Source organism: Platichthys flesus, chromosome 4, assembly GCF_949316205.1.
Source record: "Platichthys flesus chromosome 4, fPlaFle2.1, whole genome shotgun sequence".
Lineage (NCBI taxonomy): Eukaryota > Metazoa > Chordata > Actinopteri > Pleuronectiformes > Pleuronectidae > Platichthys > Platichthys flesus.
In genome coordinates this window covers 1875129-2017973 of record NC_084948.1, presented here as the reverse complement: position 1 = coordinate 2017973, position 142845 = coordinate 1875129, and the positions used below count along the sequence as shown (strand labels likewise).

The window sequence follows — 142845 nt, the reverse complement described above, 5'->3', positions numbered from 1 at the left end:
GACACTCGCCTCAAAATTGCAGTCTTGGTCAGAATGTAATCTGGCAGGGCAGCCATAATTCACGAACCAGTTCTTGATTAAAGCATTCGCCGTTGTACGTGCTGTATGGTCCTTGGTTGGCACTGCAATAGTGAACCTTGTAAACATATCTGTAAGTACAAGGACATTTTCATAGCCTCCAGCAGATGGTTCTAACAGAGTATAATCCATGGCGAGCACCTCCAGAGGGACCACAACATTTGTGCAGGGTTAGGGTTAGGGTTAGGGTTAGGACTTTGGGAATACATCTATCATTAGGGCACAGCGATTGCAATGCTGTACCCAGCACTTCACATCTTTAGTCATAGCGGGCCAATAATAGCTCCGCTGCAAGGCCTCTATCGTGCCCCGCTCCCGGAAGTGTCCACCATGGTCATGTTGTGCCTCATACACATGCCGTTGCAAGGACACTGGCACGACCAGTTGGCGTATCTCTTCACCATCTCGAGGATCTCGTACACACCGGAACAGGGTGCCATGCTGCACTTTCAGTCGCTCCCACTGACCGATAAGTTTCTGTTGCGGCCAATTCATTTTGCGCACCACTTGTTTTACAGGCCTTTCATGCGCTTTCAGAGCAATCAGCACCGGGCTTATGTCAGGGTCATGTACCTGTAATTCCCGTAGCTGTGTCCGCAATCTGGCTTCGCACCCTGGACTGAGTTGCTGAATGTGCCACTGACTCTGACTGCCTAACTTTGCAAGTGGGCCACAAGCAGGCACGCACTTCCTCTTCCTTTATCACTAGGAAATCCTTGTCTATGTCCTCAACTTCAGACTCTGCAGCCACTGGAATGCGAGACAACACGTCAGCGTTTTGGTTCATCTTGCCCGGCTTATATTGCACCTCAAAATTGAACTCCGCCAACTGGGCCACCCATCTTTGTTCTACTGCTCCGAGGTTTGCAGTCTCCAAATACCTCAGGGGGTTATGGTCTGTAATGACAGAGAACTTAGCATACAACAACAAGTCACAGAATTTTTCAGTGACTGCCCACTTTAGGGCAAGGAGCTCAAGTTTAAAGGCACTATAATTTCTGTAATTTCTGTCGGACCCCCGCAAACCCCTGCTGACGAAGGCTATCACCCGCTCCATCCCTTCACCCCTTCTTGTTTTTGACCCAGGACCGCCCCAAGACCTAAACCACTCCCATCTGTAGTTACAATAAAGGCTAAGCTAAAGTCAGGATATGCAAGTATGGGAGGGGCTTGAGTGGGGCTTGAGTTTCAACCCATGTTCACACAAGCGCCCAAATACAAGGTCTAACTTCTCCAAGTGACTTTCAAAGTTCCTTGAAAACACCAGGACATCATCTAAGTAGACCAACAGCAACTCAAAAGCCAAATCCCCCAGGACTGCCCCCATTAGGCGCTGAAATGTCGCTGGGGCATTGCAGAGCCCGAAGGGCATGCGTGTCCATCGGTACAACCTGAAAGGCGTCGTTACAGCGGTTTTCTCCTGGTCCTACTCCGCTACAGCCACTTGGAAATACCCTGCAGTCAAATCCAAGGAGGAGAAGACTTGTGCATGGCCTAGGGCGTCCAGCGACTCATCAACCCTGGGGAGTGGGTAGGCGTTTCGGTGCGTTACATTGTTTAGCTTCCTGTTATCACAACAGAAACGCACTGAGCCATCTTTTTCCATTACCACAACTGCAGGTGAAGCCCACGGACTGCAGCTCTCCTTCAGCAAACCCTGTGCGACCAGGTGTGTGACTGTGGTAGTATGTCCATAGTCTTAGATTTTGTGAAAATGCAGCATGATGCTTCTCCAACAGCTGGTTAAGCTTATGTACTTGGTCTGAGGTAAGCCCCTGGAGATTGGCCTGTACTGGAACAGATAACGACCCTGGTTCTTCCTGCTTAGACACAGCTCCCTTCTCGCCTGCCACTGCTCTGACCTTGAGTTCACCCCCACCTCTTCAAAGGCCACCATCTCTTTCGGCAGCACTTTCTCCGGTTTAGACAACTCTGCAACTCTTGCACTTGGTGGCAAAATGACTGGCTTATGATTTGGGTTCATCAGGCGCACTGGGACCTTACCACCCAGTGCGCCTGCGCTAGAAAATTGGCTACAAGCAGTCCAGAGGGGGTGTTGGCCCTAGGGGAGGCCTCCACTAAAACCTGGCATTTCATTTTCGGAGGGATGCGGCAACGCCCTTCAATGACTATTTCACTACAAGGAGGAATGACAACCGCCCGTCTACCAGCTACTTTAACGAAGCCTATCTTCCCATCATGGCCCCCAATTTCCTCCTCTTTCCCCATCTTTGCAAAAATGCGCCGCAGGCTTGCACTCTCAACCCGCTGCCCGTGCCTGTACTCTGGACCCCCTCTAAGCCACTAAAGAGGTTGCGTAGTTCACCGAGCACATTCATTTCTAATATCTCATCTGCCCCATCTTTACCATCAGCCATATTATCTTGCAGCACAAACACGCATTTACCTTGAAGCTTCTGGCCAAAGCATTCAATGTCAGCATATAGACACCCTATTATGGGGATATCCAGTCCATTTGCAGCTGTTAATTTAACCCACTTTGCAGGCGACAGTGCTTTGCCCTTAAACAGCTTTTTGAAGTGCATCTCAGTCATTGTAGTCACTTCAGAGCCAGTATCCAAAAGGCAGCGGGTATTCACTCCATCGATGAGCACGTCTATAGTAAAGCAGTACCCGAAGACACTCGGTGGGTTCACCACCTGCTCCATATCCAGCTGACCAAGAGGCAGTGTAGCCGGTCTGACAGACGCCGTTCTAATGTTGGCCTGGGTCTGCCCGCTTGCTTGCTCTGGTCCTACCGCTGTGGTCTTAGCTTGCCATGGTCTTCCTTGGCTCTGCTCACATGCTCAGCTTCTATGCCCAGGCCTTCCACAGGTATAACAAACTAGTCTATCCTCTTGGTCTCGCAGAGGTGGCCTTCTAACTTCCCCCTGTGGCAAAACACGCAGCTCTGTTCTTTGCAACACTGTAAAAAGTTCATCCTGTCTTGCTGCGAGTTTCTGAATGGACTCATGCAGCGACTGTAGTGATAAGGCAGGGCGAACACTTTCTGCAGTTGCTGCGCTAACTGTGCCCTGATTGGGGTTCCTGGCTGGGGCAGCTGAGGGGCCATCTTCCTCTTCTGACCAGTCAATCGCAGCCTGCATTAGCACGCTGAATGTTGGAGTAGGCAATCCTTTTGCTTGCCGCTTCATCTCTCTACGCAGGGAGTCGTCATATAACCCAAAAACGAACTGTTCGGTAAGCACTGTATCTGAATTAGCAAGGCGGTCTGGGTCATGTCGCTTCAATCTGCTAAGCTTTTCCTGGAGGTCATAGGCAAATTCCCTAATTTTTTCCCCTGCCACCTGTTTGAGGCCATAGAATTCCCTAAGTCTTGTGCTTACAGGGGCTTTATCACCATAAACTTCCTAAAGGATTTTGAAAACAGACTTGATGTCTGTAGTGTTATCCTCTAACCTAAGCCTTACAGTAAGTTTAGCTTCCCCATTCAGATGTTGTTTCACCAGTTCAACTTGGTCTTCTTGTGGAATCTTGCAAACTTTAAAGTAGGACTTCATTGACGCTACCCACTCTTCTATGCATGGATCTTCATTACACTTGCTGCCACTAAAATCTGTGCACTTTCTGTCTCTTTGTATGTAGACAGTGGGTTGATTTTTCTGCTCAATGACCACTTTTGCCATATCCAGTGCCTCTCTTTGGTCGCTCCTGGCCTGTTCCATAAGTATTGTTTGTCTGCTCACATGGGCAGATTGTTCAGCAAACTTTGCCTGAAGCTCTTCAAATTGCTTACGCAACTCACTCATCTCTTCCGCCATTTTGACCTAACTTAACTGAGACAAATTTGTATGAAATAAAATGTTATCAGCTTTAAAAGGACACACAATAGTTTATCCTGTTCGTGACGCCAAATGTAACGAGTGCTAAATCCCCAACAGTATAATAATAACAATCACCATTCACATGTATCTTTCATATAACCAAACCTATATTTTCACTTAAACACACATCAATACAACAGCAAAATACAACTTACACAATATATATTCCAGCTGGTATCAGTGAACAGAGAGCAACAAATAACACTACAACACGTCAATCAAGTGCAATGTACCACCGTGGGCAAGCAGTCCAAATATCACAACAGAACTGAACCAACGCCGTCCTCCGGTTCCTCGCGACCCACAGCTCCTCAGCTTGTCCTTTTTTTAACTTTTTCCACAGGCTCTCACACTGTGCCGCCGCCTTCTCTCTGTCACCTGGCTCTCTCAGAAGTCCCGCCCCCCTCACGCTCTCCCTCTGTGTTGTCTCCTCCCATTGGTCCAAGTCTGGCAGTCATGGGCTTGTCACACATGCTAGTGAGTTAGCTTCAGAGGTGGTTGTAGATGGAGTTTGTTTGATTTTTCCATTTCTCCTTCTGTGCAAAGCTAATCATCTGCTCGCTGTAGCATTATCTTTACCAAACAGATTTGATCATGGTATTGATCTGATCATTGTTTTCAAAAATGTTTATATTTCAAAGCATCTGAATTGATAAATACATTTAATTATTTTTGCAGCATTTCAAATGGATCCTGTCAACACATGGGTTAGGAGTCAGGTCTTATAACAGCAAGATATTTACAAATGAGCCAACATCTCTTAAAGAAAGATACCACAAGCCATTCGCTCTGTCCAAATCTCTGTAAGTGAGTATGTGGATTAAAGTGCTGTGATATTAATGTGCTGCCAGAGCCTCCCAGCCAAGCTCCTCTCTTAACACAGTCATAAAGACATATATTTACCTTCCTTAGATGTAATTAAAGTGCTCATCCACTGGGACGCTCAGACAAGCCTGCTTCCTCTGATATGAAGCTAATTGAGACCACCTTCTTGTATTTAAAAGGTCACAGGGTGCTCCTTCCCCCTCCTGCTCCTGCCGCACAGCTCCAGAGGATCATTCTATGGGTATAACTGTAATACCGTGTTGACGGATCGATGAGAATATATTCAATGAACCATAACACCTCTGGGTCCGGTTTTATGACTTGGTTGTCCTTGGTTCGTCATTCAGGGACGACTTAAATGCTGGCACTTTTCCTTTGTCTGAGTTCATCTATTTTTCCGCAATTTAAAGCTAGCTCCTTTGTCATTTCCTCTCCCTCGCACCCCCCATCGGCAAAAGCGCTAGCACTTCCTTCATTTACTTTGCGCAGACTAATTACAATAACTACACCTGCAGGATACATTTTTTTGGCTTGACACATTGGGTATTAGAGAGCAGCAATTAACTGCTGTGATTTGCTTTTCACTTCACGGCAGTCATAAGAGAGCAGGAGAGTTTGCTTTCTCTGCCCAATGTGAATATTTTATTTTGTATTAAACTGAAGGCATTCAATTCTCTAATAGTTTTTAAGTAAATTCTCCTCAAAGCTGTGGTGTAGTGGTTGTGAAGATGGACATCAGACTGGAAGGCCACAGGTAAGAGGCCACGGACTGACAAAAAATACCTGGATATTGACCAGACCTGGATCTGTTCAAATCCAAATCCACCTTTATCCCCACATCTGTGTCTTGTGTCATGCTGTGTTCACACGGATGGGTCAAAGAGGTCAAATTTCTGTGTCTGTGCATTTGTTTGGGACCAATAAAGGAATCTTGAATCATTTCCATTAAGGTTCATTCTTCAGGGCAATGGACCACCCTCTGTTTGTCCTTTTTAAAATCAAGGGGGTATAAAGAAAAATATCAATACTGCTTTGCTGTGATGCTTTGAAGAAGGGTAGCATCCAGAGTAGGGGCCAAGGAAATCAATAGATAGTAAGTAACAATACAGATAAAAAAAAGTCACTAAAAAAAGTATAGAAGATGATGATTTCTACTGCAATCTTTTGTTGAAAGCATGTCCTATTGGTTTATCGAGAAGGACAATGTTGAGCCGCCAAAAGAAAAGAGGACTCTCTACAAGATGAAAACGATGAAGGTAATCTCTCTTCTAGAGTGAAGAGAGGAGATGTGAAGAGGTTTGCTCCACCTACTCAACCTCATGGCCCTGTGAGATGTAGCATTCCCAGTCAATGCTCGATGGTGAAGTGAAATCAGCCTCATTCTTCCTCCCATCCTCTACTCTGGAGGAGAATATTGTATGTTTATATGGGTGGGAATTCAATGTAAGCTGTACAGAAAATGTTTATAGCAAATAGCTTTTCAATAATTGATTTATTTCTCTGCAGCATGGTCTCCTGATCGAAGATGTGCTGACTCACTGGAATCTGAATACTAGATCTCAAAGTTAGTGCTGACATGACATTTTTCGGTGCATACTAGTGGCTTGGAACCGGAGCTTGAATGAATTGGGTCAGTCACTCATAGAGGTACGGCGTCGGTCAGTTCTACTGTCCATCCACAACACTTACATTTTCTAGTGCCCAAGGACATCAGCTGCTCACTTACAATCTCCATCTGTCCAGTCCCATCTGTGCAGACACGTGGAATTGCTGTCTTCTTGCTCACAGGTGAACTTGACCAGTGATCAAGGTGAGCAACCACCTGCACCAGCATGTGTGACAGTTGGGCTGAGTAGATTTTCAGCGAAAGTATTTCTCCTGAATGAGAATGGATTTAGAGAACCTCTGAAACTATATTGTTTCCTTCACCGAGGAGGTTATGTTTTCACCTCAGCCCCTTTGTTTGGTGGGTGGTTGATATGTTTGTTTGATTACACAAAAACTACAGAATGGATTTCAATGAATCTTGGTAAAGTATGGAGCATGGGCAAAGAAATAACCAATTTTGGCGCAGATCAGGATTAAAGAATGGATCCTGATTTGTTCTTTATGCACTTTCATTAACCTTGGTTTATTCTACCCATATGCTGCGTACTATCTTTGTAGCTTTGAGTGATATATTGATAAATTGGTAATTAGAATAGGCTAAGTAGGTGGTTTATGATCCCTCTGGCAAATTCCTCCACCTCACTGAATTCGCGAACAGAAAATCGCACGGTTATCAGGTAAACACACCTAGACGTCACTTGGGGCTATACGGTTTTATTACACATGTGCACAAACACTTTGCAGCAAACTATCCTAAACAAACAAACAAACAACTTTGTATAATGCCATACTATAAAAGATACCTACTCATACTTCAACAAGCTAACGTAAACTTTGCTATTAATTCAGGACGGCTGAATTTTCTTTACATGTTAAACAAATTACAAAAAACAAAGAGTCAGATTCAGTACTCGAACTTTTACTATCGTCCATCATGTAGGTCCGTTTTCATCCAATTCTCAAGGTGGCGCAGTCGTGAAAAAGTGAGAGGCGGTCCGGAAGCTGCTAATGCTTTTGACTGTATCACCATGCAGCATGTCCTCCCTCCCTAGTCCCCTGCTGATCTGCATTTACGTTACATTTTGACTATAAAAACCATCACTAATGTGAAGCTATTAGGAAACGTATGTACAGTACTTGAAGTTTATTTTTCCAAAGTTTAGGAGACACAAATTCAAACGCATGCACGTAGTTCAGAAACAACATGTAACGTAACCTGGCAGGAACCGCAAGACATCAGGGTTAAAGTGACAGGAATGATCAGATTATTTTGCATAATATATGTATAGTATACAACTATTGTAATTTCTACGTGGAATATAATTCAATTGGACATAATGATGGTCATTACTCTGTAGTAAAAATGTCTTGAGGAGACAAAGTGCTGTTGGGCTTCTTTTGTGGTCTAATGTCAGCAACGTGTCAACCTGAGGCGGTGGTCTAGTGTCAGAAACTTGGACTTTGGGCAGAGAAGGTCTCTGGTTCGTCTCTGGTTCGACTCCACGGAGAGACAACAAAAGACAAACCTGGTTTGTTCTGTCCAAAAAAAAATCCAAGAGTCTCCCTACCCTGTCTAGTGCCCCTGAGCAAGGCACCTTACTCCCCCAACATCTGCTCCCTGAGCGCCGTACATGGTCTGTGTGTCCTGCATACAGATGGGTTAAATGCAGAGGTTAAATTTACCTACCACTGCATGAGTGTGTTGTGCATGTCTGTGCATGTGTTTGGTATAAATAAATATATCTTATCTTATATTAATCTTGTCTTAAACCTGGGTACAGTTCATCCAGTATTCCTCCTAAAGTCATAGTTTCACTGAGTAAGCGTTATGACCTTTTTATATTTGAGCTGACTAATCCAGATGTGATGCTTGGTTGCTCGGTGTTTTTTCAATCCAGTGGGCACGGCTGAAACAAGACAAGGCTGTGCAGGAAGAAACCATCAGGCCTTTGACTTAGTGCAATGATAAATTATTGAAAACATCCCAAACACAGCATTGTCTTAGTCCTAAACTTTTTTTCTACATCCATTATCGTCCAATAACGATCAGCTTAGGGCTTCATTTGTAGAGGGAATCATGACATTTCTGTCAGTCTAAATGTCTTCTGTTGCCCAAAGTGCTTTGGATCCCGAGATCAACAAATATGCATTCATGTCCATGTGTATTAGTTTATAAATTCTAATAAAAAAATATCCCTTTTTGCTCCCTATTCTGTTTTTAGCTTTTAAGCTCTCAAGTGTGGATAGATCGCTGCTCCTTTGTGTCATTTCCACTCCACTCTGAGCTGTAATTGTGCCTGTTAGACAAAGAAAGTCTTAAGAAGTTCCACAAAGTTGCTCTCATGAGGTAAAAATGAGTGACTCATTTAGAGTAGGGGAGAGCGGGGTAATGTGAGACATCGGGTAATGTGAGACACCCCCTGTATCTAGGCAACGGTACACATTTGTGGTCATGTGACCATTATGTTTTCAAGCCCCTCCCATTCCCCCCTTGCCATGAAGGAGAAGTTGGTGCTGGTGCTGTGATAATTATGTTTTTTCACAAAAATGTGTTTTTTGCATGTAAAAGTAAATTTTCTTGCTTTGAACTTAATCAACTGTTGTGTCAAAACAAATTGATTCAGGTAGAAAAACTTATATCATACATGTTGATGAACTTCCAACATATACAACCATGTGATTGATGCTAGCTGAAGATTAGCCTGAATTGCTAAGAGATGTAGTTTTTTCTAAAATGGTAGCTGTGGGGTAAAGTGAGACAAATGCTGTGGGGTAAAGTGATAAATGAAGCACAAGTTAAGTTTAGTCTTAAATGTATTTTAGTGTAATATTACATTACATATGTTTTATTTTTAATGTCATAAACATTGTAGAAAACCCATCATGCCGAGAAACTACACCAGGAAGACAACCTGGGGCCAAACACCCCTCGCAGAGATGGAGAGTGCAGCCGCTGAGGTCATGGAAGGAAAGAAGTCCTTAAGAAAAACTGGAAGGGATAGAAATAATAATAAGACAACCCTCAAAAGATTCAAAAAGAAAAAAGAGAAAGGGAAAGTAAAATCAGTAGCCTGGGGTGCAGTAGCTGAGGCAAAGAGAATACAAACAGATGAGATGGAGGAGGAGCTTGCCAAACACTTGCAACAACTAGCTGAACAGTGCCATGGCTTTGCTCAAGTTAAGTGCCGTGAACTGGCATTTGAATATGCTGATAAAAAATGTCCCTGCCAATTGGACAGAGAAACAATGTGCAGGTAAGCTAGGGTGTGAAAGAGATCACATGAATCATAATAATCATAATGTGCTTAATTGACCAATCCCCATGATTCTGTTACTAGTCCGATATTAGTTTTGGAATGTGTGGTTGTCTATCTAGCTGTCAGGATTTTAACTATTACAACAAGTGTTGTTGTATGAATAACGAAAAAGAGGAGATGTGACCCGGCCCGGAGGAAGCCCGAGGCCCCCGTCTGGAGCTAGGCCCAGACGGAGGGCTCGATGGCGAGCGCCTGGTGGCCAGGTTTGCCACAGAGCCCGGTCGGGCATAGCCCGAACAAACTATGTGGCACCCCCCCTCTCTTCATCCCATGGGCCCACTACCTGTGGGAAGACCCGTTGGGGTTGGGTGCGCAGCCACATTGGTGGCAGCGAAGGTCAGGGGTCTCGACGGACCAGACCCGGGCGGCAGAAGCTGGCTCTGGGGACGTGGAACGTCACCTCGCTGTGGGGAAAGGAACCGGAGCTTGTGAGGGAGGTGGAGCGCTATCAGTTAGATCTGGTGGGGCTTACCTCCACGCACAGTCTCAGCTCTGGTACCGTACTCCTGGATAAGGGTTGGACTCTATTCTTCTCCGGAGTTGCCGAGGGCGTGAGGCGCCGGGCGGGTGTGGGGACACTCATAAATCCCCGGCTGAGCGCCGCGGTGTTGGAGTTTACCCCGGTAGACGAGAGGGTCGCCTCCCTGCGCCTAAGGGTTGTAGGGGGGAAAACTCTGACTGTTGTTTGTGCGTATGCAGCAAACAACAGCTCAGAGTACTCGGCCTTCTCCCCCCGCGACCCGACCCCGGATAAGCGGATGACGATGAGTGAGTGAGAGTGATGAAGTGCTTATAAAATCAACTTCACCCTTAAGACAGTTACAGTAGCAGACAGTTAAATTCATCAAAAAATATAAAATTGCCACATCAGAAAGTGGCACATGATCTAACATGCATTACATTCACAGCAGCAGATTGGAAATGCTCATTGGGCAGATTAAGAAACGTTTATAAATTCAGTTGTAAGTGAGTAGCCTACTGCCAACAGAGGCACACTCCCAATGGTGATAATCCTGATATGTGAGGGCAGCCTCATAAGATAATACATTTTCAAATTCCAAAGTTTACAGTGAACCCCTGTGTTATAGATTTTTTTAAATTACAGCATCAGTGCAAGAATTACTGGTGATGTGCAAAGCTCACAGAGCATCATGTTGGTGGGTCTTCAGATGATCAGGGGGAGGTTGTTTCAGCTGCAGCTTGCTCTCTGGAGGAATCATGATTGGACTCATGGATGTACTGTTTTGGACCGGGTGCAACCATCTTTGCGATGCATCATTGTCTTGATCAATATCATAACTTATGTCCAAGAGTCCCAGCTCCCACTGCCACAGGGAGCGGTCCACTTGCAGCATCTGCTGCACTTCCTTACGCCACCGGAAACACCTGTCAAGTCTGAAAGGGGAAGAACAGTTTTCTAGACTTACGTACCTATACAGTCAGAGAGACAGAGACTCCTTACATTGAAGTAATATGTACCATACTATATATATAATAGTCTTACAGTTAAGAACTTTATTTGTCATCACGAGAGCCTTAAGTGATCATTTAACTCTATACTCATGATTGTACTATAATAAAATTAATGCAGTGCTTCAAAGATGTATGTAGGTCCACACTCGAACAATAATCAGACAACCAGGTTTGCCTCTGACTCTTGAAAGCAGAATGTGTTTGTCAGGAAGTGAAGTTTTAAGCCCCGCAGAGGACCAGACTGGAGCCTCTTGGCAGCTCTGCAAAAGGGAGCTTTATTTTTAGCAGTTGAACAACAGGAAGGAGAAAGGAGGCCAATTCTACCTGGCAAGATATGTAGGAATGATGACATCGGCTCAGTGGAGTGTAAACCGAGCCGGATGAGGTGGGTACAGTTTGATAGGTTGAACACCGTTGGAGGGGAGAGGGGACAAAAAGTGAGGCAAAGGGAGAAAATAGACAGTGGAGCAGTGACTGGGGTTCCACAGCTTTGGAGGCAGGGTCAACACGTTTCTGTGATGATCAGCCACAGAGAGGACTCGTAGGATTGTCAGGATTAATAAAGAAAGGACCGATCAAGAAGTGCAGTTATAGTTCATGCAAACACTGGCCTAGTCAAAGCCATTTAAAGCTATTTATAGATATTTAAAAAGCAAACACAATTGTCACTGTAAACACTTGGTATATAAGCTATGACAAATATTACCAGGGACCAAGGAGTAAGCAGCAAACTGTTTCAGTGCTGGTAAATAATATGAGCATATTTTCAGTTTCTTATTATCCTTGATTTTATCATCAAAATATGACTTTTAATGACGTGCCAATTATACCATTATCCTAGAGTGATGCATGTGCACATACAGAATTTGTGTTGGCTTGAAAATCGTATATGATGGTGGAGTGGCATTAGAAAGAACAAGAGGAGAGTGCTCCTTGCCGCGTTCTCTCTCCCAAACGCACTGAGCGTCTGTTACAGTCAGATTGACCATCAGCCGCACCTCTGCAGGCAGGATTCAGACTAAACCTTGTAGATACCCATTCTGACAACCCAAATTATGTAACAAGAACAAAGTTCTATACTGCAGGGGTGTTGTTCCACGCACCCCCACCTCCGACTGATCAATTCCAAAAGTTAATCATCTGGAGCAACCCTTTCAAATAATACTCATACATTCATAATCGGTGCTCATCCCCTGTGGTAGAAATTTAAAAAATCTCTAATGCAGTAGTATACAGTTTGGTATAATCCAATCCTTCAACATCACAAATTAGGAAAGCCTTACACCTTCTCATCATGTAGGGCAAATTTTTTGTGTCCCAAATGGATGGTTTCAACAAACTGAAAACTCAGTTCTATTTGCATTATGGTGCTATGGAACTATGACAATAGAAGCAATAAAGAAACTTGCTGATCTTTAACATTTCATATACTCAAGCAACCTGAATGTTTCACCAGCAATTATCGCTAACGTTTTAGTAAATGTAAATTTGAATAAATAAATACCAACTTAAATATTTTTAGTTTTAGTATCAGCCTTTATATGTTCTCATTATGCAACATCAACATCTGTCTTTTGGTCTAAGATCTCTGTACACACATGAGTGTACTGTGCTGACAGGTCTCAGTGTAGGCCCATGACCCGTATGCTGAAATCTCAAACTTGGCACTGTATGCGTCTGTTGATACTGCATGTTAGAGATACTGCACTTCTCAGAGTCTGCCGCTTTTCACTGATTCGTTCAGGTAACAGAAACAAGTGAATTCACTGCTCATATCTCATGACATGCTGCAGATGCATGTGCCTGCTGGGTTTTGTCGAGGCAGGCTGTTGTAGCTTTGTTGTTATAGTTTTTGTTGTTTTGACCAACGGTGTATTGGTGCATGAGTAGACTTGAACTGCCAGCCACTGCGTAATATTCAGCTGCATGGAAAATAAAGTGAACGCTACCAGGAAACTGTTTACACAATGCTTTCCATCTGCCATCCAAGCTATTACATTACATTGGGGTTGGAACAGAGGGCATCCAGGCTTCAATTGGTTTGAGGTTGGTCAGAGTGGGAGTTGAAAAATTAGCTTTGACATTCAGCAGCTCTCAATGAGTAGTTAAAAACACAGTTCACTGTGCATGCCCTCTACCCTAAATGATCCCAGAAGACAAGTATCATCTCAGCATACATGTCAGCTTGTTGTGCTCCAGGTATACCACCTGTCCCCGGAAAAAAACCTCAGCCAGAACCACCACCACCCGCCCAGCTCCTTGAAGTACTGCCAGCACTTTAAATGCAGATAACATATCAGGACAAACTATCCAGCTGCCTGTTTATGAGGCATTTTTCTTAGATGGAGATTAGTGAATAATTTAAGGGCAAATCCAATATGCTAGTCAAAGGGGTGGCATGCGTGTGTGTTAACTTGGCCTACAAGGCAGTGCTGCAGGGGAAGGCCTTCTCTTCTTTTCATTACAGAGGGCACATTGGGAAATGGATCAGGCTCAGCATTCATTAGTGTGCACCCAGAGGCGTGCTTACGGCACACAGACCTCCAACTCCTCACCTGTCAGGATTCTCTCACACGAAAGTATTTATCGAGGGGAAAATGAATGTTCCACCCATAAACACCTTTTGATTTCAGCTTTCTCTCCATATGACAACCATTAGCAGGAAAACGGTATGAGGTGCAATTATAAGAAATGATGGATAGGTAATCACTTGGTGCCATCGCCTCTATACCCGTGTCTAAAATATGCATAGGGAGAAGAAGACATTGGCACAGGACCAGGTTCAGCCTCTAATTAAGGACAAACACCCCCAGTAATTCCCATGTCACGGAAACAGCTTGATGGTGTACTGACATGTTGGCTGAGACTATAACAAAAGACCCTGTAGCAGACTTTTCAGACTTTTTACAATTCTTTGTGCGCCTTTAAAAGTTTTAAGAATTCTTTTCATCTTTTATGGAGATCACTTGAATAATAGCTTGATGAATCAGAGCGCACAAGGAGCTAATTAACAAACATCTGATATCCCACAATTCATCAGCCCCCTTGTGTGATTTTCTTTTTTCTAAATGTTATCAATAAATAATGCTGGCATCATGCAAGAGAATGTGACTGAAATGTAAATGAGATTGGGTTTCTGACTCACATGTTCCGCTGTTGGTTAGTTCTGAGTTTAATTTGGGTCACGACTCGCAAGGTGTTATTTTTAAACATCAGCTCCTTTAGCCAGTGTCTGAGCCACAATAACTTCAAGCATGCGTGATTTGCATTTTTAAAAGGACAGCTTGGAGATCTGGTCTACTTTGTTGATTCTGTTCCTCCACTGCAGGGGTCGGGACCTGTTTCCTATCAAGAGGCCTTTTTCATTTTTATAACATCCATCACAAACCATACTGAATTATTGAACACACATAATATACTTTGGTGCTTGATTTTGTGTCTTGGCTTTTGTGTCTCATATGTGATATTGTCATTTTAAGATTAAGATATGATTATTCATACCAAACACATGCACAGACATGCACAACACACCCATGCAATGGCAGGCAAATTCAACCTCTGCATTTAACCCATCTGTGTGCAGGACACACAGAGCAGTGAGCGACCATGTACGGCGCTCAGGGAGCAGATGTTGGGGGAGTAAGGTGCCTTGCTCAGGGGCACTAGACAGGATTTTTGGACAGATCAATCCAGGTTCGTCTTTTGTTGTCTCTCCGTGGAGTTGAACCAGAGACGAACCAGAGACCTTCTCTGCCCATAGTCCAAGTTTCTGCCACTAGACATTTTAACTAGTGTTTGTGAGTTTAACCTTGTAATAGTGTATTTTATTATTGTTGCATATCCTTTCATATACGTGAAATGTACCAAACAAACAAACTTGATTTACTTTACAAAGTAATTGTATGCTCTTTTGAGAGATTTGTGTGAACAATGGCTGGCAATGCACCAGATGGTAGAACTGCTAGTAAAATAGGGTTGATCCAGGATTCTGATATCGGGACATGACATTTTGAAGCTTAAACACACTTCAATATTCAATAGTATAATGACCAGTATACTATTGGAACTAGTGTAAATACAGTCTTTATTTATATTCTATTTTCATTTTTTATTTACAATAAATTTGCTTTTACAAAATGCAAGAAAAGTCAAACCATTATCATGTCACCCATCATCATTATAGCCTTTTTCCAAATTGTGCCAAATTCCAAATGCCAAATTCTAAGTTAGAAACACAATGTCTGTATTTGTGTTCACGTCAGAGGGCAGATTTATGTATTTACTTCAAGTTCACATCTTTCCACAAACAAATAGAGAACTAATTAAATTTTTCTCTAAAATATCTGATAATTCCTCTACAAAGACAGAACCGAAGCCTTTTAAATCCCGAATGGTCATGTCGTAATCCAGTAAATTCAGGAACCTAATTGGATCTGCGAAAGGCCCAGAATAGTAGCAGAATATTAACTACCAAGTCTGTCAAATTCTGTAATGGAAAAGGGGTCAAGTGGAAAAGCCATCAATGACACACGCCTACTGTGGCCAGGGAAGTCATTTTTCACATATCATTTACCCCCATGCCAAAAACGTGGTCAGTCACCAGAGCCAAACGTTAATGGCAGAGTTAAAGCCTGGAACAAATATCAGAAGTAAGCCTTTCAACATCCAAATATAGACACTGAGAATTGTCTAATTACAGCCCGTCTGTGAGACCCAGTGCCATGCAAGCATCCAAGTCTGCCACTTTCATTTCAATATGCTGAGTTAGGATGTTCAGACACAATCTCAATCAAAATGAGAGAAACCATCTTTGAGAAAAAAATGTATTTGACGTGTACTTTAAATTCTGTATGGTAAGGAGTAGGAGGATGGATTTGATTTGGCTTCACTTTAGGGGAGCAGTCATGTCATCCATCTTTATTTAAAGTATACAAACTAGACAAATGGTGGAATCTAGCCATAATAGTTTGCCTTATTACTGAGATACACTTGCAAGTGATGAAAAAGTCCAATCTCAAGCAACATTACACCACTTACTTTATCTGGATGAGTTATACAAAAAATATTCCCAGATTAAGTTTGGGTGCCTTCACTAGACCACATCCTGCCAGAGACAATCTAATGCATGAAGTTTTGTGGTGAGTGAGCTTATGTCTAACAACCTGAATTTGTGTTATTTATTGATCAGGAGCAAGATAATAAAAAACTAAAACAAGGACACCGGCAGAAATTTCAAGTTTTTCCCTCTGGCCTTTGATGAAACACCAGATATAACAACTTATTCTTGTGGTTTTTGTGCGTGGAGTCAATGCTGACTTTGAATCATGGGAGAAATGTCTTTGCACAGCATGTATGGCTAGGAGTACTCAGACAACCAGACAACTGCTGACTAGCCGAACTGGTGGGCTTCAGCAAATCAGCGTAGCATAAACCCAGCAATGGTGGCAAACTTCTGGAGGAAAATATAACTGCTGTTTCTTACTGTCTCAGGAACTGTTCAACTGTGACACACAGCCGGTAAAACAATGCTTTAAACAGATACACATTGTCTCTTTTAGGTGTAACTGAACTCCATTATGACGACCCACTCCAACCAGTCACGACTGCATATCTTTATCCACTGCGCGCTGGTTAGGTTCGGATGCCAATTCAGTCTATGATGCTGCTTGGTTAACACCTGCTAAGGGTAATACACACACAATTATATAATTCAGGTCTGTTCTCCATCTTGCTATGAAGACTGCTATCAGACTTTTTATTTAATTGTGGAAGCACTAGTAGCGTGACCCACATGTTGTTAGCAACAGCCGCGCTGTTACACTGTACATCCAATTTACACATTCAGATGCTTTATTTTGAAACAGCATCAGTTTACATCTATGTTGTGAGCAGCAAATTAGAAATCATATTGAAGACATCTGGCTGTGTTTGTTTTCCGTTGCCTTGTGAATTTCATCTGCCATGCTTGAATGATGGCCCCCGCCTCAGAGTGGCACCGGAGCTCACACCATTTGTCTGGGCTCCTCCATTTTTTATATGTACAGGAGGTCTTGTCAGTTCTTTCTTCTTCTTTTTTCTGTCACATTTTGAGTAATTTGTTTGCTGAATCACACAGAAGCTACTCTCAGTTCAACGAGCAGCCCCCAGGTTCGACCAGGAAGGGGAAAAAATGTGCTTCTTCAAGCACAGCTCTCATGTCAATGCGATGTCCTGATATTCTCCCCGGTTGTTTGGCGTGCCATGGGAAAACACACATTGTGTATTCACCAATCACAAACAGCAAGTGACAGAGGATATTCCGCCACACTGGCCAGATATGTAAAATTACTGGGAATGAGTTTCATCCTGCGCTGTGCCAGAGTGATCTGCAAGTCTAATGGTTTTGGCCGGCATGGGCTTATCCAAAGTGAAGTATTTAATGACTTTAAAAGACCTATTTAGTACAACACCCTTGTGGAGGGAAGCATCCATCATTTGTTGGACTATTCCCCTCACAGCCTTGTCTACCTGACCATGACATTGCCTCTGTAGCTGTAACTTGAAATTGAGATAATGAGAGTCTTTGTGCTGCATGTTCACACAACTGAGTGAGCCAAACATCTGAGGATTTCTACCTAACTATGGTCTTCTGAGGCTACATCCACACTGCTACGTTTTTAATTGAAAACGTGTTAATTCAACTATGGATACACCTGGTGCCAAATCTACTCCATAGTTTAGAGCCTTTAAAGCACACAAGCTTGGAAAAGCTGCTGGCCCTTGATATGGACGTTTTCTGGAAACGTGTGAAAGGACAACTACTCAGGCAGCAGTTGATGTCTTATGCAGGAGGTTTTAATGAAGACTTGATGCATCACGGAGACCAGAAGGTGAAACAGAATACAATGTACATATAAAATGTCTCCCCAATATATCTTGCTCTACATGCGTCACCAATTCTAACGGCACATCCATGAATGGTTAGAATTGCTGTCTTTATTTTACATGTAGGTGTTCCCATCCTATTGGATATTTAAGTTTAAAGCATGCATAATTAAATCATATTGTGTCATTACGTCTTGCCACTGGTGTAATACGCAAGAGAGTTAAAGTCGGTGAAAGTTGACGTTTTTGCTTGTCTGTTTGGAGCATCTGAGTTAGATATGAAAGTTTATCTAAAACCTGACCTTGGGTAATGCTTGGAGAGAGAAGAGAGTATCTGTGAAATTTAGACAGGCACTAGTCTCCTGTACAAATATAACGTTCTTTATAATATACAAAGTATTTAGTGGCATATACAGTAATGTGTGAGGATGGTCAAGAATTTCTCGACAGCCACATTTTGATTAAAAATTCGGCACTGCGTTTTAGTCTGGAATTGGCAGAAACAGAGATGTTTGGAAGTGATAACATAGAAGCAACGGAATGCTGATTGGGGATTTTTCGGTCATGATGTAGCCTTCACTGATTTGTCAGACTTACTGTATTACATGACCCCCTTCTGGAAAACAACTAGTGTATTACACAACATGGAGAATCAATTACAAGCGTGGCTGACACTGTTGTCTTTGCTAACCGCTGATGTAAAGTTAAACTCTGCATATTACAATGATACGACTGCTTACTTGTGTATAAGACACAAGCTGTTATTCAGGAAATTCATGTTCATACCGGCATGCGCCTGCTGAGTGTACGTGAGTGGTTACATGATAGGTGTTTCCTCTAACATGGATGGGATTTTAAACTGATACGGAGCCAAAACACATGAAAAGAGATCTCTCAAACCAAAACATAGTAAAATGTAGCCTAGGTGGGTGCCTCCTCAGCCTGGCTCAAGGTGAATTCTCGTGTGTGTTTGCATGTTTAATGCCATTTCTGGAAACAATTCTTGTTTTCTGTGGACAAGCAAGCAATACACCACCATTACAACTTAGCTTTCCACTCCCTTTCCGTGTACTTCATATAAGCCTGTTGGAGCTCATTAAACACGGCTAAGGGACTGGGTGAAGTGAGCAGTATGTCCTGAGGAGTAAGCTTGTCTTCTAAAAGCATTACCATAACCTAGTGTATCTATCCTCTGGGTGTGCCAATCTGCCATTCCCCACTCTGTTTGCAGGGGCCCTGAGCTATGTGTGTACATCTGCTATTATTAGGTGCAGAACTGCTGGAAGGTATGGAAAAATGCCAGGGAGGGCAGCTATTTTTAGCAGCTGGTGCTCAGCCCTGATCCTTCTCTTTCCCTACCTCTGTTTTTTCTTCATATTTGAACATGCCATGCTCTCTCTTGCACCGCTGCTCCATGTGCTGACTGGGCATTGGTGCATTGCCCCCTCTTTCAACTCCCTGTCCACTTCCATGCCCATGTGTCTGATACATCCACAAAGCCCCTGCCGCCTCTTTTATCTCCAAAACTGCACCGGATGAGAAGATGCACAGAAGTTCGCTTTAGAGGAAAAAGAAAATAGTAAGAAATACATTGTAGGGCTCATATAGGGTCTCTTTTTAGAAAGCTTATCTCACATCTTTTAATTTGACTCAGCCAGTAGTCAATTAATGAACTTCATGGCTGGGGCTTTTGAATAATGTATTGCAGTAGCTATGCAGAAAATTCATTCATATAGTCAGTGATATACACTAGTCCTCACTGACATTGCGGTGCTAATGCAGGCAAGAGAACCCCCCCCCCCCCACCCAGCACCACCACCACCACCACCTCCCTCCACTTTGCAAGCACCACAAGCTGAGTGGCCACAGCCGCAGCTCTCCCTCCTCTCTCCCTTTCTCTCTCCATCTTCCTCTCTCACACGTGTGCTCGCTCACTCCCTATTCAAACATTTGTCTTCTCGATTTTGTTTGACTATCATTTCCGTCTGTCCTTCCTGAAACTGCAAAACACTCTTTCCATTCAGTCAGTTTTTTTTCTTTCTTTGACCCTCAACTATCGCTTTCTGTCCCGCCAGAGAGAAAAACCTCCTCCCCCCTCAAGCTGCATATCGACCACTTTATAAAATCATCAGATCTCAGATCTCTCAACTCGATCGCCTTGATCATATTGTTTCTGGCACACTTTTGAAAGGAGACGAAAGACATGAGAAGGATATGACTGCGTGATTATATCATCCTCCAAAAATATCTAATTTGTCAGCTGTCATTCCAGAGCCAGAGAATGGCAGAATATTGGAACTGCTCATCTATTCTACCTATTCATCTGTTGAAAGAAAAGACAAACATAATTTAACTGTTCTCCATCCTGAGGGTTATTTTTGGTTTGGAACGTGATGGCTATAATCATGAGAGCCATATGGCATTATCGTATCTGTATTTTGACGGCAGCGCAGAGGTCGCTCAGCCACCCATATTCGACGCAGACGTTAACAGTGTTGTCAAGGCTACCGCATGCATAATGTCAGCCTGACACATTCTTTTCTTCCTCCATATTTAAAGCCAAAACCACAGTCTATGCTCAGGGTTCATGTATTCACACTTTTATACATCTGATTATGAACTTAAAAATTATCTGTAGAAATAAATTGGTCAGCTGGAATGGCACTGAGAGCACTTCCCTCTGCCCAAGGCCCAACAGTCGTTAAATCCAATCAAGCTCCACCAAATTTCATACACTCGTAGCTATCGGTTCCCTAAATGTGCCTGATTTTTTTTTTTCAGGATCCAGGAATTATTCCCTTGGGAAAATGCCTGGATCCACTGCCTGACATGTACCAAAATTGTAGAGGATCGTTCCTGACCTTTACTGCATCCTTCCACCAAGTGTAATCTTGCATACAACCAAACGTACAAACCAACCAACGAACAAATGGACAGGGCTAAAAACCTAACCTCTTTGGATTTTCTATCATGCCTGAAGGCCTGTAGATTTTGTGGGGCCACAAATCAGAATGCATAATTTGTGTTTGCAATGAAACAGCGGCAAGCGCTCACGGTGTTGGAGCTTGATCAAGGTGGATTGCGAGTGAGCGCAGCCACCAGTGCGGACCTGGAACATATTTTCGCTTTTCTCTATTCACCCAACTTCCTTGTGTCGCTTATTAAATGAAAACATGCATTAGAACCATTAAACACAGCCTTGTTGTATCCACCCACAGTGCAGCGGCTGACCCAACATGCTGCAGACCAGTGCAGTCAAGCATAAATGGCAACTATGCCCATGAGGCATGTATGTGTACAAAAAATACCTTGTTTAACCTTATCTCATGAGTGTACATTCAGTACAACTGACTTTCACCATTTTATAGAAGAGAGGAGCATTATGCCTGACACTTCCTATACCAGTGTAATGTATTGTTTGTGAACATCGTGAAGCATATGTAAACACTGTACATGCACTGCTACCAAATCCAAACAAACACATACTTACATGCAAGCTGAATACACACCAGGATTTATCCTTCCATCATGTGTTATACCTCTGGAATAGATTTTTTTTTCATGTGCAGCAGCCATAGCGCTCGGTACAGTAATGAGCTAGGTGATATTTAGTGGGTGGCCCTCCTGACAAAAGCGAAGTGACAGCTGCATGCTAGGTTGTAATTTGTTTCTCATAAAGCCCCAGTTCTGTGTCCAAGCTTATTACATGTGAAAATGTGTCACACAAGCTGCATTTCACTGGTAAGCAAACAGCAGTTTCAAGCAGCACACGAAATCCCCAATCTCAAGGGTTGATGCAAGATACCATCATATCTCTGCTTAGCCATGTCGTGTTTAATGAGTCTGACACGGCTGCCATTTTCAGTGCAATGTGGTTTATTGTGTATGAAATATTGCATTGGTTGTTGGCTCACAAGGAATTCAAAAGAGGATTTTGTCATCCAGATTTATGTATCAGTCTGGACGATCCATTCAAAACTACTTTCTTAGAGAAATATTTAGACAAACACCACTTGAGAACATGGAGCCTCTGTCCCAGGACACTTAATTCAGAGTGGATGAAATTGCACCAGTCTTTCATGAAACTTGAAATCAGAGTTGTGAAATCGTTGAAATATAAAATCTGGGTCTGCTCCTCAGACACTCACATTAGAACGGGCTATAGCTCAAATTATACACGAATAACAGGAATAAACACAATTATAACCTAGTTTGGGTGCATGCCAGTCGGCGCACATCTTAATCTAAAAATAAGAGACTCAAGAGATTGGTGTTTGCTCATTTGGATAATGATGACTCTTTGGTAAGAAGAACTGTAATTGTGAGGTTTGGAAAGACTCCATTGGTTGTGCTGTAGATTGTTGTCGTTTGAGCCAATGCCTAGTTCTTATTTTGGACCACCCAGTCCATCAATTAATTATGCCCCAAAACAAACAGACTGTATCTTATTAATTAATTAAGATGTATTCTCCTATTATTAAGGGACAACAACTGGGGACATTTTTTAAATACTCACTAGTTTATAAGAGGGGACATGAGGAGGGATGACATTTCTCTTGTTAGCAAAATGAGCATGTGCCTTCAATAAGCGCGAGCTGCCAACCAAGCAGCGGAATGCTTTGGTTTAATACCAGCCACCTACATTATTGATTTATAATTAACAAGTTGCGATTCCCTGTGTGTGTATATTTCACAAACACTAGCCTGCCCTTCAAAACGTGCAGTGATGATAGATAAACATGCCTCTGTCTGTATCAGTTACATCCCCATAGGCATATCACTGCGTACAGAAATGCACTGAACACATTTCCCTGCAATTTTCCAGAGGGACCACATGTGAGAACGCCTGTGAAAGAAAACACACAACTTCAGCAGCAGAATTGAAACTTTAGCTCCATGCTCTACCCAGGCGCCAGCCCTCACCTGAATGTTCCCGCTATTTTCATAATCTTGTGAACTTGTCTGACCCGGACACTCTCCTGCTGCATTCTTCAATTGTGAGAGGCAAACTTCCAGACCTGGTGTAGACCCTGTGGAAGACCAGCAGGGTAAGTGGGGCAGATAGTCATCTTCAGTGTTTGACAAACATTAGGAAATAACAGATTTTTAAAGACATTTAGAAATGCATTGATAGCACAGATTAGACACATCCTCATTTGATGGACTACTATGGAAAACACCCATATCAGAAAATGTAAGATTGTGAAGTTTTTTTATTGGTTTAATGTATCAAGAAATTAATAATTATTTTGATTTATATTGCTTTTTTTTTTTTAAAGAGGAATCTCTAAGACAAATTGCAAACACACAAGAAAATAAAAATAAATATGTCATATTAGGAAAATGTGCCTATACCTTAGCTTCTAATGTAATTTTATTTTTATAACTTTGACCAATTGTGTTTTTAAAATATAATCTGCTGTGTGCTTTTGTTAACTAAGCTTTTTTTTTAGCTTATGTTTTGGAGGAAGCTCGCCTTTAGTTATTTATTTCATTTCTAATTGTTGAATCTTCTTTAAAATATCCTTTCACCTTTGTATTACTCCCCCCTCATTCCATGGATTATATTTTGGAACCTCATTGTTCATGATTAAAGATATGTTTTTCTACATCATACGTTTGATCCATGTTTAGATTTGTGATCATCCTGTACATCAGTGGTCTCCTGTGTCGGGGCCCTGTCTTTTGTCCAGTCTATGGCTGCTAGAGGTCACCAAACTGTGGGTCCTGTTGAAATTAACCTTCTTGATTTATTATGAGAACTTTCTTTAGAAAAGTACATTTATGTCAAATTCAACCGTGTCTGTTTTAGGCCTCTTTCACCGATTTAATAAATGAAACTAGAACACTGTTAGACTATTTTCGTTGCGAGAGGTTGAGGCAATCTCTATTTAGAGTTGGCTGCGAGGCATCCCAGTGGACCCAGGACTTGTAGCTGCGTTTGATTGTGTTTCTTCTGTCCCTGTCTCTGGAGCGTTCGCGTCTACTCGGGCGCAATAGTTTCCACAGAAAGTGCCACTTTACCTGACTCAAACATGATTGACGCTAGAGGCAGACTGAACCTCCATTATAATATTCATTACCTGTGCTATGTGGAACTAGACGCGCAGGGCTGAGCTTGCCAACTCACATGCAGACAAGCCCTCCTTGGAGACAGGAGGTTGCTGCTGCTGCTTTTTGCTGGCTTAGTGTTCGTCTCATATTGAGCTCCTCCCGTCATGACTCGTCCTATCCCAGCTGTGACTGGGTGTGCACATGTCGAGATCCCATCAAGACAAATGAGGCAGACCATGAATATACTTGTCTGTGAGGAAGGAGGCAGAAAATCGAGACAGACATTGGTGTAGCACCTCTGAGCATTAAACTGAAGTTATTTGATTTGGCCGATATGGCTGGCCTGGATAAAACCAGAATGTTGGCGCTAACTGTTGTGCTTTCATCTGAAAGAAGAAGGAGTGATCTACAGAGAGCTTTTTTTTCTAACTTTGGTGATAAATTAAACCTGTGCCTAGCCTGAAAGGTCACAACAGAGATGGAGGCTTGTGCTTTCAGCCAGAAAGGTGATGAATCAAAATGGTGATAACCAGAAATGAACTTTTTATCCGCATAGTCGGCTGCTTTGTTTTTCGATAATCTGCTGCTCTAACATCCCATCCATCAACCAAAACAGCTTTGATGTGAGTTGGTAGATGGTGTTAATCAGTCAAGCTGTTTGCTGACAGCGTCATGAAAATGAAATCTGAAAATCAAACTCATTTTCAACTGATGTCTCCGCCTTTTCTTTTCCCTTCTTTCCCAATTTTCTGTGATCATGACTCAAACAATCTGTTTTTATGTGTGCATGTGAACAATTTCCATATTCAATGTAAGAATGACATATAATCTGTGGAAACAGTTATAAGCTACCATGTTCAGGTCTGTGGACACCAATGTTCACTTTTGGGGGACAGCGCTTCAACGCTTTTCATTTTGCTGTCGTTGTTTCTACCTGTATTTGAAAGCATTAAGTTATTCAGAAGGCTGTTAACGTATTTTTGTTGTTTAAACTGTGTAGGGGCTCAATTTATGTACGAAACTGACACAGGATTTAGAATAGATGCAGGTGCTCTCAAAAGATATTCATGGTCCAAACCTTTTTATCAAATCACAACACACACAACGCTCAGTTACACATGTGTTTGCTTTTTCAACAGTGTGTTTTAGGGCACAAGTCTAGAAGTCAACAGTTTTGACACCTGACGAATGGACAGATCGATCGATTCATTCATTCAAGTGTGTTAATCCTGGTCGCCTGCAGATGCTCCTAAAATCTCCTCAGCGTGAAGAGCAGCTTCCTACTGAGAATGCTGAGTAACGCAAACATCACACAGAGCTCGGGCAGAGGGGGTCGAGTGTGTGTTTGGTTTGTGTGTGTGCTTGTGTGTATTGGATTATGGTTTTTGTCTGCTAGTATTTCTCTAAAAGCCAATTCTTTTAATTGTTTTTTATCAATGTGATGAGATGATGTCACTGCAGAGTGCAATGTGTTTCTCCTTTAACCTCTGAGAGCGAAAGATATTTATGGCGCATCACTGCTATTTCATCAGACCAACCCAGACAGGGTGAGGCATAGTGAAGCCTCCTGATCGTCTGTATCAAAAGAAATCCCTGCGCCGTCAGGTGAGTGTGTGTGTTTGTTTGGTGTATGTGCATCACGTGGTCTGCACTGCCCAATAAGGTGTCGTTGCTTTGTGCTGAACTTTTCGTTTCTTGTCCTTCTTCCTTTGTCGGCCCTGTCAAAAAAATGAATTTGCTTCACTGGTCACTGCATCAGTCACGCCTCAGCCCAGAGTTGCTCTAGAAAATTGCCTGGGCTTTAGAATAGTCCCTCGCTCAGGGCATGGGATTGTCCGTGACCAATATCGTTTTTTTTCTTCTTCTTCATTTTCAATTCTGGGTGTATTCAGGCAGCCCCCAAAGCACGCACAACGTAATCCTACATCATTTTTTTATGTCTGGTTGGAGAAAAAAAGAAAAATCCTACAGCTCATTTTTTATCCCTTGGCTCTTTGTGTCCTTTCTTTATTTAACTTACTTTTTCCCATTTCTCCCTCAGTGTTTTTTTTTACACAAGGCTGTCCTTGGCCATGTATGGCTGGAGATCCCTTATCTTCTTTGTATTGTAGATATAAGTAGCCACAAGCACAAAGTCATGTACATTCACAAGTGGAATGTAGTTTCAGGAGTGAGTTATTCATCCCCCAACAAAGGTAAACACTTAATGTTTCAATAATATAAATATGACACAAATGAACCTTTATATTTAATGACAGATATATAATTATTAAGGAATTAATAAAAAGCATATCATTTAAAATCTAGCTTTTGGTATTTCTCTTCTCATATGCAAATTAATTAGAATCATGACCAGGAGTGGCTGTTTATGTGGACTTACATACAGACAACCAAATTTCAGGACTATTTTTATAAAATACACCTGATTCCTCATTGTCATGATTCTGCCGCTGTGTTGTACTTCTCACGGTTACGGACCTTTAAAAAATCGTTTGTTAAATCTGGGGGAATTTTTTGTCGGGCTAATTGGCTGCAACCAACATTTTACCGATTTTACGAGTTGTCATTCTTACTTGAAATTGCCTTAACATGAATATTCACTGTCTGTACCACATTTTTCATATTATTCCAACACTACATGGATGCACAATTTGCATCAATATCTGCTGTGTAAACTAGAAGCCCCAAAGTAGAGGCTTACTCATCGTTAGACAATAGTTGCTGCTTTCCAATATTTCTGTACAGGATATATATAGTCAAGTTGAAATAGCCACTATATGAGCACTATAAAGCAGAGGTGATCTACAGGTTGTTGAAATAATCGTTATTGTCTCTTGCCCTGGCTTCTATCAATATGAAATATGCAGGAACATTGAGTGTCAATTAATATTATTATTTCTCTATTTTCAATTCTATAAATGAGTATAATGAATAATAATAAACAAGTTTGATTACCTTCAACAGAGCATAACCATCCTTGTTTCCTTCTTTCTTTTTGTTCAAGACTCGCCTCCATATCAGATGTCTGCACATCCACAGATGGAAATAAAATCCTTTGGCCCGAGCAAAGTGACATATCGTTTGGTACAAATAACCCTTTCAAAAATGCACTCACACATTTGACCTTGCAGGCTCTGCCAGCTGAGAGAGCATGAGGGGATGGAGAGAGGCAACCCTCAGTCATTTAACAGACAAATGGAACAGGTTTGTTCAAAAGCCCCTTGACATCACTTAAGAAATCTTCACCTCTGAACACACACACACTCACACACACACACACACACACACACACACACACACACACACACACACACACACACACACACACACACACACAAGCAGTTAACACAGTTGCCCTTCACTATTGGATTTAGAAGCTGGTTTGTATTTTTAGTGCTGCATTGTGCTGCAGTATTAATTGGGTGCAGATTTAGTTTCCACTACTCAAGTAAATGGTTCTCCAGTGTATGAAACTGAGGGCGATTCTTAAAAATACCCGTTGGTGTTATACTTCCCAAGTGTTTACCAACAACTCTGTTGTTTCCTTGAGTGATGAATAGAGACATGTTGAAGATGGATGCCCCCTCAGCTACACCCACACCTGACATACAGTATGATGCAAAGCGTCTGGTGATTTACGCCGCCTCCTTGCCGCCATATGGCTCACATCACTCACTCCCCAGTGACCAGGATGGAGACCACTTCATCAAGGGAAGGGCAGCAGTAGCAGGGGTAGTCATGGTTATCGAACAACAAGAATTTAAAAATCGGCCAAATCTAACAAAAGCCTCAGGGCTTCACCTGCATCCCTTATCTCCCCCTCCTCGTACTCCTCAATAACACCAGACTTGTTTGTTTGCTAAACAATAACAGGCGCTCACGCTCTCCATCCCGTGTCAATAAAAGTGGTCAATGAGAAAGAAGGCATTCAATTTACGCTTAAATCCAAGGCTAATCAGCTAATTTGCTCGGTTCAATGTTGTATCTAATCTCCAAACAAAAGGCTCCTCAAATGAGCACAAGGATTGTTCTCATTTTACATAAGTCAGGCAATTGTAGTCAGAGAATGGATTGTGTTGTACAATTGCCACTCTTTCTTTTGTATATGTGCGTATTTGTCAGAAACGACATGCTAACATGACATAATAGCTATAAAAGAACAGAAATGTGCTTTCGGGAGCAAAGCCAGTCACAGCAGATTGAATACATGATCAGTTTGTATTCTTGTTGTACCAAAATAGGCTTTTTTGTCAGGATGAGCTTCAGGGAAGGTTACATCTCAACGGTGAAGGTGTCATCTTTTATACCTTCTCACTAATGGAAAATCATGTCTTGATAGACCCAACAACCTCCTCTAATTAAACATTTATGACATTTTTCTTTTCTCCGCCAGTGTGGAAAATGCCAGTGTTGAGGAAAACTAATTCTAATGCAGCGTGCAGTGCGATGGAAATTATATTCAGATGTGATTGATCTATTTATCCCAGATTGGAGCAGGCTACAATTTAGCATTATTACCATTTCCCAAAGTCAGTCATACGGTTTAAAAAAAACAACCATCACTCTTTCGATTTATTTATTTATTTATTATTTTTCATTTTTCCAAATGACACTCTCATGTGTGCTATATTACTCTCACTTCGCTTGATGAATTAATTCATTCACTCGTTCATTCAATCATTCCCATTCAGCACATTCCTTTTCCTCTGCAGGCCCACACTTACGGATGTGGAATATAACTGTCTCTTTGCCTGTTGGGTTCCCGTTTGCGAGCTAGTCGTCTGCCTCGCCTTTAATTAGAGCATGATAACATGTTTTTAAGCTCCATCCTCCTCTGTTTCGTGTTCCCCCATGAAAGGCTTCATAAATAAATTGAGGAGGAACATCCACTTTTGAACTCACTGGGCTTAACAGTTCAAGGAGACGAGTGTGCTCAGGAGTGTGGAACTGGAAGTGGTGTGAAATGGAGAATGACGAGGACACATCCTATTTTTTCTAACTAGATCTTATCATACAAATATATCATGATCAAAGTGACATGTGGATTGTGGAATATAACGATTAAGAAATAATCATATAAAATTGGTTGTTGCTCTTATAGCCTTCATTTTTCTGCTGAATTATTAACTTGCATCTCAGTGAAAGACATATTATGCAAACAACATTGAAAAAGAAAACATTATAGGTTTTATAGGCGCTTTATATCCATGCTTGTGGTCTCTGCACTGTACGCTACTGCACTGGCCATCAGTATCTGCCCTATGTTTAAAGAGCGACTTAAATAATCAACATGATTGGCGTAGGAGGAAGCTGATGATTTAAATGGTCCTGAGGTGGGGTCGGTCGGTGGCACAGGGAGAGAGCTTTACTGGGGTATAAACAAACGTCCGATTTGGATCAATAATCCGAGTGGCCAATGCTGCCTTAAGACGCGCACCATAAATCTCAGAGGGCCACCCCTCTCCCTCATTAAATTATAAAGGATCTGTGAGCCGTGAAACACTAACAGTGAAGTATCACATAGGTCGCTAAAAATAGAGCGGCCTAAACAAAGGAGTTTTTTTCCCTTCTTCTCCACATCCATATTTTTACTCAAGAAACCTCTTAACTACCCACGTTCCCTGAGGTCAAGAAGGAGAGGTGGCCAAAGCCCGGCATCCCAGCCGCTCGCTTGTGTTTGCACGGGTGTCGTCCATGCTTCAACAAAACACTAACACATCCCTGTTATGTCATTATGTGGGGAATACAGCTGTTCCGGCGGATGGGAACACTCTCGCAGAAGTGCTCCGTCTCTGCCAGCAGGTCCGAGGTGCATCTTGTTGCTCCAATTTAAATTTCAAATCCACTTAAAGTACATAAGTCAAGAGTGCTCCCAGCTAAAATGCAAGCCTTGTTGAGTCTAGAAGATTTTTAAAAAATCATGGACCTTGCACTTAGGAGGATTACCTTTTCATGTGGGAAAAGGAAAACGAGAGGGTGGGGGAGGGGTCCCAACTCATCATCATCATCATCATTGTCACCTCAAAAAGAAGAACAATTCTTATCGGAGCATTTTCCTATTGTCTTTTTTGTTTTCGGGTGCAGTGAGAAATGGGCATTAGGAGATCGCTGTGCTCTGCTGGTGTGAAACGTATTAGTGAGAAAGCGCAGTTTCCACACAAGTGACTTTTCAAGGCCCCACGGTATAAATACCAACCATCTGTGAGGCCATCTGCATTGTGGTGCTATATCATGCACCGAGGCCAAGCCACCACCGAACGCAGACCGGTCGCCTCCTGTGGCATACAAAACTGCAACACGAGACAAAGTGAGCTAGCGTAAAATCACGGCTATCCACAATGCATGTGCCCTCGTTTCTCAAGTGGTGTTGTCATGCGTTTACACATAAGTGAAGTCATCTTTTAAAGGAGCAATCATGATAACCTCACTGTTGTATTGTGTGTGGTGCCACCCGATCGCATCTTTCTGAAGAAAACAATCGGCTTCGGGGAGAAACATTTGAACACAGATGTAATGTATGTCGATTATCAGGTGTGTCTTTTTTTATCTGGACTATTGTGATTTCAGGGGTGAACATGTGGGTTGTAAGCAGCCATCCATCATTACATTACATGTCGTTTAGCTGACACTTTTGTCCAAATCGACTTACATTTTAAGAAGACTCAGCATTTATGAGGGGCCATTTTAGGGGTTCAGTATCTTGCCAAGGACACTTAGGCATGCAGATGGGAAAGAGTGGGATTCAAACCAGCAACCTTCTTGTTGCAGAACACCCACTCTATCCCCTAGGCCACGCTCTCCCCATCATCGTCTGACAGCGGGTAATTCAACAGTTTAGAGTAGTGGTTGCATTTTGTGCTTTCCGTGTTGTTTGCATTACTCGTTACATTAAGATGGAAATGCAAAATAACAAAGAAAAAACAGTAGGAAAAAGAGAATCCAACTGCTATTAGGTATAAAAACCCGAACACACCAGATGATGGACACCTCTTAATCTGCCTCTCTCAACATCTGGAATCACCTGTTTCACCCACTGGTCACGCTGAAGATGTCTGTTTTTGTGCGTCTGCGTTTGTGTTGGTGAAAGATGAAGAGAGACACCGGGAATGGATGTGTGCACACCTACTCTGGCATGAGAGACATTGTTTCGGGCGAGTTATTGGAACGGAATGGAATGGACCAGGGCTGGTGCTGAAGAGCAGGCCACTAGAGAGGGGAAGAGAGAGTGGCAAGTGAGAACCCTTTTGTTATTTCTGTAGATTGTTGAGACACAGAGGAAAGGGGGGGGGGGTTGTTATGAAAGCCGCCATCCGCACACCAGTGCTCCCCCCTGTTTGTTTACATAACTCATCGTAAAATATCCTATAACCAAAGCAAGTGATGGAAGGGGCGGTTTTAAGAGATTGATAGAATATTCCATATTGAGAAGCAGAAGGACAGATGTTTAAACTGTCTTTGATTCCAAGTGTCATCAGAGTCTGGGAAATATAAGTAGCCCAGAAAATGTATCCTGCTTTTTAATATCATAATCTTATGAATTCATATCCAGTTCACTTAACCTTCCAAATTCTATTGTGACTGAAGCCCAAGGTGATGTCATCGCGCTGCTTGTTTTGGTGCTACCAATCCATATTCCAAAGATATTCAGGCTTGACATAAGACACAGAAAAGGATCAAATATTTGCATGTGGAATTAGAAAGGTTTAATTAATTTACTAAGTGACTAACCTGGAAAATTTAGTTTTTTGACATGATTCAAAAGGGATACTTCAACCCTGACACTAAAATATTAATATTAGAAATAGATTTGAGTTTTAAAATGCAATATTTCTCTTAAACGTATCATTAAGTCACAAAAATGTACTCACTGTGCTGAACATAATTTCCCCTCAAAGACCTATGACCTTGTATATCAAAGAGATCCACTAATTTACACCTCCCACGAAGACCCCCACCCCTAAACAAGTTTTTATATAGCTTTTTTGTTCTTGTAAAATGTCTAGCCTGACCATCCAAATATATTTGAATTTATAGAAAAAAAATGAAACTTAAAACATGGTCTTATTGTTTTTTTTCTAAAGCTTATTTTCCTTTAAGACATATTTAATTCCATTCGTACCAATGAGATAATCTGCACCTCTCATGATGAGCCACACCAGCTCTTTATACAGGATGCTGTGGCTGTGCAAGAGAACTTCAGACTCTAGAGGTCTCCATCCTTCAGCATCCCCTCACCATCCACCTATCCACCCTCCTCCTCCTTCTCCTCCCCCTCCTCCTCTCTCTGGCATTTTGTGCGGCGGAGGAGGAAAGGAGGAGAGGCTGCAGAGTGCATGAGACGGAGGGACCCGGAGACAACACGTCCCACGCCAAAGCCAGACAGCCGGGGAACTTTGATTTCTCGCCAAGTGGCAAAGCCGGGGACGAACATGCAGGAGAGGGAGAGCCGCGCTTCGCACCGTGAGGCTTAAGACCATGTCAGGCGCGTGCAACACATATGATGCCCTTGGACTCCAGCGCCCAACGAAAAAGATTGATTTGTGCGTGATTTCGCTCCTCGTTGCGCCGACGGTGCCGCTGCGTTAATGCGCCCGTACTTGAGGTCAGCCGAATGCGTCTGAAGGCAGTCTGAGCGCATTGTTTCCACCTCCGATGCGTAAAGGATTTCCAGCCGCGATGTCTGCAATATTTCGCTCTTTGTTTCTGGGTAAGTCACCATTCGCTTCAAAGGTTCGTTAATGGATTATTCTTTTTTAAAAAACCAGTGGAGCGTATTTGTGTCTGTCATTTGTGTCTGAGGACGTGGACACTGCTGCGGATATTCTATTTATATTCCTTATTTTCTTTTGGACTCATTTCATTGTCCTCAACAGCACATCTGGCTGATGTTTCCAGCCCAGATTCCTGATGATGTCAGACTATATTTATTTTTCCTTTATTCAACTCGGCATTTCATAACAAAAAAATAATTGCTATTAACATATATTTGAGAAATGGAAACGGCACAAGTTGACGCGGCTGTCCAACCCATTGGTCGTTCTACTTGCTCTCAACAAAGGTGGAAAAAAAGGAAAGAGAATAAAAGTTCATCTGACCCCTCCCTTATAATCTGCTCTTCACATTTATCCACCACCTTTACATACATGTGCATGGAATGACAGCAGTTCTACATAGGCAGGTCTGTTACAGATAAATAAAATGCAGTTTGCAATTTTCTGGCACAGGCAAATCATTGGGAGGGGAGCATGTATATATATAACTATCCAGCAGGGATCAGATGTTTTCCATTCGCCTTTCTTATTGTTTGGCCAAATTTAAAGGGCTCTGGATATAATGTTCAGATTTTTTGTGTGTTTTCAGTTTGAAATTGAGCTGCAAAATGTGATGATGGTCATCAAAATTGAAAAAAAGGTTATTATATTTATTTAATTATATTTACTTTATATACAGCAATAACAGTACTAACACAAACACTGCTGTGAGTAGTGGAGCCTGGAGGTTCCAGGTACAAAGTTAAATAGAGGCTTGTTTAATTCCTCTGTGACTACACTGACTGGAAGTTGCTGTACTGTGACAGTGTGTAAAATAGTCTTCCAGTAAGAGGTTTCACACTCCCAGTCCTCATCTGCAGTGAAAAACAAATCTCAAATTCCTCTAGTTGGGTGTAACTGGGTAAAAGGGAGTTTTTCAAAAAGGGAGTGTACACTCTGACGTGTCTGTGAATGGGGCTGCTTAGTGTGAAGAGTTGGACATAGGAGGGATAGTGCAACAAAGGCCTGGCAGCTCGTCCCCACTGGATAGAGTCCAGAAGTCGTGCTCTAATCCGCTGGCTGCCCGTATCGCAGTGCAGAGGAGAAATCTAGACACAGGCAGTTCAGTTGTGTTTAATTTTTCATTTGATTAGTTTAGACACACGACTGATCCATGCTCCATGTGGTGTGTGATGTAGACATGTGAACGTCAGCTCCACTCCCCATTATTCAGTTCCGTCCATATAGTGGTGACCTTTCCCCTGGCCCAGTGCTTTCTGCAGAGGCTCCAGTCCCCTGTGAGCCCTGAATAAGATAAGCAGTATAGAGGATGGAAAAATTGACCCATGCTGTGGACCTGCATACATTATGGTAGGGGTCACATTGGTCTGTCGGAGAATCCTGAGTAGGTGCTTAGTCCTGACGGTCAATCCTCCTTGGTTCAACTAAAGTGCTGAATCGGCACTGGACACTGCAAGATTTAGTTTTACTTTAGTTCATCAGTCTTCTTCAAGCTTAAGGAGCTGATTATTTAGACATCTGTAATGATGATATTTTTCTTAAAATAACCATCGGCCTGTGGCAAGAGTATTGAATGACTTATTGTTGCCATGGTGAGGCAGTTTCTTCTTCCCCTTCCATGTCACAAGATATGAATTTATAAAACAATTCATGCAGCTGCAAAATGATATCAAGCTGAGCGTCCAGTACAGCTGCAACCTAGGTCATGCATCCTTCATGCAGGGAACAAAATATCCGCCAGTCAGCTGAAAGAGAGCAAGAAAATATATGTACATTTTCAGGCTACGCTACTCTGCTGTGCCAGACTGGACGACTTTTTCCTTAAGTTATAGCCCGTATTAATTCAGGATCAACACCGAGGCCAAGTAAAGAGAGGAAGTGGCTGTTTTATTACAAAAGAATCAATAGTTATTAATAGGGTCTCATTTCCTTTTTTTCATTTGGCTTTGGCCTCTCAAGTCATGATATACCCTTAATTTAATATCTATTGGAGACGTAATATCCACGTTTCATATTACAGTTAAGTAGCACAATTAATTGCTACGGAGATTTTCACAGCCTCCATCGGTAACTCTGTCGATACAAAATAAGAAAAGGAACAAGGTCGAATAGAGCAACAGGGTAGCAGCGCAGTGCAGCGGTAGATTTGGCCAGGTGAAGGAGACCAGTGATGGATTGCCTATCTGTCCTTGTGCCAGGATTAAATGATTCTGAATAAGAGAATTTGAAAATGACTGCCCAAGAAGTAATAACATAGTGTAAGTCCCTTGACAGGAATGTAATTGGATAGAATGAGTGGCTTCACTATGTGAGAGCCCAAAAGCTGCACCCTGCATTTGGTCTTTTATGTGCGCTTGAGCATCATTGTGCAAGACAATGCCATGCGAGGGATCATGGGAATACAGTGGGCACGGGTCCGTGCATGTGTGTATCCATGCTTTATGTGAGGAGATGGCAGTGCCCATGCAAGCAAACATGCTAGTGTTGGATGGAGATGAAGCGAGCAGTGGCTCCAAACAAAAATTCTGTCCCCATTCTATATTTAGCATGTCTGCCGGGGGAGGCAGAGGATCTCTGAAATGTGAAGATGACAGGAGCCTCCTGAGCCCGAGGTTATGAAGTGACATCTTGATGCGTTTGCATTTGAATCACACTCCCACACACACTCAGGACCAGACTTCTGACATTCCCTACAAACACAGAGACAAACCGATATTTGACGTCTAGTTACCATATATTAAGGCTTTGTTTTGATTTCCTTTTGACTGGCATTATTCTTCAGCGTCATCGATATTTGAAGCATTTGTCACTTAGATGCAGAGCACTGTGCAGTGCACTGAAGTCAACTGTCATCTCACATTTGAGAAGCATGAACATTGAAATGACTTTCAATCTTACCTCAGTGGCAAGTACGATTCATTTAAGTTTATTTGATGAAAGTGATGCAGACCTCTCAGCACATTCTCACACACATACTGAGCAAAGGGGCGATGTAAAGCATCACAACACATATACAGTATGCACTCAGGAATCAATATCAACTAGATACTGCATTTGAGCAGCAGGACACAGTACAGTATAGCTGCAGCTGTAGAGGGAATATAGCAAGTGTATTGCTCCAGATAGTGAAGCGACTTCCCTTCCACCTACAGTGTCAGCTATTTGACACGAGGAACAAAGTATAAACAGATTTTCATCAAGAGAGGATTCTATTACTCCAAGCAAGAGTGGCAAATCTGAAAGGATCAGCAAGGAGACGACGCTCAGGAATACAAAACCTCCACCCAGGGTGACCGAGGAGGGGTACAGATGAGCACAGAGGTTTAGCCGTCCTCAAAACAATTGATCCATATCATTAACAAACACTGATTTGCCTTCAAAGCTCTTTCCCCTACCCTCCTGATGCCTATGGCCTTTGAATGACAGCATGCTTCCCAGAATAACAAGCTGTCCATCTTCTGTACCTGAGGGGTTCTTCATGTTTCATTGATTGTGGTGCTTTTAGTCTAAGGGTCTTTCTCTTGTGTCGCAGCAGGCTGGATGCCATGTTAAAAATGAAAGTGTTTGTAGGTGAAAGTGTGACTGCTTTGTGAAGTAAGTGCTTTTATTCCTGTTAGTATAGAGGGTGGAGGTCGGCTACCTTTTATAGCTGCACAAGAGCTGCAAGGTAAAAATAAAGGTCAGAGTGTTGGAACGGATGTGGCCTATCCGGAATTCATCTCTTATTTCATCAAAATTTCTTTGTCCGTCATTTTGTTTCATGATTTCCAACATGAAACACATTATTATATGTGGGCCTTTTTGTTATTTGCATCTTGTAAAACACAAGACACATGCCTAGACAGAGCTGGGTTTGTGTAGTGTTTCTGATCTATAAACCCTCCCCCTTTTTCATCCTTCACCGGGGAAATTACTGCCAGATTATTTTGGAACGTATGAACAGGAACTGCCTCTTTCACTTTACTGCTAATCTTTGACAGATGTTCCCGGAGAGTCTCACATTCACTTTAACTGGAGCCACATGCGCAGTCTACACAGGATAGTACAGCACACCAGTGGGTTTCACTGCTCTGTACAGTTCACAAACAGTTACAGACTCATCTTCAACAGATAAAGTAATGTTTATATTTGTTTGTTTGAGTTTCGCAACGGTGAACTTCCATTTTTAGAGAGCTGTTCAAAATATCTCCAAGAAATTATGTTTCATTTTATCACAGACATAGGCCTCTGAATGCAATTGGATACACTTACAGCCATCAGAGCAAGGAAACATGTGATGTAGGTTATCAACAACACTGAGCCATTGTTTTTTCTTGTTTTGGAGAAAATACGCTGCCCATTTGTTTCATGCTGTTGCAAGAGCGGATTTAATAGACCTCTCCAAATCAGAGGCAGCCATCTTGGTTGTTAATGAACACACTTCAGACCTCCTCTGAAATTATATGAACCCGCCTCCCTTAAGATGAATTGTTGTGATTTGCTCAACTTCAAATCAGTCTCAATGGGAGGAGGGACGGACCCCGTCTGTAACAGCAAATAAATATGAGCTTTGCTGATTGGCCTGTTTTCCAGGCTAACTAGTGATGCTGACAACTGATTGACAGCATAAGCTGTATGCCTCACTGTGTGGAGGAGACTGGGTTAAGAAGACCAATGTAAAAAATAAATACATGTATGAATTTTCTCGAAAATGATTGCCTCTGCGAAGTTTATGTTTTCAACACCCTTTGTTTGTTTGTTAGCAGCATTACACAAAACCAAAGGACAGATTTACAGAAAACATATTGGAGGGATGTTTAGGGTACAACCCACTAAATGTTGGTGTGGATCTGGATCACAGTACTGATCCAGGAATTGTGTTCACATTCTTTACATGGTGAGTTTGGGCTGTTTTTCTTTGTTTCATTGTTTGACACTTTCACTGTTTTCTCAGGGACTTAGTCAAAGATGTTGGTGAGAAAAATCAAGCACATTTAGAGGACTGATATATGAGTGTGTGCAGCTTGATTTAATTGAATCAGATGGTTGGGCCTTGTTGGAGGTATTCAGTATTCAAATTATTAAAGTGCACCAGCTGATACTACTACTGGCATCCCTCAGCCCAGCAGATACTACATAAGACCATAGACCTTGTAGGCAAAGCAAGTTTTTCTTCTTCTTGTAACTGTATTTGGGCTGCATGAGATTAGCTTGTTTTCTCTTGTTTCTATACTATCATTTAAGAGCATGTCTGACTGTATGTGTTTTGTTATGTGAAATGCTTCAAATAATACAAGGTATTGCAGGAAATAACCTAGACAGCAGATTAGGCATATTAAAATCAGCTCCTCTTAATCTTAAAGTCCATTAACACCTTGGGTAGTGATTCTAAAAGGTTCCATTGGCCTCAATCCCCCTGTAATCGACACAGCCATGGTCATGTCCTCCAAATGGGAGGAATAGCCATGAAAGTCAATGAAGCAAGCACAATCCCAGCCATTTTCCTAGAAAATGTGAGGTGATGTGCTCCTTCTGAGCGAAAATATTGTAATGAAGGGCTTTGATTGTTTTATGTCAGCAGCAAGGAGATCAAACGGTGAACAAAACGGTGAGCTAAACGCTGATGTTGTTGGTGAGGGGAAGCATAGAATTGATTCCCCCGACTGAAGGTCTGTCCCAATATTAATCCTAACCAACACCGGAGCTGTTGCTGCAAAAGCAAAGGGGATCAACATTCTAGCATCTTGCAAAAATACCACTTAAAATGATATGTTATCTGTGGTGATAGTGTGTGTGTGTCTGTGTGTGGGTGTGGTGGTGGGGGGGGGGGGGTAAGATACTATCATCTCTCGTCTCCCAGCCTGGTTATGGCGCTCTCAAGTGCTTTCTTCTTTACTGAAAAACTGGTAGTGCAGAATAAAGCTGGCATGCTTGTCTTCTCTTAGCAGAACATGCCTTTGATCTATGTTCCCTGTCTCTGAAACCAGGTATGTCCCTGTTTGCTGTGCAACTGCTCGTCGCGGCTCCACAGGAAAAATAAACAGCTCAAAAGGCAAAATCCCTCTCTGCTGAGGTGTCTTTCACTTCCAAGCAGCTTAGCATAGCGCTTACATCAGTGACACAAAGGAGGAAAACGCAAACTATTGATGAAACATTTACACCCTGGGAGCAGCACAGCAGTGACATTGGTTGTGTTACAGTTGAGGTCAAGCCTTCACATAGTCGCCTTGTCACCTGGAGTCCTGTTAACATGACCGTGAGCTCACTGATTGTCAAATTCAAGATGATTTGAAATCGTTTGTTGTACTCTGCTGAGTGGACCTCACTCGGGCGGTCAGGCCTTTGCACTGCGGGCAGGTTATGTGCTTTGCTAACATTTCGGTGGGGGACAGAGTGTCAAAACCCTAGTAAACCATCTGCCAATACTTGATCATCTCTTACCAGTCGCTTAGCGCTTTAATTGGTTATGGGGTGCACCTGTCAGACTCCAACCTGTGCGCCGCCTCATCTCTCGCTGTGATTATTGATTAGCATGTCCAAATATGGACTTGGACACTCAAACAGCATCTTACTGCTGAAATGAGCATCAGCAAGAGAATGCAGCTCACAGCCCGACCGTGACCACAGGGAGTCCTGCACATAATTCTCCAAACCAAAGGATGTTTCCTGCAGCCTGAAAGAATTTAAAAATGTACCTGCTTTTGATTCATTCCAGTTTGTCGGGATGCAGAAAAATATTGACTTTTCATCCATCATCTTTTCTTTCATTGTACATGGCATTCAGCTGTAATTCAATTCCCTGAATTGATTGCAGATGAGTAAGAGCAACCAATTAATGGACACCCAGGCAATTTCCCTTTTCTTCCCCTTCAGCTTTTCCAATTGAGAGCCAACTGAATGAGCAGGAGGAAATGTTCCACATCGCTCTATTTAGACGCCTGCTGTTCCTTTCAATTTGAAGCAGTCTATTAGCCCAGCATGCAGGACACTCCATTAGAACCCATGTGCTACATTGTCTCACTCCATTTCCTCTTTTGTTTGCCAGTCTTCCCTAAAGCGTTAGTGGCTTTAATCAGTAGAGGGCCCTCTGCCCTTCAGACATTATTCCTCAGCCGCTCTTGGTCGTCACCGAGCAGCCTGGAAAGACCTAAAGATGGATGGTGTTTGGATGGGAGGGGATTTGGTGGCCATTGATTAGAGTGGTGGAGGACAAAGTGGCTACCTGCACAAGACCTGAATACCATCTGGCAGATCCCCCCTCCACTGTCAGTGCCTGACAGCTGAAGTCAGTACTCAGCCATCTGACAAATATAGATCTATACTGAGTGAGGGTTAAAAGGGATCTTCTTGGTCTTGGTTGGAGACGGAAATAAGCTCAGATAATTGTGTAACTTTCAATTCTAGGCTTCATCTGTTTATTGGCTGTTTATTGGATAAAACGTTGGCCTTTAAAGCTGTGCAAGAAATGAAATTCCACTAATTAATTATTTATAGCGATGGCATCCTTTGCCAGTGCTGCTCTCTTCCGGTGGATGTTGTGTGATGGATAGTTTAATTATCCAACCACAATACCAGTTATTTGCTCTGTCATAGCACAGTGAGAACACTTTAAACTTAATAGCATTGATCAGCTGGTAAATCGTCCACAAATGAAATAGGTAATGTCACTGATTGAACCAGAGCTCTCCATCACTATTTCAGATTAAATAGCATACAAGTCTTGTATCCGGGAAAAAGGTTGAGAGGTTTGTTTTTCACAGGAGATAAATCATCATTGTGGAGCTCAGACTGTGTGTGTGTATCACCAGAGCTGAAAAGAGCCTTTCCCCCTGATGTCCTCCCACTTTTCCCCTTTTCCAGCAAAGAGCTTCAGAACAGATGGCACCACCACCTTCGTTTTTTCCAACTTGTTAGACTTGACTTGTTGATGAAATGGAGCCTTTGCGCTATGCTGCCGAGCAGATGTGAACTTGAGCATTCGTTAATGTAGCCATGCAGAAAGTTAGGCATCACCCACAGCCTGAAGAGCCTGAAACTTGGATGTTACATGTTTATGTGAAACCTTTTTTTTTTACATCAGAATTAGCGGGTACAAGCAGGTTTCTACACACTGGTAAATCGCTAAAAAGATGTGATCAGCTTCTTTTCCATTTCCATCGCGTGTCCCCCCCCCCCTCCCCGGTGAATCATGGGCAATGTCAAGAACGTGTCAGAAACTGAGAAGCTCTCACACCTCAGTGTCTTGCCAGTGTTGCATTTAGCACCATATGAAGAAAATACATTCCTGCTACATGTTGTTCCCAAGATGTAAAATAACAGCAGCTAAACATTCATGGCTATTTACACTCCAACGCCAGAAAATGAAATGCTTATCATGACGACAAAGTGCATCGTCGGCATCTTGGCGGCCAAAGTAAAAATTAAGAGGAAGTTAGCGCATTCTTCCGGTCAGAGCTGGAGCCGATTAAAACCTCTGTCTACTCCAGAGTCATTTTGCCTGGGAGTGAAGGCTGATTCTATCATTGCAGACAAAAGCCAGATGATAAGCAGGTGTTAGTGAGTTTGACCAGTGGAAAGGGTTTGACAACAATCTATATAGGCCTTTTTTACATAGTCGTACTTTTCCTCTTCATGGTCAGTAAGGCTGCACTTGTTGTGCAGGGACATGATCGCAGTGTGTTAGTGCTTGTTACCGCCTGACAAACACACAACTCACTGCAGCTGGGGCTAGTGTTGCTCATGTGATTGTGTAAACTCACTGCAGTAATGTAGTGCACCTCAGAGAGTCACCAATTGATGCCAACAGCTTTGCAATCATAACTCGGAGCACAGCGGGGTAAACAGCATGTTTACTCCATTTACTTTTGACATTCTCTCCAGAACGCAGCTTGTCAGTCCCAACTCATACAGCCCCACAGTTCCTGTCGAGAAACAGACAGGGCCTTAGGACTGCACTCAAGATGCCTGTCATGGTTTGGCATTCTTGTCCAAACTGTCACACGTACAGCCGTCTTATTACTGGATTAGGATAATGGTGTTCTTCGTTTTTTCTCTGAGCAGCAGACATAATTTTTACTTTGTGTGTCTATCTTCAAGAAGGAAATCAAGAGTGTTAGCATTTGGCTTGATTTGCTGTCTGGGGTCCAAAGATGCTGTGCAGGAGGAATAGCAGAGGTTGCAAATGCAAGCTCTTAAAATAATTAAAGTTGGCATGATGACTCTGCTTTCTAGATGGGTCCAAGCCTAAAAAAGACAGCTTTTGGAGTTACCCCACAGCAACAGCAAGCTGTGTTTCACTCTGAAAGTAGAAATAATGTATGAAATGTGCAGATATGAAAATTAAATCAAATGCATAATTCTGTTACTTTGGAGGGAAATTAAGCTTTTGGACCCCAACCGATCATAATGGAAAGCAAACATTTTTCCATTTAGGAGAGGGAGATGATGTTTACTCTATTAACCTTTCCTCTTGGTTGCACTCTTGACATTGAACAATGTAAAAGAGGCAGACTCCTTGCTAGCCCTTTTGCTAATGAGGCAATTAAGTCTATCCTGACTTAGTTGAGCAAAGGGACAGAGAGAGGAAGCTAAGTCATCTGCTGTCTCAGCAAACACCAAGTGTCTTTGCCGAGCCGCAGTCAGACTACATAACAAGCCCTGCTTTGTTGTAGTGGTTGCCCAGTCGCAGGTGTCCCTTGTCAGCGCGACCCGCAGCACAGCTGGAGATCACAGGCGGCATCAGGCCACATTTATCTGTGTGCACTGAATCACATCAAATGAGGGAAAAACACCTATGTTTGCGCTCTGTTTGTGAGGCCATGGTGGGAGGCATTGGTGTAGCTTAGCAATTATTCGACATTAGTTTTTATTAACACCAACAGCAACTAGAGTACTGTATAGAAATCAAACAGTGGTGTTACTTTTACTCACTGGATTACATCCCAGTTCAGAATAAATACATGCATGATATTTGACTCTCCCATTCTCCTCCCATGTTTGTTATTTAGCAAGATTACACAACAGCTACTGGACAGATTACCACGGAACGTTGTGGGATAATGTAGAGGGGTCAGGGAAGTATCCATTAAATTTAGCTATAGATCCAGATCCAAGAGTTTCAAACCATCAAAATAGATTTTATGATTGATTTCTCCTAATAATCAATTGATTTAGAGCAAAGTAATTATGCATATTATCTATAATATCATAACATCTATGAGTGTGTGCATTTGGTGAATATCCAAATAAAAATCTGGATCTTGTTACTTTAAAAGCGTTTCCATAGGGGACTGTCAGGCCTTGCTTGAGGTATGCCCTCCACTGAGCCCCATTTCAGACAAATCATACTTAAGAAAATAATTACAATTATTGTTTTCTTAATCCTACTTCAACAGTGAACTAACAGTATGCCAGTGCTGCCTACATATACTGCTATTGCTTAGCCTCTGTGGATCCTGTTGAATTGACTATTTACCTTGTCTCTTTTACGTTATGAGTTATTCATGTGGCTAAAAGAGCTCTTGCTTGTAGACAGACTGAGAGGATGTTTGGCGGCTGAAGGCCAGTGTTAGGAGGAGCAGTGCACACACACCATGGAGATATAAGGAGGGCAGAGTGAGGATTCCACTCTCATCTTATAGTCCCATAAGAAAAGGTGGTTCTGTCTTGCTTTTTCACCCGTGTACTGATGACTACCGGACCGGCGTTCTCTGTGTGGCATAAAGAAGGAGACAAATAGGAATATACAACTGTGTGAGTGCATAAGTAATTGAGTCTCTGTCAGTGAGTGTGTTCATGCCTGTTTTTATCAGATTCCTCTGACACATGTTGGAGAGATGGCGTAGAATTGCAGTTGCCTCGAGTGCTCGCCGGGATCACGTTGATTGCTGTTAAATGTGCTGATACTCAGCATCCATTAAAGAAACACCCTTGTTACCCAATTAAATGAGTTTGACAGCGATTAACATGTCTCTTCCTTCTTAGCCCAGTGACACTGCAGTGAGTAGCTGCTGTGTCATACAAAAGGGGCCTGCATTAGGGCCCGAGTTAATGTGTTTAAAGGATGCACAATTCAAACGTGTGATAAGGGAAGGCTTACGGCTGCTCAGAATGGATTAGGGGACATAGCTGTCTGTCTTAAAGCTCAGGCTTAACCATCACACTCCCCCCCCCTCTATCTCTCTTCACTGGTAATGAATCACCAGTGTTTCCTGACACGAGGCACAAAAAATAACGTCTCACTCGGCAGGAACGATGACTGCTCATAAGCCACGGAAAGGTGTTCCGAACCAAAAAGACAAGATGTCCAGACAGATTCGTGTGAAATCAACCACTGTCTCCCGAAGCTTCCCTACTGCAGTTTTGCGGCTGCCACAACTTACCAGACAGGATTCGTAGGAGCTTATGTCGGCAGGCAAAAGGATGCTTAAGCCATACGGACAAATGTAGAAGAAGAAGGAGAAAGCGATCACTGTGGCTCCTCTTAGTGTCACATTTTTAGCCCACTTGTGCAGGTTTCACTGTGCACTTTAACATATTAGCCTTTTGCTGTGTGAGCCGATCAATAGTGAGAGAGTACCTCAGCTCGGTGTGAGACACGGATGCCTCTGAAGTGGCAGGATCCGAGAGGACAGAAGGGAGCAGTGGTTTTCAGTTACAGGACACAAGAGATGCACAGTGGCAAGGGCACCAGTAAAAGTGTTTAGTGAGCAATGGGCTGCAGCGGCGACGGGCCATGTGTATTTGCAGCTGGCTAAAATTACTGACACTGGACAGGACAGGTCACACGTTAGTACTGCAAAATATACATAAAGCACCATCCCTGCTCATATGCACATGCTTCATTATCCTCATTCCAGACATATTCCTGTCACATATACATGGCAGAAAGCTTTCATGACTAAGTTTCACTGGGAAATTATTTATTCCTTCTACACTCACAGAACTGAGAAGCACAAGACAATGGAATGGCTCTTTAATTTGTTTGTCATTTTGTCTGTGCACCAATGAGTCACAGTCTGTTGCTACAGACCTAGGACAGATGATACGACTGCCCTTCGTCTTTGAGCATGTACCAATGTTTTCCTTTAGCTCAGGCTAACAGCCCTCTTGTTACGATAAATAGACCTCAGCATCGTCAGCATCGTCACTCACCCATGCCCCTGTGAAGTACACTGGGAGACCCTCTCACTGACATGTAAGTTAGTACCATTTTGTCATCTGGTAACTGTATCACGTGAGGTCTGCAGGGAAATCTTGATGAAACGGCGCCAGCACATTTTTTGTATCATGAATAAAAGTTATTACGTTGATGCACGGTGCTCTCCTCGCGGCCTCGACAGCACCGCCCACCCTGGTGTCTCCTTTGTTTTCCACACTTGACTCTGTTGACTTCTTCTATAGCCAGACCGCAAAGATGATCCCCTCCTGCAGCGGATCTGGTTGAGAGAGAGAGAAGAGAGAGATGGTTATATGTGCAGAGGAGAACAGAGAAGTGGAAAATTTATGTATGGCCCACATTACCATCTGAATACATTAGTATGGCCAGCAGAACATAGGCTCTGAAAGCCCTTTACATATCGATTTTGACTTTACTTCACCTGTAGCTGAGCTCAAGTATTCCCACTCATTGTTTATCTGTCACTGTGTAAAGTCATTTTGATTTGGAAAATATAACAACAAATAGATTTTTTTCTTTTTAATTAGAGCACAAATACTCCACCGTATTGCTGTTGTTTGCCTACATGGCGCAATTGAAGTATGAGTGATGCTTCCCTGGACTGACCAGTGCAGTCATTAATCCCAATATTTATACTGTAGCCGCCATCCACTCCTGGCCGCCGCTTGACTACAAGTAATCATAGCCATACACCCGTGTGTACTGTGCTGCAGGAAAAACACTACAAGCACAGCAGCCTAGTCCATCAATCTAAGAGGCCAGACATTTTTTCTCCAACCCTTTGTTGGAGCATTTTACATGGCATGCCCCCCCCCCCCCCCCCCCCCCTCCATCTTGAGGGAGTATGTTTATGAGCCCTTCCTCTTCCTGCCCTGTCTCTTCCCATTCCTCTTTCCCTCCTATGAGAGGAGGGGTCTTGAGTGGACGGAGTGTGCATGGATCCCCGCCGCAGGGTCATGATAGATAACCACTCAGTTTATACGCAGCTCGCTCACCAGAGGCCGGCCATATTTCTCCTTCACTGCCCGCTTATAGACCTGCATCTCACATGAGGACTGTCAGGGATGTTGGCGTTCTGTGAGCTCAGCAGGGCCGAGGAGGAGTATTTGATTAGATGTAACGGAATTACAGTAATCTGATTCCAAAAAAGACGACATCTGTAATCTGTTGCAGTAACTGTAAATATGCGGTAATCTGATAAAGAGATGCTTCAGAGTTATCGCATAGCTCAGTGTAACTGTAGCATCTACACTGTGGACTTTGTTTCTTCTTCTTTGTTGCAGAATTGTAGATCACATTGAGTCCTATCTAACTGAAGGCTATTAGAAGAGTGTGACATACATTTACATTTCCAGCAGCATCACTGCTCACAATTTCCTGCAGGTAATCAGCACTTTAAGTAATTACATTTGGGTGTAATCCTCCTAACCCTCATAACTGGTGTTGCAGTGAATGGTGGGCTGGTTGTGATATGTTATGGGGGGATGGATGGATATGTTGAGGTAGAATATTAGCAAAGAGATGACCCCAGGGCCTTATTGGAGGCTACTGCTAGGTCATGGAAGGAATAAATGCTGCAGGGTGCTCTGCATGGCAACGCGCTGCTGCTTTTGGGTCAGAGAAATGAGCGGAGTGAGGATCTGTCATTGATCCTGTGGCATTAGCCTGGGCTACAGTCATAATGAAGGCAGTGCTGTGTGCTGTGTGCTGTGTACTGTGTGTGAGTGTGTGTGTGTGTGTGTGTGTGTGTGTGTGTGTGTGTGTATTGTAACTCACAAATATTCCAGTGATTAATTATAACTTGTGTGGACACAAATACATCACTCAAAGCAAGGCCATCACGTGTGTAACCCCAGATGGCCTTGAGTGAGATTATTTCCGTGTGTTTATTCTGTTTGTGCAAGTGTATGTGTGTATTTCTACATTCTTTTGTGCAAACAAATTGCTGGGTATGCATTGTCACAGTGTGAGTGCACTATGTGTATGTATTTCCTTGACTCTTGAGTGCATGCACACGTGCACAGTGATGAAGCAGGAGAGGCTGCTTGGCGACTCATCCATCATTTCCCCCCCTGGCCCGCAGTGCCCTCAGAAGAGCGTTGCACTGTCACAGTGACATTGGGCTCATTTTGGACAAGAAAAATGGTTCATCCGCCCCCAGTGTCGCCACCGCACGATGCTTCCCCCCCTCCAGCCAACCCGCCAATTTGGACGCTGCAGTAACAATCCCTCTTACGGTCTCAGACTCATCCCCTCGCCGTACGCCGAATCTGCAGGGACAGATTGCTAATCAACGCCAGGGCTCTATTGAAGGAGAGTCATTTGTCCACGGCCATTTAGTGTAGCTGCTTCAAGTGGGCTGTCACCTCCTCTGACCCTATCCGTCCCCCACCTCCTGCTGGATAACCTTGGAAAGACTGGATTATGGGGGAGCTGATGGGGGAGAGAACAATGGGAGAGACCAGGCCAGTGTGTTATGAGGTCTCTCCCTGCCCCATCCCTGCATCTCTCCCTTGCTGGTAATGTACAGGGTGAGTCAGCATGAGCAACTGCAGTGTAGCAGTCCAATCACTCTGTTTACGCTTGTCTCTGAAGAGACAATGCCGACACAACACGGCTAAGCCACTGCTGCTGCTGCTGTTTCATGATCGAGAGTGTGGTTATTCATGTGTGTGTCTCGGTGTGAACGTGACCTCCAACTCTCTTCACGGACAGCACAGGAAAGCAGTAGCACATGCATGACCAACTTTCACTGCTGAAAGTGATGGTTTCACGGTCAAGGAAGTGGGACAGATAGTGAGAAAATTGTCTGCCATTAGGATGCAACACGGAGTCTCTGCTTCTCTCCCATCAAGCAGCAGAACGCGTGTGTGTGTGTGTGCACGTGTATGTGGTGCATGAATGTATGAATGTGCCTGCATATGTGTTTTGTGTGTCACAACGAGTGCATGGTTTGTACTGCAGGTAGGTCTTCTCTGGGCAGGTGATTCTCTAAGAATAACCTACACATAAACAGTCATCTAAAATAAGAAAATAGTTCATGCTCTTTTAGCGCACACACACACACACACACACACACACATAACACACAAACAGACTGTCAGCGCAGAACCAGAGAACCATACAAACAAATGCAGACTAAGCTCAACCACCAGCTCCACTTATGTAACTGCAGTCACCACATTTAATATCATTCCTCCTAAAACGGCACCTTGTTGTCAGGGGTTGGCGGAGGGCTGGAATAGCTGAGGCAGACAGCGATGAAAAATGAACAGAGACAGACGAGAAGGGAAAGAGCAGAGGGACACAGGGAGAGAGACAAACCTGTCAATGACTGCATAGATGTAAATGAGATGTCGTCAGTTACAGTCATCAGCTCCCTGTATAACTTCTGTTTCTTGCTCTTGAACCGAAGCACTTTAATATCTATTTAGACATTTACAGATTTCTCCACTCACTTGCAGATTCCTTTCATTTCCAAGTTTAAAAATCTAATCAGCAGCAGTTACTTATCTCTGCAACACATTTACAAATATGTGAGCACTAGAGGAGGAGTTGCAGTATGTTTGCCTCACTGTCTCCTGTGTCTGCAGCTAAAACAGTTGCTTATCAGTCCTGCCACAGAGAAAAGCAGGCATTCACTATAAACACATAGATCTCATGACACACCGGCCGGTGAATTCAAACACACACACACACACACACACACACACACACACACACACAGCTTTTTCCTCAATAAGCCTCATAGATAGCCGCTCTGAAGCTGACAATAGCAACAATAGCATTAATCCTGATCCCAGAAACAACAATGGCGATGAGCAGCTACGTCCTTCGCTGAACTCTCGTTGGCATGGTCCGACTTTCATGTTTTTATTTGGAAAAGGAGAAGTTTTCCAGATAATTTAGCATCCTATCAGGAAATGTCAGGTTTGGTGGCCGATCGATCAGCTTGTGGCGTCGCTCCAGATCAACAGCCATCCTTCCTCCTCTATCGCAGATCTTGTTTCTTCCGTTTGCGTGCAGCAGCTTGCCCCGTGACCTCAAAATCCGACCTGAATTCACCTCTCCCATAAGTCAGGCCGGAGGTCAACGTCTGAAATTAATTTGCATGACCTTGTTGACTGTAATGTCCTATTGAGCGGAAGTGCCTGTATTGTATTTCTTACATCCCTGAAAATAACTTCCTTCCTGTGCACGGATCAATACCGTAGTGCGGGATGTAAGAAATAGTATGCCATTCCCCCTCGCTGTAATGACAGGAATCATGGAAAATATATGTAATAGGCAGCCTTGAATCAATAGAGCTAATGTAAACGTAAACTCTTTGCTTTCTTTTCCTGAAGCAGTCTTGTGGTTTGTTTATGTACATTTCTATACAGCAAAATCTGATTCTATCTGAGAGAACAACACTGAAGGCATTTTACTGTGTAGGATTACAGTTCTCTTTGGAGTATCACAGACAAGCATTATGATGCAGTGCTCCAAGTCCTCTTATCGCAGCCTCTCACCATGAAGGAATGGTGTATAGCAGTGGTTCTCAACCTTTTTTCAGTGACGTACCCCCTTCGAAGAAAAAATTCTGCCAAGTACCCCCTAACCAGCGCAAAGAAAGATGTAATGTGATTTATTAAGCCTTGTAACTAGACACATTCAAATTTAAAACTCCATCAATGTCCATAACATTGCTCATTTGTAGTGGTCTCTCTTGAACTATTTCGAAATAAAAAGATATAAAAATAACTTAAGACTTAATTATTATCTCAATATAAATAAAGATTTGTGCACCTCAAAATAATTATCAACTTAAAGTGACCTCTTTTGGGATCATAATAAAGACATGTTCTCAAACTGAACTCATGAACTTAATTATAGCTAAACACTTCTTCACAAAAAATAAATCATTAACTTAGTTTTAAATAAAAGATTAGCTCAAAACATATTTTTTTAATATTTATCATCTTAAAATATCTTCTTTAAGGATTGAAAAGAATACTGACAGGTAGCTTGTTTCCGTTTGCTTTGGGGAGGCTTTTCGCATCGTGTCTTGAGATGACCTGAATTCAGAAAATTTCCTCTTAAAAAACTCAGGTGGCTTACCAACATGAATTTCATGTTTTGTCTGGAGATACCGCTGAAGATGTGGTGGCTTAATGCCACTGTTGGCTAATCGCTCCCCACAGAAAAACAAAAAGTGTAAATAACCCAATCTATGTTATTGTTAATATTATTGAAGTGTCTTTCTGTTATTTTATTGTGAAATATTTGCTCGCTTTAAGGTCATACAATTTTGTTTCCGCTTTTGTATTACATGCTTTTATTTTGAAAGGGTACAGGTAGAGACGCAGACTTCTTGTTATGAATCATTAACTTCACAACGGAAAACTTTTACGTTTGAAGCCTGAAACATGCTTCTGCGACTGCGTCTGCGTCTTTTCACGCCGCTGTGGCGCAAGACTCGTTTTCATTCATGCTTCCCCAACCGTTGCGCGTCTTACAAAGCCATTCCGCGCCAGAACACTAGGCGGAGTAATGCTTTTTGTTGAAGACGACCTTAGAGACGCCTTCTTTCTTCTTCGTCGATTGTTTATTTACATAGCCACTGCGGCTCCTCGTAGCCTTTTTCTGGCGGACAAATCCGCCAGTCAGTGACAGGTTATACAAGTGATCATACTATCGGATATCTTCTGCCAAGTGCTCTTCTATTTGGTCCATATTCGTTCTTCTAAATCTTCCGTGATTTCTGCCGGTATTATGGGGCATGAAACCGGAAATGCAGCTCCAGAAGGGATGTAGAGCAGACCAATCACAGCCTTGCGGACTGAGTGAGCTTTGCCGTAAATTTTAGAAAAGGGTGTCGACACCCGTCAGCACGTAAGGAGGGATACATAAGCACGTAAGGGACCCGGAAGGGCTCTTGCGCTTACGGGCCCGTGAAAACGCAGAAGCATGTTTCAGGCTTTAGCGCCCCTCCGAAGAGGCACAAACTTTCACGGTGTTGTTTAGGGATGGCTCTCTGCTCTGGTTTCGCCTTCTTTGGTACTTGTCCCTCCGTGTTTCAGCAGCATTGCTGCTGCACTTCAACTCGACTCCATTGTTGAAGTTTTCAAGGCAGGTGATTACTGATGACAGGCGATGACAGGTGCCGTGTGCCAGGTTGGGTCAAACCACGGTATGGGGGAGACTCTGTTTTTTTAGGATAATTAAAAAACAGAGTCTCAGAGCCTACTGAATATACAATTTAGTTCATGAACTTACACTTATATTTTATTGAATATTTGTTAAATAACAATTTTTCAAAGATTTTTGAATGGATGCTAATTTTAAATATATTAAAAAAAAATCTCAAGTACCCCCTGGAGTACCTTCAAGTACCCCCAGGGGTACGCGTACCCCCATTTGAGAATCACTGGTGTATAGCACATTTCAATCATTCTGTCATGAGAGAGCTATAATCTTTTTCTTCTGTGTGGCATATGTCCTTCCACTACTAACTAATCCTTATTATGCCTCAGAAGCGAAGGTCATTGTCAAAGCCGAGGGGTGATTAAGTTAATCCACTTGTATTCTGAATCCGATTTACCTAATTTTCCAAACTAGGGAACAATGTTCCGCTACAAAGACATCAAGATGATAGCGTAGCACGCAGTAAGGACGAGGGCCCCTACACTGGAGAGGCTTCTATTATCTGTCTTAAACATCTGCATCCCATTCTGCTCCCCGGTTCTATCAGCGGATTTCTAATGACTCCACTCAAAGCTATCTCTGTCGTACGAAAAGTGAGAGCGAAAGTGAGAGGAACGCACCCACGTTAAAAGCTGATGATCCCTCGGCTCTCTTTCATTCATGAGGCGATCTATGTCGCTGCAGCACAAGCAGAGCAGGCTACGGCGAAGAGAGGCACGTTGCCCTGTTGAGCAGGAGCCCCGTGCTGCGGCCCGGCCAGCCTCAGTGAGTTACGCAGTGCAGTGGCATACAGTTGACTTCATTAGCAGGGCCCTCCCTTCCACGGAAGGGGTTATTTACTACTGCACCAGGCACAGACCGATGCTCCACAGATATTATACTATGGAGGTTTGTGCAACTACAAAAAGGTGTGTGTATGTGGGTGAATGTGTGTGTGTTTCAGGGGCAAATGAAAATGATGCAAATGAAGTGATCAAAATGAATGCACGTGTCAGTTTGTGAATATGTTTTCTGTTTTAACTGTAACTCTGCATGTATGCTCACGATATGTCCTTGTGACATGTAATTCTGCATTCATGAATATTTGTTTATAGATTTATTAGCCTGCGTGCCTTCTAGTGCATTAGCGTAACCATTAGCTTCTCCCTGTCCGACCCAATCACTCTCCTCCGCCTCGTCATTCCGTGGCATGTGAGCTGCTGTTAGTCGGAGGGAAGAAGAGAAGCAGAGTCAGACGAGTGGAGCTGGCCACACAGCACACTCACATTTTTCAAATTATAGATACAGGTTGGCACTTAGACGTCAGTTTGATTCTGCAGAGGGCAGTCAGCAGGAACATGTGGAGTGTATGTGAGGTGTCCCGATCAGCCCTGTGGCATGAGCGGATCTGCAGCTTAAATCAGAGTGCAATGAGAGAGAGAAAAATTCAGTGTTGTGAAAGCTTATGTTTTCATGGGTTCATGGGCTTTAGTGGCATTACAGCAGACTGTGATCTTTATCATTACCTCACATTTGAATGTGCTCTACTGTGGAATTATGGAGAATCCGTGAAGGATGGCTGTGAAGAATGTGATATTCAACACTTTCAATCTTCTCATGTAAAACAATAAAATCCTGGATAGGCCAGAAAATGTAGTCTTCTTTCTTCTTATTTTATTTGTATTTTTCTTCTTAATCTAGTTTTTATTCCACAGTCTTTTACCACTCTTACCATTATTTAAGCCATTTTATTATATGATGCTTATTTTGACTTTTCTATTTATTATGTATTTTTTTAATTCCACTTTACTGGTCTAACTTTGTTTTTGATGGTTTTAATTGTTTTTTTTTATACTATCTCAACCTGCATGAAAGGTGCTTTATAATTAAAGTTTGATTGATTGCCTGATCAACAAAAATGTTTTAATCATCACTCACTTTTTAGTTTGGTAGTTTCTCTCTCTTGTTCATACAATAGCTACAAGGAGACACTGGTTCCCTGTCTGTCTTGTCTGTTGTTATTAACCTATCTATCATGATGCCTCCCGGAATTTGTGAACCAATAGGGAAGTTCCCATTGGCTGTCCAACAATCCCAAAACCCAGGCATATAAATGTTTCATGAAATGTGTCTAGAGTTTTCAGGTAGTTATTTATCTAGTAACCATGCAGAAAACAGAGGGGAGGAGCCGAGTGAATTATGCTCCGGTGAATCCAGTTCAAACAGCAGTCAAGGTTTACACTATAAGCAGTTGTTCTGAGACACCATGATGAATAGTCTGGGTTTACTCAGCAGGAGGATATTCCTTCATATTCTGCTGCGGTTTCATCAGAATTTCTAATAAAAGTGAAGTAATCAATGCACGATTGATTCAGACCTGCACAGTTTTACTCCCAGAAAATCGAATGGCAAATTAAATTTGACTGTATGCCATATTTACTGCTGCACTGTCTCATTTAGATTATAATCTCACACCTTCTATAGCCTGACTAACGTGCAGTTAGAGAGAGAGAAAAGTGAAAAACTGAAATATAATTGAACACAATGCAAGAGCAGTAAATATCTCCGCATAATACCTATTTATTAAGTGTGTTTTTGTAATAATGGATCCTTTCAGATATATGGTGTTTTCTGTGGCTGCAGTGACTTCTATGTTGTTGTCATGTTTCTGATACACTTTTTCTTTAGAAGCTGAAGCAACAAACCCATCATAAAATCTGCAGCTGATTCCTGTAAAGTGTGATGTGGGCCCCACCCTGCCCTTGACTTGCAGTGTATGCACACTAAAATGAGCCCGACTCATGACTCTCTGAATCTGTCGAGCCTGTTGGGAGCGGGTGCTGGGCTGCACATTTCTATCTTATCGTGTATCACAGGCATGATGCAAGAGAGGAGACAAAAAGGCAGGGGAGACAGCGACAGAGAGGGAGAAGCAGAGGCAGATAGAACGAGAGAAGGAACACAAGTAAATGTGAGGCAGAAAAATTACGACAACAACGAGGCATGTGTGGAGAGCGAGTGCAGATGTTTGAGAGTGTTTAACAGGTCCTGTTGTGAAACCTTCAGTCACTCATAATAAACAGGACTAATGCACAATTAAAAGCACCTGGAGCCCCTCCATCACTTATTAAATCAAGCTTATAATCATGAGGGGGGTGGGCGGGGGGGCTCTATTGTGTGTGTGTGTTCTTAGTCCTTTCCTCTCTGCCTGTCAGTACCACAGAGTTCACCAATGAGGTGTGGCGGAGCCATAACAGCCATTTGTGAACAAAAAGCCCCTATTATTCTTCACTGTGACCTAGGTGTGCTGCATGGTGTTTTTTATCTGCTGTGGTTCCTCATGATCGTTCCTTCAGAAACACCCTCAAGTTCCTGTCTCTTTCTGTAAATGTTTTGCTTTTACACTCACCATCATGGTTTTATAATGTTTTAAAAAAGGCTTGATTGGTTTGAAGTAAATTTGGAGCAGATCACGGTCCCCCGAGAACAGTTGTTTTTTACTATTTTCGAGGCCTTACCTTGAGAAGTTTCTAAAATTCAACATCAGAGGCAGCTTGTGTAATCCACTGGTGATATCATTTGTCTCTTTCAAAGCCATAAAACAATGAAAGATGCTTTCTTATGTCTTGAAATGGACGTCCAAGTTTGAAAATAAGATCTGAGCATCTTTACGATGGGAATTTCAGGGGCTTTAAAGTGTAACTTCACCTCTCAGATTTGGCTGACACGTTTTGGATCACTGGTACAGCAGGTTACATTAGGTGTGTTTAAGTTGGACTCTTGCTAGCTCACAAAATAAAAGTGCTTTTTATCTGTCGTTCTCCAGCTCATATTCAGGACCAGAGAACCACATCTGTGCTTGCTTTTCACTTTCTGCTTGTTTACGTAGCTGCAGCCTCTGGAGCTAGTACAAACCACCGTCAGCAGAACTTTTAAAGTATTTCCACTTATTTCCGTGTTGCTGGATGTCTTTCTCCTCCGCAGCCCACCACCAAGGGTTTCTATGTGTCCGCTTCATTTGCCAAAGCGAGTCGGCCGTAACGAACCCTTTGATCTGGACAAGGCTCATTAAGACAACGTAGAAGAGGGAATAACCAATCCTAACATGTAGGAGTCACACCAATAAGAGTATTTTATCACCTTGGATTCAGGAAGATAAGAAGAGGGAACTTTGGCTGAACTTGAGTTACTGGAAAGTCCCATGACTCCGTTCATCGTGATTAAAACTTGAATCAGTTATTAGGGATTGTTTCATAAGAGGAAAGATAAAAGTAAATGCTTGGGGCAGCTTAATCGTAGCCCATTTCTTTGCTGTATTGTTTTCTGAATGAATGTTTGTGATGATGAGGCCAAGCTGGTAGAGTCCAGTGTGGGAGCCGAGCCTTATCACCTGTGTTCTCATGGCTTATGCCAGATGGAGCTCTTGGTGGCAGTTTCTGAGCCGCAGCAAAATCAAATATGAAGCGTTAAATCTTGTCGCCCCACTCGTCCTTATGGCCTATTGAAGTTTATGTTAATTATCTTGTTTAACAGCCCAGTTGACCTCTGTTGGTCTCTCCTCCATGCTCACTTTGAATCCCTCTGCTCGAAATGATCACAGGTACTTTCATCAGAGATGAGTGTGAGTTTGGGTTTTTCAAGTAGTTAAAACGCCTGTAGTTAATAAACTAGACCCCCAGGATTTATTTCCCTGTTTGGTGGTTTTACAAAGGCTTTTGCTAACCCTTTTCCATTCAAGTAAGTTCAAGTGCATCTGCTCATGACCCTGGCTATCCAACTGAATCAGTGTCTGTTTTGAGACTCCGCCTGTCCCTTCAAATTATCTCTTGGCTCAGCTAGGGAGCTGGAGCGCATGATCCATTTGAGCAAGAGAGAACAATCCCCCATTACTCTCAGATTGAGATTGACAACTCACACCGGTCTTAGCCAGGTCAGGGTTGGAACTCATTTGCGTTGACGAAGGGTTGTTTAAGAGCATTAATGGAATAATTGGTTACATTTTAGCAGCCTGCATCCTAATCAGAAGAGAAACATTTACAAGTGCTCATATATGGAAGCCACTGCAAGCATGTCTTAGGAAATTAGCCAGGCAAATAGAGAACGATGACAAAGCCCCAGACTGTGACATGACTTATTGTAAGATGGTTTAGTGAGTGTCAAGGGGTTCTGACCACCAAGAGCCCCATTGAAGACAGGCCACAGACGGTATCTGAGGGTGGTTAATGCTGTTTCATCCGTGCCTCTGATTAAGAGGAAGGACATGAGGAGTCTGCACAGCTAAAGGTGGTGCTTCTTAATAAAGGTCCAGGGAAGGACCAGAACCAGAAACACTATTTCTTACTATAGCTGCTTTCAAACGTGCACTGAACTCCTGATCGTTAGAACGCAAATGTTAGAACGCAAATGTCAGAGTCAGTTCCTTTGGACATTTTCCTGTCAGACCCCTAAGGAAAACCTTTAGATAATGTCAGAGTACGCCTATGTTAGATCAGAGCAAGGTATTTCCTGGAGGATTCATCTCAAGTGAGTGGGCAGGTTTCTGACATGGCCCGGACACAAGACAAAAAAACTCCTAAAATATGCAAATTTTTCGCAAGAGATGGTGAACACATAGAAGATGCCAAAAGACAAAAACACATGACTTTGCAGCAGACTGTATACATGGTGTCCTGACTCCTGCATGCTCTACCCCACTCCTCACCTGAAGATATTTCCATGTCTTTGAGAACGAACAATCTCATTCTGCGCTCTTCATATACCAACAGCTTACAACAGCTCACTTTATTTCCCCTCTCTGTCTCTGTCTATTCTTCTTCAACCTGCATCTTTCACACTGTGCCAAACTATATATGAGTTTGTCAAATGTGATTTATGCCGTCAAAAATGTATAAAAACAGTAGATAAAGTCGGAGGAAGCCACATGAGGCCCTGGAGGTGCAACAGATCAAGCTTTGCATATTTGACACAGTTTCTAATTTCCTCCTTTGGTGGCTGCTGATTCTGGCAGCTCGGCTCCTCTTCAGCTGCATAGCTGCTAATTTACTAATCACAATAAAGCTGCTTACAATCCAGGAGAAAATGAGAATCTCTTGATCGCAGGTGTAAATCCTCTGGCATGCAATCAACAATGTCTTTATTTGTCCTTTTTTTAACTAAAGCTGCTCCCCCATCAGTGTTAATCACTTATTCTCGGAAGAACTGTACTTCTGCTTTGCTTGAGTTATGTGTTGAGTTAGCAATTCAGATGAAGTGCAACTTCTTGCAGAGCATTTTAATTCTGCTCTGTGTTTTAAGTTGCAAATTAAAACAATGAAATGACTAGCAATTTTTTATGTAGTTCATTATAGTTAAAGTCCTTTATATTATGTTTTGGGCAAAGTCCATTTTGTTAGAGAAGAAAGGTTTCAGTGGTTGCTTTGCTGGTACGTCAACATGGAAGAAGAAGAAGATGGAGAAGAAGTAGAAGAAACGTATAAGTGTGTAAATTCACAGAGGCCTGTGAAAGCCTGGTTGGATTCACTAAATGAGGGGCCAGGGGGAAGAAGGAATCTGCTTCTGTCCGTCAGTGACGAGCTGGGATACGTTGGATGGGTTTTGTGCCAGATGTTTGTGGACATGCAAGGAATATGGCGAGGCCCCGGCAGCATGCTGCAAACTGTGAAAAAGATTGGCACAGCTAAGGCAGCTCACTCCTTGGCACAGTAGGCTTGTGTGCAAACTAGTCTCAGCATCAGCCCCAAACTGTTCACTTCTTTTTGTCTTGCTATTTCTGACCAACTCTCTGCTTTCTATTCTCCTTTTCTAATGATGTGATTTATTTGAGAACGTCAAAGACAGCTTTTTCCTTTTTTCTAAAAGGTAACCAAAGCCACATGTAGCTCCCCTTGAGGTATGATATTATTTCATTACAATGGTATCACATTGTTCTAACATACTCTTAGTAGATAAACAACCTTATCTGTATTCAGGAAATGAGAGAGGGAAGCTAATCAAGGAAATTAGCAACCACTGTCTATACTGCACTGTCTCACCTTTGCTGTATTGGCATCCGCTGCATCTTTTGCAATCATCTCAGCAGAGCTTCCTACATAATGCTGATTGGCTGCTCTGTCTCAATATGGAGAATTAACCATATAAGGGGTTTAACCAAGAGCAGCTTAACTGCCAGCACACGATCCATTGCAGAAAATGGATTGAATGGAGGTATTGTACTGCAATACCCACATCCCTCTTGCCACCTTACCTTATGTCTGGTCTCAAGGCTGTAAGTTATCTTGGCCTGTGGTTATTTCATCCTGGGTTTATGGTGACGTATCTTTGCAACCTTATCACTACTGTGCCGAAGGGGTCAATCGGAGGGCTTGATCAGTGACCTTGCAAGCCGGTAAAACTGTGCTTCATCCACCCCTGCAGCGACCACTCCGATGAGGGATGGCCTGTTAGCGTCACAGGGAGTGCCCATGCTTCCCTGAAGCTGATTAAAACACAGGTTGATGGGCGTTATTTACTGCACGGCCCCTGAGTGTGTGTGTGTGGGGGGGGGGGGGGGGGGGGGGGGGCTTCTGTTTACGTGTGCATGTGTCTCAAGGACTCTGGCCCCTGCAGGTTCCATGCCTCATAACCCCACCCCCAGCCATTTAAGGGGGGGCAAAGAAGGCTGTCATTTCCTTCTACTGGATGTGACACCTCTTTAGCCTTGGTGAATCGCTTTTTGAAGGTTGAAGGCTGCTGACATACGCTCAGACCATGACATGCCAGAAAGTGCCTTGTTGGTGTGTGTGTGTCTGGCCATTCGTTTCATGTGGCGTATTAGCACCTACTCCATGCGTTGGTGCGTGTGCGTGTGCATGTGTGCACCTTAGACGACATTGCAGCTGATGGCTTGTCACTGATAGTGGCCCCACCATGAAATGAAGGTCACGGCACTCCCTAGGTTTCATCTGGCCCTCTCATAGGAGTACCGCTGGAGCTGTCAGCTAATGAGACAGTGGAGGGGAGCGAGGGAAACAGAGGCTAGATAAAAGCCCTGAGAGAGAGAAAGAGAGATGGTGTGTTAATGAGAGGGTAGAGAGGAGTGGAAGAGATGGGTAGAAGAGAACAGAGAGGGAAGTAGGGGGGGAAATCTAGGGAGGCAAAAATACAGAGTCAGTAGGTGGACAAAGCAAAAAAAAAGCAGGGGGAAACTAGAATGAGCACAAAGAAAGGAAAAACAAGGAAGCAAGAAATAAACTGAGACAACAAAAAAGCACACATCAGATAGACACAGTGTTGTGCTCATGGGAAAACAGCAGTGAGGGCAAGTGGGGTAACAAAAGCAAAGAAAGGTCGAAGAAAATAGAAAACTAAATTCTGCTTCAACTCAAGCAAGCCATGAATGTAATACCACAGAGAGCCGATGGGAGTGGTCCCCCGCCATCCTACCTACTGAGACCTTCCCGCCCTGTTCTCCCTTACATCCTTGCTGTCTTCTTGTCTTTCTGTCTCTAACCCTCTGTCTTTCTTTTTCGCTCCCTTTTTGACTTCTCCTCTTTTTGATCCCCCTTATTCCTTTAGAGAGAGCTCCCAGACTGTGCCCCGAGGCCACTGTACTCGGGGATGATGGATTGGGGTGGAGGCTGCTTGGAAGCGGAGGGGGTTGTGGAGCACTGCAGTGTAGCATGACTGATGGGAACATGTATTATTTTCCAGGCGGGCTCAGCCAGCGAAGGCCAGAATGTATTGCCGCCGAATGCTAAAAGGACCTGCAGCTTAAAGAAAGGACCAATTTCTTTAACGTTCATTTTCTAACCCTGAATCAGGACCTGCTAGTGCTATCACTGCGCATCAGCTCGCGGGGACAGGGGAAGATATTTTCAGATGCTAAAGCTGCACGACAAAATTTACTCTTTGATGGTCTACTAACCAACCCTGGTTCTCCGCCACAGACTTCAGAGCAGTTAGTGTGTCCTTAAACAGGGCTGCTAGGCTTAGACACTATCCAGTGACTCATCTCCACCATTGGACATCATCCCACACCCACTTTCCTCATTGTCATACATCATATATGAGCATTATTTTGACCACCACCTACCTCAGACTCTCCCCGTTTTGTTTTCCCCCTCCAGAGTGAGCTCACAAGGTGGAGTGATATGCAAAATGTCCATTAACATCCGCCCAGCTGCTCCAACATAGCTTTTTGAGTCATTCCATAATGTTTTAACTTAAAATCAATATTCTGGTCTGTGAATTCCCTGCAACTTGGTAAAACAACATTTGTAAATGCCCCCTCCTCGGCTCGCCTCATTCATTTATAATGAATCGGTAATGACTCCCCTGAGTCATGCTGGAGACTAAAGTCTTCTACTGTTCAGCCAACCAGAACCTCCTGTTGGAGCGGGAAAGGCCGAGCTGTGCCACCGTACTGCGTCTGCAACGCAGGAGTGGAGAAGCGCTGCTGTGATATTAGCATCTTGTGAATACGGAAGATACAAATTACAGATCTAGTAAGCACACAGTGTTTGGTTAGAATCTGAAATGTGTCATCACGGAGATGAAATCATAAAAAAAAAAACTCCAGCTGTGTTGTATTTCAAGTGTCTATTTGAAGGGAAGCTCAATATGACCCATTTGAGGAAATTTCATGAAGCCTGGATCTGAAAAACTTGGAAAAGAAAAGAAAAACTATAAAAGCCATGATTGTCAAAGTGGGACTTTGCTTTTTTATATCAAAGATACAATATTCAAAAATAAACTGTGCATGTGCGCGGTTGTCACTTATTTTCTTAAAATACACACATTAATGACTCCATTTCCTTAATCCACTTGCTATAGATAATAGATGAACACATCAAACCTCCTTTCCCTCCTTGCAGTTTAATATCTTTTTAGTTTTTTGTCCAAATCATTATAGTATAAATTCATAATAAATTTGAGCCACTAAAGGAAGCTCACAGCTCTCTTGTCCTGCTCATCCACAGACAACGAGCAGAATTTCATTATGATCATTGGATCTAAAACATGACTTGAATTGTACTGTCAAATTTATGCTGCTGGATTCGTGTAACATGCAGAGCTGTCAGTTATAATGACCTCTTTGCTTCCTCACATTTTTCCTTCAGTCATATACTTATGGTTGTACTGCAGCGAACTACCAGAGGTCTTTGGTTTCACCTTTGGGAGTCTTCACATTGTCCATCTTTAAATATGTCCATGGTGTGTACTAGAAAGAAGCAGATATGCTCCATTGCAACTCATGATCCAACACATTCCTCTTATTGCACGATACAATTGTACGCCTCTCTGTCTTATTCATTGTCATCTTCATAAGGAATTTTTCACAAAAGAGGGCTGAGCTTAGATATCATAATTTTGCTTTTGGGTTAGTATTTCTAACCATATGTTATTTGATTTACATTAATTTGATTGGCCATTTCAAACCTAACTTGCAATCCAATTAAAAATGTCTTTAAAGCTGGTACAAACATTCAGTTACACTCACAGATGAACCGATTCGATTTTGGTGTAATAGTCGCAATTGCCTCACAAAACGTGTTTTGGACCAATTGAACATGATATCTAATGCCTGTCTTTAAGAAATGTATTCACAATTTGACCAGTCCTCACTTGGACTCAAAGATTAACTGATTAGGTTTCAATGTAAAAAAGAGTAAAATACATATATATATATATATATATATATATTAACTGCCCTGGTTGAGAGACACACAGGGTTGTATAGTTCTGTTTCTTACACCCCCAAATTCTGGACTTTATGTCTCAGCTTCTGTCAAAGAAACAATAACTTTGTTCAGCTGCAAAGAAAGATGTCTTCACCTATATTCCAAACTTCAAAGCCCAGGATTACACGTGGCCAACATCTTTCTAAGATAAACCTACTACTTTGATCCAGTCTATTTTAAAGTATATTTTACTGTAACTGGTTTTATAATGGTTCATTTTGTTCTGTGAGATTAGTCTGAGGGCGACATGTTTATCCCTCTGCTTAAAAGCTCTCATTATTTTGGATTCACTTGAGCTAGCGCATTACATTCTCAGTTATGCTCTGTTGGGTTCAAGGTCACTCAAATGTCCTCCACTATCTTCTTTTATTTTGTTCCTGTGATGTAGCTCGGATGCTTTCTGGCAAATTGTTTGATTAAGTTCAAGGTTTCTTCAGTAATTATTTTAACAATGTGTCAGATTGTCAAGTCTCATCGCTGCTCCATCTAAAATTCCTCTGTATTACGTTGCATTAGATTAGATTAGATTTCTTTATTTATCCACACAATGGGGAAATTCACTTGTTACAGCAATAATAGAAAAACAGAATTAAAGTAACAGTGCCGAAGCACAATAAAAAAAAAAAAAGAAAAAAAGATCACAATATGTACACTACTAAAACTACAGATAATAAGAGTACAGAAACAAACAACCTGCAAAACAGACACTGTGCAAAAGCAGGTGCTGGGGATAAAGTGGAATGATGTTAAGTGTTATTGTAATGAAAACAAAAATATGCAACAGTAATGACCATGATACAGAAAATAATTAAAAATAATTAAAAAGTAAGTGACCATAATATAAATAATACTACAAGATAGCATACTGGAAATATAAATATTGCAATATAACCATTTTAAGTGACCATGATATAAATATAGATAGAAAAATACAAACATAAATAAGAAAAATACAAATACAAATACAGCTATGGTGAGAGGTTTAGTGGAGATAGAGATAATAGACAGGGACTACAACATTATCAGGTGGTGCTGGTGTTGTAGAGCCTGACTGCAGCCGGGATGAAGGACCAGCGGAACCTCTCCTTCTTACACCGTGGGTGTAACAGTCTACTGCTGAAGGAGCTGCTCAGGGACCCCACAATGTCATGTAGGGGGTGAGAGGTGTTGCCCATGATGGACGCCAGCTTGGCTAACATCCTTCTGTCCCCCACTTCCTCAATGGAGTCCAGAGGACAGTCCAGGACAGAGCTCGCTCTTCTTATCAGTCTGTTGAGCCTGCTCCTGTCTCTGTCCGTGCTACCCCCCCTCCAGCAGACCACAGCGTAGAAGATGGCTGAGGCCACCACAGAGTCATAAAAAGTCCTGAGGAGACCCCTGCACACTCCGAAGGACCTCAGCCTCCTCAGCAGATGGAGGCGGCTCTGGCCCTTCTTATAGAGGGCATGTGTGTTGTCAGACCAGTCCAGTTTGTTGTTGAGGTGAACCCCCAGGAATTTGTAGTTCTCCACCACCTCTATGTCCAATCCCTGGATGTTCACTGGTGTTAAGTTGGATGCTTTTTTCCGGAAGTTCACGATCATCTCCTTCGTCTTGCTGGTGTTCAGCTGAAGCTGGTTCAGCTCACTCCAGCTGACGAAGTCTGTGATGACCGCCCTGTACTCCAGGTCATTCCCCTCAGGAACACATCCAACGATGGCTGTGTCATCAGAGAACTTCTGGATGTGGCAGTGTGTGGTGTTGTGGGTGAAGTCGGAGGTGTAGAGGGTGAAGAGGAAAGGGGAGAGCACCGTACCCTGAGGGGCACCTGTGCTGCAGAGCACCACGTCAGACACACAGTGATGGAGCCTCACATACTGTGGTCTCTTGGTGAGGTAGTCCGTTGTCCATGCAGCCAGGTGTTGGTCCACTCCCACGTTCTCCATCTTCACTTTGAGCAGTGAAGGCTGGATGGAGTTGAATGCACTTGAGAAGTCAAAAAACATGACCCTCACAGTGTTCCTGCTGTCCTCCAGGTGTAGCAGGGATCTGTGCAGCAGGTAGGTAACTGAGTCGTCCACCCCAATCCCAGGCTGGTAAGCAAACTGCAGGGGGTCCAGCTGTGTGCCCACCAGCAGTCGTAGGTGTCTCAGGATAATCCTCTCCATCGTCTTCATCAGGTGAGAAGTCATGGCAACTGGCCTGAAGTGGTTTGGCTCCTTGGGGCGCGGCGTCTTCGGCACCGGGACCACACAGGAGGTCTTCCACAGGGCTGGGACTTTCTCCAGGCTCAGGCTTAGATTGAAACAAAAGCCTGATCACACCACAGAGCTGGTCAGCACAGTCCTTGAGCAGTCTTGGGCTGATACCATCCGGGCCCGGGGCCTTCCTTGCCTTGATCTTCTTGAGTTGGCTTCTCACCTGATCATCAGTTATAGAGAGGGGGGTGGAGGATGACGGGGGTGGGGGTGTGGGGGTGAGGAGTGGTGAGAGTCTCAAGGGGGAATGATGATCTGGAGATGGGGTGGGGGTGGGCAGGTGGCAGGTGTCGAAGGTGGCAGGCTGAGGAGGGGAGGGGGGGGGGGGGCTGGCCAGGAGAGGTGTGAAGAGGGGGCAGGGGGGGGGGGGGGGGGGAATCAAATCTATTGAAGAACAGATTCAGTTCATCTGCCCAGTCCTTGTCCCCGCTGGGTTGTTGTCTTCCCACACCTTTTCCGTGGCCTGCAATGGTCTGCAGCCCTCTCCAGACGTCCCTGGCGTTGTTCTGCTCCAGCCGCTTCTCCAGTTTCTTCCTGTAGCTGTCCTTCCCCTTCCTGATCATCAGCCGGAGTTCCTTCTGGACTCTGCGCAGCTCCTCTTTGTCCCCCGAACTGAAGACCCTCTTCTTCTCGTTCAGCAGGGTCTTTATCTTGGGGGTCACCCAGGGTTTGTTGTTGGGAAAACACCGTACCAGCTTGGAGGGCACAGTGTTCTCCTCGCAGAAGTTAATATAATCTGTGATACAGTGGGTCATGCTGTCAATATCAGTGCCGTGGGGGCTGCAGAGTGCATCCCAGTCTGTAGTCTCGAAGCAGTCTCTGAGCCTAGCACTGGTCTCCTCAGACCACTCCTTAACAAGCCTCTTCACAGGTCGTTGTTTATTCACCACAGGGGTGTAGTCCGTGACGAGGTGAACGAGGTTGTGATCCGAGCGACCAAGCGGGGGGAGGGGGGATGAGGTGTATGCATCCTTGATGTTTGCATACAGAAGGTCAAAAGTTTTATTTTCTCTAGTGTGGCAGTTCACGTACTGGGTGAAGGTGGGAAGAGCAGAGGACAGAGGGGCATGGTTGAAGTCACCGGAGATGAGGAGGAGGGCTTGGGGGTGCTGGCTTTGAAGATGCGAGATGACTGTGTGGATCCGATCTGAAGCTACAGCAGCGACCGCCGAGGGGGGGATGTACACAGTCACAACAATAACATGTGTAAACTCCCTCGGGAGATAGTATGGCCGCATGCTGACCGCTAACAGCTCCAAATCTCTGGGTTAGGGTTAGAGGGAGTATCTCCTTCACGCTGATGTGTCCTGGGTGGCACCATCTATCGTTAACCAACACAGCGATCCCCCCTCCTTTCTTTTTACCGCACTCCGTTGCTTTTCGGTCCGCTCGTACAAGTTGGAAGCCGTCCAGATTAACGTGTGAGTCCGGAGAAAGTTCAGTCAGCCACGTCTCTGTGAAGCACATGAGGCTGCATTCCCTGTATTCCCTCTGCAGTCGGGTCAGCGCCGTCAACTCTTCCATCTTCTTTGGTAGAGATCTTACATTCCCCATGATGACAGACGGTAAACATGGTTTAAACCGTCTTTTCCGCTCCCTGCGCTTCACTCCCGCTCTGCATCCTCTTCTCCTCCTCCGTAACTCCTCGAGGATCTCCGGCCGCTCCGCGCAGAGAAGGGGTGTGTGGCGCAGGCCCAACAGCTGATCACGGGTGTAAACAATGGAGCCGTGGTTGAATGGGTTCCCCACAGCCACACCAAAAAGTGCAGAAAACAGCAAGGAGCAAACTACGAATGTTAAAATGTGAACATCCATAGCTGCGCACTTGCTTAAAGTGTCAATGTGGTAAAAAAACAACAAGAAAAATACACTAAAAACACTATTTACACACTAAAAAGAGGTACGAAAAGTGAGAGCTGCTGTAACAGGCTGCCACTCACGCAGCGGCATTCAGTCGTTGCTTGTTCCAAACGTTAAAAAAGAAAAAATTAGTTCTATACACAAAACAAGCGCCAGCCCATTTTATGTTACCTGTCAGCAGACAGCGCTCATCTGTAAAAGGATGACTCCATATTTATACTGAAGACAGGACTTAGTGTGAATTAACTTTAGCTGTTGAGAAGCTGAAGGCACATGCTGCTCCACACTCTGCAGTCACAGTCCAGCCTTCTCTCTCACCCGTCATATGGGACTCTCTCAGGTGTTTTGGAGTCTGGGAACATGAGGCTTTGCAAGGAGACGCCTCTGCTGCCAAATGACTAAAACTTAAACACTGTGAGAGCACGGTTCATCCCCTCTGTCTCCTGCCTTGTGCCTCTCCATTCTTTCATCCAACCCCTGCCTCTGTCTCTGCTTTCTTTCTATCAGATAATGCCTCCCCCCTCTTTTCCACATCCCTCTCTCACCTTCTCCCCCTTCTCTGGGCCTCCGTTCTTTCCATATTTACTCTACCCCTGCTTTTTTGTATCTGGTTCTCCATCTTTCTCTCCCTATATCCTTCCCTCCCTCCTCTCCTGCTGTGAACTAGTCAGGCTGCAGAGAACACAGAGCCTGAGGACAGAATGTCAGGAAGTCAGCTCCCATGAAAGGCAATGGGTCGCCACCATGCCTGTATAAGGCCAGATGACTGGCAAGTGTGTGTGTGTGTGCGTGTGTGTGTGTGTGTGTGTGTGTGTGTGTCTGTATTGGTGTTTGAGTAAATTTGCTTACTGCTCTGTGGTGACCAAGAGTTTTGGGATTTCAATGTATGTATGGGTGGGAGCACTAACTTTAGTATATATCAGGCCATTGTGTGTGTTGTGCGTGCGGGTGTTGTGTGTGCGGATGTTGTGTGTGACTACAGCCTAGCAGCAGGCTGACGTGTGCCGTGCAGCCACAGGGACCAAAAGGGTTCTGCTCTCTCTCAGCTAATCCAAACAAAACTGAGGCTATGCCGGAATGAGGAACGTCTGCTCTGTTGGTCATAGACGGAAGGATCAACCTGGATGAGTGCCTATGTTTGTGTGTGCGTGTTTGTGTGTTTGTGTGTGTATGTGTGTGTGTGTGTGTGTGTGCCTGTGTGTGTGTGTGTGTGGGTAAACTCGTGTTTGAGAGTGGGTTTAACTGAATGCAGCTCAGTATTCTCTCTGTGCACTTGAGAGTGGAAGCACTGTGTTAACTTTCAGGAGCCTATTGGTAGGCAGGCTATTCTTAACCCCAGACTTACCTGATTGCCATGTATAGTCATAAGAAGATGATAAATTCACGGGGGAACATTTCAGTCTGCAACACATTCATACACAAAAAAAACATCCATGAGTCATAGACACACACACACACACACGGGCACCTACGCCACTGCAACACTTTTATTCCTCCCTGTGATGTTTTTCTTCATGTGTTTATCCACCTTCTATTTGTGTTTATCTGAGTCTAAATGCTTCCTCAGACACCAGGCTCTGTACACGACAACAACAACAAGTCATCTCATTTGCTAAAAGTAAAAACCTCAAATACAAGTATTTTTTTTCCATTCCAGTAACATTTCCACAGCACATTCCCATTCGCATCCTTCCTCAGACTCCTGTTGAATTTCAGAACTCTAACCAGCGACAGTAGATCTGCAATTTTTCCTCTGGGGGAGGGTGAAATACAATTGAGGTTTGGAAATGTAACTGTTTGCCTGAGCCAGAAGAGGGAGCGGAAACACTAACCCTGAACTATGATGTGCAAACACTCTTTTAGCCACTTGTCTCTGAAAGATCGCAATGAATGTGAGCAAACAATAGGAACTCACTTGACTCCAGTGTCGCTGAAGCACTGCTACAGTCAAGAGGCTATTGTAGGGCCACTAGTCTGGCCCGAGCCACCATCACACACAATGGTGTCACTGTGGTCAAATGGGAGAAAGAGGTTGGCAAGAAGTTTGGTATGTGATGTCCAGTGATGTGATATTTGTGTGTGTGTGTGCACACAATTGATCCATCTCGAAATCGATAAAGGGGAGACATTCAGACATTTCAGTGGAAACTTTGTTAATATGATTCTTGATACTGTAGGTCTCTCATCAAGCCTAAAAGAGAGAGAGAGAGAGAGAGAGAGAGAGAGAGAGAGAGAGAGAGAGAGAGAGAGAGAGAGAGAGAGAGAGAGAGAGAGAGAGAGAGAGAGAGAGAGAGAGAGAGAGCAGTCTGGAGCCCATTGGTCATGGACTTTAGAGCAGCTGTGACTGGTTGACCTCTGACCTTTGAGTATTTTACTCCCAGGGTATTTTTTCTACAGAGCGATATTTTCTCTTGAGTGTATGACTGATAAAAAGCATAATACGCATTATGATCTGTACATTATTTGTATTGCAGCACAAAAGTGCAATAATTTCCTTAGTATTAAGCTTTGCAGTGCATCTGAGGTACTGCAGTAAATGTTGCGGTAGATGTGTGGGGTATAATAAACATTTCCTGGCAGCGAAAACTGAACTTTTACCTCCCTTGCACTTTCTTTCACACTTCATCGTGTTGAATTCCTGGGAGTAATGGGACAATGCAGCGGTGGAGCAGTCAGTTTACAGCGGGGTTTGGTCCATTTGCAATTGCACATGTTCAAACACTTACTGTTTGGCATGGCTGACGGTCTGGTGCACTGTAGCATAGCCTGGTCCCAATAGTGAACTAGTTAGAATACAATGAAAGCTGCAGATGCCCACCACACCCCCACCCCCACCCCCCGTCTGTAGCTCCCAGCCATGAGTAACGCTGCCATTTCACAAGCAGGCCAATTAAAGACCAGTGACATTCAGGTGTTGGAGACAGAGTGACATTAAAACTAATTCCTGCTAAAACCCAGTGACATTACGGCAACCGACGGCAACGAGAGCACAAGCGCCCACTGACCATCTTTAATCGACTGCGTTCTTTAGCAAAACATATAGAACTGTGAGGAGGATATTGCCAGAGGCAACTCTGTAGTGAAAGAACAGCCCTTCAAATGTCATTAGTCATTTTTCTCAGTGCTTTTAGCAGCTGAGATGATCCACATATGCTGTACCGAGGAGCCGGGGGATTGAGGAGCAGGGACGCGGCCTCCTTTTAACCGTGATCAGAATCTAAATCACCTTTATCGCTGAGGACATTAACATGTTAGATGCATTTCGTGATGCATCACTTTCTGCATATAGAATAAAACATGGCTATGTTAAAGACCTGCGTGGTGTGCATGAGGGAAGAGAATGGCACATGGTTACCGTAGTGAGGAGAATACATTAGCTATTCAGACTGGATGTGCTACGGAGAAGGGGAGACCCCCCCCTCCAACCATTCTGCTGTTATAGCCTTGCTCTCTTACTCATGCAGATGTTATCCCCACCCCCCATCCCTTTGCATTAGGGCAGGATATAGGAGCGAGGCGGTAATCAAGGACATCTCAGGGACGAAGGACGTTGAAGCTTGACGGTCGTACAATGGAGTCGCTAGCACATTGCTTAGGCCAGCACTACTCTCTCACTCAAGTGTGCGTGCGCGCGTATGTTTACAAATCTGCAATGTTTGCACAATGTAAGAAGTGCGGATGTGAACGCACGTCCCACGCCTTTGCACGTGCACGCACAAATGCGTCATTAGGTATGCAGGCTGTATGTAGTGAGAATATGTGAAGAGATGATGCTGGATGTGGGTTTGCACCCAAAGACCTTGCTTGGGGCTGAACTCCTCTGCTCATTAAACCATACAGGAGTCGTCTTCTTCGCCATCACTCTGGAACAGAGCGCTGAGCGCACTGCTTACACACCCATTGAACAACTGCATTAACAAGTCCGGCAGATATTACTCTCATTAATGCATTTTTATGAAGTGCAGTGATACACACACACACACACACACTCACATACACACACACTATGTATGTTCACACATGCACGCGCAAAGAAGAGCAGTGACGACAGAGCTCAGGTGTAACAAAGTCCTCTGTCTCTCTGACCTCCTCCTCTATCCCCCTTTTAGCCCGGCTACTCATGCAGAGCCACAAGTGTCACATCACATCACCGGAGGGCACCACTAATAGAAATATTAATATGAGGAGGATCAGAGAAAAAAGCTTTTATTTTTTTTGCCCCCTCTCTCGTTTTCCTCTCAGCAAACAGATTAGTACCTAATCCACCGAGGATAAGGGGAGATAAATTGTTCCTGATTGGCTACATTGGGATAAATAAACACATGTCTGCTGCAAATGGATATGCGCTGCATCGGGCAATTTTTATCAAGTCATATTCGTCTCATTTTCAGCCTTAAAAGCGTACTAACTCTGAGATAATTGAATTCTGCCAGCGGGATATAACTCCACTTGTTTTCCGAAGCAGTTTCCCTTATTTCTTGGGTTTCCCCAATATATCTTGAGATGAAAGTGCAATGCAAGAGATTGGGCTCAGACTTAAGAAAACTTGTTTCATTTAAACAAATTTATTTGTAGAGAAATTACATTTCTACAACCTGTAAAACATTAAAGGAATTTGAATGTGGATGTATAACTCTTTGGTTGAGCATCTTTTTCTAGTTCGAGGTCATTAGTTCAGATAGGTTTGGTTTCCTCTTTTCTCTCTGTATATGGTGTGTTGTTGTTTTTTGCACCGTCATCTTGAGCCCAGCCGTTGTGTTTCTACCTCTTCAGACTGAATTTGTGGTTAGGGGTGTAACAAGCCAGCATGTGGCACATAGGAGCAAAGCTGAGATGTCTGAACATTTTCTTCTTCCGGACTCAGGGGAGAACATTGTCATCGTGCTGGCGTTGGTCCAGCCATGCATGGCACAGGCATTATGTACACTTCGCTGAGCAGGCGCCATGCAGGGGCTGAAAGTGTGCTTTTACGGCACCGACTGTTGATGTGTGTGTGTTCCCTGTGAGTTCTGATGTACAGCAAGGCTGAGAGAAAAGAGCGACGTAAGATAGATGATGATGGTGATGATGGGGGATGGGCAGCGGAGCCGGTGGTGGTGATGACCTCTCCCTTCAGGCTCCCCCAGCCTCCGTCATTTTCCACGTGAGTGTTGATGCACAGTAGGTGGAGAGGGGGTCCTTAGAAGCCTGCACAGTGTAATTCACAGCAGATATCAGTCTGTGAAGAAGCTGAGTGGCCATTTGCATGTTTCCCTCTGGAGCAGGGCATCACACACAGCTGGATAAGTTGTCTCTTTTTTTTCATACTCGCTCAAAGTCTTAAGTTCAGCCAGGGAAGTATTGACACGTTTCATTTTACTTTAATCATGTATGAAGGCTCTGAGCTAATCTTGAAAACTGTCAACACTTGATATCCACATCTTCCTCTTTTAGCACTACCATGAAATAATTTGTCAGAATTTATATCAGGCATGACCTATCATTGCATTTTAACTGTTCTACCAGTATAGATAAGGCTTAGAGTCATTTGAGGATTTAGCAGGATTTGTCCTCAGTTGGTAAATTGAGAAATTCTGAGTAACTTAAGAATTTATCAGTCAGTAAATCGCCTTACATTTTCATGACAGACACAATGTAATTTCATCCTGGCTCTTTAAATTGCTCCGCACAATAGAATCAGCCTATTGGGCCATAAAGGGACTACAACAGAGAGGCCATTTAAATGTTTAACATCTATGCACAATGTCGGATTCAATAAGGTGCCACTTGTAAGTCATTCTTTGTTTACTGTTTGCTTTATAGCTTTTGAGAAAGAATTTTATTTATTTTGAAAATTGTTCCCTTTTCAAGCACATTATGTTCTTGAAAAAAAAAAGCTTAAAAAAAAGCTTAGAAAATACAATGTCCATTAGAAGCCTGGGCTAATGCTTTCCATTATAATCTAAATATTCAGCACACAAGAGACTAACGCAATTGTGAGGTGAGGAAATAGTTTGAATTACTGCTGTACTTTACTTTATTTAGGAGTTGTGTTGGTAAAAGTGGAGGAGAAAGCCCAGAATGAAAGAATTGCCTCCTCGTGTAAGCAGAACGCTTTCAGTGGCGCCGCCGCATAAACCTTGCAGTGGTCCGAGGCTGTTTTTATCTTTTTTGTGGGATCCCAAACGCCAAAGAGCCAAACGTCTTTCATTAATCTACAGACAAAAGCTCCTGCATCAGCACAACTTGCAGAGTGAGAATCATGCCCCAAACTTTGAAAGCAAAAAAAAAGAAAGACAAAAATTACGGCCGCTGCCGCCTCTGTTACAAGCCGCTGCTGAACACCGTTTTCCTCAGCACCTTGTTCTTTTTCTAATTAGGAGGGAAATACTGCCCAAAGACAGATGCATAAGGGACAAAGCACTTAGCGGTCTGGCCCTAACTAAGATTCTACATTCGGGTTCCTAAAATACATCCATTTATTGCTGCCTCCTGGTTATGCTTCCTCATGCCTAAAAGGAGCACAATGTTGATTATAGCTTGAGCTGCCACACTCTGTAGAGTACCCTAGCTTAAGCTGTGTGGCCAAATTTAAATGAAACCACTGTGGGACATGAATTTACATAATATACAAATGGAGAAAAAGAGGGAGCTGGAAGGTAAAGACTAGGATGAAGTGACTTTTCGGGAGCAGAAAAAACGAAAGACCCCTTGCTACCCTACACACCAACCATACATTTCGGATATCCAGCACCACCATGCAGATGCTATAATGTGTTAAATTACGACCTCAACTGAATGATGTATCCTCAGATACACCTCATACACATTCATCCTAATGTTTAATTCACTTGAAAGTTGAGCACGGGCATGTTTTCCCTCCTCCACGCTCCCCTTTTTCCTCCTTTTCCCCGTGGCGATGTCACAGGGGATTAAGACACCGAGGCCAAGGGACTTGTTTATGATTCATCTGGAGAGAGGCTGCAGCCAGCAGTGGTACTCACAGGGCGGGCAGCTAACAGGCTACGTTCTCCGGCTCCCTCGCTTTCCTGTTTATGCTAACGCAGGACACGGAACATGGAGTCCCTCCTAGAGATGACGTAGAGGGAGAATTCTTGTTAAAGACAGGTTACGCGTGTTACGATGACGTAAACCTTACTGACGTGAATACTGCGTCATGATGCGTGCTATGAATGAGTGCATAATGCATTTTCTTTTGCTTAATAATAGATTGTGGGGTGGCGTCATCTTTTTATCACTGCACGATGAGGAAGGTTGAAAGTGTAATTATAGCAGTTTCACATCTGTCTCTCAACAGAGGCTCAACTTTATGATTTTCTTTACCAAAATTGTTGTCCTCTATTGTTGTCTAAATCACATTCTGTATTCGTATCAGTTCTATTATATGTTCAAAGATAAATCGGTAAAAATAAAATGGACAGATTATTCATCCATCCATCCCAATTGTCCTTGGAGGGCTCCAGGGGGGGTGAAGCCAATCTCCACCGACATTGGGTGAGGGTACACCCTGGACAGGACGCCAACAGGCATAGACAAATAACAATTCACATTCACATCTACGGGTGAGTCTCCAATGAACCCATTAAGACATAAGGTGCCTAATAAGAGCGCGCTCTAAAACCTCATTTGAGGGTCAATTAAGCCGGCAATATCTGTTCATCCTCCCCCTCCTCAACCGATTTCGCTTTGGTCAGTGGGTCAGCAGGAACATTATTTTGGTCTAAAACTTCTTCTAAAATGAAAACTTGCTGTTTCCTGCTCTCTCTTGTCGCTGAGATTGCCAGCGATTGTCTGAGACACTAATTTAAAAACATTTTGCAGGCTCAGAGCACTAACAAACAAACTTTTCCCATAATGCATTGCACCTTTTCTGTGAGTATTTCAGCAAATCACAATGTATTTCATCAGTCAGATGTCTTATATGGCTCTAATGGGAGAAGCATACAGATGTCACACCCTGTCTTAAAGAGGTATACACGCATATGTTGCATCGACTCCAATCTGCATGTGTATGGACAGGGAGCTGTATGCACAGAAAACCCACACAAACAAGAACATGCACAGTTCACACAGATCCAAACCCCCTTGATAATGAGCTGACAGCACCAGCGCCGTCCTACAGCTTTTTTTCATTATAGAAATTATCTATAAAAAAAATTGTCTTATGATGTGTTGATCGCAATGATAATTGTGTTTTTACTGAATCATTTCATAATTATTCAAAGATGAAGCACCATTGCATCGTCTTGCCTTTATTGATGGCATTTCATTTAAGTCTCCTCCAGGTTAATCTCAATTTATTGCAAGTCAACCTGTTGGAGTCGATTAACTTCCCTAGTTAATCGACACAGTGTGTGTTGTGGCGAGGAGTGTTTTTAATAAGGCTTTTCACAGTAGGTAAACCAACCAGCTAATCTACTGCCAGGCTTCACTATCACTATCATTCTGCTGCTATTAGTCCCCTTGTTTTATAATGAAAAGTGGTTTGTATTACTGACAAACCACAGTATGGAAGAGTGTTAAACAACATCAGCACGCTGGTGTGAAGGTTAAGCGTGGACTTACTGTCTTCTTTTAATTGCTCTTTTAATTAACTTGTGTCTGGCCTTGGTCTTGTCAGAGGATGCCCGAGCATGCCATTTAGCACGAGGTAATGAGATTAACCTCTCGTTGTCCAAGCGACTGTAGATAACACATTATGGCCAAATAAATGAGCTGGGCTTTGTTTACTTCTGTGTAGAATCAGGTGGCAGGCAGGCGAGCGACAACTCTCTCAGTGGTAACATAGCTCAAATGTCAAGGGGAATGGAAGGGAGTGCGTTTGGCACCGGGTCGAGAGTGTGGCCGACCAGCTGCACAGGGAGTGTGAGGAGGCGGCGGACACAGGGGGGAGGACAAAAAATGTTCCCCTTTGCCCTTGCCATCTCAGACAGTCGACTAAATCAAGCTGCTAATCACTCACACTCACATAAGTGTTAGGCCCCACTCACAAACACACAAACACCTCAGTCTCTTTCTCCACGCACCGCATGTTTAACCAGAGAGAATGCAAACGAGAACCTCTCTCCTTATCTACACACACACACACACATACACACACACACACACACACACACACACACACACACACACACACACACACACACACACACACACACACACACACACACACACACACACACACACACGCTCATGCATACAACGACATGACCTCGAGTGTAAAAACATGCTCAGTGTTTGTGTGTGTATGCACACACTAACTGGTGGAGGCAGCAGGAAACAACACGTGGCATGTTTGACCGTTTTTCTCTTTCCTCCTTCCAAGTGAATTGTGGTTGAAACTTTGAAATGTTGCTCAACACTGACTGTAATGTCTGCTGACACAAACATGAATATTTGCCTTAGAGATCTTGAAAACAGTCATATCCTCTTAGTATTCTCAGGATTTATTCTTAACATGAACACTACGCCTTAAAAAGTGCAATGGTTTTTGTATGAAACTTTATTAGACCCCCAGAAAAAAGACATTGTATACCACATTATTCTAAAATGTTTCTTGGCTCCTAAACAGGTCCCACTATTATAATACAAAATGTAAAAGGCATATTCATATTTGCATTATTCAACCATGGATTTATAAAATGTCTTTGTGTTTCACTGCAGCTTTTTTGTTTTTAATAAACCCTATCATACTCCACACAGTATCTGACATCTGTGTGATGCTAATAATGCTCCACAATTCTCACAGATTGCCCTCATTTCCTCTAGTATGTCATTCAACCGCTTCCACTATGTCCTACTTAACACATCCTCAGCCCCTGTACTCCCCTTAAAAACACACACATATTGGAAGGTGACGGATCAAATTCAGTCAAAATATTTTTCAAATGACGACTGGATTTTTCTTTTATCAGTGTAACTTTGGAGACGGTTCTGCTCCCCTGGAAACCCCTCCTGGGAAAGTGTGGGCCAATTGCATAGACAGTAGTAACCTTCGCCCCGTTTCCTTCTTGCCCCTGTGTTGTCACAGCAAGCGAATGTCCTTCTCCAAGGCGGAAGAAGCCGCCTTGACCGAGCTAGTGCTGTACTTCATTTTTTAATCAGGCTTTGGGGAGTGAAATATGGGCCTGGCGAAGCAGCCTGTACCCGAGCTCCATTCATCTGGTTTCAATCTTCCCTCCGCCTTCGGATGTGGCCGCGTGGGCATTCCTTTTTTCCAGACGCTGGGGAGGGGGGGAGGGAAGTGGGCTGAGCGGCAACAAGGGGCAGCAGTATTTGTTTGAAGGAGTGTGTGTGTGTGTGTGTGTTAAGAATATGTAGCTTGCTGAAAGGGCCTTAGGGTAGAGCGGGGTAATGTGAGACATCGGGTAATGTGAGACACCCCCTGTATCTAGGCAACGGTACACATTTGTTGTCATGTGACCACTATGTTTTTAGGGGAGAGCGTGGCCAAGGGGATAGAGCGGGTGCTCTGCAACAAGATGGTTGCCGGTTCGAATCCCAATCTGCAGTGTCCTTGGCAAGATACTGAACCCCTAGATGGCCCCTCATAAAATGATGAGTGTTCTAAAAATGTAAGTCGCTTTGGATAAAAGCGTCAGCTAAATGACATGTAATGTAATGTTTTCAAGCCCCTCCCATCCCCCCTTGCCATGAGAGGGAAGTTGGTGCTGTGGAAAGTATGTTTTTTCACAAAAATGTTTTTTTTTGCATGTAAAAGTATTTTTTTTTTGCTTTGAACTTAATCAACTGTTGTGTCAAAACAAATTTAATCAGGTAGAAAAACTTATATCATACATGTTGATGAACTTCCAACATATAAAAGTAACACTGAGGAAGTGGGGTTGTTGTGGAGGTGGACAAGAACGGAGTGAAGCGAAGAGTGACATGTCCGTGTAAAGATTAATAAAAATTGTTAAACTACAAAGAAGTTCCTTGTCCTCTGTAAGCGAGGACGTTACAATAATCATAAATTTGCTTAATTGACCAACTATTACAACATGTGTTGTTATGGTAGTTTTAAAGTGGAAAAAGTAAGTGGACCACTTTACCCCGTAGCTGGGGTAAAGTGAGACACAAGACCACTTTTTAAAAAGCAATCATATTTTCAATGCCCTTTGTCCTGAAGACATTCTGATCATTTCCATTGCTAGAAAACATCCGGAATTAATGGTAAATGTGTACATTTTACTGATATATCATTTAGCTTGCCTAGAGGGGAGCAAATGTAAAAAAAATTCCCACATTACCCTGCTCTCCCCAGTAGGTTATTTTAAGAAAAGCTGCAAAGTGATAGCTTTAAAATGTTGATCCTCTTCAGAAAATTGAATCACCATCTAGAACAACATTGTTCAGATTTTTTCGTTGATCCACATTAAGCACTGTTTACTCTCGAAGTAGAAGCACAACAACACGTTTTCAGAACTGGGACATATACAGCAAATGTTGGAAAACAATTCCATGTTAAGGGAGGGACCAGACAAATTGAATATACAATTTGAAAACAGAGGGACGCAGACGAGCAGGCAGTGTGCGCATCCCTGGACCCAGGGACAATTAATGACCAGTTTAAAGTTGTAGACTTTTACTGCCGGGAAAATGTTGTATATTGAGTTAGGTAAAATTAATTACGTGATTTTGTTATGTATGTTAAATTTTAACTTCCAATTCGCCCTTGACATAAAATAAACTCTACTAATTATCGATCGTCGTTTTCTGCTCAAATCTGGCAATGTTTAGGAAAGTATTGATTTGGCACCTGTATCGGAAAAAAAAACAATGCCTAACAGTATCCTATGGATATCCAGTATCCAATAGTGTTTTGTGTGTTGATTAAAGTTGGCATACTGCATGAAGGTGTGTAGCTCATCATAAGGAGAGGTGGTAGGTGGCTCCATTAGCTCTCTTAAATGAGCCTAAGTGAGGCTGTTCCTGGAAGCCCCAGCAGCCCCCTTTGACCTCCCCGGCCATCGCTCTGACACGACTCTGCCTCTGTCAGCTGCACCACCCATCAACACCTCTCAGCATAAAGCTGCCAAAACAGACGTGGTATCTGTTCACCTCTGGGGAAATGGCAGATGGCCTTGACGTGTCCTTCCCAGTCACAGGCTTGGATGTATAGATTCCCCTCTTTGTCCTTTAGAGCAGCGGTAGCAGCGACCATGTTAGCGGCTGTATGTATGCGGCGTCCCCTGCTTTGTTATTTTCCACTCAACTGATCGAGTAAAATGATACGTCAGATGCATACCATAAGATCGGCGACAGCACTAATATGTCTGAGACGCAGTCCTGGGCGGATGGAGAGAGGGAGTTAGCGTCCAGTCTGTTTTCAATTAACTGATGAAATGTACAACATGGGAGCGGCTCTGTTGTGTTCGGTTTCTAGTTTTCCACGTAACTAAATGATCCCATTTTCTGAGAAAGACGTTGACTTTAGACAGTGATGAATATTTGCCGTGATGTAAATAATGCAATTGAATCTGTGTATGCAAAGAGGTGAGGCTGAGGAGAGTCCAGGATCCCCTGACACAAACGCCCTGTGAGCTCCCAAAATCCTGTGTTTAAACATCCGGACTGGGGCCTGTCTTGGAGCGCTTCTAAAGCCGAACTGTACCACTACTCACTTCCCTCTGATTCCGCCTGTTCACATGCCAGCGAACCTAACCATATAGCCTGCTGCGGCTTTTATTGTCTTCCCACAAGTTGTTAAATGCTTCTTTGAAACACCATTGGGGTATTGAATTGCATTTAATAAAAGTCAGGGGTGTAGTACTTTATAGCACATGAGGTGGATAGTATTTGAAGTTTTCATTGGTCTCACACTATTGCGAAGCATCCATCATCAGGGGGGAGCTGAGGCGACCGTGATGCATTCCACTTCCTGTGGTCATACACCTAGTCAGCTCTTTTTTCAACCTAATGGACATAAAAAATTGCAGATCGCAGCAGAATGGACTTGGCAGCGCCGAGGCTTATTAAGTATTGATCCGGCTGAGGTCAGTGCCCATGTTCAGCCACTCCAACAATGTGAATGGGAGTTCGTTCACACGTTTACCAGCCACAAATTGAGATCAGACCACATAAAAAATGGGGAAATTGAGGAGTTTTTGTATCTCGGGGAGCAGAAAAGCCGTGGCCATGGTTTACTAGAAAAAGCTGAGCGAGGAGAAAAAGCTGTGTGTCCACTGTGGACTTTTAAAGTGTTTATACCATCGTTTGCCCATCTGTCCGGACTCCAGCAGTGCCTTGCTGATATGATATCATGCCACCCCAATGCCCACCAGGAACGCTTTAAGTTGATCAGCAGCAGGCGAACCTGTCTTCCACAGTGTTTTAATGAATACGGCTCATCTAGTTTTTCAAAGCACCATCTGCCAGCCATGCAGGGTCAAACAGAGCTGGAACTCAGTAAAGAAACTGCATTCCACTGTGTTTTCTACACTGTTGTATCTGTACATACACTGGAGAGCTCCACCATGAATATTTTCCACTTTCACTCACAAAGTCGGGCCAATAAATGCCTTAATGCCACGCAGGAAGAGAATAATCTCAGCCTTGGGACAAAAGCTTCTTGAAAATGAAGGGATAGGAAAAAAAAGTTTAGTGCCGGAAGAGAAGGAAAGTTTTGTGAGAGAAGATTTGATTTTTGTAGAGGTAAATACCGCTGACTTACCGCTGTGAAAGCGAATTGTTTTGTCTCCATGTTTACACATGCAATTGAATGAGTTTCAGCACAATGCTCTAAAAGAATTACGCGTTAATATGTCAAAATGACTCACTCTCCTCTATCCTCTATCATTCCTCAGTGGGGGGAGAGCAGGTTTATTCAAGGCTGTGTGCATGTGCTGCAGGGATGATGTGCCCTTTACACAAATGCACTTACCCCGACACAGCGTCAGTGAAGTTTTTCCGAGATGTAAACTCTCTCTCTCCTCTTCGCCCCATAATCCTCTCCATATAGTCTCAGATTCGGAGATGCTCATGCAGAACAAAGTGAATGTGCACACACGCTGGTTTGTTTAGGCTTCGCCAGATGTTGGGAGGATCCTTTGCAGCAGCGAAATAGAGAGGTCACTGTCCAAGGCCCATTTAACTCAAGCGTGTTATCTGGTGCAAAACAGACCACTTGACATTTGGACCCTGTTTATTCTCAACACATTAAGGGAGGAAAATGTCTGGAATTTGTTCTTCTTCTTCTTTTTCAGCTGAACGTAACTCTGGAAACACTTTTAACACCACACGCGCTTCTGGAGATTATTCTGCAAGTCAGGAGGGTGTCTGAAAGATACATTGCTGTAATTAACATTTTAAATGGGGACCATCATTTACAAAAATTATGAATTGGTTTTTAATTAAAAAGAAGAAAACGAAAAGAAGAAAAACTTCTAGCCAATGGCTTTCACTGTATTCTTTGTGCGAGGGACTGGAGTTCGTCTAACTCTTCTTCTGCTTGTCACTCTTTCCATTCGGTCACGTGTCTGAGCTGTGGTTTTTACAAAGGCCACATCGAGATGGAAAGAATGACATGTCAGACTTCTTACACCGTTGTACAGTGTCTGAGAGTGCTCTTTCTTTTTTAGTTTGCAGTTAATGCGTAGTGTGCTTATTTTATGAGAACGTAAATCCAGATTAGTTCCATAGGAAGGTCAAGAAACCCCATTCCTAGTGTAGGTTGGTGGAAGTGTTGCAATGCAATGATAGACCAAAGTTTAACCCTTTACAAGGAGCTCTTGGCTTTTTAGGACCGTTTCAGGCTAAACCCAGAAGATCAATGGACCAGCCACAGCATCTTGGACAGCAACACCCATGAGGGTGGGTGACGAAACCAGATGCAGTGTTGATCAGATGTGTATAGCACTGTAAGCAGGTTTCACTGACTCTCCCTCCCCCGGGGCATGGTGTAATTAGCTTTTCTCCCCATCTCCTCCCAACTTGCTTATTTTGCTGAGGGAAAAAAAGGGAGAATACTTTGGGGGAATTAAAAGTGCTTGTCGCGAAACTAATTTCGGATCTATTTTGGTGATCTGTCGGTGGGATGGCGTCCCTATTGCTCGACATAACAGCAGTGGCAAAGCCATGAAAGGGATGCTAATGAAGCCAATAAGAGCACCTCGAGGTGAACATTTACCACAGGGCCTTACATTATTCAGACCTCGTGGTATTTCATCTCTCTCTTCCCATTCCCACTGGTCCACCCTCTCGTTTTTCCCATTTGCCTCCCCCTCCAGGTTCAAGGGATTATTGTGGGAATAAGCTCTTAGAAACCTTTCATCAAAGATGAACATGAAGAGGATGTTCTCCTCTTTTAGAAGTCCTCTCAAGTAAACTATGGCCGTTGTGGCCCTCACAGAGACTAATAGAACCATGGTGAAACTTGGAGGCTGAATATCATATAACCAATAATGGATTATTACTACTATAGTGTGCTGATTTTTTCTCTGCCTTCAAGTCAAGTGTTACATGATGGTCAGTTTTATTAATTCACCTTCATGCCATTATTTCTTTACACCTCTGCCAAGGATGCTGTGCTTATAGGTGTTTGGTACTTGGTAGGATTAAACAGAAATCACTGGACAGATTAACTCAAAGTTTGGTGGAAGCATGTGGCTTGGGTCAGGAGAGACTTTTTTTCTTTTCACTTTCACAACATTGAGCCTTTTTCCACATTTTCCTTGATTTCTCAGAGACTAATTCATAGATCTTGTTTTGAAAAATCATGGATGTTATGGGGACTGACATTTCTAAGTTTGTGCAATTTGGCACAGATTCAAATAAAAATACAGATCAAGTGAATATAGATAATGGAATTGTTGAGATATGCACTTTACTAAGCTTAGCTTATTGCGTAATAGGTAGTGGGCCACTGGCTGTGTGAGCTGTGAATGGAGGTAATTTGATCTTAATATAAAAAAAAAAATTCTGTGTTTGTTAATCTTCTTTTTCAGTAGAATGTGGTATCTCCATAAAGTGACACAAAAAAATGATAATTATGAAATGAATAATAATAATGATAAAAATAACTTGAGTTTATATTGTGTCTTTGAAGAGACCAAAGGACACTTTACATGTGTCACTTGGGACCAATGTAAAGAGAAAAGGAAGTAAAAAAAAATAATTCTCGCATCAATTATTACCGTGAGGGCGTGAAAATAGTAATAATTAAAGAGGAAGCAGAACAGAGGTATCCAGGAACTGAGAGTAAGATATTGCTAATTAGCAATTATATCTGTGTCGTCTCTCACTCTTTACTCTGTAATGACTCTATGCACCTACATTGTAAAGTGTTACTGACAAAAGCTCAGTGTCAGCAGAAAGCAACATCGGTCGCTGTGTGATAGGGGAGGAGGATTATTGGATTTTATCCCTTCAAAGAGCCAGCCTCCAGTCAGGGAGCAGTAAAAAAAATCAGCCCCTTTGATTTTCACAGGAGCAATATATTCATGAGTTGGACCTTGAAACTACAAGGAGACTGGTGTAGTGTGCCATATGCAAAAACATGTTTTAATGGAGCATGATTACTCGTTACATTAAAAGAGACTAACCCCCGTTAGAAGCTGTAATTAAAAATGGAGTTGTGGCTGTGAGAATAAAGGACTCTTGCAGAGTGTGCATAGGGGGTCGGGTTTGCACTAACTGAGCTGTGCCATTTCACTATTGTCTCCTCAGCCTTATGTGCTCTTCTCAGCATGTCCCCAAATCAGCCAAAAAACTAGCTTTATGTCAGCAGTAAGAAGGGATGAGTTGTATTTTATTCGCAATGTCAGTTATTTTTGTTATATAAATGAAGTCCTTTATTTTAGAGAATTTATACAAATCCTCCAAAAAAGGTCTCCCTCTACCACGTTTAATCCTGCTGTGATGACAGAAGATAAAACGGTTCTTCCACAGATTGGCAGAGAGGTGGCAGATGATTGTTACCTTTGCCTGATGCAGGGTGGCTATGCACGTTACTAAAATATGACTGGAGTCGGTGGGCCTGTGGGCCTGCATTACAGCAAATCATGTCATGTGCCGAGCCGCTGATTTACAGTCTGCAAAAGATAGTCCCCTTAGCTCTGTAAAGCAGAAAGGCGGCGGTGGAAGTGTGTTTGTGACAGAGCATGTGTTCCCATAAAGCACACAATACACTACGGCAGTCACACATGTACATAAAATGAAGATGTTCTCTATGGAGGTAAAAGCAGCATTGAATACACACAATTGTCGCCACACCTCTGGTCTTTTTCTACTTTTGTGCATTTGCTTACCTGTGTCTAAAACCACCTTTGTGACAGTTTAATCCTTCCTCAACACCAGCGACTTACAGTAAGTGCTCAAAATAAGGCATTGCACTATCCCTCCCTCGACCCATTTTCCTGCGTTCCTTTACTCCCCACATCTATGCATCTCTGACCCTGTCCCTCACCTGCCCCAGTCCCTTGTGATGTGCTGTGTTGGAGTAACAGAGGTCATAAGCTTTGGTGATGGCTATGGCTCCATGCAGCCAGGCCTATGTGCTGACTGAGGGGATATATGGAGCTTGACTTTGGGCGGTGTGAAAGATCCAGGCCTGCCTTGTTTGTCTGTCTGTCCATCTCACTTGCCATACTATAATAAGATTGCAGGGCCCTGTAAGGCGGATTTACTGGAGCACAATTCCCCCTAGGGCCTTTTCATAGAAATTGGTTCCTCCATATTTCACCCTGGCCTCTCACTCTCTCTCTTTGCAAGATATGTCTGTGTTCCTAACTCTCTCTCTCTCTCTTTCTAAACCTCTAGTGTTTGCCTCCCGCTTTCTTTTGTTAATTATAATAGGCTTATTTTCCTTTTCTTTTAGCGGGGTTAACACTGAACTGAGCTGCAAGAGGCTGAGCCAAACAGAGCTGGAGAAAACAGAGGGATGGAGGACGTGGCCTTGCCCCTGTATCACAAGTCCTCTCTATCTCTCGCTCCAGACGGCCATGTCTATTTAGATGGTCTTCCCGTGTCCTTATGGAATTTCATAAAAACATGTGAATGCTTACAAAGCACCTTGAACCAGGATTACACCAGGAATCGTATCTAGGTTTAAGCTATTATGCTAAACAGGTTGCATTGTTTGAGGGTCACCTCACAGCTCAGGCTGGTCTCATCAAAATTTCGTTTGAAATGTTACTAAAGAACATCCGCAAAAATACGTATGAAATCGACTTAATCGTGAGTAACGCCGGGTTCACACCGGACGCGGAAGCGACGCCGAAGCGAGGCGGTAGCGCTAATCCCTAAAGCGCCGGCGCTTGGCGGTTCACACCGGGCTTGTTGCTCCAAAATTAACTGCATCCGCGTCCCAACATGTGTCCTTTTTAGTGTTGTCTTTATACAACATGTTCCGAGGATCATACAACTCACTGTACTTCTCCACTTCAATTATTAATTTAATGTCATCCATGTTGAAGAACTTCTCCGCTGTTTGCTCCGTTAAATGTCGGGTGTCGAGGGTAAATTACGTATTCTCCACTCAAGCCTATGTGGAGAATCTCTCTCTTTTTATCATTATGACTGCTTGTGTGGCTGTAGTGGATGGGCAGAGGGGGACATTTAATAATGTGTTCGGTAAAAGTGTTAAAATTAAAACTCCTGGACAACAGAAGGTGAATACAAAGTATGGGATGCATATTTGATCATTTATCTCATAAAAAATATGTCGTCAATATCGTTTAAAATCATTTTTCAGTGTGTTTCCTGTCGCGATACGCTCGCGTCAAGCGGAAAAAATAGACTCGACGCCGAAACGCTCGCTGCACGGCGCGAGGCAGATGCGGCGCAGCTCTGTGCTTCAGCCTCCGGTGTGTTCAGCACAACGATTTAACATGGGAGTGGATGGGAGCCACAGGATTGGCGCTGCGCTTCGCCTCGCTTCGGCGTCGCTTCCGCGTCCGGTGTGAACCCGGCGTCAGGCGGCCGGGGACAGGTGCCCTATACGTTGCTCTCTCCGTGGAAACAACATACATGGCGGATAATCACTTTATTCTTTATGGTAAATTAAATATTTTACTCGTTTATAAGTGTGTTTGATCAACTTTGAAGCAGCGCATTTTAGGATTATTTTCATAATCTTTTTTCAGATGGTTTGTATGATCTTTTGTTGTTAGTTTACTTTTAACGGATTTATTTTGATGTTGCTATGGACGCTTTCCTCTGCCACCATAGTCCGGCACTCACATATAAGGCAACCGCAGTTTAAAACTCCCAAACCGGGACCATTGTCGCATGCCGTTGACGTGTACTTTGTGATGGAATGAGTGAGCGTCCTGGAGCTCCTTGAAAAACGTAACCTTAGCATTACCGCGAACCGCCAGCATGGGCGTTTCGGTCTGTTCAGCCTCAAAGCCATTGGCTAGTAACGGACATGGAAATGAGTGATTGACAGGCTTGCCTGCCAACTAGTATCACTCGGACAGGTCCTGTCAGAGAGAGATGCAAGCTCATAGGCTAGCCATAGCCGTGACAACTGAACACCACGTGGTGTCTTGTTTACCTTTTTTTAATAGGGTTACGTAGCTATAATAACGCCAGAACCTGCTAAACCCCCATGTTAGCCCTGGAACGTGTATGTATTACTCTATGTAATTGTTATTTAGATTCTGATTGAAATTGAAAACATCTAGTATTTTATAGATATCTAGATCAAGAAACCGGAACATGCCCGGGTTAACTGGGACGTCTGTTCATTGTACTGCTGAACATCCGCCTGGAATTATTCACGTCCCTGAGTTTTTGAGGTTTTCTTCTGACTACCGAGTCCGGACGCCGGATGGCTGAAAACAGCAGAGAAGGGGACGTACGTCCCATGATAAGAGAGGGGAGAGCTAGGATATGGCACGATGGAACTTAGCTAAAGAGGAGACAGTGTGAGAGCAAACAAAGTCTATATTTTACTCTGCAAATAAGCAATGATTCTCACATACTATTCGAAACGATAGTACAGATGTTGCTACGTCAACATGTCGCGCGATGGCGCTGCAGATTTTTGGGCTCAACTCTACCGACTGAGAATGCAAACGAGTGAGAATGCATCATTCGCGGGCTGGAACACATCATTGACAAGTAAGTAAGTTGTTTATCGTTAACTGCTAATGACACTTAAAGCAAAACTCGGCTCTATGAAAATGATTAATCAATGCGACAGTCTGCATGTATTGATTATTCAAATTCTATTTATTTCTCTGTCACGGTGGTTTGAAGACCAACATTAGTCAATTGTAACTGCTAAAGCTACTAAGCTCCATTAAAAGTTCAGGCCACACATTGTGTTGTATTGACTAGCAGAAGTAATATGTCTGCAAAGTCCAGGAAGAATCTTAGAGTTGAGGATTCTCACACAGGGATGTTCTTATACTCAAGTTACGATGTACAGGTACAATGGCTGTCCTCGATCTAAAATATACTCTAATAATAATAATTATAATAATGATGATAATACCCAACAAATGTGGAAAAACATGTTCTCCATATGCAATTGTTTAGAAGTAGTTAGTTAAATCAAATGCTTATCATAAAATGCTTAAAGTTGCTTTGGAAGAAGTAGGGTAATATTCTGTAATGAACCTTGACATAGGTTTCCACTCACAAATAAACCCGAACCTACGATAATATGATCCTGTATCCTGATCACTATTTGCAGCTGAGAATTGTTAATAACTGTTAATTCGGTCATAGGTGTTTTATAGCAACCTAAGTTTTGTCTGTTTTCCGTCAGATTGCTATATCTATCTTTGCACACCAAGATGTTATTCTGACAATCTTGACAAACTGTTCACTCATGACCAATTGATCACTAATAGGACCACACTATAGTTATTGTAATACAAATTTATTATAAATAAAAAGGCCTCTGATGGACGAACTCTAACATTTTTTTCTCTTTTCCTTTTCAGTCAAAATGCCCGGGTCAACAATGAAAACCTGCATATCTTGCATGCAGCATATACGTGTTGCATGCAAGATATGCAAACTTTGTGGAGCCCAACAGCAAATGAAAAAGGCTGTTGAAAAAGCTAAAGGTAAAGCCGACAGGGAATGGGGAGCCAAGCTTAAAAAAGGTGGAAATTTGAACAAATTGATGAATGCTGCCCGGGTTCTGGTAAGCTCTTCACTACCTGTAGCCTGCCGACTCTTCACACTAGTTACCTATCCCGGTCGAATGGATGTATAATAGTAATAATTATCATAATTATTATAATTAATTTTATTTGTATAGAACATTTGTAACATTCATGCTCAAATCGGACAATCATATGATACAACATATAAAATTGATAGTCATTGTTTTTTCTACCCTCCCAAGGTCATAGTCCCATTTCTTACTAAATTTACTGCCCAGAAAACTGTAAAAAAACTCTATTAAAATCTTTTTAAAGCTATAAGGTGGACAGGTTATAGGCCATACTGTTTGACCAGATCAGGGCCATGGTCAATTCGAACAACAAGGATATGGAGGCACTGACAATATAATGTTTTTTGTTTTTAATAGTTAATCCATTTTTATTATGTTCCCGATTTGTTTTCAGGTTCACAAATTGAAAATGGCGGGGTTGCATCCAATGCTTCTCTTTGGGAGGGAGAAGAAGGGCTCTGTGACGGCTGACTCCATCAGTGGCCTGGAGCTAGTTTCAGACACCAATTACAAGTCCTTGAAAATCATAGAAGGACTGTATGGAAGCCTTGTAACAGGTTAGTCCACAAAATGTTTTGTTTGTGCTAGTGTAGTCTTTATTAAATATTTTTAGTTACAATTCAAGATCTCACGACACCAACTCTGGGGGGATAGAGTCTACAGTGAGCTTTGAACCATCATTGAGTCATTATACATTTTGTGATCAGAAACCATATTAGAAGAAAACCGCAACCCCTTGGACCAGATATATAGAATTACAGAGTTTTCATCCAAATATGTCTATTTCTTTTAAATCTTTCTCTCTTTGAATTTACAAAGTCATTCTTGGTGTATGGACATTATTAATAAGCATACTCTACTGGCAGCAACTCCAGCATTTAACATGAAAATCAAATTATAAATATTCTTTTGCAATATTTGTATTCTGCCTTCGTTTTATCAACAATGTTTTTCCTGACTTCATGCTGCCTTATCCAACTGCTGCACTTTCTTCACAAATTGTCCAAGCAATCCAAATTCCAGGGTTAAATTTGCACAACATTTTTTGTAGCTTTATTTTTACATATGCAGTCCATAAACATGTGATAAGGATCTTTAAGCTTATGAAAATGTTACTCCCTTAACAACTGACTCATTATATTTTTTAATAAGCACAAATTAGATCCTAAACACAACACAGCACACTGAATACGCTTTAGCATTTATTCTTGACCTAGCTCCTGTGCTGCTGGCTATATCTGTCACAGGCTTCACTACACTAAGATTGCGAGTGTGTATCAGGAGATGTTTAATATTGTGAGATGAAGTACAACTTTGAAAATTATAAACGTGGAATTAAAAAGTAGGATAGTCACAATAATCAGAACTAAAAGTTGACAGTTTTATAATGTAACCAGACTTCCATCTCAGTAGAATGGAATTTTACTGAATCAAACAACCACATTATTTAAATTTAGAACTCCCTTAAGATCACTTTTTCGCTATATCAGCAAGCCAACCCAGCCACAGAAGCCACAGTCATCCTACCAAATGTAGCTCAGTATGGTTTTATTAGGGTCAGGCATTTTTTAGGTCTGTATGTGTCCATCTTTGTGTACACTCCTATGTGTGCAAATGTTTATATAATTTGAGATATCACTTGCAGCTATGTAATTTCTATCTAGGCGTTTATAATGAATGTTTAATAATGCCAGACATGTTGTGAATAGAGACAGTATCATTAATTGTCCTCGTTTAATGTACAGGATCAAGACAGATTAACACTCCCAAACAGGTAATATTGTAGATACTTACCTTTACTTACACTCTGTCAGTACTTGAGAAAGCCTATTATTATAATTGTTAATAAATTGAGTGCCCTTATACAACAGTATGGCATAATACAGCTACATATTCCATGACATGTGCAGAGGACATGAATGGTGTCAATATTTAATCATGACCTAAGATAACTCTTTTTCAAACAGTGATTGTTAAAAGAGAGAGGGCCAACCCATTAACTCCGGTGGACCCAGAGGGACCGAGGGAACTGGCTGAATCCCCTCTTCATCCAGAAGCAACGGAGGAGGAGGGAGAGGAAGGGGAGGAAGGGGAGGAGGAAGAGACATTCGACCTCTTGTTGACACCTTGTGGTAAGAAGAAGTTTATGTTTATGTTTACAAGTCTTATCTTACTAACATCCAAGTTAGTTTCAATAAACATCCTGGAATACATTCAGTATGTATTTACTTTGTCATTTATGTTTTTTCTCTTTTGCCAACTGTACATTAGACCCTGCACCTACAGCTCCTGCCACGGCCCCATCCACCTCGCATTCACCTCCTGGACCAAGTTCCCCACCCTCATCTCCCCCGCTCTCCAACTCAAAAGAGAGCTGTCCACCAAAACATCCCGGTAAGACCCTGCAAATCAACCATTTACGTAAAGTGTGTTTACCCAATAAGTTTCATTTAATATTTGGACTTTCACCACAGTTCAAACAAGGTTCATACAATTTTGAGTTCATCATAAGTATGATCATGATAAATCTGATTCCTGTTTTAGAGACAATTTAGTCCATGACACCATAAGACACTTGGACACAATGTGTAACACTGTCCTTTTTCATAAAGGCTGTTCTTACTAGCATATAATGGTAATTTGTCACCCTTTAATATCATATTAAAATACCTTTACCTTATATAACTTTTTTCTCTTTTGCCAACTGTACATTAGACCCTGCACCTATAGCTCCTGCCACGGCCCCATCCACTTCCTATTCACCGCCTGGACCAAGTTCCCCAACCTCATCTCCCCTGCTCTCCAACTGCAAAGAGAGCTGTCCAGCAAAACATCCACGTAAGACCCTGCAAATAAGTATTAGGGGCCAGAAAAAATTGCTACATTTTCAGTTTTCAACAACAGATCCCATTGGTTTTGATGAGAAGAATTTGAACTTAAACTTAAAGGAGCATAGACTTTGAAAGTATGATATTTCACATGCCAAATGGATACAGAATCTACTTCCCTATTTCTGTGCCTGGCAGATAAATTTAGGTATTAATAAGTGAAACCTTGAAAAGATTTCCAGAAACATTCTCTTATGTGTTGGATCTCAAACATTTTCTTCCCCTAACTCCCTAGGGACCCGCAAAGGTGGAAAAAAAGTCAACCCAAAAAGTAAGATTTAAACACTATTCCATTTTCCAGAATTTAATTTCACATCTTTAACAGAGTTAAGCAAATTCTTTATCAAGTTAGATCTAAATATGACATTTAGAGTTGTGGCTAACTAATTATATTTATATTCCTCTGACTAGGAAATGAATTGTCTCTTTTAATTTTTCAGACTGCAATTACCACGACTCAATGGGAAGTTACCCATATTCTAAAATCTGCGCGGAAAGAGTTCGAGATGTAAGTTGAATATTGCACATTTGCACTGAATTAAAATATTTTATGTTACACTATTATGTATATCTTACAATTAATGTTTTACAATTATGTTTCGAGGGAAATTTTTAAATTGTTAACATAATGTGTAAATTAATGTGTTAATGTGTGCATTCCTGGATCAGACATGATATGTTTGATTTGATGAAAAGAGAGTTTGATTTGGATTTCAACAGTTAGAATAAGAATGCCCTGTGTGCAATTATCCAGGTGAATTCTTACTCACCACTAGTTTTGTGAAATACATAAAATATTCAGTTTACACAGATTACTAAGATGGTACTTTATATTTGACATCTGACTGACCTTTGCAGGAAGATCCTTTCAGGGCTTCTACTGTCAATTTTCATATTCTAGTGGAATATGCACATTAACTGCTTCATATACACATGATTTTTTCATCGTTAATGATTTAAATTTGTTTTCTTTATGACCACTAATTGTTTTCAGGGGGTAAAGGAGGTGAAGGTGAGGTGGCTGCCATGCCCCAAATGGTATGTATAATGCTTCAAATCGGATGCCACATCGTGATGCACCATCACAAGTTATGAATTTTTATTTTACTCCATAGAAGGTAGCTCTGTTATGATGTTGGATTCAAGTCAATCTAAATCTATTTACAATAACTATTTAACTATTTACAATACCATACCATACCATATTTACCTCCATTGGTTCTCTGTTTACATGTTCCTGTGCATTTATATGCCCATAGTGATTAAAGATCCATTTACACTAAACATATTTTCTCTTTCCCTTTTTGTTGTAGCAATTTGAGGTGGAAAGATTCCTGGGTCCCTAAAACAGAGCTGGAATAATCCGGACAGAGGAGGATGCAGTTTATATTTCTGCTTGTTTGACGTGTAATTTGTTATTTTAGATGTTATTGTATATTGTGTTAATGTTACATTTACTGTTTCTTGTTCTATTTTACTGTTTTTAAATAAAATGTTATTTAAAAACTGTGTTTTTGTGACTTAAAATGGGTTAAACATCTGCAGCTCACAGAAGGCAATTGTATCGCAACTCCCATCTCCAGCACAGCATGTTCTTGTATGGAAAAGGCCTACCAAGCTATTTAATAGAGGTCATGCTACAGTAATTTTCAACAATATGTGTGCAACATTGACTTTTTCCTCATATTTCTAATTGAACTATTACACACTTTAATCTTGGCCATATATGACCTCTCTGTCAGCCGAGGGATGGTTGGTCATATCAAGTTAATATAAAAAAAATACATATGAACTCTGCAACACGGTGATTCAGCAGGGTGACAGCCACAGGAAGAACCTGTTCCTGAACCTGATGGTCCGGGAACGGAGGACCCTGTAGCGCCTCCCAGAGGTGAGGAGGGCAACAGTCTGAAACTGGGGTGTGAGAAATTGGTTTGTTAATGAACAAAGGTGTCTAAGTTGGTCCAAAAGTGAAACATATGATTGTGTATAAAGCAAATACACATGTTTTGACCATATCTGGCCATTAAATACCACTTAAAACCGATTTGACAGATTCGATCCAGCTTGGACCTCAATGGGGTCTGAGAATGTACACCCCAGAGGGCCTGTGTTTGGAGCAAGATGAAATGTAAACTTTGTCGTAGAACAAAAGCAAAGACATCATTGTAAAGGTCTTGGCCTCTGTAGTAACATTATGTCAGTGGGAAAATTGTGGATGGCTCCTGCTCCTAAGGGGTGAGCTTTGAACCTTGCATCTGAGTCAGCTTTGATGGCTTACAGGATGGAAACTAAATATGCAACAGACATGGTATGAACTGTTTTGGAAAGGTCTTGAACTCCCCTAACATAGCCCAATGCCAAACTATGGGGGGCGCCACTGAGGAGGGCCAAAACCTTGAAAAAACGAGATTTACCGTTTTATTAGTAAGAAAAACTAAATCTGACCCAACAGGTGATTTTCTTAGACCAAAATACCATAAAGAAGCATGCAAGGTCCCATGTCACAATCTCACAAAATAGTGAAAATACATTAGAACTACAAAAGGTGAGAACAACACACATACACGTACGGGACCACCATTCCGATTTGTAGTTCTTTGTATCCTTCTTCCGGGTTCAGATTAGGGTTCTAAAAATAGGGTTTGGAAAACATATTAGCGGTTTGTTTTTAACCAAATATGCTTAAGCAAAGCATATGTGTTAGAATTTTGAAATAAATATCGTTATAAAAAACAGACATATATACGTTTACCAATGCTTTTTCACACTTTATTGTTACCGCGCTGTTCCGCGGACAGAAAAGGGTGCATTCACTGCCCAACGGATTTATCACCGTTTTCACACAAATCTTCAGGAACTATTACCAGAATTATTTATTGGTATAAAGTGTTAAAATGGTTAACAATTTGTTTATATACAATCTGCCTTCCAAACAAAACCATATAAAAGAATAGAAATTGATTAATAATCAACCAGTTATTTCGGATGACTAATAGAATCAGATGGCTTGTGAACATACCTCAAGTTCAGTCAGACAACTCACGTTCGAGCATTGAGAATATAGAGTAACCACAAAAGGTTTTAATGTTGCAGGAAATAAGATTTGTTTAACAGAATGAATAATAATGTAGACTGGTCGTACACTTGTTTAAAACTACTTTCTTGGCAATAAAAATTACACATTGATTTAGGAATAACTCAGATATGCAGTGACAATATTTTATTGAATACAAGTAGAACATCAATACATTGGAAAACATACTAAATTATGATGGCTTAATTGTGTTGTTGAAAAATATGTTTTAATATCGAGGTATTCAATGGCTTTCCCTCCATTGATATTATTTATAAAAATATACAATGACTACAAAAGTGCGACATCCTCTGTCCATAACCCTCAACAAGAGTAAGGAAAAACTACGAAAAAAAAAACTATTAACAGGTGGTAAAAAATGTAGAAACCTCAGAGAGAGCCACATGTGAGAGATCCTTCTCCCAGGATGGACAGAAGTGCAACTGATGCCGCTTTATCAGATCTGACAATTAAAAACACTTAAAGTAAACTTAACTATTTAACCCTAAACCTAACAGCAGTGTTTAGGATTTTTAAGGGTCAACAACGTCTTCCTCTGGAATCTGCTGTCCACTGTCAAGACCCTATATAGGAACATATAAGGAAATACATGGTAATTTGCATTTAGTTCAATGTGTATGATCCACAGAAAAATGCATTTCTCATAAATGTTTAAAGCAATATTCAACTAATCACAGTATCTATGATTACTGTCCCATGTTAAAATGTCATTAATCACCTGCATGTCAATGTCCTCCTCATCTGAGGAGCTTTCATTAGCACTTCTTAAAGCTTGCTCCTCAGACTCTTCAGGCTCTTCCCCCCAAACAAGGTCCGGCATTGACCCTTGAAGCCCTGCCTTTATTAGCTCCAAGTACTTTTGCCTCACTAAGGCAAGTTGAGAACGCTGCTGAAACAATTTGCACTTGAGCTCTCCCTGGAGACCTTGAAGGCCTTCTTTGGAGAGACTCCTGTGGCTACCTTAATTATGAAGACAAAAAAAAAATTACGATTAATTTTTGATATGGTGCATAAACAGAGACAACTCCTAACAATTTTTGATCAATGCTTACCCTCTATGCTGGTGAAAAGACCACCCAAGTCATGCTCCCTTTTCTTGAGGTACTCCCAATGCTGCCTTACTTCGGTAGCAAGGATTTTGACCTCCTCCTCAAGTCTTTTCACATGCATGACATTGTCAAACACCTTCTTTTTTGCAAGGAAATCAATGCCATCTAAAAATGCATCCATGAAAATTCCATGCATTAGTTCACAATGGTGGAAGGGGAAAAAACCATTGAGGAAAACAGATTTAAAACTAAAAAACAAATGGGGTACATTATTTCAAAAATAATAGTATCATAATTTTTCCCTATGACTCTTCTCTCCCCATATTCACAAAAAGTTAAGGCAGGTGGTCGTAGCAAACCATTGACCAATGTATATGCTACAACAATACCAATCAAGCTGTGTCTATATCGTCCACAATGCTTAGTTCACCTGCTGGCACCTGGGACACCCTCAATCAGAATCATGGCAAATAATTAAATAGGTAATATACCACTGGGCGGCAACAGCCACGGAAAGATGTAGCCAGCATTTAAGAGATTTTCAACAGCGCCAATTTGCTGTTGTGGCTGGACCATCTCGTCGTGCTGAGCCACATGGACCTCAAGCTGGTTCTTTTCCCTCCACATGCGGCTGCGAATCACAGAGCGTCCTGAGTTGGTGTCTGCGGTACATTACAAATGACACATTACAAAACATATGAAATATTTCATTGTTAAAACATTTTTTAAAGATTTAATGTATCCCACAATGTGTGTACCTGTATGACTGTAGAGACGGGCTCTACGCTGTCTCAGGCCCAGTGAATTCTCCTCAATTCTTCTCCTCACTTCCAGGAGAGAATCACTGCTGCCAGCTGGTGAATCTGAACAACACAAAGCAATACTGTAATTTGATGTACATTGTGTAATGCAATCTTACCAAGTATGTTTTCTGATCTCATTTGAACACGGAGATATTAAGACACCTACCATGTTCAGCCCAATCCTGTACATCTGTGACCCACTGCCGCACAGTCTCATCATTCAAAGACAGGTCCTCCTTGATAGCCTCTAGGCTCTGCCTCTCCCTCTGAAGATCCCTTTGTGTCTGTGGGGAAAATAGAGAATAAAAATATTATCTATTCCTCACTGAGATTGCACTGTGGCCTTTTAAAAATAAATGACAATTACCTTATGAAATCTGGAGCATAAGGTATTGCACATGTTTTTCACCTTCCTTTTGTTCCAGTCCATGATCTGGACAGTCAGCATGTCTGTGCGGGCTGTAACAAACAGATTTTTTTTTTAATACAATCAATGATACACTCTTAATTATGCTAACTGTTGTGTAATGCTATTGAATGATTAGCCTGGATATGCAAATATTATATTAGATAAGTCAGAAACTGCAACCAACCTCCTTTTCCCATAAACTTGGTGTTTATGGCAGTCCTGGAGAGGAAGGAGTTGACCATTTCCACCTCCTCTCCCAAGGTGGAACCAGCTCCATCCTGATTTCCTCCTCCCCATTTTATCTATCATTTTAGGATGATACCATGCATCCCATTAGTAGAAGGCCAGAGAAACATTCGCTGTTGTTTTGGCTCTGTGATCCAGCACATTTAAATATAAATAATAATAAGAAGAATAAAGTGTGTAGTTTAAGCTTTAACCTGAGGTGGTTTACATGCATATTAGTAAAACCATGTAGGAATCATCCCCCTTTTCACATAGTAGCCCCACGAGTAATTTAACAAATGAAAATGAAATTGATGTCTAAAATTACCTCACACTTGATACCGTGTGCTTTAGCATGGAGCACAGACAGAAAGGGTTTCATGGTAGTGAGGTGATTATATTCAGGGTAGGCTTCACAAATTCTGCTGATGTAAGGCCAATATTTGCAAATAACGTCCATGCAAAAGAAGGTTGGAGGACTGATGGCAGAGACTTCCTTCTGCAGGAACATGGGATAAGCGAAGATCTCACCCCTGTAGGATTGCATCACAGCATTATGTCAACAATACATAATAAACTGACAAAAAGACCGAAGTTAGGTTTACGATTAATAGATGAGTTTACGGTGTTAGCAAGTATATGTCCTGAAATGGTGAAACCTTTTTGGAATAGATGTTAGTAAGAGGGTTATCAAACTTGCCTGAACATATTCAGAGCACGAAGAATAATCCCATGTCGGCACACAGCTACTTCTATACCCTGTCGAACAATGGAACACTTAATTTCACATAATTTATCTGCATAGTAGAAAAGTTATCTACCCTTCCAGCAAAGAAATTGCTAAAAAAACAATGTTACTGAGGAACAAAATAAAACTGCGCACACAAAAATAACATACATCTTAATATAATATAGATTAAGTCTGATATCATCTACATAAGTTTGTAACAGAATTAGCATGTTTATTAGGGACTTAGTATGATAAATAGTAATTCCAAGAGAAATCTCTTACAACACATACCTGCTCATCAAGGCTGGAGCTACTCCTCTTACTCGTCTCTTTGGCTGCATTCAGCTGAGACCTGCCACAAACCCCCTTTCCTGGCACCTAAAAATGACAAAACATCGTCACAGTAGTCATTTTAATTAATTTATGAAAATTTTTGGGTGTAATTTTGCAGGAGATACTTTTGCAAATGGTAGTACTCATCTGAAATAAAATTGGGCTTGCAGTATACAAAGTACAATGACAAATCATGTGATTAAAAACAGACACTCTTACATGCTTGGTCCTCTTTTGGATGTCTTCCACAAATGCTGCCACCTCATCATCTTTGCAGAGAAGCACACCCTCAAAGTAACCTGCTTCATCAGTACTAGAGAACATACATAGCAATATATGATCATTTTAACATAAATACATAAATATACATAAATATTGCGGCTGCTGCTTCGGCAGTCACGTTATCTATATTTGGGAGTCCCAGCTGTGGGAAATCCTAATCTGAGGAAAACACAGATTTTCAACCACATGTGGATCTATGAGTAACTTGATAGATACTAACAAGCTCATTATTTGTAGGCATTGAAATAAAATATGGTAACATTAACAATTTAAATGCAAATAGAAGGTTCCGTCACTTGAGCACAACAGGTTGAATGTGTTAAGAATCCCTCAAGTGTTTTTTTAGTTGTTTGGCTCCCACTATAACAGTTTGCATTGCTTAAGAATTTACACAAACACTCTTGACATAACAAAAAAGAGCTGATACATTGACATGATAGGACAATGTAACATAAAAACATAGACACACCACCCGTCCTTTTTGAAGCGGTAGTGCTTCCTGTTTCCATCGACGGACACAGCCAGCATTTGTGGACAACAGGCTGGGCAGATGAACGGCTGCTCCGAACACAATTTGTTCACCTCGTAAGAGCTTATCACCCACTCCATGAAGCTCTTGTAGAATGTGTCAGAACACACTTTACCAGTCTGTTGAAATATCCATTACAATTTAAGTTATACGTATGCAGAATTATAAGGAGACATTGATAAATATTGTAAACGTATAATATATACCAACCCACCCTGCCACACTCTGTTGTTTGTGCATCGAGCATTCTCATAAAGCTCAAGCGAGAATTCCCTGGAGCAACCAGCTTCATTTCCTTGAACCCTTGAAATATGGCTACATCATATAGTGTGTAAAAATGTATTGTGGCCGGCCAGTAGCCGCTAACTTGAACATCTTTGAGCTCTGGTTTCCAGCTAGCACAGCAGCTTCCACACCGCAGCTCTGGGAGGTTCAGATCATATCGCCCTTGGTAAAAAACAAAACTTGTTATATTCTCTGATAAGAATATAAAGAAAAGGTGCACAAAAGCCTAAACTTGTCTGACAGTATGGAATGTTCATGCTAATGAGTTACCTTTCATGTTTATGAAGACTATAGGCCTCCCTGGAACAACATTTAGACTCTCTGGAGGGCATTCACAAATATGGTCTGGCATTTCCATTGGCAATATTCTTACTAAGGGAAAAGAGATTAAAAACATAAATAAATAGATTTGTGTTTTTAAAAAGAAAAGAAAATATATTTATTTACCACATATGTGATGAGAATAGTGCCCGTCAGCATCATCTTTCACCACAACTGTTGGCGGCAGTGGCTTGTGGAAGCCATGAATCCTGGATGCCCGATTGTGAAGTGCTTGGGACTGATGATGGCTAATGTCACAATCACAGCAGTAATATTGCATGGGCATGCATTCAGCACATCTGATTGTGGCGTCTTTCTTTAAGCATCTCTGACAGAGCTGTGGTTTGATGCAGTTTGCTCTGAGCATATTATCCACAAGCTGTTGTCTGGCTTCCTTCCATCTCTCTGACGAGAAGATGTTTCGAGTCTTCCAGTCGCTGGCTGTTGTTGGTGTGCTGGCATCAATAACGACATCGGTGTCATCGTGTGAAACACTGAGAAGACTCTCAAGTTCTTTTAGTGCATTCTCTGTTTCAGGAAGAGAAAATGGTGTATATAAGGAAAAGTATGGGCTGGGCCATCAAATTTGTTTGCCAATCAAACATGGCACAGAAATATAAATATAGAAACTATCGTCACTTACCAAGTTCTTCCTCTTGGTCATCGGGCATCTGTACAGAAACCCCCTCAGGAACACTGGGAGTGGATGATCTGACCCGTTTCGCTAAGAAGAGAAAGTTAAATGTGAAGTATGCCAACATTTCATTGCAGTTTTAATGTCAATCACTACTTATCTTAATAGTTCTCAATGGAACTGCCCTTGTCTGTGGATCTCTTTGCTGTTTATAGGTTTGGTCAGGTTACTATTTCAGTTGTCATAGTATATGACAACAAAACATAGACAGACATTATGGCAGAGTTCACAGTACAGTGTATTAATGGTACTCTTGGAAATAGCGGAGTTAAAATGTGTTTGTTAATGTGAATGGTCCCTGATAAAAAAATAAATACAATGTTTCAGTATTTCATACCAAGCCAAAGTGTGGCCCTTGGTCGCATTTGTTGAAGAGTGAGGAGAGGATGTTTAGGTTGTATTGAGATGTAAACACTTCTGTTTGCGTTAGAAGATACTCTGCTTAATTATGGCATACCTTTGTTATTGTGCAATATTTCACAACAATCACCAGCAATTTTCTCTCAGCGAATAGTTTGTGCAGCATGCCAATTCCAGTATTGAACTAACCACATGAGTTTGATGAGGGGGACTTGCGTCTTTGGGCAACAATGTTGCCATCTTTGTCCCGTTTCCTCCATCGAACAAAAGGTTTTGGTTTTGGTTTTGATTTTCTCTTTTTCTTGGGTGACTAAGAAGGACAAAAATTTGAATTAAAGAAAATAAAACCATATAGACTGGCATAGCAAATCCTTTAATGAAAACAGGAAAATGGAAGTGTATCGAAAGTGTTACAATACCAGAGTTGCGTTGAGCTCCTTGATCATAGATAGTGCTGCCTTCTCCATCTCTTCAAGATGAGCCTCTGCATCCTGTAGTGATGACATATTGCCTAAACAAGCCAAGAAACTACTTACCAGAGACTTAGTATGCCACTGAAATTGGGGTAACAGGTCAGACAAATAAAAACCACACACAAACACATACAAACAAATGAGACACACTGTCTCACACAAATAGAGAGGACAACGGACAGATGTTGGCTCTTAAAAGAGCCGTTTTTTTTTATCTATAAAGGACTTGATTGAGGTCGGAGTTAGGAGCAAGGGACAGGTAGAGTGCGGTCGGTGAAAGAGAAGAATGAATCAACATCCGGCGCGAGGCAGTGGGGGGGGGCGAAGGAGAATGACGCAACGTCCGGCGCACGGCTCTTGTTACGGACGTGGTTATGTGCTGTAGAGCGAGGAATTTACGGGGCGAGGAAAATAAAAAGGCATTTTGTCCTGATTAAATACACATCTTGTGTGTCCTTCTTCTACCGATGCCTTGCACTATATGAAAAGATAGTAACGTATCGGGGGCAATTTATAAAGTGTTCCGGTTTGACGGCAAGGAGCGACAAAAGCGTCCATAGCAACCCTCTTAGATACGACAGAAACTCTTCGGAATAACTAACAAACCAAACACCGTAGAAGTTCACTGAATGAAAATATTGAAACTGAAACACACATATCTCGCCATAAATATCTTCAAAACACATTTTTATTAAGAAACATTGCTTAAACATAGCGTTTTCCAAAAAAGAATACAGCAATCTCCGCCATGTTGCTTTATCAGAGCACGGCAGAGCGAGAGCACGGCAGAGGTCTGCGCAGGCGCACTGGTCGTTTGGAGCATTTCGTCAGATCTGTACGGATATTTTTACATTGCATCTTTAGTAAGATACCTTACGAACCGTTTCGTGAGACCATGTTGCACAGCTAAACCGACGAAGACAAGGTCGAGAACCCAAACACGACTAAACAAAACAATTTTCCATACTCTGTCTGCATGGCAGCCTAGCAGAGATTAACTCTGTTGTGTCTCATAGTGGATGTTGACACAAGTGATTGGGTCTCTCGCAGTCCAAACCGCCCCAGCTGTGCACACGGTGAAGGAGGCCAATCCAAATGTGTGCATAAACTCACATCCAGGCGAGCTTATTTTGGGAGCACTGTGTCATCCATTCCAGAGCACATAAGCCCCCTCTGCAAGACCAAAAATAAGTGGGGAAGTGGGGAGCAGCAATTGTAAACTAACCCCCCAAAAAGCCCCCCCCCCCCTCAGAAAAGCCCCCCAACTCTTCCTGGCAAAGATAAGAAACAATTTTCTTTCCATAACAGAAACACTGCATATTTCCCACTTTGTATTTTTTTATGACATTCAAAGCCTCTATGTTCAATACTAGTCAAGTATTTTCTGTGGAAGAAAGATTGCATTTGCCAAATCCAATTGGCATCGGCCATAGCAGCCATGGTAGTAATGCTTTCAGACATGGACTGGACTCCGCAGTCCAAGTGAGGCGCTCTGTAGTATTTGCTGACTTTCTCCACCTGACCTCCTACTTAACGAAAAGAAAACAAATACCTCCGAGTTGACACATGAAGACACAAACGAAGATGTTGAGAGAGTTAACGGTGATAAAAGCTGACAGCGGTGTGGTGGTGTTGTAAACGTGATCACGTGATCTACGCAGTGGAGTTCATACTTCCTGCCTCTCCTTGCTGCACCCGGCTGCACCCGGCTGCACCCGGCTGCACCCGGCTGCACCCGGCTGCCTGAATAATGTGAAGGATTTGATGCTGTTGTGAACCCACTGGGCTGTGTCTGTGTGAAAGCCAGATTCTGGGTAAACTCCATAGCCAATTCTTTGGATTTTACCCAGAGGTCATGTCTGAAAACGGGTTAAGATAAAGACAGACAGTGTCTGGTGGAGAAGGAAAAGAGCCATGATAAAATACCAAGTGTCATATGCCTCAGGTTCATTAGTTACACAACTCAGCTCATTAAGCTGCCTTCAGACATGCACTCAACGCGTCAAGTCATTTGACATTTCACCAAAATGTTCCTTCCAGCATCCTGGTGAAGTGTAACCAAAAATGTCCAAGTTAGCCCATGTGAGAATACACCAGTTAATTCTGGTGAGTGGGAGTGTTGATGAACATAAGATTGATGCGAAACTGAAAGTAAACAAATAGCCAACCACTGTCATAGTTTGAAGGTCTATTTAAAGGTCTTTCTATTTGAAAGTCAAGTATTTTGTGTGGAAAAATAAGTTTTCAACGCTGGGCGTTCTTCAGTCACCCTGGCCCTATCTATCTTTCACATAAACCCCTCCATATACTGAGTCTATACAGTCGCAGCAATGGGCAGTTAAGGGTGATGGGAGGTGAGAATAGAAGCAGGGATTTCTTATCAGGCCTGTTACATACTGCCGAGTTCAGCCACGGGCTGCGGATGGGTGTGGGAGCGCTGATTACAGAGGCTAGCCTGAGGAGACCTGAGGAGAGGCGGTGGACAAAGGTCTCCCAGCAGAGCCCTATACCATCAAGCATTAGTTTGCACCATTAGATCCAACACACACACACACACACACACACACGCACGGCCTAACATTCCACCTATTCAATACACTCTACTACTGCAAAAGACTCTCTCTCTCCACTGACGTCCAAACTAATGTCAGCAGCGAGCCTCAAGATGAATGCAAATTCTACATTAAAAAGTCATAAATAGTTCCCTGAATCATATAGGGTCCAGGAGCTCCTCTGTGGGGAGGGGGTCTCTTATTTTGTTTGCTGACTAATCCTTAAAACCAAGCATGTGGTCCAACAGAGCAGACAGACGTCAGCAATTCGGCCTGTCAATCCAGAACTTCCAGCAGGGCGGACAATCACTCTGGCAGCCGTGAAGTACTCCCTCTCTGTCCAACTGGTTAATGCCAACTGGAAACTTCAACCTTTGACTGACAATGAGTGGCCCGGAGCTCGGGTTTCATCGTTCAAGGCTCACAAAGTATAAACACAGGGGGGGTTAAACAAAACTTGAAGAAACTGCTGAGATCCACCACATGAAGTCATCTGTGTTGCTGAAGTTCTGATAGAAGAGAAGACAAAGGCTTTCTGCCATTCTCTCCTCTTCCCCTCCTGTGTCCTGTGTCAGCACTGACTCATTGCTTTCACAGCACAGAGCTGACATTTTTGGTGGCCTCAAAAATCACTTATGGGACAGGGTGTTGGCTCCTGCGAGGCTGGACCACAGAACAAGTGGACAGGCGCCCATCGAGTGCTGATGCATTTCACAGGACACAGTTGGCCTCCTGTGGAACAACTTACAGCCTTCCGATTGCATCTACAGAGCACTGAGGCATTTTTTCAATGACTCGCCCTGCGTTGAGTCACTCCGCCACACAGAGAACACCTGGGATGCAAATAGTAGTCGGTAAAAACGTGTACTACTCCATGATGTGTATTTATTTAGTGCAAAAACCGGAGGAAATATTGAACATCTGGACACCTTTATGTTCTGCATGACAACGAAAAGTAGAAGGTAAAAATATTCACACTGCACTGTACATTCCCGCTTCATTCCAAATGAGCATCTGCTGGGCTGGATAACTTTATTCCCCATGAGTTATCAGCTCATTCAGCAATTAAATTATAGGCACAGGTAGTTAAGTTAAATGTTGTGGAGCCAAAAATATCTGTCACTTCTGAGCATGTAAGCCAAACAGAGCTCTGCAGCATTTTGTAAGGTTTCTATGTGGTGGAGGGAGTCAAATATCTCAGCAGTGCATGCACACAAACACGCGCACTGTCCATAGCTTGAGCTTCCAGCAAACCCCTGTGACGCCTCTGGCTAATTCACCTCAAGGCCAAAGGGCTGTCCAGCATCCTCCAATAAAATAGCCCTGCTGCTCCCCCACTGAGACACAGGCCCTGGCAGTCTGGCCGGTGCTCAAAGTCACTCATTTGTGCGCACATAATTATTGCTACTTTTTCTCTCTTTACCGCACTGCAAGCTTCTCACTAAGTAGATGTTTTTTGGGTATTTGTGTCGTAATGGTTGGATGACTCATTTGTAGTAGCTGTGGGAGATGTCTGATTTCTCCTGTTTCCAGTTAGTCTTCCTTAGGTAAGAGAAAAGTGTCCATGTGTAGTCTGATAATAATCAATAATTGTTATTTTCTTCATCATATAGCAAAATCGTCCATGTGTGCAAATTCTCAGTCGTCAAAAGCTCTGAACCTCTGTTCCAGGCCACAGCTCTCAAAGTTGCTGCTGTGAATACAAATTTGTTCTTTGAATGCCCTTGTCAATAGGGGTTAAAGCAAGATCCAAATAATTCTTCTCTCTCTCTGACCTCTTATACCAAACTCTATTTTCCTGTAAGAAGAAAAATCCCCACACTGTCACTCTTCAATGTCCGCGTGTGACAGATCTCAGCATCTGTCAAGATAGCCATTGGGATTCTGGGTCATATATCTTGTTGCGTCTCAGTTTCCTCTGTTATTGGTTTTTTTTCTTCCTATCTGCAGCATCCGCCTCTTGTCTCAAGTTGAGATCAAGTTTTTGTCCCAATCTGACATCGCTCTCTCTTCCTCTCCCTCAGCTCTATTCAGCCTGCTGTCAGTCGGTGCCCAGACGGAGATGAAGAAGGTCGTCGGGGATAACGCCACCTTGCCATGCCACCACCAGTTCCCGTCGTCCAACTCTCTGGATATCGAGTGGCTCCTGCAGAAACCAAACTCCAAACAGAGAGTGGTGAGAGGAGACTCCCTTTTGTTTTCTGTTTTATTCCACTTTTCCATCATCAGGCAATCAGTCGACACATTCATGTCACTGTAACTGTAACTACTTGCTGCCTCTCTGGCTTTTGGACATACTAGCACTGTGAAGCAATTTTCTCCAATTAAGCCTATTTTTTTTCATTAGGGGTACTTTCCTCCATTTAGGATGAGTCTCCAATTGGCGGTGGCCATAGCAACCAAAGTTATAGTGTCTGTTGGAGGTGGTAAAAAGCCATGAAAACCAACCATGGTCTTGGGGCTCAGGGTCATTAGTTACATAAGCCTTCTCTTAAGCTGCTTTCAGACAGGCCCTGGACTCCAGACACTTTCTGGAAATGATCCAGGGGGGTTGTATGGTAGAAAGCAAACGTAAGAGTCAGTTCCTCCTTATTTTTTCCAGAAGTTTTCCGGCCAGGCCCCATAGTTAATCTCAGAGTGATACTCTATCCCTTTCATAAGGGGACTGGGTTTTGGGTACAGTACGCCTGCGTGTGTGCTCTTGTAGTTAAGGTTTGTACTGCTTATCACTTCTCCTCGATGCATCAAGCTTCAATAAACTATTAAATGATCTGATATCTGCTGATAACTTCCTCATTCAATATACAGGTTTTCCTTCTCATAGGCGTCTGATTATTAGAGTAAAAACAATTCAGCTGTTTTCAATCCACAGAGAGAACATCAACACAAGAGTAATGTAAACATTTTCAGGACTGAATGTTTTGAAAATTGGAACAGAAACCTGCTAGTGTTTTGTTTTTATCCACCTGTTCTTTTCCTTTCTCTTCCACACACACTTTTCTTTTACATTTCTTCTCTCTTCCCTATTTGGGTCATGCTGATTGATTTCCGATGGGAGCCATAATAGTGGCACATAAACTCGATGCCTAAAGTTACTGTGGCAGTTCAAGTTTTAAGTGCCTTCCCACAAAGGAACAATCACGTCGCAGAATGTTCCCTGAGGACCCTGACTAATTCTGTAGTCGTAACCTTGGACCCTTTCCTCTCGACTTTATCCAGAGGATAAAAGAGATAAACACTAGAGCAACTTCACATCTTGTGTCAATACATGTTCTGCTGTGTCCAAAAATACTCCACTAACTGTATGTTTTTGGGGGGGGTTTAGAGGGGTTTACTTTTGCTGGAAGTTAGAAACTATATAAAACATGAAATCAATTGATGGCCTCCGACGAGACTTAATTATAACTTCCAGCTTGAAACAGCACTACTGTTCTGTTCTATAATTAAGCATCACCTAGTTGAAAATCCTTAAATGCTCTTAAGTTGGTTTTGTCGTCTCAGAGCCTCAAAAGACAGGTATCGTTTCACCGGGTTTGAATCATTGCCTTTCTTCACCAAAACTGAGCTTAGTATCTGATAACAGACAGAGCATTCAAATTGAACCAGCTTTCTGTCGGAAGAAACAGATTTCCTTTCTTTTTCGGAAGCCAGTTATTCTTGCGCTGATGTGTTGGTTAGCGCACAGACGTGTAGCGCTGTGAGGAAGAGAAGAAAAGGAGGGTAGGGCTGGGAAACAGGGGGGCTAGGAATGAAAGAAAAGGGAAAACAATTGTCTCACACTTTGATGATTCAGAGGGGGGCTGCCACATTGCGATGAATATTTAACAGGAAGATAACATTGAAGGCGCCATTAATTAAAATCAAACGTCTGAAAAATTTGATTAGATAAGAGACTGTGCCTGTAGCTGAATGAATAAATCATTCTTTTGTTCTGCCGGAAGGCCGTGTTGACAGAGAAAGAGCATCGTGTCAACATTTAAATTCTGTTAGCAAATGTAAAGACGACATGTGTTGAGGACACACGGGCAAGAGACAAGGCTTCATTGTAGATGACCAAAATTCATGGACCTTTTTAATTTAACATCATTATGGACAACAAAAGCTAAAATTCTGTAATGTTGTGCTTTACTATAGTATGAAAATAAAGTAGGTGTGAATACATATTTTTGTTTAGACGAGATAGTTCACACACACTGAAAATAACTTCTATCTCTTGTTTCCAACATACATTTATTCAAATCAATACCTTTTATTATACGATCAATTTGAAACATGTTTAGAGTCATCTACACATCCATTCAGAAATGGCAGGTTTACTCCATATCTGCATAAAGTATTTTCACTTTTAACTGAATAAACAAACCACTTCATTTTGATTGCAAACTACTGCCAACAACCGCAGGTCATGTTACTAAATTATTCTGAAACTCCTCACAGACACAGTCTCATATGTTCAGTAGATTTCCAGTCATAACCAGCACAGATAGTATAGTTCATACACACAAACAACAAGTGAGTAATAATAAATTGGCGTGGGCAGCGGACGTGCATCCGCAGGCGGATGCTTTGTGTAGGTGCCAGACCACTGTCGCTTTGTGCCTGCAGCCGTGGCACAGTAATGTATGTCTGTTTGCGTCCATGGTGTGTTTCCACTCGACATGTTTGCTTAGGAGCTGGTTTACGTGTGTAGGCCTGTGCATGTGTGTGTTAGTGTAAATGGCCAGTCGTCACCTGTAATCACAGCAGGTGCCCTTGTTTCCGGGGCGCTGATGCACTGTGGCACCGGCATTTAGCAGGCCCCATCTGCAGGCTCTCACTTGCCCTGAGTAATAGGCCCCTGTGACAGCTGTGTTTGTTTGTGTTTTTGTGTGTGTGTGTGTTTGTGTATGTGGATGGAGAGAGGGGGAGAGAAAGTGCAAGAGAGAAGGAAAGAGGGGGGGCAAAGAGAAGAAGACACAACAGGCAGGGAAGAGAAAATGTCTTCGGTGAAGTTTCAGATCATGAGATTTTTTCTTTGAAGACTCAGCCACTGCAAACATCAATGAACCTTGTGCTAAAAATAAAAATGAAAAATAGATTGTGTCAATCACAAACCGCAACACGACCGCCTGTTCTGCTCTGACCCAATTTTACTCTTTGTTTCAAACTTTTAATCCGATGGTTGTTTCTTTTATGGTTTATATTTGATTTATTTAGTGTACCCAGATTATGAACCTATATATCATGTTTGCATACCGCAATGTTGTAGGTTCCCGGTTAAGTCTCACTTTTGGCCGGGTGTTTATGTGGGTTTTCACCATGTTCTCCGGCTTCCTCCAACATGCAGATTGGGATGAGGTTAACTGGAGACTGTTAATTGACAATAGGAGTGAATGTGAGTGTGAATGGCTGTTTGTCTGCCTGTCAGCAACCTGTCCAGGCTGTGCTCTGCCTCTCACCCAATGTCAGCTGGGATTTTCTCCAGCTTCGACCCTCAGGGATAAGCAGTATAGATACCGGATGTTGCTGGGATGGATGGATGTGTACATATCATATGTACACACACAGTAGAAGTACATAGTTGTTCATAAAAACTTCATTCATGTAGCAACTTTTATACAGGTTAGTGCACTTCAAAGTGCTTCACAAAGGAAGGATATGGCAATATAAATATATTTACAAATAACACGTACATGCACATACATACATACATATTAACCTGTTCCCCGCAGTAACGCCTCAATTCAAAGTATTCATGTGCCTTAAAACATAACCTAATTTGCTAATTTCATCACTATGTGTAATATTTCTGGGAAACAAAACTTATTCTGAGGCATTAATATCAACATAACAGCCATTATACGTTCTGGCATCTTTGTTGCTAAGGTGCAGCTGCTAAATAACTAACAAGAGAAACTGAGTGAAATCAAACATGACCTGATTATGCCAGAGGTAAACAGAGCAAAGTAGAATAAAATGTGTTTACTGTCTGAATATATATAGTAGACTTATAGTTTAGTGTGAACTTTAAATCTTAAATAAATGTTGGTTTTCCTGCTTGAGATGTTTCAATACCAATACCAGGACTGGCAGGTATGCAAATCTATTTATTAATCAGATCTTTTCTCTGAATCAGGAGTCGTGCTGCACTGCGGTAGTATGGAGGCTCGTTTCTGCCACTGTGATGAAGAAAATACAAATCCTGTATCTTATAATTTTGAGCTATTATCTCATTATTACGATTTAGTATCTCATTATTATGAGATACTGACTGTTACTACTGACTGATACTCTGACCGCAGCATGGTTGAGAGACAGCGGTCAAGCCAGTTGCCTCTCATGTTTGCATTGTCAAAACAGCCGACTGTTGTTTATCGTTTGCAGTTGATTGAACATTTACTGCTATCGTTTGACTCTGAGGTTTAGAGGAGCTTTTTTTTCCTCAAAGTACTGACACACTAGTTTTTGAGTAATCCTCTGTCAAAGTCCCCTCCAAAACACAATAATGAACTTATTCTGCTACATTTGATGAAGGATACAAATTTGTGTACCATCAGTTCTTCATGAAACTGATATTGTTGGAGTACTAATTAGACTACTGCCACAAATACTATGAAGTACTCAAAATGTTTACTTTTTTTTGTCTTTGAATTGTCAATTGAATGGTCAAGAGGACAAAGCCTATCCTATCAAAAGATAAAACTTAGATTACTGACGTTTGTGAAGGCCAGGGTCTGTCTATTTATTAATGGATTATGACGGATCATGACTCTGCATCGTTCCGTCACTTTAACCCAGATTTTCTGATTGTGCGCTTCTCGGATGACCGGACCTATAATGAGTGTCTGTTCTGATCCTGGAGCAGTGCTGATAATAATTTTGCAGTGACAGCAGATCGCTAAGACATGAAAACATGAATCGATTATGTTATGTCTCTGCATCGATGCATAGTCAGTCACCCACGTCATCTAGACAGGCAGCTGTCTTACCAAAGGCCTCTCATCCACGGTTTCCCTGCTCTGCTGCGCCCCGTCCACAGTCAGTATCTCATAACAATGAGAAACTAAGACATAATTATGACATAATAAATCATAATTCCATACAATGGCTGGTGTTGTTCTTAGAGATTTTCAGTAATCTGGTATAAACCAGACCTAGCTAAAATATTAGCCCTGAGGTGTGCCACAAGTAGAACAGTGACGCCCCGTATGCAATACTTTATTTCAACCTGGATGCTGACAACTATTGTAGATTATCCATGGACAAAGAAGAAGACATGTTCATCAGGCCAGTCCACAGACTAAAAGGGATATTCACACAAAAATGAAAATGTACTCATTATCTACTCATAAGTGTTTGAGTCGACAAAACACTTTTGAGGTCTCAGGGGTGTTGCAGGCATATCCAAAAGATTTAAATGTGGTGTCATCCAAGTGTCCACATGCCCCGACATTTAAATCCGACTCGAAACTGCTTCTTTTACACAATGTCCTCTCTTATCTTCCTCTGGAGATGCATTCACAGTGGACAACTTTAGTGATCCAAAGGAGAGCAATTCATTTGTAGCTTACCCTGTTCATCATCACACACATCAATAATCAATATGATGTCAAAAAGAAAAGGTCAACAAATTAGGTGAAGGACATCAAGATTAAAATTAAGGAGGTAAAATAAATAGCAATAAAAAAACGGTAATGAGATAATTATAATAATAACAAACATGCAGACCAAAGTTTGTGGAATTAGTATGTAGATGTATTTGTGTTTCAAAAGGTAAGACCTGAGCAACCATCTCTTACATACATTGTTAGTAGCGTAAAGCTGTGAAAAATATGTTAAATTGGGGTCTTTCTGGTACTTGGTATCTTTTTACCAGATACGTAAAATCTTGATATTGGAATTTGTATCTGAAAGGAAAACAGTGGTATCGCAACATATTCAGCTGTGTGTGTGTGTGCCAGTGTGCTGCCACAACATCAGTGCCACTGTGTGGACATTAATCTTTTATCTCAGCATTTTTTGGTCAATCTGAGAGCTCGGCTTGTAGAAGGAGCGTTAGGAGAGATAACAGTGCTCACAGACAATCAGCTAAATGAACGCTGGCAGGATACTGGCATTCAGGCAAATGCATTCATTTGTAAAATATTATTCCCCTAGTGTTAATTAATTAAAAAGTGATTGTTAACAGTGTTACCCAAGAGTGCTGGTGTTCCGTTTCCCTCCAAACAGAGCGCCCAGTGAGGGACAGCATGGAAGTGTCTGAGCTGAACATGCTCCCTCATCAGAGCTATGTACATGTTAATGGAAGGTGACCAGTTGATAATATCAAGAGTTTTGCTGTTGTGACATAGACATGACTTTAAACAAACAGGTTCTTCATGTGACATGAAAGCTTTTATTGTTAGTTTGTTGCAACAATTACATGAGCCAATTAAAATGTTGGTTTACATGATCACATCCATGCGATTACCTCCGCCAAGGAGGTTGTGTTTTATCTGCCTTTTTTTTTATTCTTAGTAGGGTTACACAAAAATGGATTACCACAAAGGTTGGTGAAAGGGTGTAGTATGGTTCAGGGAAGAACCCATTAAATGTTGATGGAGGGTGTCAGAACTTGTTCTTAACATTGCAAGATTTTTTATGACATTTTGAATAATTCATGATTCTTTATGAAAAAAAAAACGGCACATTTAGGGAACTGTTATTAACATTGATTGAATTTCAAGGGACTGTTGTGCCTTAGTGGAGGTATGCAATCTACTGAGTGCCAGTTTAGTTAAAAAACCATTTATGGTTTTTCCTCTTCTCTGTGTTTAGATCATTACCTTCTTCGGGGGCCAGGTTTACACCAATGAGGCAACAGGCAGCGAGGCCAGCCGTCTGTCCTTTCCGGGGGAGTACCTGGCCGGGGACGCCTCCCTGATGATCAGTGACTTGCTGCTGTCCGACTCTGGTGAATACTATTGTAAAGTCAAGACTGGGGGCAAGTACCACTGGAGCCAGGTCAACCTCATTGTGCTGGGTGAGTGTTTGCATTGTACTCCACACACACAGATGTTACTGACAGATATGCATACAGGTGCAGATATGTGCACATTCCATCAGGTTAGGAAGAGACCTGCACCCATTTGTGTATGGAAAATGGACACACAGACTCTCTCTCTCACACACACAAACACACACACACACAAAGAGCTAATCACTGGATCATTAGCCTGGCACATTTCCTCCGTCATGCTGACTGATCTAATGATTCAATTTGATTCAGACAGTGTGATTTGATTTCGCTCATGCTGTTTCAGTTCGTTCGGATTGGTTTGTCGATGAGGTGAGACCAGAAACAGGCGACTGGGCCTGGAAGAGCACAGAACTGATTGATTGAGTTAGGGACCGAGTTCCACGGACGTTGAGCATCAAGTTAAATTCATTTCTGTCCTCTGTAAGATCTATGAGGGAACAGGCAGCAGCAGAATCTTCTCCGAGTTCCAACTTTGAGGTACATTTTCTAGTGAAATTTTGGAGTTGAAAATGACATTGGAAAAAATATCATCAAACTCGCTGCTGATAAGCTACTTAGGAAAATTACTTGTAGGAGTCACGTCTTACCTCATAGCAACAAAAGAAAATCCTGTTTTGGCCTCATAAGCTGCATCATTGTACATTTCATCCGCCTCTTTCTCTATTCGCTTTGTTTCGCTAATATGCCCGACGTATAGATGGTTATAAATGCCTTAGTTTGAAAGCTAGCTCCATGGTAATGTGCTCTGCCTGCATATCTTAAAAGCTAAACAACTTTAAAGGACAGACAGCGAGGAGGGGGAAGTGCTGCATCGGCCATAAAGTCCGGCGGGAGGAGCAAGATCATTCTCAATGTCAGAAAAGCGGGAGATTTATTAAAACATCATGGGAGATTAGTTCAAACCGCAGTTATTGGTTTTCTAATGGAACAGTCTGTTAATCATCGCCTCTCCCTTCCATGAAGAGATTTCAGTGAGTTAGTGCCTCGATTTTTACAAATTGCCCTCAGCTTTGCGTTGGCACTTTCAATCTTGAGAGAGACGAACATTTGCATTTTTCTCTCTCCCCATGCTAAGATAATAGCTTGGCAGCCGAGCCAGTAGCTGGCTTGGTATGAGGCAGTCTGCGAGTGTATGTATTTGCGTGTGTGCCAGGGGTTTCTCCTCATGACTCCACTTGTTTTGTATATGCAGCTTTATGCCCGGATGCCTAAGCTGCTTTTGTTAAATGTGAATTTGCATGTTCAGATTTTTAAACTCAGTTTGTTTAAGTGTATCTGCTGCATTTTTATGTGTGTGTACTGGCAATTACTTTGTGCATGAGGTTGCGTGTTCCTGCTCCTGCTGCAGTTGGGCATAACTGACCCTGACAGAGCTGCGAGATTCACAGATGAAGCGTCGGTGCTCGCCCGCTCGGCTCGTCTCATTGTATGCTTACTGAGAGAGAAACAGGGAGAGAGAGAACTCTGCCACCGAGACCAGGTGGTTTGAGAAGACGAACAAAGAGAGAGATGCACGTAAGCTGTCTGGCTTTGTGTAGCGGCTATCGCTAAGTCACTACATCTCAGCATTACTCAGGAGTTACTTTGCTGACAAGCTGCGGCGTCTTATTTCAAAAGTTGCCTAATAGACAGCACAGCCAAAATACAAAATAGATGTTATAAATTTAGCTTACCCCTGATCTAAAAATATACCTTGGCTCGAGAAAAAAGGATGTCCTGCTTTTTTCCTGCATTGATAGCGGTGCCTCTCGGCGTGTATCCAAACAGAGCAGCTGTACAGCGCTCAGCAGGATCTAGCTATACTGCCCTCTGCCTCCAGCTACTGGACCATGACCAAAACCTTTGACCTGTGGAGAACATAGCACCACAAGCGTTCACAGCCCACGTTGGGGTCACATTGATCTATTCCCTGTGGGACTGTTTTTTTCCCTCTGTGTGTCACCAGCTCTGAGGAATGACTGAAAGTTACATTCACTTATCCCTCATCAAAAATGGATTGGACACCAGTAATAGATTTAAGGAAAAATGTAACTTTGTTCAAATGACTTAACCATTGTGTTACTGTTACCTCAGTACAGCATTTGCCCGCTTGTTATGTTGTATCCTAAGTTATATGCACTGTTTCACTTGACTTTGCATTACAGAATAAATCAAGCTTCGGTAAATGTCCTACTTATAATGGTAAATTGTAATGGTTTTGTATTTATACAGCGCTTTTCTAGTCTTGATGACCACTCAAAGTTATACACACACAGATTCATACAGTGCATCTACTAGCAGTGTTGTGTTGTAATTTGTGAATATGGGCTATACAAATAAAATTCAGGGTTCAGCATCTTGCCCAAGGACACTTCGGCATGCAGATGGGGAAGACTGGGGATCGAACTGCCCGCCTTCAGGTTGGAGGACGACCGCCATAATCACATAACCACAAAAATGTGATCACGATTTTTTTCAAAAAATGCAATAAAAAACAAAAAAAATGACATTGTTACCATTGAGGGTGGATTACGTGATTGTGAAACAATGTTAAATGGTCCTCGAAGACACAAGTTCTTATCATTTCAACTGTGTGTAGAGAAAATGCTTTTTATCCGCAACGACAAGGAGAAACTACCCATAATCATCAGGGGCAGTAGCAACGTCTCTGATTGGTGAAGGTCACTGTTACCATGGAAATGTTTCAACCACCTCAAAAATCATGTTGGTTACGATCGGATAGTTCAGCACTACGTTGCAATTAACACAGAGCAAACATGATTTGCCTCTCTAACACGCAGTGGTTTATTTAGAGATGAGGAAAACGAGTGTTTGGTGATCATATTCATCTTATAGCTGATCAGCCTGGATCCAGGCTTCTATCTCTTTTCTATAGACCAACCCTCACCTACCCTTACAAGCTCTGGGTAGACAGGTCACAAACTCAGCCTCAGTGATCGAGTGAGGAGATCAGATATCGGGAGAGAGCTCACATTAGAACCACTTCTCCTTCATGTATAAAGGCTACAGTGTAGGTGGTTTTGGCATTTGGTCAGGATTCCTCCTGGGCGCCTTCCGTCCCATCTGGCCTGGGAACGCATTGGGATACCCCAGCACGAGCTGGACATCCTGGCTAGGAGGGATACCCTTCTTGGCGGACTTTCTCTGCTACCAGAGCCCTGATAAGCAGAAGAAAATTGATGGATGCATTTATATTAATCTGAGAACAATTTATAGACATTTAAATTTAAAACAAATTATTTAAATTTGGACAAAGATATTTGCTATCCCGTATGTAAATCCAAAGGTCAAAAATCTGATGCAAAACTCAAAACTGTAAATAAATCTGATCTAATATATAATATACAAAGAACATGTGATTTATGATTTGCCCTAAACAGTTTTCTAATTCCCATGTCTTCCTACAGTCAAGCCTTCCAAGCCGAGGTGCTGGATGGACGGCAAAACCCTGGAGGGCAGTGATGTCAAGTTGAGCTGCAAGTCCAGCGATGGGTCAGAACCCATCAACTACAAGTGGGAGCGAGTGCTGGACAAAGGCAAGAGCCTGGGCAAGCTGCCAAACCTGGCACTGATAGGTGAGGAAACTAAGTGGCACGACAGTGACGTGCTGATTCACCATCCAGCGCTCAGCAGAGAAACACTTCGAGCATTCTTTTTTAAATTAATGTTTTTTATAGGCTGCATTCATCCAATGCCGTGTTTTGCTAAGCACACCTCGATTTCCACACCTCCCTCTCGCCTTCACACGTTTGCAAACACTCACACATAAATCTGCCGGTATACAACTACACCCTTCTACCACTTGTCCCCTTAGCTGCTTCACTGGAGTAATTAACAGTGTAAGTGTTTTGCTCAAGGGCACTTAGATGGGCTGGGATGGTCCCGCGTAGGCCCCTGATTCTTCATTCACGGCACGATAGCACAACACAGCCATGTGCTTTGTCAATGCACTCTGCTGGGATGAGTTATATAAACACAAGATTCCAGAGTGATACTGATGAGGACACCTGTGATGTTGAAATGTCAGTGTGGCCCAAGTGAATTATACCTGTATAAAGTCAGTGTGGACTGAGCGTTTTCTTGGTTTGTGTGTGCATAGTTGGGAAAATATAATATAATAGAAAGAACTGTCAGCCGACCAAAAACACATGGCTGCTCAGTTAGAGCACTGAGACACGTTTCATTCAGGTAGTGTGGATTCCTGAATTCCTCTTGGATCACAACCAAAAATGTCTGCCTCTACAAAGTACCTGACACAGTTTAAAGCAGAAAAGATAAGCAAGTGTTTAGGCAGCTCTCCTCATCTTGAACTCTTTAAACCAGAAATAACACCCCAGGGTGCCAACCTCTCTCTCTTACTTTTCCCTCCACGGTTCAACTGGCGTTGGCGTCGGCACGTGCCCAGACAAAAAGCTTCAAATGAATTACCTCCACCACAAAACACCTGTTCAGTCTAATTCGTTTTCATTGGACGATAACACACTGTGTCGGCGGCCATTATTTATGGCTCTGTTGAAAGGCAATATCACATGGTTGTCATTGGTTGAGAAGACTAAATATCCCATTGGGCTGTGAAGCTCCTCTAATGCTCACATTCCTGTTACTCTCTTCAAGTTCTCCTCAGTGCGATGGGCATCAGTCTTAAATAAACTCTCATAAGGAACTGTGCTTACCTGGATTCCAATATTCCAAATATTGACCTTATTTAGAACAAGACATTACCTGGATTGTGGTGTCAACACGAGTTGGTAATAGAATATTCCTTTTAACATGTTACAGAGCAGAGTCTTTTTGTAACCCCCTTCACTATGTCCACTTCCGTTTGGTAGATATATATAAAAGATCCCTGAACAGGTTGAATGAATGATATGAATAAAAAGAGGTTGAGATAAATCACAGTTTCTCCTCTATTGCCGCTATTATGATGATTTAAATGTCTTTATAATACATGAGATGTGCAGAAATATCCTGGTGCACAGATGTTGACAGGATGCAATAGTTCATTAATTTAATTCTAAACCTTGGGAAAAAAACGTCAGGATGGTTTATTTGTCTCATATTGTTATTGTTATCTTTGTTTTGTTCTTTTCTTTATATAAACAATGCTGTCTTGTAAGACTTTTAAGGGTGGGCCCATAATATGCATGACACACCAATCATCATCTTCTACGCCATTAAGTCTGACGTTATTGCGCCAGTTGTAGATCCTAAATCATAAATAATAAGATGGTACTGTTTACCACTTTGGTTGGTGTTGTCATTCTATCTCCTTTTTATTTTTCCTTCTTGTTTACACCCAGTAAACAAGAAGTTGTCATCAATCAGTTATTGAATACATTATTCAGGTTAAAGTAATCAGAAAATGTTGTTCACACTATTGGCTTAATCTGGTTCATATCACACTATTATAATAATCTAAACGTATTCAGTGTCTCTCTTTTTTTTAGGTCATGATATTTATTTATTCTTGCGTTGTACAAATGAGGATGGTAGAGATGCAGGAAGATTTGAACAACATTTGTAAACGAATAAAAACTGTATTATTCCCCCAGATCTGAAGAACCCAGAGATGGTAACCCTGAGGAATCTCACCATGGACAGCACAGGTGTCTACAGGTGCACAGCCAACAATGACGTGGGGGAGGAAAACTGCAACATCGAGGTCACAATGCAGCGTGAGTTTTAGGAGGGACGGGAGGAGACCCCTCGGTGTTCGCCTCGCACCGAACTGTCATGCTGATTGATGGTTATTGTTTCAAACTGCGGCTCGAAATACATTTGTACCTCCTCTCCGCCTTTCTACAAACCTCCCTACTCGCTCACACTTTCCATTCTCACCCGGAGTGCTCCAACACCAGGGACTGCACTAAATGTATACTGGTGGCTACTGGTCAACACCTCTTCTGCAAAAGTTATCTTTCACTGTCACTCTAATACATTCGCTGAGAGGCCCAGCAGGGCCGGGTAATGTGTCGAGAAAATGATTAGACGTCTAGAACCACAGCAGGAGCAGTTTGGGAGCCTTGATGCTAAATTGTATTTTGCCAATTTGGCACAAACAAAGGCAACTTCCCATTAATGAGCTGGAACCATAAAAATGAGTGATTTTAAGTTTAAGAATAATGACTGTATGTGACTTCTTATTGTATCCTCTCTGTCCACAGGTGCGAGGAATGTTGGTTGGGCAGCGGGTATGGTGGTTGGAATATCCCTCGGTATCCTCATTGTCATATTAATCATCTGGCTCGTCTTCCGGAAGAAAGAAAAGAAGAAGTACGAGGAGGAGGAGACTCCCAACGAGATCAGGTTTAGTCATCCTCCTTTCTTCTCTGGTTGTTTCACATTCTTGTCATTTCGAACTAATTTAACTGCAGTGTTTGCTAAATTCTTGAAATTGTGCGGCAATATGTGTTTAAGTGTGTGTCTGTGTATTTCTGCTTCTATGTCCTTGTGGGGCTGTTGCTGTGATGGTTTAGCTGCACTATATACTTTCAGACTTTTAAATAAGTGAAAAACTGCTTTAGTGTTCTTTCAAGTAAGACCCTAATGTAATATTGCATGTATTGAGAATATGTAATATCTGCCGTAACTGTGTTTTGTGAGATACATTTTTCTTTATCGGGAACATTAATCTATATATTTCGTGAAAAAAGACAAACAGTATGTGGGGTATGTAGATGCAGGTAAAAAATGTCTGTCGCTGGGGTGGTGCCCAAGGTTTTATCATCTTCCCATCGACCTACAGGTACAATCTCATGTCTAGGAGACAGGTATAGAAATCTGAGCCACGTGTTTCACTTATTCACCTGAAACCAGAGTAAAACAGTTAAATAATACAGACAAATCAAATGTAGATGTAACAGTTAACAAAACCACTATCTAAGTCACTTTCTTTGATGTTCGCCATAGGACCTGCTGGGCACTAATAGGTCTGGATGAAGACGATGTCTCGATGCAGGTTTCCAGGTCAAAGTCGGCTTAAATGCTTTTATTGGCCTTCAACGATTCCATGAAATAAAAATGTGGAGAGAGAGAATTGATAGTTTTAAATATTTTACTGCAGGGCACAGTTTGAGAAATAGATAATGCAGTGTCTTTCAAAGAGTTTGTTGCACATTCAATTTAACTACAGTCCTGTTTAGCTTTGGTTTGACGGAGCGATGATGGTGATGTAAGAACTTGGCTGTGTGACCTGCGTGTGACCTCACACAGCAGTCCAGCTGAAAGTAGCACAGCTAAGCAGATCACATGCTAAGTGACACAGCAACAGTCCCTTAACGCATGGATGTATTTGCTGTCTACCTATCTCTCTCTTCCTGTCTGTGATTGTGTGTGTGTGTGTGTATGTGAGTGTGTTTGTGTGTGTGTGTGTGTGTGTGTGAGTGTGTGTGTGTATGTGCGTGCGTGCATGCTTGCATGTGTGTGTGTGTGTGTGTGCGCGTGTGTGTGCGCACGCCTCCACCAATGTTATGTTTTAGTGTAATGTTTGTTAGTTAGCAGTACATGCAAAAAAAAAACAAGATGATTGCAGCAAACCTTCCGGGGCAGATTGAGGATTTTCTTTCACTTTCCTAAACATTGCGAGATGGGACAATTTCAACATTTTAGATTCCTCAGAAAATAATGTATAGATCTTATTGAACAAATCAGGGATGTTTAGGAGACTGATATTTATCAGTGTTGCAGTATGGTGCAGATCCAAATAGATAATTGTTAAATTTGAATGTGGTTCCATATTGGGACTGTTGGCCTTGGCAGTGGGAAGCCCTCTCTTCTAGTTTTAGGCTTTAGGATTTAGGACATTTTAGCCTGTCCTCACTTTCTGATGCACTTTCATGGAATGCTCTGGGGTAGAGACATGGCTTTAGGGCTATAGGATTAGATTTTGCTTGGGGTTAAGGTTGGAGCTGTGACATTTTGGTTGTAAGAGATAAGAGGGAATGTGTTATCAGTGATTGTCCTCATAAAGACAGGAGCACAAATGTCTGTGTACAAGTGTTTGTTTGCGTGTGTGTGTGTGTCTGTGTCTGTGTGTGTCATGTTTGTATTTCTCTATGTGGGTGCTTTATTGCGTGCGTGTATGTGTGTTTTTTTATTTTTTTTAAGAATTGCACTGTAAACCTTGAGATACAGATACACTTTATTGGTCCCACACACACACATGCACACACACAACATGCAAGTGGGGGAATTTGTTTTCTGCTATGACCCATCTTGTGTACACAGGAGGACACACAGAGCAGTGGGCAGCCATGCACGGCGCCCCGGGGAGCAGGTGTTAGGGAAGTAAGGTGCCTTGCTCAGGGGCACTTAGACAGTGGGGTGGGGTAGGCACTTTGACAGTGTGGAACAGATCCAGGTGTTGTCCAGGTGTTGTCCGTCCAGGTATGTAGTTTTTGTTGTCACTCCGTGGATTCGAACCAGAGACCACCGTCGGATTTTCTGAAAAGTGTGAGAGATCGGTACTGTGTTGTTTTGCTGTTCACTGTGTGTATGTGTGCTTGCCTCTTTCCTATTTTTAGAGGTACAGTTCATATAAAATAAAAGAACCATCATTTTTCTTGTGTGTGTTTCCAACCACAGGGAGGATGCGGAGGCTCCCAAGGCCAAGCTGGTGAAGCCCAACTCCCTGTCCTCGTCCCGCTCCGGCAGCTCACGCTCCGGAGCGTCTTCCACCCAGTCCATGGTGCACAACAGCGCCCAGCGTGGTCAGCGCCCCCGCCAGCCTGCTGTAGCAGCTCTCAAGGAGAATGGACAGCCTCCAGGCTTCCCCCAGTCCCCACCTGCCTACACTACAGTTGTGCCCCTTAAGAACCCCGAGCCCCCTACCACTCCCAAATTCAACTCCAGGAACATGTCGGGGACTACACCCCCAACCCTCATGGTCCCCGCCCAGACCAAGGCCTTTCAGACTGTGTAGGACTGAGAGCCAACCCCTTCCTGCAGCCATGTGAGACCCCTTCCCCATCCCTGCCCAAGTCCCCCTCACCCCTTCCTAAAGACTCTTCCATAAACACAGAAATGACACTAGTTAAAAGGATGTAATTAAAGGAATAAATACTATAAAGTCCAAAAGAACTTTTAATTAATGCATACTTAAAAACGGAAAATATGACATGCTTGCCCCCTACTGAATTAGATAAAACAACAAAATAGAAGAAAAAACAGTCCTGAGATGCAACTGTTTGCATCTCTATGGCTGAAGGCAGAACTTATTTTCTGAGTTCTTTCTTTTGGCTGTGGGAGGCACGGGGAAGCACCGTGTGCAGCGAGGTGGAAGAAGCCCCCTCTTAGAGTTTTTATTAATTTATCAAATCAAAGGGTGAGGCATACAGCGGAGAAGAAGACAGAAGGAGAGAAGGCTGGATAATAAAGTAGATCCAAACTCTGAGCCATACAGCATGTTGAGCTTCACATGTCAACAAATGCAAAATGGATACGAAAGCGGAGAACGAGGAGAACGGACGTCGGACATCGGACATCTACAGATTTATGTCCTCTGCGGGAGGAGGGGGCTGGGGGAGGCGTGCAGCGATTCTGTGATTCATGTCAGCCCGCACCTCCGACTCACTGCTCCCAGCACCTGCTCTGAAACCACAAACCTCTTCGCCTCCCATGGGCCAGGCCGATTATGCCCATCCATGTGAAAAGACACAGTGCGTGGCATGTGCATCATCTGCCTCAGTGCTCTCGGTCTTTTTCTTGCCCTCATAAAGAACCTGCCAGATATCACAGCGGCCCTGAGTCTGACTCAGCCGGCTCGCGAACAGCTCATCTGCTTTACCAATCAGCAGGGGGAACTTTCAGGTACACGGATGTAGCACTGGCAGTGGAGTCCAAGTCCAATGGAGTCTGTTACCCACTCCCACATCCTGTCTACATCCATGGACGTCCTTTTTCTGGTACTGAATATACTCCCTGAATTATTAAATAGTATATATTAGGCCTATAGCGATTCATTTAAATATAGGGGATAAGCATCTAGTTGCCCAGCTGGACTTGTTTTTCTTTATTCTTTCGGGTTTCCTGTGTCTCTTCTCGTTGAACAGGTTGTAAAGGGTGACAGACAGCCATGTGTCCATTCATCCATATGAAGAAGTGCCACCAATCCCTAGGATGGGTTATTATCGTTGCTTTATTTTTTATTTTACTCGTACTACATTTCTGAAGTGAAACCAAAATCTTTTACCATGAATGTGTGATATACAATGATGGTGGATCACATTACATTCAGCCTCCTATAAGGTACTGAATCAATATTCGAGGCACAAAGAATTGACCTTGACATTCAATTTCACAAAGTCTGAATGAATGGAAAGCAGAGTATGATTCTGGAGGCTTTAATTGTGTCGGGTGTGTATGGTATCATAGTCAGCACTCTCCCTGGATCCATAACAATGGAGTGGCACTCGATTGCTGTCTCGCTGAATCACGGGGCCTCGCTTGGTTATTAGTTGAGCCGCACTATCGGCCAATCCCCCAATCGCCATATCCTCCGACAGACCCAGTGCAGTTTGATTGAAAGTAGCTGAAAAAAGGGCAAGTAGCCTTTCTAGTGTGCCTTTGCATCCCTCTTCCTTTTGATGGTTTCTTTCTTCGTCCTTATCTTCAGCACACCAGTGGTTAAGTCTCTGGTCACATCCAGCTTCGAGGGTCAACAGCAGCGAGTACCGAATGATACAACTTCACAAACTCGCCCCAGTAATAAACAGACGCAGCCTCTGCAGCACAAGCAGAGTGAATTATCCGTGGTGAGAAAGCAATCCTGTGTCACGGGACAATGTAATGTATATTCTGTAATCAGTCTTGTTTTATATTGTACATACGGATAGATATATGCACATGATGTCATTTAATTTAACAAATTAGGGTATTAGAGGAGAGATGTAGTACAAATGAGTCAAATGGGAAACCCAAAAGTGGATATAAACCATGTACTGTTACAGATGTTGTATTCTGAGTGAGTTCATGTGAAACAAACATTATCACATGTATGGAAGGTGCAGGAAGGTGGAGAAAGAAAGGCATCTTGCTCAGTCCAAAGGAAGACACTCTGTCTTTACAACTACACACCAAGTTCTGGTGAGACGTACTATGGATGTTATTGATCCTGTGGGAACTATTTAATTTGATTAAAGTGACCCGGTGACCTTTCCTGAGGCATCGCCGCTGGGTTAAGAATTTCCCTTGACCAGCACTTTGGTCAATAACGACTTATCTTAAAAAAGTCACTTCGTGATGACCACAGAATCTGCTGTGAGTATTTATGGACGACACATGATGAATATTGTTTGATGTAACCATGACCTTTAACCTTGTATTCCATCCAGCTAAAATTTATGCACAAGATATATCAAACCCAATAGGCAGATTGCCATGAAATGAAGTGAGCATGTTAATATTATCAAAAATAAAGTGTTTTTAATGTTAATGGTTCTACGACCTTTTCTCTCAGGACAAACTTGACAACTTAACTCCACGACTGGTTCTAATAATCAGTATGTCTAACACGTTAATATTATATCTTGTTATTAATGTTTCAGTGATTTAATTTTGTTCCACTTTACAAATCTGAAAAAATGTAGAATCATACGAGGAGAAGTGCTGAAACCAACATCCGTCTGAAAGCACATGTGGTTTGACTTTGACCCGTGGATTTTCACGTGACTTAACTGTAAGGGACGTTTTCTGGGGAAAAAATGCCTTTTAACTAGAGGTAGAAGCTCATATTTGACCAGGGAAGCTACTCGATGAGTGGGTCTGTGCGTGCGTGCTTGCGTGCATGCATGCATGTCTGTGAATGTGTGTGAATGTGTGTGTGTGGGTGTGTGCATGTAAATTCAGTATAAGCCCTTGGGCCACACCCACACATTCTCATGTTAGCCATTCAGTGAGTGAGAAGGATCCAGTCAGGCAAAGTAACCTCTATCTAAATAGATATGACTGCAGACTGGCAGTGTTTACTTTCATTTTCATATCCTTACATGCCTACTGAACCTGGCGTCACAGGCAGCAGTTATGTTTTGGCTTGTGGGGGTGGCATCTTGAGACAAATCACGTCAATAATTCATAACCGTCGTCAGCTCTGGAGGCCACTTGTACGCTCCGTATCTTCTCTAGCCGTCTCTTAACGTATAATGCACTCCCTGGGTGTGATGATGGCATCTCAAGGCTCAAGCACATGCACACACACAGACACACAATACAAACATATACCCATGTACACATAGGTGCACATGGAAACACAGGCGTGTTCTCCACGTACACTCGCAGATGCACATGGGCACAAACACATGCACAAACACACACATAAAAGCCCAAACTGCAATCCTTGTCATTTCTTCTCCTTCAAAATCAATTTGATGGATTGAATGTCCGGTGGTATTACGACTGACTGATGGAACCAGGATACCAAATGCAGACGAGAAAGGGAAACACGCGCACAAACACACACGCGCACACACACACACACACACACACACACACACACATAAACAGCCACTGTTACAACACAACCGTGCATGCCGACACACATGCACTCAGATGGACAGACACTGCTATGCATCTTAACAAACTGGGTAGCATGTGATTTCAATACCTTTTTTTCTCCTGCAAGAGAAGTACTGGGAATCAGAAGAGTTAAAACAGGATTGATATTGAGCCAGGCTTGTGGGCTCCTGCCATTGAATTTCCCCCCACCACAAATGAAAGTAGCAGTGGAGGTGGAGGATGGTATGCAAGTCTTCCAGCTGTTTAATTCCTCCAAGCTTTTTTTTATAATTTGCTTTCCAGCAACAGCAAGTCTCAGGTGGCTGATTCCTCCGGTTTATGAGCCCTCGTGTTGCGTCCCTCCACTCTCTGAAAAACCTGCGCTGGCTCCAACAAATTCATTTGAAGTAGCTTTGGTCAGTTCAGTCGAGGGTGGAGGAGGAAAGTCTTAACCCACGACGAGTGTCAGCAGCACATCCAAAATCATTCTTGAAAACTATATCCATCAGCACAATACAATGTCTTATTATCGACACTCAAAGGTGCAGTAAACATGAAATCGTTAATGGTTATCCTGCAGATATGATAGGAGTACGAATCTCATGTAGCCACAGGGTTTTATGTTCTATTAAGCAGTTTTATTTCTGATTGAAGCTGTTGAGTGGGACAAAGCCATGCTCAGACTTTGTGGTTTAGCCTTGTGTCTCAAAATCAAAGGAATGTGATGTATCATTACTTTTAAGGGAAGAGAGCCAACCGAGGGGAAGAGAGCAAAGTTAACTGCATGTCATAGGAGATTGAGCAGATGTACGGGAATGCTTTGCTTTGATGTAATATAACAATATTAGGCTAAAAAGAAAAAAAAAGAAATCTACAATTGTTAATATACTCACAACGATTTTTATGAAGCTTTATTTTTGTCTTCATTTGTTTGATAATTTTTTTTCATCCATGTACTTTGCACTTTTCTGTGTGCTATACACTCATCACTGGCCTGTTTGGGCTGCGTGTGGTAGGCTGTTTCTCTTGCCCGCAGCGTTACTGAAGGGAAATAGAAGACACCTTGGTTTTTCTGTACACTCATCTGTTTTTTCTGCCATGGCTTCTCTTTTGGTTTTGTAAAAAAACAGTACAGGTTTTTTTGGGGTATGTTGGTTTGATGAAAAACAATCCATGTAAATATCACAAGTAAAAAATGTATATTTTTACGACTTCTGAGTTATTACTCTTTCATTTGCAAATAAAATTCAATGACAACTTAACTGGTTGCATGATATCTTGATTTAGATTTTGTTTGGCCCTGATGTGAATCTGTGAAGATATTATCACAGCCCAATCTCCTGTGTTTGTGCAGAGTAGACAGTTAGGCATTGTTGATTTCTATATAGAAACAAAATGCTGCATTAGCTATCTGGCTCAACTTGAATTTGATAGCCGCCAAAAATCATGTAATTAACAACCTACTCACACAATTTATTTGAATTACCCCCCAGGTAACATTTTAGACACAGGATAGATTTGATAATTGTCTTTTTATCAAATCTGAATTCTCACAGTTGCATTAAAACATGATTAGTTGTGATGGTAATGTAGCAATTGTGAACGACTGAATGTTCCAGATAAAGGATGAGCTATCCAGAATGAGTTTCAAGACTCAGCAAGTTGACCACAATGTCCAACATCAATCTATAACCTGTGCCTGAGGAATTATTACAGTGTATATATGCTGTATATATATATATATATATATATACAGGCTGTATATATATATATATAAACAGCTTTTACTGTATATATACAACTGGTGAGCAGCTTCCACAGGAATTAATCTTAGAACATCCCTGGCTTAGAAATAAAGGGATACTGGTGTGGTTCTAAAGTATTCTATTACAAATATGGGTGTCACATTCTGCACAGTTGTCCCAACTATAAGTCCATGATCCAGGACGGGCTGAAGATGACACATGGGGCCGGGGGTGCAGGGTTCTTCTTCCTCTTCCTCTCTCTTGATCTCTAGCCCCTCAACGTGACACTCAGGCACGAGGCAACATGTCAGCAGTATCTATTGAGCTGTCAGACACTTATTGACTGACATTCATCTCTTCCCTCTGTCAAGTTATTCTGTTGACGATCTATTGAACTGCCCAGATGGAGGGTGTGTGGCAACCCTGGTTAAAGAGACAGGGTGTGACTTTATCTGCAAGCTTCAAGGATGCACACGAAAGGTGCAATAAAGAAAAGGTGCCAGAAGCAGCGTCCATGCATGAGGAGATAACGCCCCAGAGTAAAGGCACATGAACGAGCCATGGGGGATAATGCACTCACCAGTGTGTTCTCTGACATCTGTTTGTTGAGGAGCTGGCTGCAGACTGCTGTGCTAAATTTACATATTTTCGAAACACGGCATCCATATTAAGCAAGATCACATTTTCGAGGCCAAACCACATTTCTCCTCTCCCTGTTCCATGCCGCCATGCCCATTGTTCCACATGATCAGCCATGTATGATGACACTGTCCTAAACCCATCACACTGGCAGGCCCACTCACACACGCACCTATAAATACATGGATATGGTGTGTTGCATTTGATTATGGCTCAGAACATCAGAAAACTGAAGGTTCTTAGTATAACGGATGATGTGTTTTTATTTATCTATCTGTTTTTATTTTGGATCTACAACTGGCTTTTTACAGCCTAATTGCCCTGTTGCAAATCATCTAATAGCATGATGTGTCGCAATTACGAAATGGAAAGCCACACTTTAAGTAGACCAGATACAATAAATGTCATCACAAAGATAAGGAATCTTTTGGCTCTGAGCTGGCTTTGTGGCCTTATTAATAGGAAATTGTATTTTGCCCTCCGTCTCTCTCTGTAATCCTCAAAAGTAAATACTTTTAGATTGCCACCAATGCCTTTGTAATTGAGGTTGCTTATATAATAGCATCCCCTGGTGTTGATTGGGGATAGTTCTCATGTTATCTGCATTTGCTGAGAGGCTCCTAACGGGATAAGAGAGAAATCATAATTCACACATCACCAGTCGAGATTAGCTCATTAGAAATCTCAAGTGTGACCTACAACGTATAAATGAAAACAGGTGCTGCTGGCGACTTCTGGAATATGACGGTGTTTGTGTCACTCTTTTTCAAACTCAGTTTTCTTTTTTTTTATGTCTGTGAGGCCTGGACAGTATTTCCTTCTTTCTTTGAAATTGACCTTACCACTAATCACCAGATCTACTTCCCTGTGTCTCTGCAGATAACTTATCTAATCCCATCACAAACAAAAAAGATCAAAGTAGCGATTGCACTGTGCACTGTTGTCTTATATGGTTCATTGTAGAAACTTAACATTAATACTGAGTCCAGGTACTATACATGAGTGGCTTTGCTTAAAGCTCGCTCTGGTGGAACCTGATATGTGCACCAAGGGCAACACAGATGAGTGGGAGAGGTGTAGATTGATAGTAGATCAGTTGGCTATGATAACCATGAATGGACACTGCTTCCTGTTGAAGATGTGCAGTTTATTATGAATTCGGATGAAATCAAATAAAACTTTACAAAATAACTGTATTCCATTCAAACCCGAAACTGTCTGTAAATAAAGATGGCCTCATAATTTATCAATTCAGGCCAGACGCTACGTCAATCAGGAGATCGAGTCATGGTATCAGGGTCCCGCTGGTGCGTGCACTCCAGCTATTGCTTCAGCTGTTTTTATAGCATCAAATGAGAAAAACCAAACCTTCTCCAAGGAAAACTTGAACTCAGATGAACGACCGAAAAGGGCAAGGGACTGTAAAGACACATTTGGGGAGGGCTTCATGTTTTCCATATTTATATACAGTCTATGATCTAGAAGCTTATCCAAACTTAATAAAATACTATTATTGAAAATCGGTGAATATCACTGTGGAGTCTTTGCACTGATTACGCCGGGGTAATGAAAATTACACTGCGACCCACATTTAATTTATATTCAACTCTCTGACAACTGCACTAATTATAGTGCTGACATATATTTATATCGAGAAGTTAATAGCATGATATTTCTTTCAGCACTTGTTCCCTGCTGATGATTCCACTTTAAAAACATAGGGTATGGATGAACTGTGTTAAAAATTATCCATTTGTCGGGGGCAAAATTGCAAACTAACCATCTGATACTGTTCTATCTGACAGCGAAAATTATGATTAATGCACGTCTGACATTCCTGTTAAATGTAAGCATCAATTTACATTGTGATCCTCTGATCTTCATAGATGAGCTTTGAAGTAAGCGCTGCGTGAGATGTGTCACCTTCTTTGGTGCAAAACTGCCTGCACACTCGGTGTTCACAGGAAAGCTATTAGTGCATCTAATTGAAAAATGAATCAATTAATGATAGAGCTCTTTTTAAATGGAGCAAGCAAGTGAAATTAACTGGAGGCTAAATTAGTTATAAAAGATCCATATATTTTTGAACCACTCAGCTGAGGATTTCTCCTTCAAGCTCTGAAACACACGTTCTTCTATTGACTCACAGGATGTTCGTCTAAAATGTTGATCAAAATATGCTGTACAATAACAGTTTTACAAGATTTCCATTCTTTCAGAAATCACGAATCTAATCTGGACACAGCAAACAGAAGTGAATTTTCCGAGTTTGAAACTAAACACTGAGAGACAGAAACTAAATTCAGGAAGGACTCAGATGAAAATAAAACTAAATTCAAGTTTAGGATTTCAACGAAACATGAATTATGGTTGAAGTAAATTAAATCAAGATCATGAAAATACGTCTCTAGCATTTTTTTGAACGGGTCAACAGAGGATGTATTTCCAATACGCAACTGATGCTTATGCTGAACAGGTTGAATAACTGTGACTTAATTCAGGCAAACAATAATGTTTATGTTTTGTTTTCTTAATTCAGGCCAAAAAAATACCACTGCAGAAATGAGAAAACATTAATCTATATTTTATCAGCTTTGACATGAGTGATAATAATGATTCATTTTACACCTTCATATGTGGGAATCCAAAATAAAGACATGGTTCAAATAACGGAAATCAAGATCATACAAATATATTTGAGCAGTTTTCGCTACATGTCGGCACATGATGCATTAGTATGTATCTAATAATAATAATAATAATAATAATAATAATAATAATAATAATAACAATATTCTTTATCCACATGGCACTTTTCACAGCAGGTTACAGACAGAACTTGTAGAGACACATAGAATCATGTTGATTCATATTTTAGCAGCTGCTGGAATCACATCACTGACACCGTCAGGTAGCAGACACATACATGAGGACCAAGATCTCTGATGAATAGTGACTCAGCAGAGTCCACCTTAGTCTGCTGTCTCACAGGTAAACAGAACATCTCCATGTCATTGGTCAAACATGCACATGCTGTACCCATGACACAGCACATGGGCAGCTAATCCCTCAGCTCTGACTGGAGGACACGTCACACACACAGGAGCGTTGTCCTCCATCCCTTCCAGGAGGGACACCTCCACTCGTGGAAGACTGATCCCTCTTTTTACTTCTGATTGTTTTCACTCTGGAAGTTTGAAGGCATCCAGGAAAAGTTATGTAAGGTGAAGGGATTCAAATTGATGTGTCAGGAAATGCAGCTGAGGTCCAGCCCTCCATTTGAATGTAACAAACCTCAGTAATTCACTCATATAGAGCCAGTCATGTTGTTTCTACAAAGATATCCCAACACAGAGGCTGGGAGATAAACCCACAGCTAGCTACCTGCCTCCTGCCCAAGCTAGCAGCGTTAGCAGCTAGCAGCTTACAACACCAGGGGATATAAACAAAGTTTCACATAAAATACAAAACTGTCATAAAATAAACAGATTTAATTAGGAAAATTATGTGTGAGTGTATAAAATGTAAGAGCATCACAAGTTTAGTCCAAACCAAAGCCTTTTATACTTTATATATATGTCAACTTTATTATTGAGCAAATTAGCAAAACACCATTTAGCAAAGTTAGAATAACATAACAAACAAATAGATAAACATTTCCAAGGTTTATAAACAAAAACATAAAACTCTAATACAATGCCAGGATATTATATGGCTGGTGTAATTTTCCAGAAATTGTGAAAATACACAGATAATAAAAAAAATGAATGAATCAAGTCTTGCAATAAACAGTACTTCCTGTTGGTGTTGGTATATCTACCAAATGTTTACTTGCCTCTCTGATAAATGTCAAAACAGTGCACGGTCAAGATGAGTAGATGTAGTGTATCGAGTACTTATATTTACATACAGTTTGGAACTGGGTCGGTATTTATTTTCCTAGTGAATTGTGTGTTGTTGGTGGTATTTTATTTTGAGTATGAAGCTAGTGGAAAGTCTAGTAAATCCTGAGCTATATTTGGAGGTTTAACTCCTGTAAGACGTTACAACACGAGGTACCAGACGTTGCTGTGAAACTGTGAAATCTCTGCCTGTTGCTGTCTTTGCTACGGGAGCCGTCACCTGGGACAATTAGTCTGTTAGCAGCCACGGTGGTGTGGTGATTAGGCATCCATCCCCTCTGCTGAACACTTATCAGTCCCTGCAATGTCATGAATCTATCTTGTGATGGTAGAAGTGATGCATGCCAACTGTGTCAGAGTCAGATTACACAGCTCAGTGATAGTGTGAGAGCACTTAGGGGCATCTGTCTAATGATGCTGCTTCTGAAGCGATCTTTTGGCGTTCAAAAACTTTTTTCTGTGCACTGATCGGATTAAAACAAAAGTGGGAAATATTCCAAACTTCTCATGACATTCCCTCACTCTGGGCAAGAACGCACAAGGGTTCTTTCTGGCCTAAGGAACTGCCTTGCTGCTTCTGGTTTTATCACATAGGAACCATGTTATCATGGAAAGAAAGTGTGAGTGTGAGTGTGTGTGTGTGTGTGTGTGTGTGTGTGTGTGTGTGTGTGTGTGTGTGTGTGTGTGTTTGTGTGTGTGTGTGTGTGTGTGTGTGTGTGTGTGTTTGTGTGTGTGTGTACATTCACACTGGCCCCGCATATTAGCATCAGGATGCATTTTAATGTGGATGAACATGTAAATGTTCTCTACCAGCATGTCTTATAAACTCCCATGCAGAGGAAGAATGGGTTATTGGTTGTCTGTGAATCCAAGAGTTAAAGGACCTCTGAAGGGTGCTTGGTCCCTCGTCAGGTATCCAAGCTCGTCTCTTGTGGATGTCATTTGAGGTTGCGCTGCCAGCTCCTCTGGCTGTCTGTGTGACAGTAAAAACACAGTAAAAAAATGTCACTGCTCTCCTGACACTTTTTGGGCCACATTGCTGCCGTTGCTTTGCTGCGGGCTTGTTCTGTGACATTATTCATCACTGAGTCATGTTTTTGCATTGTCTGCAATTTGCAAATAAGTTTGCTTTCATTCACCAAATTATGGGTTTATCCATCAAATGATGATGTGACAGTTAAAAACTTTATTTTATGGTACCGTGTGTTAATGCAACTTCTTGTTTTCCTTATTCAGAAAACCCACTAAACTTGTGCAGTGCTCTTTTTTGGTGTATACTGTACATGTTCAGTCAGCGGGATTTTTTATTGCCAGTTGATGAAATTGCTCTTAGGGAAGCGCTAATAAAGAATTCATCTGGTCCAGCCCATAACACTTCTCCAAGCGTGGCAACTTTCCAAATGGATGAGTACAGATGCTTTTGTTACTTCACCATTCCCAATAAGCGAAATTAACAGCCACTGCTGCCAACCATGGTGTCATACTGTTCCTGTTTAGTATACTGAGGAAAGGGAAGTAAAGACATGAATACGAAAACATCTGTAGGAACAAATGTATTTCTAAAATGTGATGTGGTATAATAACTTTTTTTAACTTTTACATTCAGCATTGCTGTCTTTTAGCCTTTATTTTTTTCCAGCAATACTTTCCTTGAAAATATGCTGATGTGTTAATTATATATTGAAAATGTTTGATTTCCGATAAGATGACAGGTAACAGGCCTTTTCACATCTGTAAGGCTACAGCAAGGTCCAAACCAAGGCTTATCTCTTTGTTACATTGTATTGTTTTGTAAGACATATGTATGTCCTGTCGTCATCACCTACTTTGTGCTGTGTCTGCCTAAACTGGACATTGATTGATGTGTCAACTGCGTGCCCCTGGCATCAGTTTGTTGTCAATTTATTGGGTTGTAGTCTTTACATTGGAATAGAGAAATGAATAAACCAGTTTATTTCGTTAATTTTTGCCATTGTAATATCAATGTGGTATTACTTCCAGCATCACCAAGTTCAGGAAAAGTACTGGACACTTGTTCAAATGTGCCAAATGAATGTCCTTGTTCAACATTATATCTTTGTAAAGACTGCAAGCAACTCTGTAGGCCTAGGCAACTCTGTTTCTGAGAAAACTATAAGGGTCTGCTCCCTTTTCTTTTTTTATTGTTTAATGCTGTCTCTAGTAGCTTCAATTGGTAAGCCAGAACTAATTAAATTATTTCCACACTGCAAAGGAACTGGGCTATTTTGGTCTGTTCGGCCTAAACTGAAAAGTCCAATGGTCCGGATCAAACGTATGAAATTCCCATTGTCTAATTGTAGTATTTTAGGAATCTGACAGTTGTTCTGTTTACATAGAGAAGTGTATGTTCTCATCCTGACCTAGGGATCAGTTTTATTAATCATGTTTCTTTCGTCTGAGCTTCTGTAACCAGCAGTAGACAGGGAGCTAGTCTGCAATGATGCCTTGTGGTTAGAAATATTGCTCGTTTCGAACTCCAGCAGCTCCTTTACTGAACTTGTAAGAGCTCATTCAGAACTTGCACTTACAAGGAAACTCAGTCCAGATCACAGGTAACGCATGACTTATGCTAATGGGAAGGACTTGGCTGATGCGAGGTGACACAGAGGATGTACCCGACAAGGTCAGGATGTTTCCCATATTGTCAGCAACTCTCTACTTCCATTTTCATACTGAAACAAATGTGTCCAGTCTGGTGACAGCAGATGAAGATCTGCTGAGACCTGGCTCAGAAAGAGTTTTTCTCCAATTTCACGAGTCAAACCAAATGTTGTGGGTGGGGATTGGATGGCCACTGACACACACACAATGAGTGTTTGCGTAAAGGCCAAAGTGACACTTTCTGATACGAATGCAGCAAAATAAATGTATGAAGGAACTTGTGGGGCTTTGCTCTGACCCTGCTTGTGAAGTGGAAAATTGCTAATTCATGATCAGACACTGTGTGATATGGCGTCTGAGTGGTTTAAATTATTAAACTGTGTCAGTTTGTGCTCTGTAGCTGATTCAGATGCACTTACTTCTATGTAGCAACATCCTAGTTGGACACTGGGACAGTGGATCCAGAGAGTCTCAGGGTTCTAATGAGGACTCAGACAAAGTTGTGACTGGCAAATGAGGCAGATCCAAGCCTTGGTCGAGGAATTGATTAGAGATGAGCCGGATACTCGGCTGAAACGAGTATCCGGTACGGATAAAGCACTTTTGCCGAGCACGAGTATTATACGACTAATACGAGTCATTATCTGTGCTCGGACTGAATGAAAATCCTCACACAGCGTCACAGCGCTCCTCCCCTTCACACACCGCTCTGCTCACTCACTTACAGAACAGCCCTCTGTCTCTCTCAGTCACTCAGGTTCGCGGGTCTTTTCGGTTAACGTCTAGGGTTTCTTCAGCTTGAAGTTTGTTTTTATTTCAGTTTGTACTTACTTATTAACCACTAGAGTTCTGTTAAACGTGGGTTCGTTCAGACGTGGTGCTGGTAGAAAGCAACTCGCGTTGCGTCTCTGCCTGTCGGAGATTTTTTTTTTTTTTTTTTTTAAACAGTTTTGTTTTTTTACTTCACGCATTAAGTGTCTGACTACTCTCTAGCGTCTGGCTACGCTCTCTCACTATCTCTCTCTCTCTCTCTCTCTCTCTCTCTCTCTCTCTCCCTCTCTGCCAGTCGTTGGAGTTTTTTTTTTTTTTTTTAAACCGTCAGTTGGCTCTAACCAGTTTTATTTTACTTCACGCACTGAGTGTCTGACACATTCTAGGTAGTAGTGGTATAAAAAATATTACAAATTAAGCTACACTCACACACACACTCCCCCTCTCTCTCTATGTCTCTCTCTTACTCACTCAAACACACACTCACACAAACACACACACACTCCCGGGTTAAATCACACCCACTTCCGGGTTAGGCCCCGCCCACTCCGAGTACGGATACGGATACAGATAATTCATATGGTTAACAGATACAGATACAGATACAGATAATGCTGTACTCGCTCATCCCTAGAATTGATCTTCCCTTTTATCTCTGTGAGATCTCATGCTGCAGCTCCCTTTCATGATCCCCCAACACAGCTAAGATCAAAGCCATGGAGCAGTTTAAATCTGGGTGGAAACAGGCCTCCCCCATCCTCATCTATTTTGGAAAGCAAAACTACTAACTGGTTGTTGACAGCAGAGAGAGAAAGATCATGTCGGCTTGCCCATATTCTCAATAAAATGTTTTGCTTGAGTGAAAGTATGAGGCAAAGCAGGTTTCTTTTCACCAAAGTTGTCGCCCAGTTCTACCACAGCACAATTGGGCTAGCACATGTGTTTATTAGATGAGGTCTGTGATACTGAGATCACTGGTGCTCATTTAAATGTGACAGCGCTGCGTCAGGCCTCAAGTCTTTTTGTACAGTTTTCTGTGAAACCTGCTGGGAAGCTTGAGAAAAGACTTAATTTTAAATTTCAAACGCCAGTCGCTGTGACAGCCTTACAGACTTTTCAAAAAAAAAAATGTATGGCCACAGATATTTTATCATTTCATGATGAGTCAGTAGTTTTAGTCTTCAGTACCTTTCAGTATTAAACACTGGTAGTTTTCAGTTATGGCAAATAGTCTATCTGGCAAACCTGACTGTTTTAACACCAGAGATTCTCCTGCAAATAATTAACTGATCATTCAAATGCAGATACTTTTGGTAAATAGCTGCATTTAATAGTAAAAGTGCTTTACAATTTACTGGTCTAAGGCTGTGATTCTTTAATTTCTAGTGTTCAACAGATGGTTGTGGAGATTTTTCATTTTATATGATAATAAAATCATCAAAGTAATTAAGATAATGATTATAAAACGCAACTTGAGGGGATGAGAATGACGGATCTATACATTGGGTTCTTGTTCTCAGTATCTTCTCCATGAGCTCTTCAATATGTGAACAGATGGGGCTGGCCGACCCAGGGTTTCTGGACAAGCTGCGCTTCCTGAGCCAAGGTTTCTTTAGTTTTAGGTGTTTAAGCTTACATTTTAGATTAAAGGCTATTTCACAAATGTGTTTTCCATAGAGCTAGCCTTTTTTGAGACTGGGATAATTAGATTTACAAAAGACATGAGTTCTCTAGGTACTCCGAAGACACACAAGTTGCTCAAATGTCAGCTGGTATTGCGCCCCCCCCCCCCCCCCCCATCAGCTCATCCCCCGTCGATAAACAGTATATATATACTGCTTATTTATATAGACATATACATATATATAAATATATGATTTTAGTAAATCTTCAGAATTGTAATATTGTATTGGAAGGTAGAAGTTAGTGGGTTTAAATCGGATCATATTCAGTGTGAAAGTGTGATTAAATACACACCCATCTCCAAACTGTTACTGTTCTTTTTCTATGCCAAGACACTTATATCAGCTGACTATGAGTTATAAAGCTGATTGTTTTTCTTTTGTTAGCCAAGATGGTAATACATTTCAGAATGTTTTTTTCTGTGTTCAATCGATTTAGTTCCTGATCAGTTGATAAATCAGATAAATTGTCCTTGGGTAAAACGTTTTACAGTCAATAGGAGAACTACTCTTGTGTGTCCTCGAACATAACATTTAATGAAGTGCACATTGTCAGATCCTCTTTAAAACATTTCCGGGCTATAAACATTTACTCTCTTTTTTTTCTTCTTTTTTTTTCTTAAATTACTGAAGCATGAATATATATGAATATATATATTAATTTATATTCATATATAGCTGAAAAAATCTCAACCACTTAAAATGGCCTCTTAACTATTCGTGTTTTAAAAAGTAAAAGCTGTCTCAAACAGCTCCACATGGAGTCAGTAGCAGATGCTTCAGCTAAGTACAGACATCAACTTTAATGACGACTTTGAGCACAGACAGAGCAGAGAGTGAAAGTTTGCTCAGTAATTCATCTGTGCTGTTCAACTACACTTCTTGTTGACGAGACATGGGCCTGATGTCTTCCAACAGCTGGTAACTAGAGTCAGCTCCTCAGCAGGGAAGTACTGACTTAAGAAGAATCCACACACTGTTCGTGGCCAGAGATAATATCTCTCAGGACTCAGATCAGTGAGTAGAGGGCTTTTTATTTGTTTAATTTGTCCATCTGACAGAGTCTGGAATTGAGACACCCAAAGTCAACTAACCACCATCAAGACAGTCTTGTAAATTGCATCAGATTTTCATTCACATTATAATGACAAACAAAAAATTGTACACATCATGCAGCATTCACTGAAAATGTACACTCAGCACTGCAGACTGAGAAAAGTAGAAAATGCAAAAATTGGTCTTGTGTATTTCAAGAATATGGTTTCATTCAAACAATGTAATTATCGCAATCAATCCGCCCATTCTTTTTATTAAGGCAAATTTTTTAGCATGTTCAAAATGTGTCTCTGAAATAACAAACAATGTGAGCCAAGAAAAGCTGAAATTAAATTGTGGAAAGATCAGTGGACAAAAGGTCTACATTTGCGTAAGACTCCTTTTTCAAACCTGACTTTTAATGTTTCCTGTAAAGAAGTTTGAAACAAAAATCCTCACTTGATCCGTGTTTTTCTCTCTTTATATCTTGTTTGAATGTTTGGACAGGTTTGTTATGAGTGAATTTACGAAACTCAAACCAAACCCATGCTATGTGAATCAATATATAACAAAGTATATTTGAAAACATGAGAATGCTGTATAAATCTTTGATTTTGCAGCCCCATTCATATATCTATGTAGAAATTGATCTTGATTTATGGTTAAGAAGAAAGCGTTGAAATAGGGTTCCTGAATTGTAGCTGAGGCACAGTAATGAGTGATGAGTCTCTACAGACCAAAGCATAAGCAAAGTATGTCCAGCAGGGGGCATGTCTTTTTGTAAGTTTTATTCCAAATGTCCTGAAGAGATTTTGTATAGTTTCATGACATCATTCATGCATGACGCTTCAGTGCCATAACTTGGGAATCAGGCCAATCAGCTGCATGCCACAGTAGTGTTTACAACGGTTCAATTTCCATAATATATACTATGTCCTCACCTATTGAGTGACCATCTGCCTGCCCTTTGAGCTTTGGGAACATTTTGCACACCTTTTCTTTCCTCAAGACATAAACAGAACATCGCTCATCTCCATATATGCAGCTTCCACAACCTCCCTTAAACATGAGTCCGAGAGCAAACGTCAGAATCTACACAGGATAATGGTCAAAATAAACCAGAAGAACCTAGAAATATTAACACATTTATGTCCATCAGACGGCTGTATCCTTGTACATTCACAGCTGTGAATCCAATTTGGTGTGTGGAGTTTAATTTAAATGTAATATAAAATTATTTCTGTAATATAAGCTTTTTTAAGATAATCTTTTGGGTCTCTAAATACACATTTTTCCTGCATTAAGTGACAGCGAAGTAATCAGGCAAGTAGACCATGGAGTCAGTTAAGCTCATCTGCAAGGTAATTAGATTCAGTAAATCCAAACAACAAAGGCTGTAATGTTAGTGAAATTCACTGCATTCTGTTGGTGTTGAACTGGCAGACCTGTTAACAATCTGCGGCCAGAGAGATTATAAAGCTGAGCTGTTCATTGGATCACAAGGCACAAGTTTACCCACATTAATGTTGTGCCATATGTCATGGTGTGAACTGGATAAATGCCTCAAAGTCACATGGCCATGCCCAAAGGTCTTGTGTTTGCAGGCAGAACGGCATCAGGAGAATCCTGCAGTCCAACTAATGCAGCAGGGGCCAGATGGTCAAATGCTGCATGTTTTTTGTAGTGTGAGCTGAAGAGGCAATTTCCCGAAAAAGGATAACCCTAAATTTGAATATTTGATGAAGGTTCATTTCAAGTTGTAGACATTAAGATGAACTGTTTGGATAATTGTTCAGTTAACTTATTTAAAGATGATCATGGCTTTAATCAATGTTGGTCTGCTGTGCTACAGATGTCCATGTTAAAGGTTTGTATAAAGGTTAATGGTATTAATCAGACTATATAAAGCTGGATGACTTGACTCCTCTCCCAAAGTGAAACCAGTATGTCTGGATCATGGACATGGAATATTCTACGTCATAAGTATTAATACAAGTAAAATATTTTTTTCTCAAAAATGAGCTCTCTCATTTGATGTTTGTTTTAAGTGCTAATCTTTCAAGTAATTTTCGTTTCAATTAGTGATTTGATGCCATATAAATAGGGTGAAACATCAGGATTGACAGCTGAGACTGGTGAGTGGTCAAGAGTGTGTATCGGCAAGACCTCAATGCTGCGTCTACACGTGGCAATCACTACTGTGCACTCTTCCTCCAAATTATGTCATAACTTTTCGTAACTGCTTGGCTGAACAAAGTCATTACTTCAAGATTCAAGATTTGTATTATCAAATGCACAACAATTACATTAAGCAGTCGCTGGCAGTGAAATGATTGAGTCTCAGGCTCTCTTCTAGCAATGCTCAAGTGATACAACCTAAAAAATAAAATAGAAATAGTATAAAACTGAATAAAATAGAATAAAATAGAATATCAAAATTTAAAATAGAAAATAAAGTATATATATATATAAATATGTATGAAAACATCTGAAGAGAAAATAAAATAACAATAGTGCAATTTGTGCAATGGTGCAAATATTCAAATATGTCACAGTGATAGTTTGGTGGAATTATTGCAGTTCAGAGGAGTTTAAAAGTCTTATGGCCTGGGGGATGAAACTGTCTCTGAGCCTGGTGGTGCGGGCCCAGATGTTGCGGTACCGTCGGCCAGACCCATGGCTGGGGTGAAAGGGGTCTTTAATAATCCGACTGCTCTTCTTCCTGCACCGCTGAGTGTAGAGGTCCTCTATGGATGGTAGCGCCGACCTGGTGATGTGATGGGCAGACTTCACCACCCACTGTAGAGCCTTACGGCTCAGGGCGGTGCAGCTGCCATACCAGGCGGTGATGCAGCCAGTCAGGATGCTCTCCATGGTGCACCTGTAGAAGTTGCAGAGAATCTGCTAATATGATCTACACCATAGCCCTTAATGGCAAATAGTAAACAAATAAATCAAAGTGAATAAGCAAATAGACAATGAAAGGATGCAGACTTTCATATTTGTTTTGTTTTCCGATGTTATTATGGTACAGTTGTGTATCACGTATTATGGCAGTTCAGTTCTGAATAAAGCATAGTGTCTGTTATTACTGTGTGTATACATCTCCTAGCCCCATAAACTTCACATCACGTGACTCGGCTTTGTTTCTCCAAGGGTATCAGCACAGAGCCTGGTGCACCGAGGGCTCCAGCTAATGAGCCAGCACAGGGAAATTGATTTAGTCTCCACCAAGCCAAAGATAATGCAGGGTGAGTCCCTGGGGTCATGGCTCAGCAAAGCCCTCCAAGGTCATTTCCTCATTTTCCACTGACTAAAGAGCTGGATTAATTAAAGATCAATAAAACCAGGATCAGGTCTGATTTATTGAATATAGATAGATAGATAGATAGATTACTTTATTCATCCCCGAAGGGAAATTAAGTCGTCATAGCAGCCGGTACATTTGAATACAATAAAATACAATACAATAGAATAAAAAAAAAAAAAAAAAAAAAAAAATATATATATATATATATAAAATATAAAATATTGCGGTAGAAAAAATACAAAAAAGAAACACAAGATAAATGGATAGATAAGGTGCAGTGGCAGATGATGGTAAGTACTGATGATATGATAATATGATAATATGATAATTTTGTTGTTAGACAGTATATAAAAATAGTACAGTATATATAGTATATAATATAATATATAACATATATTTACATATGAATGTAATTATACCAATATAATAATAGCAGTATATAGTAATAATAGCAGCAACAGTATATATAATAATAATAATAGTAAAATATAATAATAATAACAACAAAATGTACACATGTATAAATATGTGTATATAGACTTATCTATACAAAGAATATATAAAGAGTATGATATAATACTTAATGCGGTTGGGAGGAACGACTTCCTGTATCGTTATCGTTCCTTATAGCAGCGGGGTTGAATGAATCCTGCACTGCAATCCTGCACTGTTAAAATGCACCTCAATGGTTCTAAAGTAATTCGGGATGCTGTAATTTAATTTATCTTGCATGACAAGCTTAAAAAAGCGTTTCAACATGCAAAGCTCTTTTTCCTGAGGTGCTGCTGTGTAGGCTTGTGGTAAAGTGCCTTACTGCTGATCTTCCTTAAACACCTTAAATTAAAGTCAGATTTTTATTGTCCCTTGGTTACACCATCAGTAGTAAAGGTAAAATAATTCAGTGCACAAAATCGTAATCAAATGAAATTAAACCATGGTTATAGTCTTAAAGGTCTTTCCAGGCCACTGGACTCCTCCATGTGTTTTTTGGGCCCTGACCAGACCTTGACTAATATAGATTTTCGGAAATCAGAGGCAGATCCGATATACAAATATATATATATACCCATATTAAAAAAAAGCTGATACAAGTTTATTGGCATATTAATATAAATAGGGAAACGATGCTTATAGATAAAAAACTAACTTTATATGTAAACATAAATGCACATCCTTTCTACATTGTCAACTCTGCAAAATAAAAGTTTTTATATCGATAAACATCAGCCAAGCAATAAATCGTTCTGGCTCTCGTCCTGACTATGAATACAATGTAGTAGACTCACAAATAGAGTAATGATGTCTGCAACAACCACCTGCTGTGCAGCATATTGAAGATCACCTTTAATGACATTACAGCACAGTTGCTGATCATTCTTCCAGCTGCTCATCAAAGTTGAATTGTATACGTGAGGCTTAAAAAAACATATATGTTAACGCCACTCTGAAAGTAGTCATAATCTATTGTCACAATTATTGTACTTTGCACATCTTCAGTGTGGTGTCGGTTACTGTCCACAAGGTGGCATAATAGCTTCACCCATACTGAGCATTAATGAACAGACGGTCAGAAAGTTCCAATGAAAGGGTTTGGCTTATTACATAACAAAGTTTGGTCATGTTATGCTTCAGGTTCTCCTCAAAACATGATAAACAAAAGTAACTACTCTATATTGGAGCACAACCCTAGTGATTCACACACTCACACAGCGAGTGGATAAATGCATCTGAAAGTTGAATTTTAACAGCAGTCAGGGGAGACATGTCAGGCAGTGTGAGAGGCGAGATTCACTCTGTGTGCCTCTTGGTTGTTTTGGATTATTAATGTGAATCAAGAAAGAACTTCATCTGGGCTGTAGCGGTTATGCAACGAGCTGACAGCAGTTGATACCTTTGCAACAAATGAACCTACAGTTTTAGCACAGACAAAGAGAATAACCCTCAAATGCACATTCAAGACATACTCACATTGCATTTAATTTCTCTGTATCAACAAAGGTATAAATGTGCCCGATAGCATATAAGATTGATGAGATATTATAATGCCCCCTTGTTCTTCTTGCAGCTGTGGCTTTTGGCTATTATACCAGAAAAGTAAAACTCTGGCAACTACTCCTGCGAATGGTGAGAAATAAAATCATACTGCTGGGCATTACAATTTTTAAGGCAGGTCTGTTATATTGCAACTAATCAATGCCTTTGTTTTATAGCCGTGAATATGCACTGCTTTGTTTTCAGAGGAACAAGATAAAGAAAAAGATAGTCAAATCAAACCAACAATCTCTCTATTCAAACACTGCACATTTCACACAGACAACATATAAAACACACACATAAAGTAAGACACATGAGTACAACTAATGTGATGAACTTGCTTTCGAAATGTCAAAAGCATTTTGTGTAATGTTGAGTTAGATGCATACTTGTATTAGATAGCACTCTAAGTTTTATGCTCCAGCAGCAAGTTTAATCTGGAGAGATTTACAAATAAACAAATTAAAATCAGATTACATTTATTGTAAACAAGAAGAAAAGACTTTGGTGCGTAGACGCCAAGAAGTTCTATGAATGAGGTGCTTTGTACATGAAAGACCCTAGACCCTTGTGGTGGTGATGAGGAATGGAGCATAAAGTTTGGACGTCTCTTTCTGATCCGTAGTGGAGTTGGTGCAGTGGAAGTGGGTCACTCATTGATCGCAGTACTGAACTGCAAGCTGGATGTGACAGCTTACAGGTGATTGGCCTAAAGCGCATGTTAAAGCGACCTCTAAATGTCACTATAAACACATGATATCTCATTGAATTCACCAAGGAGGTTTTGTTTTTTTAGTTTGGTTGTTGCTTAGCAGGTGTACGCAAAAACTATTGGACGGTTAACATGAAACTTGGTGCCAGAATGTGATATTTGTTGGTATGCACTCTCATAGCCCTTATAGCCCCCTTAAAGTCCCCTTATAGTTTAATATGTTGCTTTCTCAGGGGGAAAAAAACATTAGCATGTTCTCCAAACTGTTCCTTTAAGGCCTTGTATTTCACCATGTACTAAGCACCTGTCCAAGGGTTAATTTATTCCATGGATGGATAGATGGACGGGTAGACAGAGTTACAGACAGAAATAACAAGAACCATGATGGCTTTAAATAAAGAGTAAATTACTTGCCAAAAGTCATAAAAACGTACACAAATACACAAATACCAATTTCTTTTTGTTTTTAATACCAAAACATGTTGCGTACAGAATTTAATTTACTGTACAGCTGAGCCAAGCATAATAACCATACAGCCGGCTTCTGACTGAAGCTCCGGGGCACCTATTATTTAGCTCATGTACTTAAGCCTGGTAATGGCTCCTCTGTAATCACATCCTATTCATCCACCACACAATAAATCAGCCTGTTCTGCCCCTGATTAAACCTGTGTTAACACCAAATGCCACTTTGTGTCATATAATACAGTGCAGCACCTCCACACAGCTGTGCCATTAATATCAAGCATATAATTCTAACAGTGCACATGT

General features: G+C 41.9%; 3 protein-coding genes across 3 annotated transcripts; 2 read left to right on the top strand and 1 right to left on the bottom strand.

The window, feature by feature from the left end:
• The first annotated feature begins 32378 nt into the window (after nucleotides 1-32378).
• clmpb (CXADR like membrane protein b) lies at nucleotides 32379-124884 on the top strand. Its single transcript, XM_062386755.1, has 7 exons — nucleotides 32379-32771; nucleotides 104160-104311; nucleotides 110932-111136; nucleotides 114541-114708; nucleotides 116686-116808; nucleotides 117298-117439; nucleotides 119717-124884. Exons 1-7 carry the CDS (start codon nucleotides 32717-32719, stop codon nucleotides 120051-120053), a joined length of 1182 nt encoding a protein of 393 aa, XP_062242739.1. The 5' UTR covers nucleotides 32379-32716; the 3' UTR covers nucleotides 120054-124884.
• Nucleotides 88390-91499, top strand: LOC133951522 (merozoite surface protein CMZ-8-like). The gene is made up of 8 exons (XM_062385513.1): nucleotides 88390-88401; nucleotides 89054-89237; nucleotides 89377-89499; nucleotides 89821-89943; nucleotides 90229-90264; nucleotides 90434-90501; nucleotides 90988-91031; nucleotides 91307-91499. Exons 1-8 carry the CDS (start codon nucleotides 88390-88392, stop codon nucleotides 91353-91355), a joined length of 639 nt encoding a protein of 212 aa, XP_062241497.1. The 3' UTR covers nucleotides 91356-91499.
• Nucleotides 93202-99874, bottom strand: LOC133952207 (uncharacterized). Its single transcript, XM_062386547.1, has 19 exons — nucleotides 99530-99874; nucleotides 99300-99420; nucleotides 98700-98780; nucleotides 98183-98584; nucleotides 98006-98107; nucleotides 97665-97897; nucleotides 97391-97569; nucleotides 96859-96952; nucleotides 96598-96684; nucleotides 96277-96335; nucleotides 95905-96109; nucleotides 95536-95653; nucleotides 95310-95401; nucleotides 95109-95226; nucleotides 94898-95002; nucleotides 94631-94801; nucleotides 94143-94304; nucleotides 93809-94050; nucleotides 93202-93653 (listed from the first exon to the last, which is right to left on the bottom strand). Exons 1-19 carry the CDS (start codon nucleotides 99614-99616, stop codon nucleotides 93603-93605), a joined length of 2709 nt encoding a protein of 902 aa, XP_062242531.1. The 5' UTR covers nucleotides 99617-99874; the 3' UTR covers nucleotides 93202-93602.
• Nucleotides 124885-142845: the final 17961 nt, after the last annotated feature.

Bases quoted from the DNA above. Each gene is read 5' to 3' on its own strand.
- clmpb (XM_062386755.1), top strand. From the start codon at position 32,717: ATGCGTAAAGGATTTCCAGCCGCGATGTCTGCAATATTTCGCTCTTTG. The intron at 111,137-114,540 runs GTGAGTGTTTGC...GTCTTCCTACAG, and splicing joins GGTCAACCTCATTGTGCTGG to TCAAGCCTTCCAAGCCGAGG. The intron at 117,440-119,716 runs GTTTAGTCATCC...TTCCAACCACAG, and splicing joins GAGACTCCCAACGAGATCAG to GGAGGATGCGGAGGCTCCCA.
- LOC133951522 (XM_062385513.1), top strand. The intron at 89,238-89,376 runs GTAAGAAGAAGT...ACTGTACATTAG, and splicing joins CCTCTTGTTGACACCTTGTG to ACCCTGCACCTACAGCTCCT. The intron at 91,032-91,306 runs GTATGTATAATG...TTTTTGTTGTAG, and splicing joins TGGCTGCCATGCCCCAAATG to CAATTTGAGGTGGAAAGATT.
- LOC133952207 (XM_062386547.1), bottom strand. From the start codon at position 99,616: ATGTCATCACTACAGGATGCAGAGGCTCATCTTGAAGAGATGGAGAAG. The intron at 98,585-98,699 runs GTAAGTGACGAT...TTCCTGAAACAG, and splicing joins TGACCAAGAGGAAGAACTTG to AGAATGCACTAAAAGAACTT. The intron at 96,953-97,390 runs GTGTGTCTATGT...TATGTTCTCTAG, and splicing joins CGCTTCAAAAAGGACGGGTG to TACTGATGAAGCAGGTTACT.